The sequence below is a fragment of the Nelumbo nucifera genome, chromosome 8, assembly GCF_055504915.1.
Source record: "Nelumbo nucifera cultivar China Antique chromosome 8, China Antique-T2T, whole genome shotgun sequence".
NCBI lineage: Eukaryota > Viridiplantae > Streptophyta > Magnoliopsida > Proteales > Nelumbonaceae > Nelumbo > Nelumbo nucifera.
This window is the reverse complement of record NC_142656.1, coordinates 25,190,840-25,335,018: the sequence shown is the minus strand read 5'-3', so window position 1 is coordinate 25,335,018 and position 144,179 is coordinate 25,190,840. Positions and strand designations below refer to the sequence as shown.

Below are 144,179 nucleotides of genomic sequence, written 5' to 3'. Positions count from 1 at the left end.
AGTAATGGAAAAAGATTTAATATATTTGATTTAGACATATACTAGTAAACAAACCCATGCAATGCAGAAAATCCACCTAGGCTTTTACTAAGAGTCCTATACGGGCTTTAATTTTGAAATCCAATAGTTGGATTTCTGATAGCATTACAAATTGAGATCCAGGTGAGTGGGTTACACTAGTTGAGGTGGGTTCTAGGTTAGTGGGTTGCGCTAGTTGAGGTGGGTTCTAAGTGAGTGATGATTTTTAGTGGGTTAGGCTAATTGAGGTGGGTTCTAGGTGTATGGGTTGTTTTTCAATGGGTTAGGTAGCCTAAATTGGGATCAACAATGCATGATGACCTAAGCAGGGTAGATTTGGAAAGATAGGGAGGGTTTACAAAGCTGAATTATTGTGGATTAGGATTGGTTTATGGGTGAAGTAATGGGCTTGTTTAGGCTGACTTCCAAAGATGAAAATGGGGCTAGTTTCTACTGGTTTGAGATAGAACAAATGAGTTGGTCCTAAGGCTAATTTTGAGCTGAACAAGGATTGGTCTTAGGGCTGAATTGGGGCAAGGTCTTGGGATGAATAAGGATTGGTTTAATTTGAACGGATCTAGGTGGGTAAAGGTTGGTCTGGGTTTTAAGGGATAAATGGAATTGGGCTCTTATAGGTGTAAGAGCATTGGGTTGGTTGGATCAAACTTCTAAGAGGTGTAGGCAGATTGGGTTGAGTTGGGCTGGGTTTCTACAAGTGTTGGAAGTTTGGGATTGGATTGTGTTCTATGAGGAATAGGTATGTTGTATTGTTGGTTAAATTGAGCTGGGTTTCTGCAAGTATTGGATTGGATTATGTTTCTACAAGAAATAAGTAGGTTGAGTTGATGTTGGCGATTTGGGTGGGTTATGTTGGGTTGAGTGTGGTTCCCGTAAGTGTTTAGAGGTTTGGGTTGGATTATGTTCGAAAAGAAATAGGTAGGTTGAGTTGATGTTGGAGATTTGGATGGGTTATGTTGGGTTGTGTGTGGTTTCCAACAAGTGTTTAGAGGTTTGGGTTGGATTGGCTTCTAGAGGTCTTTAAGTACACAGAAGGAAGGTGATAAGGCATCACCAGAGAAAAAAAAAGGCAAAAAACAATCAAAACTTCACATAAACCACAGCCACATTTCTGGCGCCTATACAAGAACATAAACACCACTCTCATTCACCTAAACCCCCCTTACAAAAGGAACCCAGATATCCCCCTAATTTATTTATAATATTCAATATCCAATTATAATCTGAATTCATTTCGAAACTGCTGCATATCCAATGAATACAATCTGATTCAAATTCAGATATAAACGAATCCATTTTGGATCTACCTACATCCAATTTGATTCAATCCATTTGCAGCTCTAGGGCTGTGTTGGTTTCTATCAGGTTGGGTGAGTTTTGGTTTTAGGGGAATTTAAGTGGGCTGGGTAACTAAGGTGTGAGTAGATTTAAATGGGTTAGGTTTAAGCAAAGTAGGCTGAATTGGTTTCTAAGAGCCTTAGGTAGACTTATGTTGGCTTAGGTTCTAGGAGATTCAGGTGGGCTGAATTGAATTAGACTAAAAGATGTAGATGGGTTCAGTTGTAAGGGGTATAACTACTATAATTTCTAGCAGTTAAATGAATCTAATAGGAATTGGCTTGCGGTTGATTCCTGTTGCTATTTGTAGTAGCAAATAGGGGCGAGTGAAGATAAATTGAAGGCTGAAATGAGGGATTGACCACTGCCACTTGTACCAGTAAAATGTTATTCCATTTGCAGCAGCCAAAAAAATAGGGAATAGAGGCAAAATGAGTATTCTACTATAGCAAACTTCCATCACATCCATAGCATGACCAACATTAATGACAATCAGTGACATTAAGCACAATCACCAGTTCAGAACCAACCAATTAAGCTAAGCATGATCATCATTTTATTACATCAAATATTAAATCACACTGAATAAACCATGTGAAACCTAATGTGACTGATGCATATATAAGGAATCATATAGTTCATTGAAACAAAATCATATAGTTCACACAGTTCAATAACATGATTTCAACACAAATCCGACCACATAGCAAGATTTTACCTGTACTGGAGGGGGAGGGGGAAACAAATCAGGCAGACCCATTTGTTGCCCTAACTGTTGTAACATGGCCCTCATCCACACCATGTCGGATCGCAATTCCTGCAATTGTAACTTAATTCCTTGAAATCTCTGCTGCAGCTGGCTGTGCGACATGGCAGTTATGGTCGCAGTGGAGTTTCCGGACCTGGGGGTTCCAAAAGCATGCCTTGGGTATGGCTCGAAGCCCAAGCACATAACCTGTGAAGGATGCTCCTTGCCCAAGACTTCTCTTACTGCATTATGGGTACCCATGAGTTCGACCTGGGTGCCGAGTTCTACCCGCTCAGTCACATATGCCTCCACCCTCACCTACAACAAAAAGAACATATATTTTATAGGATTCAACACAAAACCAAACTATCCTCTTGGGGATGGGGGGGATTGTGTTGTTCGCTATATGCCACCACACAAGGGGAGGGAAAAGATGGTGGGAAATAACTTTTTGTGACACTTGACCTAAATGTCACCAAAACCTTAAATAAACATTGTGGATGATCAACTTATGTTGGCGTTTAAACAAAACATCATGGGAAGGAACTGGTGCAAAGGACTGTGGTGATGTGATACGACACTCCACAGCATTTCATGCAAACACTGCTGAAAGTACACTTTCCACAATGTGTATTTTAAACCCTAACGACACTTTTTTGTAGTGTGAATAGTGTCAAAGTTTATTCCATTCTTTATCTAAAACAAAGTAATAAAGATCAAAACCAGCTACTTGTGTTCTATAGCCTCAATATGACTGGTGCGGCATGCACTAGTTTAACAATATAGTTGATCCTTTGCTGAATTGTAAGGGATTAAAGGAGTTCAAAAAAAAGGAGGGTTATTAGAAATGTTTTAAGGAAAGAGAGACCAGGCATTCTAATGTTACAAGAAGCAAAGTTCTCTGAAGTGGACAGATGATGGATAAGAAGTATTTGGGGTATTAGAGGAATGACTTGGCCCTACGCTCCACCTTGGGGTGCATCAAGGGGAATCCTGACAATATGGAGAAACAAAGAGCTGGAGAGTAGGGAGGACCGGAGGAGCTGATTGGACAATTCTCCGTCTCAATAAAAGTTAAAAAGGTGGGAGACGGAAGGGAATGGGTCTTAACGAATGGGAAGAATTAGCAGCTATTAGGGGCTTATGAAAGGGACCTTGGTGTCTGGGTGGTGATTTCAATGTAATAATACACAAATGAGGGTTGGATGAAGCTGAATTTCGAGGGGAGTTGTGTGGGTAACCTAGGCTCTTCAGGTATTGGGGGGGCCATTAGAAATGAAAATGGTTCCATGTTGCTTTGTTCTCCAGTCCTGTGGAGGAGGGTGATGTAGCTAGGGCAGAGTTTCTAGCTGCAGTATATGGGGTTGAAAAGGCCAAAGAGTTGGGGATTAATAGACTGATCATCGAGGGAGACTCAAAAACTGTGATAAAATGGTCGCAGAAAGGAGGAGTGACCTGGCAGCTGAAGAATGATTTCAGAAGGTTCAAATGGATGTCAAGAAATAAGTCTATTCAGGTGGGTTGGGTTAGGAGATCGGTCAACAGCTTGGCTGATAGCTTAGCAAAGCAAGGGGTTCAAAGAACAGATATGTTTTGGGCACATTTGTAATTCTGTCTTCGGTCAGCTTCAATGCTGATTTCTTTGTAACTTCTTGTTGTATATTAAAGCGTCTTAATTGATGAAATTTTTCAGAGTTATTGATAAAAAAAAAGATACACAAATGAGACAAATAACCCAAATCAAACCATTAATTACCAGTATGAGGAAATCCAATGAGTTGATTGAATCCTTACAGCTTAAGGAACCCACCCTGTTGCAAGCATCCTTTACTTGGTCAAATTTTCAGGAAATATCGCTCTGTTCCAAACTGGATAGATTCTTTACTCAGTTGACTAGGACAATCTATGGGGAAATTTGGTCTTGATTCTTGAAAGCTCTCCCTAGAGTCACCTCTGATCATTACCCTTTAACCTTAAGTCAGGAAACCTTTCTTGGGGACCTTATACCTTTTCGGTTTGAAAATATGTGATTAGAAGATCAAGCTTTCAAGGAAAAAATAAAATAAAGTAAATGGTGGACAAAGTGATTCCCCAGGAAGAAAGAAGAGGGTGAGATTTATGAAAAAGCTTAAGAAACTGAAAGAAAATATCAAAGAGTGGAATAAAGAGGAACTTGGAAAGCTAGAAGAAACAAAGGACAGAATTGCAAAGAGAATGGAGGAACTATATGAAAAGGAAGCCAGAAGAGAGTGTAACCTAGAGGAAAGAACAGAAAGGTGAAATTTGAAGGTGAAACTAGAGGAAATCTCGAGGAAAGAAGTAATTTCTTGGAGTCAGAAAATCAAGGTGTAAGTGGTTGTTAGATGGAGATGGAAATACCAAGTCCTTTCACTCACTAGCTAATGGTAGAGGGAAAAACTTGATTTCAAGCATTGAGATTGGGGACCAGGTGATATCTAGGGAGGAGGATATTGTTAAGGCCTTTGTGGATCATTTCAAATCAATATTTGCTACTACAGGAGAGGAGGAATTTGGTTTTGGAGAATGTAGAGATGATGGAGTAGAACACAATTCCAGTGGCCCAAGCAGCCTTCTTAGAGAGAAATTTTAGTGAAGAAAAGAGGTTCATAATGTTATCTTCTCAATGGAGTATGGACAAAGCCAAAGATCCGGGCCCCAATGAGTTCTCTATGGCCTTCTACCAAGATTGTTGGGATATTACAAAAAAAAATGATCTGATGGAGATTCCTGTTGAATTTCACTCTAAAGGGAAATTTCTCAAGGGGGCAATGCTATATTTCTAGCACTAGTGCCTAAAAGGAAAGAGGCCAAAACCCAAAAAAGATTATAGACACATTAACCTGGTGGGTAGCCTTTACAAAGTGATAGCCAAGGTCTTGGCAGTTAGGGCCTGTTCGTTTGCTCTAAAATCGGACATTTGGAAGTGCAATAATTACATTAAGAGGTACATTGGTAATGGTGAACTTTTCTTTACTCTGAATTCTGAATGCAGAGAATGTTGTTCTGAAATTCTGAATTCTGAAAATTATCAAATATCCATTTTAACCCCATATATGAGAGTTTGTGTTTGTCTTTTTGGGGGTATCATTGGAAAACAAAAAGTCGTATGATTGCACTTTAAGTGATAAGAGATAAGAGGAAACGAACAATCCTTTTTCTCTTAAAGTTAAAAGATTGCTCTTAAGATATAAGAGTTAAGAGGGCTATTGAGGGGCATGACAGTTAGAGTTCAGGGGTTGGGTAGATCGGCTAATGCCTTGGCTGATTATTCTTGCTAAACAAGGGGCTACTCGGATTTCATTGTATTGGGCTTCTTTGTAATTTTCCTTTTCCTGTGTTATGTTCTTTAACTAAAGGGTTGATGGTTTCTTCCATCTCCCCTCCTTAAAGGGGAGGTAGCATCTAGTGCCTCTCCTTAAATTCTACTATCTTTCGCTTTGATTTAATAAATCTGACAATTCACTGATAAAAAAAAAAGATTTAAGAGTTACAAGGAAACGAACAGGCCCTTAAGACTAAAAATTGTTTTGTCCCTTTGTTATATCACAAAATCAAGGAGACTTTTGCTCATTCTTTTTGGTCTACTCCTTACCCTTCTAGGCCCTTCAACTCCAGTACAAATTGATTATTTAGAAAATCCACCCAACACCATTTACAAATCATCTTAGATTTGGTTTCGCCATGTTTGTGCTTGCATGGCAAATCTAGCCTGAGTATCTGCCCTTCAAAGGTAGCAACTTGAAGGTTTGGAGAGTCCATCCCGAATAAGGTTCATAGGGAAGAGTCCATCCCGAATAAGGTGGATATTGCTACAGGGGAAGTTTTGTTCTCTGTCCAAATCTGGCCTGAGTATCTGCCGTCAGAGAGGAGATGGCAGCGGGGAGATCGAGGGAATGAGAAGTCCCAAAAAGAGGGGACTTAGGCTCAGTTTGGGAGGAGTACAAATACAAATACATAGACTGCAAAACCTTGTATTTTGTATTATTTTGTATGCATTTGCACTGTACATATTTGTATTTGTACTCCTTCCAAACTGAGCTTTAGTGATGTTCAACCTGACTTCCGATCTCCATTGACCTTTCCGGTAGTTGGTGAAGGTGAGGAAGGAGACATAACCAGTTCTAATCCAAGTTGTCTAATCTTGGATGTCTTGGAGGGTCAGGATGTGCCATCTAGAGATAATCTTGAGGGCGGTGTTCAAAATTCAAATATTGGGACAAATAGGCAGAGTTTGGGAATCGAAAGTTAAAAAGTCTAATTAAACAATGTTTGGTGGAGATGCATGTGGCACCCATGGAGGAAAACTCACCGAAGAGCTGTAGAGAGATCCGACATACTCAAGTCCTCAAGCATTATAGGGGCCAAGAGAATTTATCAAGGGGTCAAAAGCCCACATCGAACCAACCAACCCTGACTAGGTGTCCTTCACAGGTATACAGAAGTGGGATTGGGCCCAAGGCAATAAGCGAACCCAGGGCTTTCCTCCATATGAACGAACCTAGCAGCCCGAACCAAAGGGAACCTAATTGGTCCAGCCAGCCTCCAAAGAAAATCGGGAACAGTGGTGAAGAGCAAGCTCGCAAGCAGGCCTCTCCGCTGATGGTTTCAAATGGTAGTGTCAGCGCACAGATTGTTCATCTTCAACCTCCTAGCCCTCTGTGCTCGTTTGCTTCACCTCCCATGGAGGAAACCGGGTTGGAGGTGCACCATCTTGTGTTGGCGTAGGTTGAAGAGGATCTAGTTGAAGCTGCTCCTATTGCGGTGGTGGAGTCCAATGAACAATTCAAAGATGGGGATGAGGAACCTAATTAGCTTAGCTCACAAGAGGAGGGGAAGAGAAATTGAATTGCGAGAAGCAATTGGAAGTCCAGCTCCATTGAGTAATAACAAAGGAAAGACACCTAATTCATCGTTCCAAGGAGGTAAGCCGCCTAATATATCTGCCTCCTCTTCTTGGGTTTCCTCGAAACTCTTGGCGTTGGGTAAATTCTTCAGAGTTTCAATGGAGGGGATGTTGGAAGAAACAACTAAATTTTTGGAGGGGGTTGAACAAAGAATCATTTTGGAGAGAGAGAAATTAGTGGCAAAGAATGGAGGAACGAACTCAAAGAGGAGTAGAGAGATGATGAGGCTGACTTGGGGTTTAAATGATAAGGCAGATAGTAGTGTGGGGACATCGAGGGGGGGAAGTCTAAGTTTGAGGTTGTATTCAGCTCTATTCCTATTTTCTCATGGATTTAAAAATTTTATCTTGAAACATAAGAGGTTTGGGCTCAGAAAGAAGAAGATTAGTGGTGTGTGCGTCTCTAAAGAGATCTAGTTCGAAGAGTTAAAGAACTGGTTTTCTTACCGGGTGGTGAGGGGGTAGAGGTAACTAGAATAGTGGGATTTGAAAGCAGTGGGCATGGGTTCAAGTCTGTCTTAGGATAGTGGTTTTTGGGTATTGGGCCTGGGTTTGCCTGAAACCCAATGGGCCTCCCAATCTTCCTGAGGCGGTCCAACCTTTCCTCCTGGAGTTTTGCTAAGCCAACTGTTGTAGTTAATGTAGAGGGTTACACTATATTCATCTCAATTCTGATATCCTCTCGCAATCCTCCTATGAAGCAGCCCACCAAGGCGGCCTCCGGTCATCCACGCACTCTGATAGCCAGCCATTCAAATTCATTTTGGTATTCCCTTACGGTCCCGGTCTGCTTAACCCGTGAGAGAGACTCATTGAAGTTCTCATAGCCAAAAGGTCCAAACCTTACTCGTAAAGCTTCAGTGAGATCTAACCAAGTGATCTGTGGGTGGGTCTTACAATACCACTGATACCACATAATGGCTTCACCATCCATATGAATGGCAGCAATGGAAACCCTTTGGTCTATAGGGGTTTCATGGAATTCAAAATAATGCTCAACACAATAGATCCAAGGGACAGGGTCATCACCTGAGTAGATCGGAAAGTCAATCTTGGCGGCCTTGATGGGAAAAGCTCCTTCTCGTCGGCTTCCTCTCCTGCTGCTAGACACTTCGACCTCTAAAACCTTGGGCACCGTTGAGAGCTGTTCGAACTGTCCGACCAATGCGGAGAGAGTTTCTTTGATATCTTTCAGCTCATTGGTGGTCTACCACACCTCCCCTTCAATACGATCTATTTGTTCTTCAAATACCGTGACTCTAGTGGATGGCATCATCGCTAAGCTCTAATACCAGTTGATAGACCCGTAAACTGAATTGAGAAGAATTGGAGCTGGTTCGAGGGAGCTCACCCTCTTGAGATACCCAAGGTAAGAGAAGGGAAAGAGACGAAGAAGAAGAGAGAGCAAAGAAGAAGACATTTATTGCATTCTAGATTGCTGCTCTCAAGAGCTCATATAGATATTTATAATATGGAGCACATCTCCTAACAAACGTAACAACTGAATCACCTCCTAACGTGGACAGCGCAAGTACACGAACCTCAAACGAGGTGTGGTGCGCATGATCCCTGGAGCGGGCTGAGTTGGGCTTCAAGTGTAGTGGGCCTGGACCTTCCATTCTGGGTCTGCTTACACTCGGGTCTTAACATAAATCAAGGATTGGATTGTTTCAATTTGCAACCCATAGGCCATATTATCGAATGGGGTATATTCTTGTACGAAACACCTACGTACCTGTTCTAGGAACTAGCAGGGCTAAATAAGTCTAGTTTGAATATTTAACCAAAGGAAACTAAGCCTGACTATCACTGATAGATTGGGTTATGTTTATTGTGTTAGTTTGATCCAGTAGAGATTTGTAAGAACGAAGAAATATGATATTAAAGCATAAAAGATAATATGGGAGTCCATCAAAACAATCCTGACTGAAATCCGATAGAAAAAAACGATGATGATGAAGTGCAAAAGGTAGTTTTCAGATGCAAAACCCCTATTTCTGCACACATAAGGTGAGATGATGAAGAAAGGAGATCAAAATGGGGATGCTCTCCCTCTTCACCACATACAATGGCTGAATGGAGCGTATGAATAGGGGATGGAACATGTTAGTTAATTGTTTGGTTAAGATTCATGAATCATGAATAGGTCAAAAATATTTTGTTTTTCACTATTTGCCATTGGGACATAAGCAGGTAAACACAAACAATGGTTGTTATGTTGACTTTAGGTAAATATCATCAGGTTTCTTATGGTTACAAAACACTAGGTTATTAATGACAATCAGTGACATCAACCACAATCACCGTGTGAAACCTAATGTGTTTATCAGCCACTGGTTAAAGATTTTAAAATCTACTAGCCTTTTAGCTTTTGAGCTAGTGACTGATGCATATATGAGGAATCATATAGTTCATTGAAACAAAATCACATAGTTCACACAGTTCAATAACATGATCTCACCACAAAGCTGATGGCATTGCAAGATTTTACCCGTACTTGAGGGGGAGGGGGGAACGAATCAGGCAGGCCCATTTGTTGATTTAACTGTTGTAACATGGCCCTCAGCCACCTCATGTCGGACTGCATTTCCCGCAGTTGTAACTCAAGTTCTTGAACACTCTGATCCTCGCTGAAGACTTCTCTAACTCCATTATGGGTACCCATGGGCTCGACCTGAGTGCCAAGTTGTACCCGCTCAGTCACATATACCTCCAACAAAAAAAAAACATATATTTTATAGGATTCAGCAAAAAACCACACTGTCCTCTCAAGAGGAGGGGGGAATTGTGTTGTTTGTTATATTTCGTGACATTTCACCTAAACGTCAACAAAACCTTAAACAAACGTTGTGGATGATAAACTTCTGTTGACGTTTAAACAAAATATTGCGGGAAGGAATTGGGCGAAGGACTGTGGTGGTATGATATGACACTTAACAGAATTTGACACAAATGTCACTGAAAGTACACTTTCCACAGCGTTTATTTTAAACATTGCCAAAGGACACTTTTTTTGTAGTATGAATAGTGCCAAAGTCTATTCCTCTCTTTGTCTGAAACAAAGTAATAGAGCTCAAAACCAGCTACTTGTGTTCTGTGGCCTCAATATGACAGCTGTGGAATGCAAGAACTAGTTTAACAAAATACAGTAAACTATTGACTATACTTTTTGGGAGATTTGTTCTGAGTAAAGGATGCAACAATCAATTTTGAGTTTATTTCTGGGTAAAACTCCTCACTTATTTGAGTTCTCATTTTGCCCCTTCTACAATAGAAAATATTTTTCCTTGCATTTATACCAAAATGGCAGAAATGAAAGCTGAAATGTCTGTCTGTAAAATGTCACATCCATTAAGTAGAAACAAACACAGCCTCAAGGAATTTCTGAATAATCAGAAACTATATTAACCATGTTCAATTAGTTTTTTTTCTTTTCTGGTTCATAGATTAAAGAGAAATTATATTATGAACCATGATGCTGATTGATTTTGAATTGAATGCATAGCTTTCAAGGCACCAAGGTGAGGCTAGGCAATAAAAAACATATATCCTAGGGTAGTTCCCTCCATTCCATAAGCATATTTCCTTAATAATTATCCATAATTTTCATAAAAAAAAGTATAAACTTCATGTTAAAGTATAGAAAATCAACATATTCATGAGAAGAAGAAAAAATAGAAAATTCAAAAAATATAGGGGCTGAACCCATATTTTTGTTATAGGAAAAGAAGAAAAGAAAAGGTGAAAGAGTAAGATGTGGAAGAAGAAAATGTGTTGATTAGACAAAATTTTAAGTTCTTCCTTACTTAATGGTCTAGGTTTTGCAATCTTTGAGGGTTCAATACAGCATTTAGAAATGTTTGTGTTGATTAAACCCTAACAAATAAGAAAATAATAGAACAAAAGTAGTATATAAACACACAAAATGAATATTTTAGTTTAATAATGTCTAACCTATAATTATAATATCAAAAAATTAAGAATATAAAAGTATTTTATAACGCGAAAGTACAAAATTGCTCTGCGATTAGGCAAGGCAAGCCTCTAAGGGTGCCTTGTCGCCTAGGTGTCACTTTGACAACTATGATTGAATGCTTGCCATTGCTAGCCAAAGGCCCACATGCCTCACAGCCATGCAAAGATCAAAATGGAAAAACCAAACCTAAGATAATAAGTAAATGGAATTAGGTGAATTTCTAAATAATCAATTTGTAAAGCGGTTGAAGAAGCTAGGAAGGGTAAAGGGTAGCCCAAAAAGGATATCGGTAAAAGTAGTAAGAAATGATTTAAATGCATATAGCTGGTCTGCCAGTGGTGATGATGAAGTAGATCTATGGTGCTTAACTATTCTATCAAAAACAAAATAGAATCCATCAGTATGGTCAAGCTGGTCATGGCAGAAAACAAAAAGTTTATAAAATCCTAAAAAAAAAGTAAGAAAAAAAATCAACTCCACAACGATAAAACAAGCTTCCCATAGCATCAGACTTGCAAATTATTATGAAGGAAAAGCAAATTTTTACCAAAAAGAGCAAAGAAAAGCAAATGACAAAGCAATGATATCATTAAATTATTTTTATACCACCAAAATCCAAGCAAAACAATATTTTTAGAATGTAGAGATCTAGAAAATGATTAAATATATGTTACTTATGAATCGTACTAAAAATTAGAATCGGACTACAACTATCTGAAATATATCAGTCTACATTTGTGCCAAGTGATGGCATATTTAAAATATTAACAAGTTATGATTACTTATAATTGCTTCAAGAAGATTACAGGTATCAAATCAGAAAAAATAAATAATAAGCAGGCAAGTTTTCATGAGCAATGAGGAACAATATCATTTATCCATTTCAAATCTGTATAAAACAATGAACTCACACAAATCTTCTTCAGTGCCGTCAAACAAATCATATATAAACAATGAAATTAGCAAAATCACATTTTCAAGTCGAAATCGTATCAATCAAGGATAATTGAGAACTGCTAATAATAGATATAAGAAGTATAAATGCCTCCACTCCTGAATAAATATAGATGTTGTTAGACAAAAATACTTCCAAAGCAAATTAACAAGTACTAATACAACCAATGAAAGAAATCAAGACACAAGAAACCAAATTTAAATTCAATTATCACAGAATAAGATGAAGATATAAACAATAATGAAAAAAATACCAAAAACTAAGGATTTGATAATGCAGAGTACGGTTGGTAGTAAATTATACCTCAATTCCTTCGTTAATTCTGCCTGCAACTCTAGGAGAAACCAGGGTCTCGGTATAAGTTGTTCTAGAATGCGGGCGATTAATTCGAAGTTCTCCAATTTTCCTTTTGTTTATTATATCAATTAATAATAGTGACTTTTCAGAGTGAACCACAAGATGACTGTTCTTCCATAATTCCAAATTACAAAAATATTTATAATCCCCAAAGTCTGACCGAGTGAGAGAGAACATTTTAGTCCAAGAATTCTCTGAGCCATAATCCTGCATTACCCATATGTCAGTACCAGAGCGTCTGTTGCAAGCTACTGCCAAGCACCCCTCAAGCGCATGCAATCCGTGGCCCCAATCAATTTCATCATCCATGCCACGCGGCAGGCACGAAACCTCTCTAAACATTTCATCCTTGAGATCAAAAGCAGCAATTTTAGTCCAATCACTTCCATATATGATCCAGTGAATAGACCTTTTGCCAAGGGCGTGACTAAGTTGGAGCCAACTGCCATGACCGTAAAAGCCACTAGCGTATGGATGGGATCCAATTTCAAGCTTTTTCCAGGAATTTGTCCCCAGCGTGTACAAATTACTCTCGATGAGTTCATGTTTGCGATAATTTGAGCCATAAATGAGTCGTACCACCTTGTATTCATCGGATGTGGGTTCGTAACCAAACCCCAGATACGGAGTATAGTATCCAGATCTGTGAAATTCAATCGGCAGTTGTCTGCAATCTCTGGTCGCGGGATTCCACAAATAAGTGAGTCTGGAGCCAAGTGATAAACATACCAAGCCATTACAGGTGTCCACCAATTGGACTTTCTTGATTGAAGTCTTCTCAAATGGCAGGACTAGTTTAGCCTTGCGAAATGACTCAAGATCAACGAAATGGAGGGTGGTCGAAGTTTTGACGAAAAAATGAGAGTAGTTGCTCGCTTCACGAGTTGCTCGATTGAGATGCATCCTGATGAAATGAGGATCACCGATTTTATCGCACCATGATTTGCACACAGACTTGAAACGCATAAGAGATTCGACAGGCAGCCTTGAGAGTATGTCGTCGATAATTTCGTCTGGGATGAAATTCGGCGACAGCGCTGCACAACATTTTTCTTGTTTTGCTCTCTTCGTATTTTCCTCCATGCTTGATAGATTCTTTCTCTTCGTGTATGTCCGACTGGCGAAGACGAGTAGACGACGAAGAACGAGTGCTGAAGGTCTGGGGTCTGAAATTTGAATCGATGTGAATTCAATATTTGAAGAAACCTAACCTCATGATATCGCCGCCCTCGTTCTAGCGATCCCTTTTCCCTCTTTTTTTTTTTTCGGACGGCCCTTTTTCCCTCTTTAGGTATACCCCCGAAGAGCTCACATCTCCGCCCCACAATGTCCCACATCACACTCCCGCCGCGTTGTGATGATGACAGCATCGAATGATGTTTCCAATACGCCGTATGTATCGGGGGACGTTGTGGGGCGGAGTTCCAATACGCCGTATGTATCGTGAGACGTTGCGGGTTCATTAGCCATTTTGTGTTTGATTCACCTTTGAACATTTTGATGTTTGAAACTTTCCGTTAATACCATTGCTGTCGTCGCTAAAATCTACAGTCGTTTTATTGCAATTTGAACACCATTGATAAGGCTTGTTGTTGTTACTGGTTGGGGAGAAGGTTTGAGTCACAGGCTCCGTAAGTTTTTTTCACAAGTTATAGAATTTAGATTTTTTTAATCTCTTTTATAAGGTTGTAAGTGATGGCCAGTTAAGCATGAAATGATGTGTCAAAATTTTAATGGATTCAAGAAAAAATCCCTTGAGTCCAAACCATTGAATCCGAACTGCCCACAATGTGGCAGTCGCGTGCGGGGGACGGCCGTTAGTTCATCCCATTAGTCCTAAAATGACTTTAAATTTTTTTTTGTTTTTAAAATGACCTAATGTTTTAAAAAATGACCCAAAAATGGAACTGTTTTGGCCACCGTTTTTTAGGTTGACGATCCGATCATTCAGTTTGAACGGACGGGCCGTTATGACAAATAATAAACTAAAAAAATAAAGATAATTAAAAATAAAAATGGTTAAAAAATGTTGAATGGATCGATTGCTCGAATCAACAGAACCAGTTGACAGTTTGGCTCGAACGATTGGACTGTGTTAGGGGGTGGGAATATGGGAGCAAGGAGGTTTAGCCTCCACCCCACCACATGTGACTAGACATGTGGCAGTTGCACGTTGTGTGGGGCAACAAGTGGTGGTGGTCGCATAGTGACAGTGAATTGGACGGAGTGATCGCTGGTGCCAAAGATGGAATTGGATTCGAACTCGAGCAAAGGAGAGTAAAACGGGGTCAAACACTATTTGAGGTTGAGGGGGCGGGAATATGGGAAATTTTAGCGTTATTCGATCCCTGCAAGCCAAGTCGCACAACATCTAAGAGAGCAAGGGTTTTAACTGTCAAGCCACCTTCCATTTCTTGATAACAATTGGAATAAATTATCTTTTATTAAAATTACTTATTACATTTAATCTAAACAAATAGTACATTCAATAACTCCAACTCCAACTCTCCAAGTACAAATTAACAAGAATAATATTCAAAATAATTATTTTATAAACTAATAAAAGAAATAATTTACCAAATCCACATATATATAAATGATTTTTAATTTCAATATATTTATAAAAAGAAAAATATTATTAATAGAATAATTATTTTAATAATTAAAATTACTTATGTAGACTTGATAAATTATAATAATTATTTTATAAATTATTAATTAATATTTCAATTTGCATTAAATAACAATGTATTTATTATTACAAAGATAAAATATTGTTTACAAAATATTTGAGAATATAATATAAATTGAATCTATCAAATCCATTAATCTACATTTAAATAAAAATAATTTTTTTATTTTAAAAAATCATAAGAATAAAAATATTAATAATGAATACTTATTTTTTGTAATTAAAATTTATGAATTTTCATATGATATGCATCTTCAAAATTTCATTTACATTTTATATAAACATATTTATTATTTACAAAAGTGAAAATATTATTTACTAAACATTTGCAAACTAATTTTTAGTTGATTTTTTTGTTGATGCTAAAAATTGAAATAGTAAAATAAAAAGAAATGATATAATAATATTTTAATAAAAATAAAAATTGATGCATTATCAATAAATTTTTATAATATCTATGTATCCCATTATATCAATAATAATATATTTCTTCAGATATACCATTAAAATATACAATTCTGACATTAAAATTGAAGTTATTAATAGAATTGAAGTTATTAATAGAGTTATTAATAGAATAATAATATCTATGTATTCATATGTTATTTATAGTTATTCTCACGTTAAAATTGAAGTTATTAATAGAATTATTGAATTTATATGCATTTCCTTAGCGTATCCAAGCATTTTCATATTTTTCATCCGTATCATTGTGTTTCCCAAGCATATCCAAGTTGTCCGATAGGATACCTGATATGGATACTTTAATCATTGCCGGTATTTAGCCAAAAACCGTTGAAAACGTCAACAACCCGTTGACCAAGGCGATCGAACCTTGACCCGTCGACTCGTTCAACGATTTTTTAGCGCTTTTTTTTTAATTATTTTTTATTTTTTTAATTTATTTGTCAAAACGGGCCATCTGTTCAAACCAAACAACCGGATCGTCGACCCAGAAACCAATGGCCAAAACGATTCCATTTCTAGATCGCTTTTTGAAACATTGTATGGGAGAAAGAAATTTGGACTCATTTTTGGGCTAACAGGACGAGCTAACGGTCATCCCATTAGCCCCGTACGCGGGAACGCCCACTGCATGCGACTGGACATGTGGCGGTCGCACATTGTGTGGAACATTTGTGGGGCGACAGGCGGTGGGGCGGGGATGCGAACTCTAAATTACAGTGGAACATATTTTCTTGGGTTCATTTATTCAAATCGAATCTGGATTGAAGTATTTTCACCCAAAAAAAGAATTTGAATTCTGGATTCAAGTATATAAAGCGGAATTGGAATTGAAAATATTTAGGCCCTGTTTGGCATTGTTCCTCATTGTTAGAGGAAAAATAACTAAGGGGTTTGGCAATATGGAACCAAATGGGTATAGAATACAAAAATACAAAAACCTCTCCTGAAGTTTTTGACAATCATAAAAACCTCCCCTCAAGTTTTATTTTAACAAAAACCTCCCCTAAACTTTTGTAAAACACTACATATAGCTTCCTTTCATCATTGAACCAAACGGAAAACATTCAACTGATGCATTAATTTTTCTAAAATGACCATCCTACCCTTTTAAAGGATTCTCGAGCCCTGTTATCATTCTCATAGGACATGAAAACGCCATTCCTACTAATTGAATGATTCTTGAGCTCTATTAGTGTGATGCATGCTCTATAGGTTGATCACCCTTCAAGTTCGGGGAGAGGACTTGGAAAAAGGGAACCGAGGGTGAAGGGAGGAGGGGTTAGCAGAAGGAGATGGTGGTCGGCATGAGGGAGAGGGTCGAGGGTGAGGAGACCATAAGTGGTGGAGGTGAGAGAAACGATATGGTGACCGAGTCCAGAGCTCATGAGATGGGAGAAGTCATTGTCGTGAGCAAGCAAAGTGGAAGAGACGCAACCCATATGGGAAGGAGACGGGAAAACAGAACAATAAGCACCAAAGCAGTAGTAGACAGAAACGAGTAAACTCAACCAAACCCTTGAAATTTAAAAATTTAAAATTTAAAATAAGGTGGTTAATTCCCTCTGCTAGTCTTCTTCACAGGTCCACTACTAGAGAAATCTGTAGTGGTTGAATGCTACCTCTCTTCTTGACTTGATGGAATTTTAGGGGTAGGAGATTGAAAAATAAAAATGATGGTAAATGAGTTATTTCAAGTTAAAATTAGGATTATTTTAATAAAATTATACATGAAAAGAAAGAATCTACAGCAGATTAATAGAGCTCGAGAATCCTTTAAAAGGGTAGGATGGTCATTTTGGAAAAATTAATGCATCAGTTGAACGTTTTCCGTCTAATTTAGTGATGGAAGGGAGGTATGTGTAGAGTTTTCTTAAAGTCTAAGGAAGGTTTTTGTTAAAATAAAACTTGATGGGAGGTTTTTATGATTGTCAGAAACTTCAAGGGAGATTTTTATATTTTACCCTTATTTTTATATATACATTTGAACTTTGTTGCACATTTAAGTAAACTAAAAACTTAGAAAGAAATCACTCGCCAGTTCAAATAATCAAAATTTAAAAACAAATGCATGGTGAAAAGTGCCTCAATGCTTATTTATTGAGCAAAATCGACAAAGAAGATGTCTGGTATATCGTAGAAAACAATAAATTCTTGCCTTAGAGGTTTGTCGGCAAAGACGATGACAGTATGAGCCTAGAAGTACGGACAGAGCTTCCGAGCTGTGATGACCAGTGCGTAGGCTATCTTCTCTATCTCTGGATATCTCGTCTCTGCTCCCTGCAATATTTTACTAACATAATAGATGGGTTGTTGGACCCGATTTACTTTCTTTATCAGTACCAAGCTGACCACTTCATCACTTGCCGAGAGGTACAACTCTAAAACATCGCCCTCTTCGGGCCAGGTTAAGATTGGCACACTAACGAGGTATTTCTTGAGCTCGTCAAACGCGAGCTGACAGTTTTGGGTCCATTCAAACCCTTGGCTTTTAATTGCCTTAAATAAAGGCAAACAGCGGTCCGCTGACTTGGACATAAAGCGGCTCAGGGCAGCTACGCGGCCATTCAACCTCTGAACCTCCTTCAACTTCCGGGGTGGTCTCATATCTTAGATGGCCTTAATCTTATCTAGGTTGGCCTTAATGCCACGCCGGTTAACGATGTATCCTAGGAATTTGCCCGAGGTGGCACTGAAGACACACTTGTTTGGATTCAACTTCATGTTAAATTGTCGCAGAATTTGAAAGACAGAATGCAAGTCTTGTATTAATTCGTGTGAGAATTGAGTTTGATGACCATGTCGTCTACATAACATTCTATTTTTTTGCCAATTAATGGCTCAAATAATTTATTTACAAGCCTTTGAAAGGTTGCCCCAACATTTTTCAACCCGAAGGGCATAACCTTGTAACAGTATAGACCGAACTCTGTAATGAAGGCAGTTTTTTCTTCGTCCGTCGGGTTCATCCTGATTTGGTTATTGCCTGAATAGGCGTCTAAGAAACCCAACAACTCGTGCCCTGAGGTCGCGTCCACCAGACGGTCGATTATGGGGAGTGGGAAACAGTCTTTTGGGCAGGCTTGGTTTAGGTCGGTGTAGTCGACGCACATGCACCACTTGCCATTAACCTTCTTTACCAGAACGGGGTTGGCTACCCAGCTCGGGTAATGAACTTCTCTTATGAAGTCGGCTGCGAGGTTGCGTTTCTTCTGTCTAACGGGCCTAATAGTTTGGATCGCAGGGGTTCCTAGACTGAAGCACCAATCTGAAGTGTCCAAGTTGGGTCTTCTGTTGAAACCAGAATGGCAACTGTTTCTTCCGTGGGTGCAGCTCATTCTTCACCTTGCTCCGTAGGTCGCTCCAGTTCGAGGTTGTCAGTCACCTTGGTCTTTCCCTTGAGGGCGGCGACATAGCACTTGTGGAACTCAAGCTGGTCGCCCCGCGCTACCCCTACTCCGAAATCTGTAGGGAACTTCATTGACAAATGATAAGTAAAGACCACCGCCCGTAGGACATGGGTGATCGACCAGCCTATTATGGCGTTGTACGGGGAGGGGGTCGCGACCACCAAGAAGTCATGGTTGAGTCTGACTACGCTGGGCCATGTGCCGACTTCCACAGGTACTGTTATTTTCCCGAGGGGCCTGACTTCTTCTCCGTTGAAGCCCACCATGGGAGTATTAGCGGGCCTCAAGTCACTTCCCTGCAACTCAAGCTGGTCGAACACGGCTTTGAAAAGGATATCCGTCGAGCTACCCGAGTCAACGAGGACGCGCCTGACCTCGAAATCATTAATCCTTACTTTTATGACAAGCACGTCATCATGGGGGTAGTGAACCCCGCGAGCATCATACTCCGTGAAGAAGATTGGTTCCTCTGTCTTCGGCCGCTTAGGAGGATTCTGCTCCTCTTTGGCAGCCTCGCGAACTGATGTCCGAGCTGCCGCCGAGGTACAGCCCGCAACGATCGAGCCTCTGACTATCATGTGGATGGTGCCCCGAACTGGCGTCTCTTCCGGGGGCTGCCTCTGTGACTGCTCTGCCGGCCTGTTGCTGGACTCGGGAACATCCTTACCGTGTTCCCCTTGCCGACCTACTTTATTATTATTATTATTATTGTTTTGAACAAAATTCCTTAGATATCTGCAACGAATGAGCTCCTCTATCTCGTCACGGAGATTCTTACAGTTCTCGGTACTATGACCGTGGTCTCTGTGAAAACTACAATACAAATTTTTATTCCTTTCATTAGGATTTCCCCTCAAGCGGGGTGGCCACTTCACGTATGGGGCGTCCTTGATTGCCATCAGGATTTCGGCTCGTTTCGCGTTCAGTGGGGTGTAATCAGTTCGGTCCGCTATAGGGGGTCAAAACGGCTGACCTAGCTTTAGCCCCCGAGCTACGTCCTTCTTCTTTCGGTTGTCTCCTTGGCTGGGAGGTTCTCCTTCTCTCTTCCTCTTCTCGGGCGTGCTCTCGCCCTTCTGGTTGATCTCTTCTTCCGTGGATATGAACCTGTCCGCAAGCTTGAGGAATTCAGTTATGGTCGCCAGCTGGTTGACAACCATGTGCCACTTGAATTCTTTGTGCGTCACGCCCTTCTTGGTTGCGGCAAGGTGCACTGCGGGGTCCATGCGCGGTATCTGCATGCAAGCATCATTGAACCGCTTGATATAGTCCCGGATAGACTTTCCCTCTCTCTGGACTATGATGATAAGGCTTTCCTCAGTTCGCGGGCACCGCTTGTTGGTGACGAAGTGGGACGTGAAGGCTTGTGCGAACTGTGCCCAACTTCTTATAGATCCGGGTGCAAGGTTCCGATACCACGTGCGAGCCGCTCATCTGAAAGTGGTGGAGAATGCCACACACATGCAGACTCACTGGCCCTGGCCAGGTGCATCTGCGACTGGAAAGCGTCAACATGATCATTCAGGTCGAACGACCCGTCATATTTATCGAGAGGGGGGAGCTTGAAGTCCTTGGGCATTGGAACAGCCAAGAGCTCGGGAAAGAGTGGGGAAGGAACAGAAAGGAGGGGAGCTTTAACTTCACCCAAGTTTACCTCTTCCCTGCCTCTGAGCTCGGGCAGGTTGTGGGTGATGGTTCGACGAGCTCGACAGCAACGTCTTTGCTTCTTGGTGGGCTCCGCATTGGTGCTGCTCACTTTCGTACTGTCAGGAATAGTTTGTGCAGGAATCAGATCGGGCTGCTGGTGATGGCTACGGACAGAGGGGTTCTGCTTAGAATCTGTAGCCAGGATCTCGAACCGGTTCTCTAGAAGTGGGGCTTCAAACTTTGATTGCTGGGGTGACGTAGACCTAGCGGGTTGGGGTCCTCCCGACCTGACTTCCCGCGGCGAGACTGGAGTGGTTGGTCTTTCCTTTCTGCCACGAGAGGAGGCTTGGCCCTTAGGGGGGGTTCTGGGAAGCCTCTTATTGGTGAGAAGGGCGTTCATCCTGGCGGCGAGACCTAGCTTGTCACGAGGCCGGGTGCCGAGGAGGGAGCTGAGGCTGAGGTAGCTGAGGGAACTGCTGCTGATAGTAATATTGAAAGAGTGCAGCACCTGCTGCTGGTAGAGCTAGAACTGCTGAAATTGCTGCATCTGGGCTTGCATGGACTGCACTAGGTTGTCGAATTGGCTCTGGCTTGTCGTTGGAGGGACAACAGTTGGTTCAGCGAAGGTTGTCTCAACAGAGGGGGGGAAGGGGAACACTCACAGGCGCCACTACTCGTGGCACGTTCAGGCTAGGGACTCCGTCCACCAAAAGGGGAATGGTGAACTGCCCAATGCAGACCATGGGGGCCTGGAGTTGTTCCCTGGCGATGTCCATCTCCATGCTACGTCCGGCATTGCTTGAAGAAGCCATGAATATTGAGTTTTCGGAAAAGAAGGAACTGTGAAAGCTTAGAGGAAGGCTTTTAGAAGCGTTTTCCACAGACGACGCCAAATGATGGTGCACAATCCGGTCACACCTAGCTGGCACTTGCGTGGCTCCTGAAAGGTACCTGAGATGGAGAAGACGAGGGATTCCCGGGGGCTTACCCGACTTGAACACTCCAGTGCTTAAGTTAGAGTTTTGTGAAAGACGCAAAGAGAGGAAGAAAGCTAAAAGTGCAGATAGCGCGAGTATTAGGAAGTTACCTTTGTCCTTTGGGATTGGGCTACTTATACCAAAACTCTGTCGAATCAGGCCCACCTGCCTCTGACAGGGCAGGTATAACCGCCACTGTCATCCTGTCGCAGCCGTTACAACCAGGGCTGAGGTGGCACGCATGGGGCCGTCGTTGTAGGGTACGTATCTGTCAGGTGTAAGACACCTTCTAGAGGTGGCGGGCACAACACTGTCTGACGAGGGACGTGGTTACAGCCTCCAGGTTTGTCAGGTACGATGGTCGAGCAGGAGGCCTTCCTGTGATGTGCCGAACTGCTCTTCTGCGAGCTGCCTGTAGCAAGCTATACCAAGCTATCTCTACCTCGGGGTATCTAGAGGCGAATCGGGGTGTTCCTGTTTGGGAGTGGCCTAAAATCCACTGGGAGGAGCTCGTGCATTAGGAAAGGTGAGGGGGCCCCGAGCTCGGAGGTAGCTCGGAGTGCCTCAGCCTTGGGAAGGAGGTGCAAGCCAAGCGGCTCTCGGCGAGTAGCCTAACCCACCGAGTTGCCAAACTAAACTCGGTGAGCCCTTCCCACCGAGTTGTGGTTGCGCTTGCTGTGCCGTCACGCTGAGTCATCGCTTGAGCAAGGTCATGCCCATGTGTACCCTTGCTATGAGGTCGGGCCAAATCACCCTCCATCAACATCCAAAATGGAATCAACTCACCAAGAGCGATGAGGGTGGAAGGAATAGTGCTGGGTACAACAGTATCGGTGTTGATCAATAGCGGCAGCACATTGAGCTTTGTATTTGAAGACCTCTCTAAGCAGTTGAATCTAAGCATACAACAAACCTATCCCTTCAAAGATTGGGTAGCAAACAACCAAAGCATCCCCTATTTAGGAATATGCAAGGAGGAAACCATCAAAGTCCAAGGCTATCTTCTTTGAACTAACTTATATCCATTACCATTTTTAGGAGTCTGGTTTCGGTGGACCCTTCGGTTCATGGGGCGCGTGAACCCTCCAATAAGAGGGTTGCACGTCGCCTCTTCATCTCTCCTCTATTTTGTTACTCTAAGACTAAGTAATGCTCAATTCATTGTTTTCCTTGTCAACACAGTTCAATCAGGTGGTAAAAAATTAAATGAATGGAAAGGAAGAAACCTAAGCTTTCCCCCTAAGTTGCATTGTTCTTGACAACATTTTAGGCATCACTTAAAAGGAAGGATTTGGCTTGGTTGGAATGCATAAGAATTTGAATGTCCTTTCTTTAACACCTTGGTCTAATTTATTAAACAAAGCAAGCTCCATGGAAATTGTTGATGATGGGTTTATGATCATCAGGTTGACGTGGATATCAGTCTAAAAGTGCAACAGTTTAATCGACGAGGGTCTGAAAGAGTTGAGCAAGTTAATTTCGTTGCTTGAGAATCTAGTACTGGAGGAATGACGTTCTATTACCTGGAATAGTTTAGTTCAAGCGTTCATAAATTGTAGTGTGACACTGAAGACATTATCATTGGTAAGATGCAGGGGAATAGCAGATGACACTTCAAACTCGCAAACAACTTGGCTTCCAAAATATCCTCATTTGCATTCTTTAGCATTGAATAAATGTCGTAGGATTGGAGACTTATTCTTGGCATGGATAGGGCATGCATGCATTCAGGTTAAGCATCTCACCCTTGTGGGACTGAATTTGATCACAGACCAAGGGGTCATTAACCTCATCTAGACGACACAAACATAATACAGAGTCTGGTGAGCGTGAATATGAGTGGGTCTTTTGGTATTACAAATTTGAGTGTCTACGCCGTAACTACCATAGTTGAAGAGAAGCTTTGATGTTCGATATTAGACAGGTGTGAAAGATTGAGTGACTTAAGCTCGAAGATGATATCAGAGCACTACCCATGTTTGGTAGACCTCGGGCTGTCTAGGTGTTGCACTAGTGACGATGGCATTTTGTGCTTGGCTTCTGCACAGATGCGGTGTTTAGAAGTGCTATCTCTAGGTGGTTGTGTAGGTATTACGGATCAAAGCTTGAGTTACCTTGTGATAATCTGAGGGAGTTCGGTGGAACAATGAGGCCGTTGTTGTCGATGGTCTATAGAGAGGAAGAAGATAATATTTTAGATGAAAAACAGGGTTCCAAGAAATAGAGAAGGGGGAAGAAGCTTACTGGAGTTTAATTTCTTGTCACCGGCTGAGAGCAAGTCGTTGGATCTCGGTGAAACAATGCGGACGCCACTGGTGGTCTTGTGTTCTTGAAGGGGGAAAGCTTGGCTTTCTTCCTTTCGATTGATTTTGCTTTTTACAGCTAGTGGTATTGTGTTCTTGAGCTAGGGCTCGAGTGAAAATGGGGGGAGATAGGGAGTTCAAACGTAAGGGGGAAGCTTGTATTTCTTCCTTTTGATTGATTTCAGTTTTTACCACTTGGTTGAACCGTGCTGACAAGGAAAACGACGAATTGGGCATTACTTAGAGTAACGAAATAGAGGAGAGTTGAAGAGTGCGCCCCATTGACCGAAGGGTCCACCGAATCTGGACTCCATTTACAGGGGCCGACATTGTATTGGGTATTCACTGGCTCATCCAATTAGGGCATGTAGTATGTGATTGGAGTCAGATGATGATAGATTTCTTAGTGGATGGTGTGGATTGCCACTTACAATACACCCAATCTATGGAAACTCAACTCTAAAACCTTCAATCTATGTTCAAAATTAAAGCTACACTCAACAAGATCATCACTTCTTAATGAACATCAGTTTGGGCCAAGACGACCTAATTTTAACATAAAAAAACATAGGACCAATCACAACAGTGGCCCACATAACATTACAACAACTTTTAGAAGAATTTGCTGATGTGTTTAAAGAACCACAAGGGTTACCTCACTCTATAGGATCCTTATCATGCTAGCTCAAGTCCTTACTCCTCAAAAATGCTTCTAGTGAAGAAAAATTATGCTACTTTGTGCTTTTGCTTCAATTGTAGAGCCTTAAACAACATCACAGTGAAGGACAAGTTTCCAATTTCCCTAATTGAGGAACTCTTGGACGTGCTAAGGCCAGCCACCATTTTTTTCCAAACTGGATCTCAAATCCAACTATCATCAAGTAAGGGTGCATCTAGATGATATTCACAAAAACAACATTTACTCTAATCAAGTGATTCTTATATATATACTATATATAAAATTATGGATGTAATGTGAAACTTTTTTGAACTAAAATTATCCTCTATTTCTTTATTTGAGAAATGGTGTAAAAGTTATTTTATTGTAGTTTTAATGCTAGCTTTATTGGCTACTAAAATGCATGTATTTATGTATTTAGTCTATCTCTGATTGTAAGGGTTGAAAATGCAACTTTAATTATTACTTTCCACCTAATTTAATCCCCTCTCATTAAGTCTTATATTTAAGGTATTAAATCTCATTCCCTCTTATTAAATCTTATATTTTTACCAATAAATGCTATTAATTATATCTATGCCATTTTTTTTAACAATATACAACCATATATTTTAAAACCGACTAAAAAACAAAACCATTATTTATCTAAGTGGTGGCTAAGCAATTCAACCATCTGAATCAAATTGATCAACCTATGAAGTTATATTTATGTAATAAAGTTTTTAAAATATAAATAAATATAAAAATGTAGAAAAAATTAGACACATTTATGTTATCTTTATTAATCAAATTAAAAAATAAGTGTAATAAACAAGAAGCGTTTTTATTGATAAATGAAATTGATATACATAATTTAGTTCAACTTTTGGGTTAAATGTGTTAACTTTTAATATCATAAATAAGTAATAAAAATATTACTTTATCATATTAAAGTAATATTTTTGCTCACTCGTATCATAGGATATTTGTTTAAGCAAACTTCTCAATGGATGAAGACACTCAAATGCAACCTAACACTTACCTGGTAAGCTAGAAGCCCCCACCAAAAGGAGAAATAAAGATAAAATTTTATACTTCAAGGAGAGAAGATGGTTCTTGCACAACGGATATGGTAAGGGTCGCTTCAGGCTTAGTTCAATTCATAGTTTCTATAGACATTGGATACTATACTATCAATGAAGCTGAAGCTTGAGAAGCTCATCAAGTGCACCTTACGGCAATAAGGTTCAAGAATTTGAAATGCACTATAGAAGGGGATTTGCAACTGGTTATTGGAAGCCTCCAAGGATGTTTGAACCCTCCATATGGAACATCAAGAACTTGATCAAGAATTGCTACAAATTTTGTGAAAAGAATATGTCCACAATTGAATATAATCACAACCTAAGAGAATTCAAATTTTGTAGCTAATGGTTAGAAGGGTCATTCCTACAACTTAGCATTGAAAGAGCTCAAGAATAGCACTCTAGCTTATATTTTCCTTTCTAACTCCTGGGGAGATTCTACCTAAGAGGTTGTTAAATTTCCAATATCTATAGAAAAAAAAAACTGGTTAGTACAAAGACGGAAACAAGCAAGTATAGAATGTTAGGAAAAATGAAGGAATGTGAAGTCGAGGTAATGATACACCAAGATGAAGTCCTCCATATAATGTCAATCTCGGTTCATTAATGGAGCTTAATTTGCATTTTAGGGGGGCAATTTGGGTGGGCCCAACCTGAGCCTAGATCAACCCAGCCCAAAATTTTACATGGGTTCGACTCGGCTTTTTTGGTCCTTGGATTGGGCTTGTTCCCAAGACTTCAAATTTTTTATTTTTCGAGCTCGACCCAAGCCTAGCCCTTAAGCAGTTTGAACCTGGCCCAACAATACACATACACACACATAAATTTTTACATATATACATACATATGTGTGTAATTTTAGAATGGGTTAAATGACCAATATATACCCAACCTAGGCCTAAGCCCAACCTGAGTGCATCAAGTTATAGTGCGGGCTGGGTTCAAGTTAGAAAGATTGAGTTTGACCTCGTGTTCAAGTTATATTAATCATTGTTTGACACCCCATAGGGGTGGTTACTCTTTTAAGTCAACAATATAATACCACATCAATAGCTCTTTTCTTACATAAATGATAATAGGGGATTTGAAAACCGCACCACCACGAGGACAATTCATCTAGCGCACCAACTGGGAAGCCCTCAATATATTTAGTCATAATCTTTTTTTATTTTTTATTTTTATGTATTTAGTCATAATCTGCTGCTTAGATGAAGTCCTCTATGTAAGAAAGTATTGCTTTTTCTATCACTCTAGAAATCTCTAATTCATTTACTTGTTGAACTTTTAAATATCTAATTAGCATTGGGACTGATGAATCAAATAATCAATTTTTCCTACATGTAAGGAATTTAGCTTTTTCTTAAATGGGAAATGATTCTTGATGGGAAATATATGGTTGTGTTTGAATCATGAGTCTGAGAATTGGAAATTGATTTTATTATGAAATTGGTTTTTTTTTATTGAACTTAATCTTACTAATATTGAAGTTACTCCTACTCAAGGTTCAAGGTATGATATCAGATAGGGTTCTGATACACTTGTTTATAGGTGTTTCAGGACCCTTTCTTTTCTTAATAAAGAATATGTTAAAAAATCTTTTCAAAAGCCAAATTTAAAAACAAACTAAAAAAACATAAAGGTCCAATTCACTTTTCGTTAAGTTACTTATCCAGGTAAATGTAGTAGTTACTTAGGTAAGGTTTTCCTGAGAAACACCAAACAGGTAAGTGCATTTACCCATGTTCTTTTATTTCTCATGTAAATAAGGCAATGGCCATTTTAGTCATAAAAATCCATTATTAAAAGGGGCATTTTTGTCCCATTCAAGTGTTAGCAACTTTTCCCGTATGTGGGAAAGTTATTTACTTACCTAGGAGATGGGTATGGGAAAATAAACTTTCATTGGTCCTCACTAGACCTGTTCATGGGCCGGGCCGGGTTGGGCTCGGGCCGGACTTTGAGTCTTCATTAACAGAAAAATGATAGGCCCGAGCCCAAGCCCGAGCCCGACCAACGGGCCTAGAACTTGGGCCTGAGCCCGGCCCTGATAAAAAGCCCGAAGCCCGAGCCCGAGCCCGACCTAATAAAAGAAATTAAAAATTTTCCCTACATTATCTATTTTAATTCAGATGCTTTTTCCCCTATTTAAATAAACACAGTTTACATTCTTAAATCAAAAAAATTATTCAAATGGACATCACATAACCCATTTTAATTTCATTGTTTTTTTCTTACAATCAAGTGAATCAACAACCTTCTTTAAGGTTGTTTAATATATTCCCTATTGTTTGGTTGTTTCTATACAACCAAGGCAAACCTAAAATAAAACACATAAGAGCAAATCATATAGGTTCATATTCCTACAAAAAGCATCACACACTAAAACTAAATTCATATAACTTCAAGTTCATTTTCCTCCAAAGTCATAAAAAGATAATCTGAATAAGACAAACAAAATCCATAAAACATGTTCTCCATCCATTCTTGAATTCACCAACAAGATGGAATATTCCAACTCTTAAGTTCCAAGCCATTCTAAAAAATAAAATAAAAGACTTCATTGCCCATATGACCATATCAAATAAAACATGTTATAGGCTTCTAGCCATCTCCATTCATTCTTGAATTCACCAGCAAGATTGAACATTCCAACTTCCAAATTCCAAGCCATCCTACAAAAGAAAATAAGAGATAAATTCAGTACCCATGTCACATATGTAATTTGTTATCATGTCAAATGACAAATAAATAATGGAAATATATGTTATTTTAATACCTAAAACATATCATCAAGTTCAACATTTTCAACATCATCATCACTACTATTTGATTCTCCATCCTCTTCTAACAAGCTTGATCCTGAAGAAGCCCCTAACAAGCTTGACCCCCCTGCATACAATGGGAAAATATATTAAAAAAAATTCAATGAATCATATATTTTATTAAACAATAAATAAAAAAATTACCTAATACAAGGCCTTGTGCACGAAGCCAATCTTCAAGACAAACCAAAACTTGAATTGTCTTAGACTTAAGTGAACTTCTCTAAGGATTGATCACCTTCTTTTCAATGCTAAATGCAGATTCGGATGCAACTGTGGAAATAGGAATAGCCAAAATATCTTGAGCCATTGATGCCAATTCAGGATACCTAAGTGAATTCTTATTCCAATACTCCAAAACATCAACATCTGCTTTGATATCAAGGTTTTGTTCCTCCAAGTAAAAGTCTAATTGAGACCTCCAAGTAAAGGTCTCATAATCCTCAAACCCATCACCATTATTATTTCTCTCACTCATGTCAAATTGACTAGAAGATCCAATAAAGGAGGTGGAGGAAAATTTTTCTTTGTATTCATTAAACAAATCATTGAGAGTTTTAGTTATAGCATTAACATGCTCGTCAGCTTCATCCCCATAAAGTTTATCAAAACAATACTCCACTAACTTAATCTTGCAACGAGGATTCAACACAGCAGCACCAGACAAAATCATACTATATTCAGCCCAATATTTATCAAATTTCTCCTTCATTTTTCTAACCATGTCAGTCATAAAATTCTGAGATTCCTTACTAACATCAAATGTCTATGAATCATCCACACTCCGTTGAAGTAGGGTACTTAGTGGCTGAAAACATGCAAGTAACATCATAAAAAACCTTTAAGAACTTGTGAAGCTTATCCACTTTTCCCCATTCTTCTTCCGAAAGCATAAACATTTTAAAAATATTATCCCTTTGCCCCCAATGTTGTAAGACTTGCTTATAATAAATGGCATGTTCAAGCATCAAATAAGTTGAATTCCATCTCACACACATGTCTAACCTCAATCTTCTAGTTGTGTTTAAGTGAAAACTTTTTTCAGCAAGTTCATAAAACCTATGCTTCCGGGCAGCTGATTTCTTTATATTTTTCACACCATCCCGAATCTTACAAACAACATCATCAACAATATTCAAACCAACTTGCACAATAAGATTCAAAATATGGCTACAACAACGAATTTTGAAAAAATCACCACCACACACCAAAGATTTATGTATTGAAGATCTCAATTTCAAAGAGTTAGCCATCACATCATTGTAACTAGCATTATCTAATGTGATGCTAAAAAATTTCTGATCAATATTCCATTCGCTTAAGCACATGGCCACCTCATCTACTAAAGATAGTCCATCAAAAGGAGGTGCCAAAGCTTTAAAGCGAATAATTCTTTTCTGTAACTTCCAATTGTGTTCAATCCAATGAGCAGTTATACACATGAATTCATCATCAGTGTGCTCAGATCTCCAATTATCGGAAGTTAAACAAATCCGACCAAGTGTATTAGACAAATCACTTTTGACGCCCTCTCTCTTTCACATAACTAGACATGATATATCTTTTAGCAGTATGGCTACTTACATTTTTAAATTCAGGATTTATAGATTGAACAAAGAATCTAAAACCAGGTTTTTCAATAGTAGTAAAAGGGTGTTTTCCACATACAAGAAAAATTGATAATGCCCTACGGGACTCTTGTTGATCAAATTTGTAGTTTTTCAAAGAAGTACTCCCATCAGTGTTTGATTGAATAGTTATTTTGTACTGTCTAATATCCTGAATTCTACGTCTAGGGCAACGCTCTAAATGACGCTTCAAGTGAGTAGTTCCCTTACTTGACTTACCTTGTAATATTTTCATGCAGTGCTTACATCGTGCCTTCTTCGAATTAATGTTTTCCATTTCTTCCCACACTTTAGATGTCAATCTTTTCTTAGTGGAAGTCTGGTCAAACTCTTGATAGTCATCATCAACTATATCTACTCCAGCAACCGCATTTTCACTTGCCATTGACATGACAATAATTATTAAATATGAAATAATCTGCACAATGAATTCTAATTTTATCAATAAGACAAGCATATATTAAATAAAAAACTAAAAGAAATTTCTACAATTTGTTTACATTAAAAAAGAATATAATTTCTGAATCTGCAAAAAAAAAAAAAAAACCAATTGCAGATTATCCAATATAAATTCTGAATTCAATAATCAATATAAATCAGAATTTATTTACATTAAAAAAGAATATAAATTCTGAATTCAATAATCAATATAAATCAGAATTTATTTACATTAAAAAAGAATATAAATTCAGTATAAATTTTGAATTCAATAATCAATATAAATCAAAATTTATTTACTTTAAAAAGAATATAAATTCAATATAAATTCTGAATTCAATAATCAATATAAATTAGAATTTATTTACATTAAAAAAGAATATAAATTCTGTATAAATTCTAAATTCAATAATCAATATAAATCAAAATTTATTTACATTAAAAAAATAATATAAATTCTGAATTCAAGACAAAATAATATAAATCAAAATTTATATAAATTTTAAAGGAGAGAAGACCAACATTACCTAGTAAATTTATATTTCAAGACAAACAATAGCATTCAAGCAATATGATAGCATTCGACTATTATTTGTAATACTAAACAAGTAAACATTGTAAACAGTAATAGTGATATCTGAAGAGGTCTAAATCTGTCGGTTTAGAGTAAACATTGGATAGCGCTTTATGCAGAAAAAAATGGGTGTTCATACATGTTTGCTTAGGTTATTCATATGTGGTCATATGTGGTCATACATGTTAACGTGTGTTCAGGTGCCAGATATGGCTACTAAGAATGAAACTTCAATCCCAACTCTATGCACACATGGAAACTTGATATGTGTTGAATGGTTGATGCATTTTCTCATGTAAATTATATATAATATATACAGAAACTACTTAGATAAACTGATAATTTGGAACAGAGCATGCAGAGAAGTTGACTGAATTCATATTTATTAATATTATAGTCATCTCCTCCCTCAACCTTCAACATGATTGGTTACTTTGAAATTAGATGATGTCTTAGTCAAGAAACAAAATGGTTTGATTATAGCTAGTTCATTGGGACGTGCCTACATGAAAGTTGGTTTAGATTGGAGGGACCTTCAATAATTAGTTTGGAGATTCTTATAATGTAGTTCTGGGAGAGTGGATCTAAAAATAGAGATAGCTGTTCTGATACTAACAGAATTTGTAATGCAGAGGCAAACCTAGTGGTGGAATTACGCTTCACATTTTTATATTGTTTAAGCAATTATGATAACACCCATTTTTTTCTGCATAATTCAGATAACGATTATGTTTCACATTGGATGGATCATGGCTGGACAAACCTGGTGGTGGAATCAAACTCCCAATCGACTGGAAGTTGCAAAAGTTTATAATATATTATCTCCAACAGTTATAAAAACAGTAAATACTAAAGATTGTAATAGAATAAAATGGTAAAGAGGACTCACCGCCGCCACCGATGATTGTATTCGCCGGAGAGTTCGCGGTGAGTCGGTGACTGTAGTCTATGAGCTGCGAGTTTGACCTGCGATTTTGACAATGATCACTTGATCAGTTCACGTGAGAGAGAGAGAGAGAGAGAGAGAGCTCACCGCTGGTTGTGGCTGCGAGAGTGTGAGGATGAGAACTGTGGCGTGTGGAGGATGTGGAGATTGGAGATGAAGGGTTCGGCTGGAAACAAGAATGGGAAGAGGCAAAGAGGTCTCGACTAGGGTTTTTACTTAGGTTTAACTATAGGTCGGGCCGGGATACTTTGGCAAATCCCAAGCCCGGCTCGAATTTATTGCGGGTTGGGTTTTTTGGCCCAAGGTTAAGCCCGCGGGCCCATATACCTGTTCAAGCCCGTCCGGGGGCCGGCCCATGAACAGGTCTAGTCCCCACATAAATCTGAAGAAAGAACATGAAATTCTTGATCAATGGGAACCAAAATCCCATTAACCAACTTTCCCCCCTCTCAAAATCCGAAAAAAGAATACCCCCCAAATCACATGATTTTAATTTTTAAGTACCGATATGCCTCTACTAATTTGTAAACTTTTAACGTTGCTTCTACTAATTTGTAAACTTTTATGTTTGGATGTTGTTTTTGAAACACATGAAAATGTGGAAATGGACCAAAATTTGATAGAATTATATTAACCAATTGAATAAATTTTTAATGCTCGTTTTTTTTTTTTTTGAAAATGCTCATTTAATCAATTGACCCCACATAAGCAATGTCAAAAACCTTTCGCATTGGACCGATATGCTGAACCTTAACTCAGCTTGCTAAATTCAGCCCCAACTCAATAAAACTTTTAGTACTTTTTTTAAGCATGTAGACCCAAAGTAGGGCTGTCCATGGACTTTGAAAGTCCCATATCCAATTGACTTTAATGTTAAAACTTGCATCTAATCTGATTAAAATTCAAGTCCGACAAAAAATTATCATTTTATAATCAATAAATTTAATATTTATTATACATATAGAAGTAAAAAATAATTAACTTTTTAAACTTTTTATTATTTTAAACATAATATTCAGATGATTTGTAAATTAAATCCAAATCCTGATCTGAAATCCAACATGACAATAGGATGCCAATACGCATCTCAAGATTTGATAATCGGATGCAAATGCAGCCGGATCTGATCCGTTTACATCCCTGGCCTGGACCAAGTCAGTTGGCAGCGAGCCACCGAGCAGAATTCAGATCATCTTGTATCCGTGCATGTTTCAGCGATGCATTAGAACATTTCCGTGATTGTAATTGTTTTGGGAAATTCCACTTTAATCCCTTAAACTTTGGGATTAGTGTTAAGTTAGTATCCAAAATTTCAAATGTGTTATTGTAATACCTAAATTTTTGAAAAATGTCAAATTGGTTTTTATTGTTACTTTAATGATTGTTATTTGTTGAAAATGTCAAAACTATCATTCAAAATAAGATACTATTCATTATCTTCTACTTTGAAATTGAATCAATTGAGATATTCAAGATTCTAGACTAAATAAGTAATTGTCCTCAACCTTTAAATCTAAAACATATTATTGTTTAGTTATTTCTTTGCTTCCAATTATTATTTTTCTTTATCATATTTCATATTTTTTCTCTAAGTATTGATTTAATTTTAAGGATGGTATATTAACGACAGGGACCAATTTAGACACTTTTCAAAAATTTAGGTAATACGATGACACATTTGAGAGTTTGGGTACAATATTTTGACACAACATCTTATTAGGCGGGACCCATTAAATGGTCGGTCTTGATGCTTTGTTGTATTAAATTATTAATCTACGGTTCAGTGTTTGAGCTGAAAGTATACTATTATCTCCAGAACGCAACGTTTACTATTTTTGCTAATTGCCAACCCTTGACCCTTCTGCACTCTCGCTCTCTGGTCCCTTTACGGCTATAGTTATCTAAAGTGAGAAGATATCTTCTCCATAGCTTAACATACACAGAGATAAGAGAGGGATCGAAGAAAATGAAGGAAAAAGAAAAGGTGAAGAAGAGTGAGATAGAGCTTCCGAAGCTACCAGGTGAAATCATGGAAGATATCCTTTCAAGGGTACCTGGAAAATCCCTTATGCGGTTCATGTGTGTCTGCAAATCATGGCGCAACCTGTTCAGCGATACTCGTTTCACCAAGATGCATCTGAATCGAGCAACTGAAATCTGCAGCCACTCTCCTCATCTCATCTTTGCAACTGCAACCAAGCTCTACCATGCTGATCTTGATTCATTTGACCATACCACATCACTTCATCTACCATTTCGGAAGAGGCCAGTTAAGAATCTCCAACTAGTTGGCACCTGCAATGGCTTGGTATGTATATCACTTAACTCCAAACTCACATATCTGTGGAACCCCACGACCAGAGATTACAAGGAATTGCCCCGTCAAATCCCCAAAAGCCGATGCAGAGGCTGGCGTTGGGTCTATTGGGGGTTTGGTTTTAACCCTATTTCTGATGAATATAAGGTGGTACGAGTTGTTACTTTCTCTGCTCTCGACAAAACTGAAGTCCATGTTTACACACTAGGGACGAATTCATGGGGAAGTGTTGAGCTTGGGGACATTGAGTTCAATATTGACACACATGGTAGATGGCTCCAACTTAATCAGAGCCTTGGCAATAGATCTCTTCATTGGATTGCTAAGAAGAAAAACATGGCTTTCTATGAAGCCAATTCTACGATACTAGTTTCTTTTGATCTTGAAGAAGAGATGTTCAGAGAGATCCTATTGCCTGAATCTGCAAAAAAAGCTGACGTTTCCCTTGAATTGTCAAGTTTCAATGGGTTCCTCTCTATATTTTGTTCCTCCTGCTTCCAGAGTCTTGAGGTGTGGGTAATGAAAGATTATGACGGACAGCAAACTTGGATCACCACATTTTCAATAGGGCGCTTCGATTTATATGTCAGGTATTTTAAGCCATTGGGTTTTGGAAATAATGGTCAAATTATACTTACCAAGGAATTTGAGAAGTCAATTTATATATTCGACCCAGTATACAAAAGAATTAGAAAGCTTCGAACCCCAGGTCATCCAGTTAATGCAGAGATTGATGTGCAGAGCCTCGTTTCACTGAGCTGATCATTATGTGGATGGGCAACAATCAGCAAGAATGGAATGTGAAGAAAACTAAGAGAAGATGTTAACTCTTACAGTCTTACCTGGGATTCTGTCTTTCTCTTTCGATAATATGCTTATTTTTTTGTATTGCTTAGAACATCAAAGAGTTCAGGACTCTTCTATATCTTCCTCTCATCCTATATAGCCTGGACGTAGGATTTCATGGTATAAAAAGGATAATTAGTTTAACAAAAGCATTGTTATACCTATGTTCTTTGTATCTCTTCAATCTTGTTATACTGTCAGCTTTTCGGTTTCAATTGCACAATTTCATTGTTATAATGTCCATATGGAGGATTGCAAATCAGGAAGCCATGATTTTGTAGCTGACATCAGCAAAACCTTATATTAACTCATAGTAATGTCAGCCAATGCACTTAATATTTCTACATGTTTGTTTTAGGGGGCGTTCTTTTTTTTTTATTTTGATGGGGAAATCTGGTCAATGGGATTTTTGTTTTCATTGGCCAAAAATCCCATGTTATTTTTTCAAATTAATGTGGGGACCAGCAAAGTTTATTTTCCTGGTATCCTAGGTGGGTAAATAACTTTCCCCTCTAACACTTAAATGGGACAAAAATGCCCCTTTTAATAATGAATTTTTATGGTTAAAATGGTCATTTCCTTTTTTACTTGAGAAATAAAAGAACACGGGTAAATACACTTACTACTTACCCAGAAAAAACTTACCCAGGTAATTGCATTTACCCGGATAAGTAATTTACTGAAAAGCGGAGCCTTAATATTAGAGAGTTATGGTTATTAACTGTTATGGATTCAAAACCATAGTTCAAATGCATGTTCAACCTTAATTTTTTGTCATGACCAAACAAACAGATAACTATTGAATACAAAATTGCAGCATTCAACGAGGGCATGGAACACTGGTTTACTACAATTTGGGTTGTCCTGATTTGTACTAGAAATCTAAACTTGGGACATCAAATTTGGTTTTTATGAAAAATGCATTCTTCAAAGCTTTGACAATGTAGTTATCCCACTGCTTCATACACCCAATAGCGCATTTCACGACAATCAAGGTGATGCGCCATACACCCTGAATATAGAATGCACAATCTTGGATGATTGGAAAAACGCTGAAGTTGATGTATACTTTCTCTGGGTGTTTTAACCAGTGGAACAATTCACACCCCCTCCCCCCAATTGGCAATGAGAATAGAGGTTAGTGTCATCAGCTAACTTAATGATTTGTTGTGACAGTTGTTTTTGTTTTGAAGAATCAAAATCATATATATTGCAGACCCCAATCTAATTACCACAGATGGGAAAGTTATGATCACTAAATGTGTTCGAAGTTATAAATAATGGTTGTATAAATGCTGTTCTGCTGGTCCAAGAGAACTGACAACTACATACCCACAGTAATATATGGTTGGTTCTGATGATTCAGAAGAAGTGCTTAACAATCAAAAAGAAAAAACATCAGAAGTGCTCTCAATCCATTTTCTTAAACTTGGTGCATATGAAGAAACCCAGGAATATGTGCAGTCCAATTGCGTCCAGGGCTCCAGCTCCTTCATTGTTCTGAAGTAGTGAAGTGATTTTAGCATGAAACAAACTCTTATTTTTCTTCTTCCGATCATTTACAATCAAGGAATATATTAATGATGCTAACTGATAATCCCTTCATTCAAGATTAAGCCAACAAATTAATTCTTATCTATTTTATTCTCGTGTACTGTTGTTTGGTGAGGACGAAGTAGCCCTTACACTGAGAACATGAGGAGCTATTGAGGCAGGATCTCTGTTTACAATGGTTATCCAATAAATGCTGTAGCTCGTTAAGGACCAAACACTGAACACCAACCACTTAATAAGTGATAATTGCTTTAAAGGTGGAGCTGTTACTCTAAAACCTGTTAATAGAAATGAAAGTACCTTCTACCATGGTTAATAGAGAAAGAAGGAAAAGAGATCAGCTCCAATGTTGGATTAGTGGCTAGAATCATTTATTTTAGATAATATAACATAATTGTGTTATTTTTCAATTGTTCCATTTTGAATGATTCTCATGTTACAAAGTCCATATGAGCCAGAGAAATTGGAAGCCCTTCAATTTGCAGGTAAGTTGGTTGGTTCCCATTTCGCAACTTTATTTGAACCATATAAATTAGGCCAATAGCATTGCCACATCAAGTGCAGAGTTGTAGACAATCGATGTCTATATTTTCCAGTTTCAGGTTAGACAGGAAAAAGGAAAAAACTACTTAACTACATTGTCATGTTTGACACTGGTAGAGTAGAGATAGACGAAATTTGGGGTCAAAGCACTGTCTAATATGCATCGGATGGTAGCTTGCTCCTTAAGTAAGTTGACTAATGCAGAAACAAAACTGGTCATTCTGTTTAAAGCAAAAGTTTACTAATTGCATGCACCAGTCTGTATTTGTTTCATCATTCATGCTAGAACTGAATCCATTATTATGTTTTTAAGTGTTAAGATGTATCATCTTCAAGAATGCTTAGAGGGTTGTTTCTTTCTGTATTAAAGCCACACTTCAATACATGAATTTGGAAATCACATATTTTTTTATCAGCAAAGTAAATTCATTTATTAATTTATTAAGTTACTGATAGTTTCAGGCTTTCAGCAATTATAGTGACCCAGGTTACAACAGATTACAACTTTGCCCAAAATAAAAGTAGGACTATTTTGGAAATCACATATTTTACTGTTCAAAACTTAGTCTTGGACAAATGATTCCGTGGGTTTTGTTGGGCCAACAATTTTGACATTCCACTAGGGCTTAGCAGTTTCTTCTTGATTTCCTGGGACTATTAAAATTTTCATTAATTGTTAATGTTTTCTGACTTTTCTCCGATTTTCCAATTGCTTGCAGTTGCATAGTTTACAAATTGTTTAATGGAATCACTAGTATGGAGTTGCACTTTTGACTAGAATTCTAGTTTCTTGAGTTCCTACAGATGATCCCTTGTAAGGGAGGGGCTCTGTTAGTGTTATTTATGTCATACCTATACTTGTTGATAGCCTTCTTTCAGTTGGGACAGTCGTACAGAAATCACCACAGCTTTTGTAATTTTCTTGGTTCATCCTTTTCTTAGTTCAAATACTTTTCAATTGATGCTGATGGGTTGTGAACAATGTTTTGAAAATCATAATCATAGAAAGTTGAACCGAATCGAATCGTGAATCATATTGTAAATTGTACGATTATTTTTATTTTTTAAAAACTTGTAAAAAAATTAAATATAAATATATTAAAAGGCTAAATATATACAGGAAAGTCATTTTACCCTATTTTTAATCTATATTTTATCATATATGCAATTAAAATGATAAAACTTACCACTTATAGAATAGAAGCCTAAGATGATATAATCAAGTTTGACTTAAAAATCAAATAAATCTATATGCAATGGCTCTTTAACCTACATATGATGGAAAATACACTCAATTTGTAGTCTTAAATAACCTAACTAAATTATTTCCTAGTAAGGGCTTTAAAAAACTCACCCTTGGCAAAGCTAAATAAAAACAAAAAAAAAAGTAGAAAACTAATTCTTAGTTGAATTTATTTAAATCATAGTGAATTGTAGAAACTGTATAGACGATAAGATTTATGAATCAAATCGTAGGAATCAAACAAAAATTGTAAGATTTTTGCATAAAAGAATTTAGAGATAAGATTCGAATTGAAGCCTTTGTGATTCATGATTCAAATTGTGAATAGTATCATAAATTGTAAGATTTTGACAGCATTTGTTGTGAAGAACATGTGGGCGGAATCTAGTATTTTACTCCTAACTATTTAGATTTTCTCTTTGCATTTTCTTTCTTTCTTTTTTCCCACTCGTTAGACTTTTCTTTTTGGGACATAAGATAATTCTCGTGGAATCATCAGTCATTTTATGTGGTTACCTTCAGATTTAAGGGTCATCTAACTAATCTCTAAGGCTATGTTTGGTTTGAAGGAAAAAGTAGGGAAAGGAAGGGAAAGGTAGGGAAACCTATACAAGATGCCCTTTTTGACATAGCCTAAAAGTGAAACTCAGTGGATTCAAGTAATTTACCACAAAACTATGATTCCCTTTTTGACATTTCATAGAACAATTTCCTTTGGTTAAAGAAGGTTAGAGGTCACTTCCCTGAAAGGCTAATCAGAAGCATTCCTTTAAGATAAACTGGTTTTTGTAGCCGATCATAATATCAAGATAAACAAAGAAAGCTAAAGAATCTAGTAGACAACTAAGATAAAAAGAGCTTAAATTTATCGTTTAAAGTAGATAATTGACAAGCAAAACCATCTACTCAATCATACCCTATGAAAGCTACACATGGAAAACACACAACCAAGGCACCAGATTAAAAAAAAACAAAAATCAAGCTTGAGATTCACAATTTCATAGAAGGCAAATGTTATAATTTCTAAAACAAAATCATCTTCTTAGGATTCAGAAATTACATTAACAGAAAAGGAAGCGATACCCTCCTCAACTAGAAAATAGAGACTCGTCAATCTCAATCTTAACAATCTCATTGTCTTCAAAACGATCTTTCTTAGGTGGTGCCGGAGGAACCGGAACCCTAGGAGGACCTCTGCCCTTCTTCTTATTCCTCGGCCTCGCCTGAAAAAAAGAAAAGAAAAGAAAAACGTAATAGAAGCACCAGTTTCATCAAGAAAAACCCAACATAAGCTTCGAAAACAAAACATTCATGGAGAACAACTTCTTATGGAGCAGATAGCGAACTTACGTTTCCGAAGGAATGCCTGAACCTTTTGCCTTTCGCAGTCTTCTTGTCACCTCTGCCACAGTACACTGAACAAGAAACATAGGATTTAAGGTGAGAATTACAGAGATATTTAAAGAAGAAAAGAAAGAGGTTGGTTTCTGAGAAATGGCTGTGACTTGCCCAAGGGGAGTGTTTGAGGAGCAGCTGCAGACATCGAAATTGAAGTGGGAGGACCAGCGAGGGACACGCCGAGGGTTTCGGACCGAGAAAACGAGACTTGGGACGAGAGATTGAATGCTCGAGAAGCCATGGGAAGAGCTCCCAGGATCAGTGACGCCATGGCTGAGTGACTGAGAGAGAGGGAGAAGAAGATAAGGTCTGCGAGACGTTAGGGTCGTTTGCTTTTGATTCTTTGGCGAACCAGCATGTGAGTAAGCGGTGTGTGTTGGAAACCGTCGATCAAGTGATCCCACAGCTTGAACCGTCGGAGATGCTTGTAATTTGCAAACATGGAGGATTGATTTAGTGAATTGTTTCCTACCTAATCATCTGATTCAACGATATCTAACTGGAACATGGTCTTTAGAACCGAACCGGTCAGGGCACCGTTTTCCGGTTTGTCGGTTCAACCGTCAGGGTCGAACGGTTCGATCCGTGACGTCATAAAAAAATACTTATATATAATAAAAATACCATAGAAATTTACATAAAATACCAAAAATACACAAAAATACAGGAAAAAGAACAATACATGAAAAAAATAAAAATATCTAAATATAAAAATAATAAAATACAGAAAATACAAAAAAAATACAGAAAAAAATTCCAAAAAATACAGAAAATTTTCCAAAAAATATAGAAAATTTTCCAAAAATATAGAAAAAATTCCACTATAGTACTTAGACCCTTTGGCCTACCTGAAGGATCCATGTCAAAAGATATGTAGTCTAATAACCAAAAACCCAATGTCCTAATAGAAAAAAGTTACAACTTATAATTGAGAAACAAAATCATTCATTGATAAATACCCATTATAACAGCTCAATGCACCTTACCATTAGCTATCTCAAACTTTCAGCTTCTACTTTCTTTGAGTTTCTGACAAACCCTTTTAACCTGTATTCCAAATATATGAAGAAAAAGGTAAGAAAAACTTCTACCAGGCTATAAGCAATGCAAACTATAAAATGAGTACTTTCTTTCACCTTATGGAAAGGGACCCCTTTAGATGGTCAAGTCTTTCAGAGTTCCTTTGGACTTATTGTTCAAAAAACACAAAGAAGACAAGAAAATAAATTTTGCAAAAGATTCTATTCATATTACTATAATATCATGCATTCTTAATTCATCAAACATAATACTTAGATACTCAAAAATAAAAAGATCATAAACACAAGTAACAAAAAGATCAAAAACCAAGTTCACCAAGTATTAAACACAAATCAAAACTTCAAGTTCAACATAGAGTTTGGTTTACTATTCTAATCATCCAAATTCTCCAGATATGTTGGCCCCACTTCTTAATGGTACCAACTACCAACCAAAGCCAGGTGGTATTTCACCATCATCTTCATCTTCATCTTCATCTTCATTTTCATCTTCGGGAGGTTGTGTTTCATCTGCATCTCCAACTTGGGTGTTGGTTGCATTTTCCTCCATGATTTCTCATTGCTCAATGAAAAATTCATCATCATCTATAGAATGAAAATAGAAAATTAAAACTCAAAAAATAGCTAAAATAATCAAGTATGGAAATGTCATTTGAGATAATATTAATGATAGTTACCATCAGTCCTAGCTATTTTTCTTGATGGTGATTCCATTATTGGAAATATTGTTTCATCAGCTTTAAACATATCATCCTTCTCATTACCATCAAGTAATGGAGGATCCTCATCATCGTACACTATCCAATCTTCCACAACATCAACATGTTCATGCCCAATTGGGTCATGGCTTTCAGTTTTTCTCCTACAAATTAATAAATGATACATTAGATGCAATGCAAGCATTAAAAAAAACAATCATGAAACAAAAAAGTTAAAACACTTACCCATCCATTATCACATGCAGGTTGCAATGAACATATACTAGGTCATTGAGCCTCTGGTGCTCTAACCTATTCATTTTCTTCGTGTGTATACGCTCAAAAACACTCCAATTGTGTTCACATTCAGATGAGCTACACATCTGGCTAAGGATCCGTACAACAATCATTTTCAAATTTGGAGTGTCACAACCAAATCTCGACCATCATTCACCTATATACAATGAAATAGAGTTAATTTAGTTTATAAAATAAAATTGAAAATTGAAATAATAAACATGTTATAAGAAACAAATATTTATTACTTGGAGGTGTTGACTTAAATGTCTTCACTGACAAAGGTCTTCCAAAATTACCACGACAATTTTAAAAAAGAGTAAGCTCTTTGTTCAACTTTATTTCCACATCATCTGATTTGATTGTAAGCTTTTCAATGACATAAAAAACTGTAGACATAACGGTCGGGGATTTAACTTTTAATTTCAGATCATATTGGAAGGTCGGGTTAAAATAATACCCTGCAAGATGAAGCCTCTGACCCATTCAACTTTCTTATAATTAAAAAACTTTTCCAGTGATTATTTTTCCTTCAACATTGCATGATACATATACCCCATTGCAGACCTAAACTCAGAATCTGCAAATCTCAATGCACTAACAAGAGGTGATGTAAAACCCACAATCATTTTGCATTGTGCCCAAAATTCAGAATCCAAAACTATTTGTATTACTTCCTTCCCCTTTGCATCTTTTGCATACCTAGAATCAATAAAACTCCGATCTGTCACCAAATTTTGCAAATCATGCATGTGCTTCAAAATGCTATCAAATGCAATGAAATTAATTGCAAAATGAGTGGCTCCAAGACGTACTATCTCAGTCCAACCAGGTCTCTTCCTTAGCATTGAGAGTACAAAAATATGATTGTAGACAAATTTGGTAATTCTAGATGCATGTTGAACCACATTTGCAACATAATCCATTTCCCTAATTTCCCTAATTTGTAGCATTGTCAGTGACCACCTAAATAACATTTTTTGCTTTTACCCAATCAATAACTTCCTTAAACAAAAGTATAAATTCTCTGCACTTTTGACTGTTTAAGAAGCATCTACAAACTTCACAAATGCAGTTCTTGTAGGACAATACACTAAAAAATTAATCAATGTTCATCTGCGTGTATCTGTCCAATCATCAACCATTATAGTGCAACCATATGTAGCCCAATCCTTACGGAGTTTATCAACTGACATTTGCACCTCTTGAACTAAATCCTTCAACAAATTGGTCCTACTGTTATGATATGAAGGAGTTTTGTACCCTGGACCAATAGTAGCAAGGGCATCCAACATAGGCTGAAAATATCTTGAACGCAAAGCATTCAAGGGAATACAAGCATCACACAACCACTTCATAACAGCATGGTCTACATGATTAATTGCTCCCTTAGATGCCAATACATTCTTAATTCCAGGTTGTGCACTTGAAGTGGCCCGTGGAGCAAAATGACTTGTTATTAGCCTTGAAGATGCTTTCCCCTTTCTCGATGATGTAGTTGGTTTTTTCCCTTGATAGGTATCATGTGTACTAGGTGGATCTATTTCTCTAATCTCAATATCATCATCATTATCATTCCTTCCACATTGTGCTCTAGTGCCAACAAAATTCATTGGTTGCTTTTCACTTCTTTTTTTGTCATTGATTTCATTCAACGATTACTCCATTTTGAACCTTATATCATGGGGTACTTTACGACAAATTGCAATCTCACATTTCCTTTGGGCAAGATGTTGTTTCATCCTATTAATCCCTCCCCCTTTAAAAGTCTTTTGACAATAAAGACATGTCATTGACTTTGATCCATTAAGAGGGTCAACTTTAAGGGAAACATGCTCCCAAGAAGAATCAGTTTTTCCCCTAACATTTGATGAAATGGACTCTTGTGATGGAGCTGGATCAGATGTATTAGCATTTGGACTTTGAGATTCCATCATCTTAGTTCAATCAAAGAAACCCAACTCAAAAATAAATCCCTTCATACAAACACAAAATATAAAATTTAAAACCTTGCATTGACTAAAAGAACCAACCAAAATGTAAAATCACTCCATATAAGCAAAAAATAATTAAGAAAATACTTAAGCAAAAATTAAGCAAATAATTAACCAAAATGTAAAATCACTTCATTAGAAATGAGAGTAAATTGCTTGCAAAAATTTAAGCAAAACTTTCAACATCTGATCATCATATGAAAATTAAGCAAAATATGTATATGAAAATTAAAAACAAATTAAGCCAGATTAATTAAACAAAGAACTAAGCATCTAATCATCAAATGAAGTTTGAGGGTTCAACAAGGCATATAATCAACAAGAAACTGATACAAAAATACAAGCAACAATTTTCTACTAGTAAATCTATCAACTTATCGTCTGCTGCTCCTAATTATAAACTATAAATTATTCACTAAAAGCCTCTGCCTAGCAGGTCCAAAGCAAAATGATGAACCTAATGAAGAACAAATAGGGGCTGATGAACTAAATGAATAAAAAAAATTCAAACAATCAATTAAATCACAAAAAAAATCAGAAAAAAATTATACCTTCAGGGTTTCACTACTGAGTGCCGGTAATGGTGGATTTGTCGTCGGTGGGCTTGGGCAGCCGGACTTGGTCGCAGGCAAGTTGCCGTTGTAAGCCTGTAAGTGCTGACTGTTGAGTGCCGTTGCCGAGTGCCGCTGCAAGATCGCTGTCCGCCACTGCAAGCTCGCCGTCTGCCGCTGCAAGTGTTGGATCTTCTCGCCGTTGGATGCCGATGCAAGTGCTGGGGTGAGGGTTACTTTTTGGCACTGCAAGCTTGCCGATCGCCGTCGGATGCTGGAGGTGATGTCCGCTACAGGTGATCGCTCAGTAGGGTGTGAGGGTTGAGAGGAGTGAGGAGGGAACTCGGGAAAATGGGAAATAACCCTAAAGCTAAAGGGAAAATCGAATAAGGATTCGAACTAGTTGGGATATAATGGGTATTTTATTTTTTGTTTTTTTCATTTAAAAGATTAAAAATAAAAATCTTAACCCGCGAATCGCTGCACGGGTCGAACGGTTTAGCGGTCTGACCGCCCGGGTCAGCGACTTTTTGACTTTTCAATGTTTTTTTCATTTTTCCGATTTCTAGTAAAACCGGACCCGAATGGCTGACTAGTTACCAGTTTTCCGGTCGGATTGTCCAGTCTGGTTTTGAAAACCATGAATTGGAAAGAAGGTAGTTGGGCCCAGGTCGGCCGAGTGAAGTTTAGATACAAATATTTTATTTCTCAAATAATTACTTAGAACTTATGGGTTGGGCCCTAGAGACTCTCGTGGGTTCGGTTGGGGCCAACTCAAATTCTGATAAAAGATTTTTTTTTGTTAATACATGGGAATCAAACAAATAACATACAACAAATTAGGGGTGAACAAATGGGTAGGTTATACCTGAAAAACTGAATGGAACCAATTTCGAATCGGACTTAAACCAATTCTACCTTATAGGGTAGGGTCTGGTCCCAAAAATCTTGGAACTGACCCCCACCTAGGCCGGTTCTAGGGTCTAAGGGTTTACCTTACCTGAATCAATCTGATGAACCAACCTTACTTAGCCTTGGTGGAACTTGCCTTGGAACTGAGCTTGCCTTAAAGTAAATCACAAAATATTTTTGGAGATGTGAGGATTTGAACCCAATAACTCATGGTTACAAAGGCCATTGTTTCACTTGACCTTTGAGTTACTTGGTCTGTGTTTGTTTGCGGTGTAAAACCTCATTGATCTAAAAGTCCATCGATGGAGTTTCAAACTGAACCGTTTGAAATCATTGAATTGTTGAGCATCGAAAAATGTGATTATTGATGTAATATTACAACAATTTTGTTGATGTAGTTTTTACATTGACAATCGATGTAAAACCTCACTATAAGTGACGTTTTACATTGATTTATGATGCAAAACTCTACTCCATCCAAATGTTGACAAAATCGAACCGGCAGTGACATTTTACACCACAAATACAAATATGTAGAGTGCAAAATCTTATATTTTGTATTATTTTGTATGTATTTACACTGTACATATTTGCATTTATACTTCTTCCAAACTGAGCCCTTATATTTAGAGCATTATCAATTGATGCCTTTGCAAAGCCAAACAATCGTCTGCAAATTGGATGATCGGTATTACAGGACTACCCTTGGATGTAAAACTCCCTAGATTTTGTCTTGGATCAGAGTTTGCACACATCAACTTAGGTTATGTTTGGTTTGAAGGAAAAGGAAAGATTGTTTCCAATTTCCATATCTAGTTTACAAGTAAAGACTCATGTCCTTCTCTTATTTTTTTTTCATTGAATTGAATAATTAACGAGCTATTAGAATATTGTCCATAATTTGCCTTGTTGGACCAAATGCATTTTGAAAATAAGAAATGACGCTATTAAGGATTGTTTTGACCCTGTTGACCAAAATTTTAGTAGTTGCTTTTATGTACCACATTGCACAAGTTGATAGGCCAAAATTGGTCAATCGTCTCTAGGTTCTCACATTTTGGAATGAGAGCAATGAAAGTATTGTTTAATTCTCTCATCATTTTCCTCCAATGGAAGAATGTCTAGATTGTCTTTTCAATTGAATAATGCGTTCAAGCACTTTATCACATTTTATTATATTGCCATCCCTTTTCTTCATCTAAAACCATAACATCTGCCAAATGATCATTTGCAAATATAACATTCAGATCACAAAAAGTTTTGTTATTGTAAAATAATAAAGAAGGCAGAATGTAATTTATCGGTAATTGCTTTATAAAATGAGAACTTGCAAGAGTGTAGTGTTGCAGAACTGCAAAACTAAGAACTTGTAGAGAGAAGGAGGGCTGAGTTGACTTGGTCACTCTCCTTAAAACCACATTTGCCCTCTATGGTGTAGCCGGATGATTGTAAATTGGTGGCCAAGATAAAATAGCCCACATGTCACTGGTAGTTGTGCACTCGCTTACCAGACCTCCGTGAATCACAGAGAATGATGCTCAGATTGACAAAGAAGACATTGAAGAGAAGACTATCGAATGTTGGTGTGAGAAACTAGGTTGATCAACACTCCTTTTTATAGAGTGTTCTTAGTCACCCGAATGGACATAGAAGTGTCCTAGAGACACAAACCCACCCCGCCTGACTCAGCGCACACGTGTGATAAGCACCCCCAACCCCCTCACATGCATGAGAATATTTATAATGCTTTCCTCCTATGCGTCCCTACCCATAGAGAGAGCAAAACTATAAATATACTTCACCTTTACTCTTTTCTCAAACAATGTGGGACATTGAGTCTTTCCATGCATTCAAGAGAGGAAAGAGGAAAAGACAAAACTCAAAAGTACAAGGGAGAGAGGAGAGATTCTTGAAGTTTTGAATCTCCCTCCAACACTTGTTCTATATGATCCATAAACCCTAGAGAAACCCACACAGAGTCTATAATAAAGGACTAGTCAAAACCAAAAGATTGGATTTTTTTTTTCTTTTGCACTAGAAGGCCCTACCCTAGTTTCCATCAAAAAGCAAATATTAATTCCAAGAGACTTAGAAAGGTCTTTAACATGTCTTCCAAGGGCTTTCCTCTTGGCCTCTCTTACATTCTAGGCTAGCTAGTACTTTCGTTTTGCTTGCTCCTATTGAAGTTGTATTGGCATCTTCCCTTTCATCACCCTGATATCCTTTAGGGGAGATCTTGGGTTAGTCATAATTAATGGAGGTCACGTTTCTGTCTTCATGATCTTGTTGTCGGGGGTGGAGCCAGGAATTTTTTAGGGGGGAGTGTGGGAAGGGAGGAAACTTACATAAAAAATGTATTTAGTGTGCAGATTTCTAGACCATGGGGGGCCATGGCTCCCCTGGGTTTCCTCCCTTGCTTGTTGTTTTTCCCACTCAATCTCCATGCCTTATTCTTCTCCCATATTTTCTTCAAAGTTGTCATTTGCTTCCTCCTTGAGGCCCTCCTTTTCATTGTCACTGAGGTTGTTCTCCTGCAAATATACTTTCTAGAGATTTTGTCCCATTAGTTCACCAACCAATATCCTTACGAGTTTTAACAACCCATAGGGGCTCCTGCCTAAAAGATAATTGCTTAACAAAATATATGCAAGTGAAAGCTTCTTATTATTTATTTGTTTTTTGATAAAAAGAGTCTTAAGGTCCTTTAGTTAGATTAAAAGTCTCACCACTAACGGTAACAGGAATCTTACTTCGCAAAGAATAAGGTGGTGTTTGGTGCATTTTTCTGGCGTGTCTTTTGGTATGCGGGAAGTTCAAAAGATAAAAAAAATTGGTTTTTCCTATTTGGTAATGTGTAGATCAAAAGACTCGAACAGTATTGGGTTGAAGGATAGTTCAAAATATAAAATATCCAAATTCGATCTAAATCCCACGGATAAGATACGAACATTATTGGATCAAATTTGAATTCAGGTATATTTTCATTCATAAAAGAAAATTGAATTCAGGTACATATGTATGGGATATTAAAGAGATTTGTATTTTCAAGGCAGCATGCAACTCATGGTGCAACCTAGCCCATTACACTCATTTCATAAAAAAATAACCGAAAATGAAAAATCCATCCAATAACTACAATCAAGAGCTGCTCCTCAGCAATATTGGATGAATCTCATCAATCTCTTAGTTGGGTTTCCCTTTTTTTATTTTTTAATCTTCTTTTTCCCTCCAACCAGTCCTTGTCAATCATGGTCGATGGCTTTCAACAGCTAAGGCCTGAGAAGGCTATATGAGTCTGTGAAGTCAAGATCAATGCCTTCATTTGAACACGCGACGGTAGATCAGTGGCCGCACTTCCACGCGTAGGAACCATTTCAACACATGCACTTCTCTCGGCTTCTTCCTTCCTCCAATCTCCTGAACTCCTCGAAAACCTGAGCGTTTAGTAATGCCTCTCATCTCTCCATGTCCAGAATGATTTTCAGCTCTAGACTCCATAAGCCTCCTCGATTCCTTGTTTGTCCTTCTACTCCACGGTTTACAGAAACTATGACAAGAGGAACGAGGAAGAGAGAACGAGAAGATCATAACTCTGGGACAGGGACAGCACAGCCAAGGCTCCCTGCTGAAATCATGGAAGAAATCCTTTCAAGGTTGCCTGTGAAATCTCTCATTCGTTTCCAGGGTGTCTGTAAATCATGGTGCAATCTATTCAGTGATCCTCGTTTCATCACAATGAACCTGAAGCAATCAACAGAAACCAACAGACGTTCTCGTCTCATCATCTCAACTGCTTCCACGTTCTACTCAGTGGATCTTCAGGCATTCGACAGGGCCAAACGTCTTCATGTACCATTTCCGAGACCGCTCGGAAAGATCCACGTGCTGGGTTCCTGTAATGGCATAGTATGTCTGACGCTATCACAGCACGAGAAACGCATCCATCTCTGGAACCCCATAAGCAGAGATTTCCAGGACGTGCCGCTCAGAGCTTTCGACCTCCGCTATCGAAGGATGTTTGTGGGGTTTGGCTACAATCCCACTTCTGATGTCTACAAGATTGTACAAATTTACACTTTCTTTGACAGCAGTTTCAAGTCCACCAAAACAGTCGTAGATGTCTACAAGCTTCAGATGAATGCCCACGGAAGGACTCACCACCTTGGAGAAGTTGAGTATGAAATTAAAGAGGACGGGACATGGCTGCAGCTTAGTCAGGCACCAGGCAACAGAGCTCTTCACTGGATGGCAAGACGGAGGGACGATCCATACAATCATCTCAGCCCAGAAGTTCTTGTTTCATTCGATCTTGAGGATGAGAAGTTCAGAGAGGTCCAGCTGCCTGAACCCACAAAGGAATCCGGTGGCCAACTTCGCTTGACATCTCTTGATGGATGCCTGTCTGTATTTTGTATCTCCTATCCATGGGATGTTGATGTATGGGTAATGAAGGATTATGGGTTGAAGCATTCTTGGATTAAAAAGTTATCTTTTAATGTCTCAGACATTGCTTCTGGTACTAAGTTTTTTAGGCCAGTGGGATTTGGAATCAATGGGGAAGTCATAGTGCTTGATGATATTGATGGGAAATCAATATTTCTGTACGATCCTGTCTCCAAAAGGACTAGAAATGTTCAGATCCCCGGAAGAACACGATATATAAATACTTATGTGGAGAGCCTTGTTGCATTCAGAGATGCAGATTATGTGGATGGATAACAAGCAAATGTGGAAATATCAATTTGAGGTATAATTTATAAGCCTAAGTCAACAGCCTATAGGCTTATTTTTCATTTTGCTCTGTTGTCTTTTTGTTGTTTTTTATGCAACATACTAGGGAAGGAACAATGATCAATAATAAGGTTTAAATCTTAATTTCCATTTCTAAGAGTTGCATCAAGCCCCACCTCAGTTTAATAAAGAGGACTTTGATGTTTTCTAGCTAAAGAATAAACTGAGCATTAATTAGCTGAACTGGTTTGGATTCCCCACTCTATCCAATATACTTAGGGATGGACGGACTTCAAAATTCTCTATTTTGTTTTCCTGTTATATTTTTTCATTCGATTCTTCATTTAGGAATTGGTTCTTATTCTTTTACTTCTATTTATGGGTAAAATATTTCTTGATTGAAATCCAAGATTTAGTAGGCTACTCTTTTGCTTTTTTTTTTGAAGAGATAATAAAACTTTCCACTAAAAAGGCCATAGCCCGGAAAGGAACAAAAAAAGGTTTGAGTACAACCAGAAAAGATAAAAAAAGAAAAGAACAAGAAACAACCAGCTAAAGCAAACAAACAGAGCCAAAAACACCATCAGTTCTGGGTCTTATTCAATAAATTTGTTTCTTGATTGAAACAAGAAATTGAATTCCTAATGTGGTAAACCCACTTGGTTTTTATCTATTGCTCATGAAAAATGATGTGTTTTATAGATGGATCGTATTACGTTTATTTGCTGAACAAAGTATCTTATTTCTATGTATGGATTTTGGATATTGGGTTTTGAATAGTCAAATCTTGGTTCAGGAATATCCACTGTAGGTCATCCTCCAAATATTTGAACAAGCAAATTAATTGAATTATTGCCTAGATCATCAGTTTGTATTCATTGCTTAGCTTGGGTTCATATGATTTCCCATAGCATCTGCAAGTTGATATTAGTTAAGTCTATATGGTGCTTGATAGAGTCAATTCTTTTGTATGTGTACACATTATCCATCTCTTTTAATTAGTCGTTTTCATTGGCAAGTGCCAATCTAAGTATTTATTAATTAGGAATTTGTGATAGGTCCAATCAATGGATTGCAACTCCCACATTCTTTCTAACTGAGTATGAGATCTCCGATTATTTACCCTGATTATGCATAAAAGTTCATGTTTGAGCCTCATTGTTCTCAGGTCTGAAGTTGGTTGGATGGTTGATAATGAAAAGAGGAATATGTGGAAGCAAGAGGATGAAGGGTGACAGAAATCATCTTTCTACATGGCTCATCCCCCCTTTGTTTTGCATATAAGTAATCTACTACCTAAAGCTTTGTGCCTTTGTTTTGGTGATGATATTCACATCTTTTGGTATGTCTTAGCATATTTAAGGTTCCTCTCATCTTGTGTTCTGAAGTAGCACATCTAAGGAGAATGATGTTTAGCATGGTGATATCACTATTTTGTTCTGAAGTAACACCTTTAATGTTCAAAAGGATAATGATGTTTAACATGGTGATATTCTGTTCTATATTTGTTTTATCTTGTTTTACTTTGAGCTCTTCAGTTTGTTTGGTGCTTCTATGAATCTAGGATGTTCATTTAGAGGAATGAAAACCAGGTAGACATGATTTTGTAGCTCATATCGGAAAACTTATCATTATTGTAGTATTCAAGTTTTAATGTTGTAGTATAAAGAAAGTGAATTAGAATCTAGGTAGATCACTGATCTCAAATCATGGGCTACCGAAAATTAAGATTCAAGGTTAGATGTTTAGATATGGTTGCTAGTAGTATAGATTTATGTCTACTTGATCATGGAAATTGTCTCTAAGGCTGCGTTTGGAAACAATGCAAATGGAGCATAAATCCCGGTTCAGGGTAAATTTGCACTCTGGTTCACTTTTGCCTGTATTTGGCAACATTACATTTATGCATCGACAAATGACAGACCGATGCATATTTACATTGATAATAAGATGTAAAAGTACATCAAGAAAAAATAAGTAAATTTGCATTCAAGTGGGCTTTTGATAAAAAAATGCATATGCTTTATTGCAATTCATGTTTGCATCCATTACAGCCAAAAGTCTGTTTGGTAAGAAGGTAAATTTGTACTAACCCAATTTTGCAATTTAGGCTGCATTTGGAAATGATGCAAATGGAGTGTAAATCCTGGTTCAGGGTAAATTTGCATTTTGGTTCATTTTTGTCTGTGTTTGGCAACATTACATTTATGCATTGACAACTTACAGAAAACATATTTTCCGATGCATATTTACATTGATAATAAGATGTAAAAGTACATCAATAAAGAAGTAAATTTGCATTCAAGTGAGCTTTTGATAAAAACAAAGGCATATGATTTATTGGAATTCTTGTTTACATCCATTACAGTGGTAAGAAGGTAAATTTCTCAGTGCAAAACTAACCCAACTTTGCAATTTATATGGACCGTTTTACACTACATATTTGCATTCACACTTATTTGCATCATTTCCAAACACAGCCTTATATGAACCGTTTTACACTACATATTTGCATAAACGCAGCCTAATTGATCAAAAGAATCCCTTGGATATTAGTTGGTTGTGGACAGAAAAGATAAATCTATTAGTTGGTTGTGGATGGATTTTATAGATGGATCTTGGTATTTGATTCCATATTTATCTAGTCTATAACCATTTATGAATTCATTTTCACAGTTGGAAAAAAAGAGGTATGGCCATAACAAGACAACAAGCCTGGAAAATGCAGAACCTGTATGCATGTTTCAATCATGAGTTATGAGGTTAATTGATTTATTCTAACTTTCCAAAGATATATTAAGACTACTGGACAGAACAGACAAATGGGATCAGAGCAACACCATTAGATTAGGTGGGTTGTTGTGATGGCTCTTAATGGTCCAAATTTGAAGTTCCATTAAATTCTTTGGAGAAAGAAAATTTGAGAATGAGACAGAACGGCACAACAATAGCTTAAGAAGCTGTTGCAAATTGTAACTCCTCTCTCTTTCTCTCTTCTTTGAGATCATCCCAATTATTGACCATTCTCCACTGTAACTGAACAGAGCATTACGATATCTAATCAATAATTGATATATGTAACTAGTTTTCTCAAAACACAACACAGATGAAGCTTAGAAAAGAAGTCTTGGAATCAATTAATTCCAAATCTAAGGCAGCAACAGTAGGTGGGTTCTTGAGGTCTTAGTGGAATCTATTTCTGGCCAAAATGAGCCTGAATTTCTTCCTAAAGATAAGGAGAGAGATTGGAAGAGGTGTGAAGCTCTCTTAATCAGCATTTCCTACCATGTCTTTCTAGTTCTCAATTCTTTTTTTTATTAAATATAAAATTGTCACTAAAAGGCTGCATTTTCTTGCATGATACTGAGCATTTTGGGTCATCAAATGAAGTTACTTGGGCTGCAGATTAAAAGTAGTCATCAACTGAACAGTTTTAATCCCCACAGGCAATGCAATTACAAAGAAAGACAGCCATTGACGGATCCTTAAACAACTTACAGCCTATAAGATTCATGTTCCCAATCAATATCAAATGAGCAACCAGTCTGTGAATCTATTCGTACAATTTCATACATACCCCAGATTGAAAGATAAACTAGCCGATCCCATATAGTTGGGACTTGGGATAAGGAAGGATGATGATGATGAGGAGGAGGTTGAAAGATAAACTGGTAGGATTAGGAGTTGTATTACACTCCAACTCAAAGTGCATGATTCTGATCCCAAGTTCCCAACCATTTCTAAATGAACTATTTCGAGTACACAATAGATGAACCCTATGTGGGTCTGGATCCTGGGTATAATCTACCTTATCTGATGGCCCAGTAAATGGCCCAAAAGAGTAGAATTGACACTGGTATGACATCTTCGGCGAGTTGTTGCCTGCTTGTGACTTGAAACTTTGTAGGTTGACAAATTTCAACCCTCTAATGAAGAAAGGTCTAGACTTAAAAGATAGTTTCTATTTGAGACTCTATTTGGTTTACCAGAAAATTAGTGAGGGGCCTTTTAAGAAATTCCTAGGCTGCATTTGGAAATGATGCAAATGAAGTGTAAATCCCGGTTCAGGTAAATTTGTACTTTGGTTCACTTTTGTCTGTATTTGACAATATTACATTTATGCATTGACAAATCACAGAAAACACATTTTTTAATGCATATTTACATTGATAATAAGATGTAAAGTACATCATTAAAAAAGAATTAAATTTGCATTAAAGTGGGCTTTTGATAAATAAAAAGGCGTTTTATTGGAATTTATGTTTGCATCCATTACATCTAAAAGTCTGTTTGGTAAGAAGATAAATTTGTCAGTGTAAAACTAACCCAATTTTGCAATTTATATGGACCATTTTACACTCTACATATTTGCATTTTCCATACACAGCCTTGAGAACTTTCCTGTGTTCCACATATTTTATAAGTTCAGGTTAAACAGGTATATTTTGGTTGTATATTGAAGTAAATTATGGTTTATATAATTCTCTCCTTCACATGATCCAGCCAAGAAACATAGAACTCAATAGACCAGTAACTGACTGACTATATGACTCAATCATTCAAATATCATTTATCAGAAATCACAACAATAGTATAGAAGTTAATGTTCCAATAGGTTATATATGATACTGATACTTTTAAGGGGAGAAGGAGATGTCTGGGGATCAAATTTATGGAAAATTAGAACAAATGGGACAGGGCATGTGCCCTCTGGCTTGACATTGAGTGCAAGAGATGGACTTCCTCTTCATCTCACCGCCCCCAAATGACTGAAATATATCAATCACAAAGCCAAAACTGAACAGTCCACCTTCTTTGACAGAGCCAACTCCTTTTCATCTTGATCTTTTGCACATACCCAGGGATCTATGTATCTAATGATTATGAATCTATAGAATAATACACTGTAAGCATGCCCAGCATTGATATCAGTATCATTGATTTAAGGAAAAATTCCATTTTAGTATCCTGAACTTTGGGGTAGTGTCAAGTTAGTACCTAAACTTTTAAAAAGTGTCAAGTTGGTTCTTGCCGTTAATCGACTGTCAGTTATCTGTTGAAAATGTCAAAAACTACCTTTTAAAAAAATACATTGTTCATTGTCTTCTACCTTGAGACTGAACTGGTTGAGGTGCATGCTTGAGATTCTAGACTAAGGAAGTCATTGTCTTCTACCTTAGATCTGAAACACATTCTTGTCTAGTTATTTCTTTGCTTGCAGTTATTGTTTTCCTCTATCATATTTCATGTTTTTTCTCTTTTTCTTTGAAGATAATCGGTTCAGTGTTAAGGTAGAAGATAATGAACAGTGTCTTATTCTGAAGGGTAGTTTTGACATTTTCAATAGATAATTGATGGTTGATTAATGGTAGGGACCAACTTGACACTTTTGAAAGTTTAGGTATTGTATTGACACGTTTAATTGAAAGTTCGGATTCTAACTTGACACTATCCCCAAAGTTTAGGGGTACTAAAGTGAAATTTTACCTTGATTTAAAGCACAAAAAAGAAATAAAACAAAAATGGTGCCATGCATATTAGTGTAAAGTGTAAACCAATACTAAAACCTGGATCATTTATCAACGCAGAAAGCTGGTTGGGTGGCGGGTTTGGCTGTTCAACACAGATGGTTCGCATGTTGACATGGTCAAACCGCTAAAATCCAGACCCACTCAGTCACCTGAATCACTGGTTCAACCAGCCGGGTCAACAACAATTTGAATCTGATAGCAGTTGATAGACAACTGGGTATGTCTTTCTGGCAGAATGGATTTTTCCTCTATACATCAAAGTTCTCCATTCCATCCCAAGGAGGAAAAAGAATTAATAGTTCCAGAACTTTTCCTTTTATCATTGGCTTTTTGTGAGGGACATTGGAACAATTTCGCTTTGATGCATAGAAATTCGTTAAGGAACTTATTTCTCCCTCTACGCTATTCTGCTGATGCTTGCTATCTCAATAATCATATCTAGGTTTTATTTTCGTATAGCCCACAAAGGTTTAATTAGCTGGATGTATTTGTGAATTTCATAATCAATTTGGAATTTGCTCTGTCCCTTTTTCTTTTTTTAGAAATGTCAATGTTAAGCTTATTTGTCTCAATTTTCTTTTCTGTTCTTGTTTACGGTCAAAAGTGACATGAGATCAAAATACTTTGACTGACTCACACCACAGTTAGAACCAAAAGCAAAGTTAGGCTTACCTCCTTTGAGAAGCAGAAATGAAGGCATCAATTATGCTTGATATTCATACTACGATTAAGGTGGTGTTTGATAAATCTAAAATTATAAAAGTTAAAATTATTAATATATTATTTGTGTTTGAAATCTAAAAAGAAGCATAGATGTTTTTCTATCTTTTTTAGAGGCTTTGATAAATTTGTTTGTGTTGTGATGCAGTGTGATCTGGACACTCCTAGTTGGTGGAAACTTGGCTCCTATCTAGTGACGGACGGTACCTGAGACGAAGAGGAAAGTGAAGAATTCCCAAGAAGCTCGCCCGGCGGGAACACTCCGATGCTTAAGTTAGAACTCTAAGAGAACTGTAGAGTGTGCAAAGAGAGAGAGAGAGAGAGAGAGCTAAGAGTGCAGATGGCGCCAGTTCAGTACCTTTGCTCCTTGGGGATCGGGGTCTTTTTAATATTGATGCCCTGTCAAATCGGACGTAACCGTCTTTGGCCCTCTGTCGCAGCCGTTATTCGCTAGGGCTGCGCAAGTAACCGTTGCAGGGTACTGCCCAATCAAGTGAAAGGCACAACTCGGAAAGGACAGGCACGCCGCCACCTGTCGAGAGACGTGGGTGCAGACCGCTGGTGCTGGCAGAGACTGCGCCGTCAGTCAAGAGACGTGGGTGCAGTCTGGCGGGTACGGTCTTGCAGTGAGCTGCCTTGTAGCGAGCTACTGAAGGCGTCCCGAGGTGATTCCGTTAGGTCTTTGAGACGGCCCTTTTGCCTAAGGATTGGAGCGAGTTGATTGTCCTAGCTTGCGAGCTGGGATAGACTTAGCTTGGAGTGTCCCCTTTGTCATACTGACGTGTTCGAGCTCGTGCCATAGCGAACTTGTTCCGTAGCGAGTTTGTCATGTAGCGAGCTGGCCCGCGAGGGCTTTAGCGAGCTCGATGCACCGAGTAGCCAGGTTGTCGCGTTGTGCTGTCACTTACGTCGAATCAAGTCTACGTGTCACCTGCTCAGGAGGTTGGGTCAAATCACCCTCCATCATGTTGGATCAAACTTTTAGTATCTAAAATTCTCTAATTTTACTATTTTACCCTTAAAACAGACTATTTGGTAAAAATTATAAAAAATTATTAAAATCAAAATAATATTGAGAAGTATGAATAAATGCCAATCAAAAAGTAATAAAATAGTTAATAATTAATAAAAAAATATTTAATAATTAATAAAAAATAAAATATTTAATAATTAATACAAATAATATATTATGGGAAACCAGTCCTCCACTTCTAGACATAAATCTGGCAAAATGATCCTCAATAAAAAGCCCTTTAGTGTTCAAATCTATGTTCATGACAACATTTTTGAGACTAGGAAGATTTGAATCATTCTTTGATGAGGATCTTTCCATCAATCTTTCCGGCAACAACTCTGAGACAGGCCCTTCAACCAATCTTTTTGTTGTACATCGACCACGACCTTGCAACTAGCCTTGGTGAGATCCAAGTAGAAATCGCGGCTAAGGCCTGAAGAAGTGCTGGTAACATCACTATAATAGGGGAGGGAGGAAGAGAGAGAACAGGGGAGAAAAAGAAAATGGGGAAGAAGAGAAAGAGAGGGGGGGGGGGGGGGGGGGGGGAGAGAAAGAAACGGAGAGGAGAACATAAACTGTCATTGCTAAGAGTTGCAATAGTGATCGAAAATGAAAAACAAGGTGGAAGTTGCGAAACCAGAGAGGAAGAAGAAGAAGAAGAAAAAGAGAGAGAGAGAGAGAGAGAGAGAGAGAGAGAGAAGGTCGGAGGAGTCACTTGCTGCCGTTGGTTCATCGCTGCGTTAAGTGGAGAAGATGAACAATGGGATGGAGAAACACATCTTTAGTTCAGATCATTAAGGGTATTTTGGACTTTTGGCTAGGTTAGAGATGCGTTTGATCACGTTTAGTGCTTGGCCTGGGTCTTATTAATTCAGATCTGAAAATTCATTTCAGACCCAAATCCAGATACACTTCCAAACACCTCTAGTGTCTAGAAAACAACATTTTTCAGACTTCAGAGATCTGAAAAGTGTTATCAAACACCACTTAAGTATCAAAGTATAAGTATCAGGTAACGTATTTTGGGCAATTTGGATATAAATAGAAATACATTTTGGAAACACATGGATATGGGCAAAACATATGAAAACATTTGGATGCACTAGGAAAATGCATACAATGATACAAATCACATAAATGCATTAATAACATTAATTCTAAAGATGAGTTATCTATGAATAAGGAATAAACACATGAGAGATGCACACTTTAATAGGCTATATGAAGAGAAACATTATATGCCATAGTATCAAGACTTTAGAACATGTACAAATCATACAATAATTATCACTCTATTCCAATTTTAATAATTATAATTTTCAATTTTTATTAAGTTTTTGGTAAATTTTATTTATTAGTATTTTTATATAAATAGCAACCTTATTTTTTTCAAATAATAAGTAGGTTTTCATTTTTCACATATAATTGTTTTATTTTACACATAACGATAAAATAAAACATGTAAATCATTTATGATAGATAAAATAAATTATTTTTGAAATTTTCAATTTTATTAAATTTTTGAAAAAATAAATTTAAATTATTTATTTCATTTTTTATAAATATATTTTTTAACTTTTATTAACTTTGTTGGGAAAATTTATTTATATAGTATTTTTATATAAATAAAATAACTATTTTCAAATAATAAATATGTTTTCATTTTTAACATATAATTCATTGGTAAAATAAAACATATAAATCATTTAAGGTAAATGAAATAAATTGTTTTTGTAATTTTTAGTTTTTATTTAACTTTTGGGAGAAATTTAAATCTTAAATTATTTATTTTAGTTTATATAACTATAAATTTCAATTTTTATTAAAGTTTAAAAATATTCCACAAATAGTCAATATACATATTCGTCGAACTAGGCATTGATGTATCAAACTATATCCGTTGATATGGTGCAATACAACCTGATATGGAGTTGTATCGTATCGATACACATGACTTGTGGGATACATGTCCAATTGGGCATATCATATTGATATTTTAATCCTTGGTACCAACAAAAAAGCTTGCCAATTCACTTTGGGGGCTGCAAGGCTTGTATGGCATAATTGGGAAATTTCTAGTTTTCTACCTATCCAAAACTCCTCCATACCCAAGTTTTGGTGAACTTTTCTTTCCTATGAACTTTGAATGGAAAGAATGTTGTTCTGAATTCTAAATCATGAAAATTGTCAAATATCCATTTTGACTCCATATATGAAAGTTTTTGTTTGTCTTTTTGGGGGTATCATTGGAAAATAAAAAAATTGTATGATTGCAATTTAAGAGATAAGAGGAAACAAAAACCATTTTTCTCTTAAAATTAAAAAATTCCTCTTAAGAGATAAAGAGTTCGGAGGAAATGAACAGGCCCTTACAAATGAAAAATGGGGTTATCGCTGTGTTCTTGGGGTCTTTGGGGAATCTATTTTCTGATCAATCTGGGACTGAATTTCTACCAATCTCTGTTTCAAATATAAAGAGAAAATTGGAAGAGGTGTGAAGCTCGTGTCTGCATTTTCACCTACTGTCTTTCAAGTTCTAAATTCTTTTATTTTATATATACCAATCAATAGAAAATTAGCAAACCAGACTGTGAACCTAATGCCTCCAATACGATTATGATGAGTCTGGATCTTGAATATATCTCATGACCATTGACCAATAAGCCCCAAAAAGAGTAGAATCGATACTGGTGTAGCATCTTCACCAAGTTGTGTCTGGCCTGAGTAGGTTAACAAATATCAACCCTCTAATGAAGAAAATCTTAGATTTAAGGATAGTTTCTATTTAAGGCTGTGTTTGATTTATCAGAAAATGAGTGAAATTCCTCATAATTTCTATTCAGGTCAACCAGGTTTGTTGTGATTGAAGATAGAAGGAAATTAAGGTTTATATAATTCTCTTCCCCTTCTTCTCACCAATTTGATTGCTTCCTGACAAGATCCACCATATTGAAAAACATATAGACTAGATTATTAATTTGATAGATTTAGTCAGCTTGGGGCCAGAGCTCAGCTAAGAAACATAGAATAGAACTCAATAGACCTTGATTAAAAAAAAATCAATAGACCAGAAACTGACTATATGATTTAATAATTCAGATATGATTTATCAATTACTACAACAACAATATAGAAGTGAATTTTCCAATAGGTTGTATACTTGTATATTACAATGATACTTTGAAGTATAAAAGGGGAAAAGAATGTCTGGTGAGCACACTTATGGCAGATTAGAACAGATGGGACAGGGCATGTGTCCTCTGGCTTGGCATTGGGTGCAAGAGATGGACTTCCCCTTCATCCCACTACCCCCGAATTGCTGAAATATGTCATCTACAAAGCCAAAATTGAACAGTCCACCTTTGACAGATCCAACTCCCTTACATCTTGTGCAAGGTATCATCCTCAAATCACCGCATCTTTTGCACATACCAAGGGAACTGTGTATATAATGAGTTAGTTGTCATCACCAAATCCAAAAAGAAGTTTCAACATGATTATGAACCTAAACCATATTAATACAGACTGTAAGCATGGCCAGCACTGATGTCAGTATTTCTATAAATAAAAAGGAAAATCAGTGCATAGAAGTACAAATCAGTTTAGAGCCCGTTTGGAAGGGCTTCTGTGTTGACTGAGCCGCTTTGGAGAAGCTACCTGAGTTCACCAAAGTCCATTTTACAATTCATGTAAGCCTATTCCTGGCTTTTCGGATTTTTATCAAACACGGCTTCATGGCATTTCAAGCTTCTAAGCTCATATAACGTCATAAACCGCTGCATGAAAGCCCTCCCAAACGGGTACTTAAACTCCAGATTATTTATCAGGAAAGCTGGATGGGTGGTGGGTTTGGACCGGGTCAGAACTGTCAAAACACCCAGGACCCAGTCAGCTGCCTGGGTCACCGGGCCACTAGTTCAACAACCCGGGTCAATAACAGTTTGAAAACATTAGTGTAAATAGGTGATAGAGATCTCGGTCTAAAAGTTCTTCAATCAACATAAGGATATTGTAATGGCATATTTTGCCACCTTAGTCTATGTTTGGTTGCAGACTTGAAGTGCAATTTTATTTGCACTAGTATAAATGTATGGGAGTGCAAATGAAAAAAATGCAAATTCTTGTTTAATTTTATTTTAAGTTTTACTTCATTCTGCTTGGTATCTTAATTTACTTCATTTTTACTACAGTCAAACAAAATAAGTTAAGATTTGAAACAAAAATATATCATAATTTACACTCAAATCGTTTGCACTGATTGGTTTTACATCAGTGCAAATTTATTTGCATTGCAACCAAACACAGCCTTAAAAACAAAAATATGCCAATTTGGTTGCACAAATCCTGTTTAATCGATTGATTCGCATAGTGATAAAAATTCATAAAATAATTTGGGTCCCATTTGGCTAAGCTTTTGCTTTTGAGCTTTGATAGTGGGAAACAAAAGTGAGCCAAAAAGTGTTTTGAATATTTGATAGCAGTAGCTTTTAAAAATATTACATTCTGAAGCTGAACCACTTTTAAACCCAAAGCACAGATCCTAATTCTTGATTTTGAGCTTTAAAAGCACAATTCTTGATTTTGCACTTTAAAAGCACAATCTTATTTGCTTATTTAAGATAAATACAATCTTAGGGTCCATTTGGTTTCCTGGAATAGGTGCCTGGAATCAGAATCGGAATGGACCATTGATTCTGGTTCCCATTTTTGGTGGAATGGGATTCCCCCATATGGGCAATGGCCATTTCACCTCCCCCTCTAAGGAGGGAATGGGGCAAAGTTTGTAAAAAAGTAAAGAATTCATGACAAAAAACCCCAAACCCTAATAATAATAATAATAATAATACAATATTAATAACCAATTTATGAAATAACAATAAAACATTAATAGTTAAATAATAAAATATTATAAAGTAACAATAAGATAATAATAATAAAATAAGAATATATTAATAATTAAATAGAAATAATATTAGTAAAATATTAATAAAATAATATAAGTATAACAAAATACTTATTTATTAAATAATAATAAATTAATTTTAAAATAATAAACAAAAATAATAGAATAATTAACAGACTAATAAGAAAATAATATTAAAGTCATTATAAAATAACACTATATTAACAAAATATTCATAAATTAATGATAAATAATAAGATATTAATTATTAAATGCCAATAAAGTAATAATAACAAATTATGAATAACATAATAATTATATATTCATAAAATGTTAATACAAGTTTTAATAAAATAATAAATAGACTAATATAAAATTGAAAATTTCAAGTGATTCTGATTTCAACTCCAAATGAACTAAACAACAACTGGAATCTGATTCCGATTCCTGACTAAACCTAACAGACATTAGGAATAGGTGATTCTGATTCCGATTCCAATTCTGATCCTGTTTATGAAGTATGAACCAAATGAACCCTTAATTATGTAGTGTTGTCAATTGGTCAGGTCTGGTAGGGGTCTAGGTAGACTAAGGGCATGTTAGTTTGTTCTTAAGTCTGACATCTGAAAGTGTAATAATTACATTAAGAGGTATATTGGTATTGACGAACTTTTCTTTCCTCTGAACTTTGAATGTAGAGAATGTTGTTCTACATTCTAAATTCTGAATTCTGAAAACTATCAAATATCCATTTTGACCCCATATATGAAAGTTTGTGTTCGTCTTTTTGGAGTACATTGAAAAACAAAAAGTTGTATGATTGCACTTTAAGAGATAAGAGATAAGAGGAAATAAACAACTAATTTTCTCTTAAAGTTAAAGATTCCTCTTAAGAGATAAGAGCTAAGAGCTAAGAGGAAACAAACAAGCCCTAAGTCCCAACCCAATGAGTATGTGCAGAACCGATTTGGAACAACCACAACTGATGCCGACCCAATTATAATACATACCCTATATAATTGGGTTGGCTTGGTTTGGGTCTATCAGGTCTGCCCAACCCATTGACAGCCCAATAGTTATTAAAATTAATAGGCTTGAATAAGCAAATACAACGTTCTGCACTCCATTTTAATATGGCGTTAAAGAGGAAGGAAAAGGGAGTCAACATTCATTTTATAACAGATATAGTTCCATAACTATTCTTTTCCTTTATATCCATAGCTTTTTGTGAAGGGACAATGACAATTTTTTCCTTGTAATTTATTCTTCATAACCTTATTTCTTAAGTCAGGAACTTACTTTCCACTGCCTTGTTCTGTTGATGCCTTCTACATCAATAGCAAATTTAGATTTTATTTTCTTATAACCTTCAAAGGTTTAACTAAGGGGGCATTCTTTTTTTGGATTTTGAGAAGGGGGAAAGTTGGTCAATGGGATTTTGGTTTCCATTGACCAAGAATACCATGTTCATTTTTCATATTAATGTGGGGACCGGGAAAAGTTTATTTTCCTGGCAAAGTGATACCCATCTCCTAGGTGGGTAAATAACTTTTTCCACCTAGGAGGAAAGTTGCTAACATTTAAATGGGACAAAAATGCCCCTTTTAATAATTGATTTTTATGACTAAAATGGTCATTACCTTGAGAAATAAGAAAACATGGATAAATGCAATTACTTAGGTAAGTTTTTCCTGGGAAACACTTACCCGGGTAAGTGCATTTACCCGGATAAGTAACTTACCAAAAAACGAACGGGGCCTAAATACCTTTGTGTATTTGATACTCAATCCAGTGACCAAGCAAAACTAAGTGCCATTTGAGAAGTCTTTTTTACAAAGATCATCCAACAGCTCTACATGGTCAAACGATGCATTGAACTTTTGGGTCTTGTTTTTAAAGATGAAGACTTGTTTTGTAAGTGGCTCCACATACTAAGTTTTCAGAAACATGCAAGGTGGCAACCAGCTGGGTTGGGGAGACTTGGGATCGAATCCTGCCTGCACCTGGGTTGGGGGGATTACGGTTTGGGGTTGGGCTACCCCTTTGTATAGCCCTTCAAAAGACATTACAAGAAAAGCTTTCAAAAACACATTTAAAGGCTATTTATCACATGGGAAAATTCAAAAGCTTCATTTGAAATTTCCCAAAATTTGCCAATTTTGATCTTCTTGAGTCTTTTTGGACATACATCTTCTGATCTTCCCAGAAACGGAACAGAAAAGGGCCAATTTTTGGCCCTCCGAGCTTGCCAAAGCTACAAGACCACATGGAAAGATTTGCCAAATTCAGCCTAAGAATACAACCTAAAAATAATCTTAATTTCCTTAAACTAAACCCAACTAGAATCTTCAACAAGAAAACAAAAAACCAACAGAAATAAATCCAAAAGCAAATAGGTTAATAAACAACAAGTTTGCTTATTTTATCAATTATACTTAAAAGCAGTTCATCCTAGCAAATAGGAATGTCATATTAAGATTATTTTTCTCAGTTTTCTTTTCTGCTCTTGTTTACAGTCAAAAGCTGCATGAACTAAAATACTTGACCGACTAACACCCACAAACAGAACCCAACGCAAAGCAAAGATAGCCTCACCTCCTTTGAGAAGCTGAAATGAAGGCATCCACTTTGGGGGCCGCAATAGTGGCACAAAGTAAGAGAGTACCAACACCAAACCCTGCTAATTCACTCGCTGTGATATTTTCCATTATTTCCCGACCTTTGCTTAATTCCTCAACTCGTTCACAACCTTCCAACGACCAAACTGAAAAAAAGGAAAAAAAAATGTCAAAGTTGTAGCCAATCATCAATCACTAATGAATTCTCTGTCAAGTTACAGAAAAAGCAATCAGAACTCCTTATTTCCCACTCTTGACAAAGAAACAGAAAGAACATTCTAAAGAGAGAGAATGAGAGAAATCTTCAAAATCCACTGAGAATTTCAAAGCAACTAGGCTTTTTCTTTGCATATCAACTGAAATCATAAGAAATAGACACCACAATTTGCTGTGAGGGAGGGGAAGAGTATACCTGGCCGCGGGTATCAACGGACAGAGACAATCTAGTGATGGGTTCTCAAATTTCCAGTCAGATTTCGCTTCCTGCCCCAATTGGGTCCGAGCTTCCTCTATTTTTCTGATCCTCTCGGAAAGAAGAAGAAGATAAGGAGAACGGTTTCTGAACATTAACGCTGGCAACGACATTTTATACGAAAATATTGAATGAATAAGTTGAAAATTCAGGGGCATTTAGGTAAATGTATATTTTGGAAGCTCCGGAACAAAAAGATTTTCCCACCCAGTGGAGAGTAGCAAAGTAGCAAAACCTCAGAAATCCCCTAACAATGGCGATGGTGGCCGAAGGTGTAGGGACACTGCAAATCCACAGAATCTCACAACCGAAATACATAGACGCCCTTCGCTGGCTTTCTCCCCTCTCTGCATTCGAGAGATTCGCTGTTCTTGCGCTCCACGACTCCGATTCCGATGTTTCCTCGATCGAGATTCAGGCCCTGAACCGCTCGAACCCATCAAACCTCCACCTTCAATCTTCGTGGGCATCTCCCGCCAGAATTTCGACCCTCAGAGTTTCTCAAATCCCTCAAAAACCTCTCGTCGCGGCATCCACCTATATGGGTTCTCTCCACTTCCTCTTCACTGACCCGGTCGATGCTTCTCTTGAATCGGAGCTCTCACTCGCTGAGAAGTCATTCCATGCTGGACCCATTTCGGGAATTGATTTGCAAGGTACTGGTTCTGAATGTGTTAGCGTGGGTGAAGATGGGAGGGTGAATTTAGTAACTATTGGGGATTCTAAATTGAATTACCGTCGGGTCTTCGATAGCCATGGGTTGGTGTCTTATACAGCAGCCAAGTGGGCTTCACCAGCCGAGTTTGCGACTGGGGGCTTAGGATTCAGTCTTCAGTATTGGGATCAAAGGAAACCCGGTGGAGCAGTTTCTCAGTTCAAGGGCAACTGGTAAGAGAACTTCTATCGTGCTCTTAATTCACATGCTTTACTTTATGCAAACCATTAGTATATAAGTGATATCTCTCTATTTTCACATCCTTTTCATCCTTCTGCTTGTTAGTTAATTAGAAGTTCTTTACAGGCAATGGTGATCATATTTCGATGAGTTCCTCATTATTTTATTTGCTGTTGCTTTGGTCTTCATTATTGATCATGCATGTCTACCTTATTCTGCAACAATTCACAGGCATAAAAACTTCATTAGTCATTTTGTGAGTATGATCTTGGATGGGTTACACTTTCTGAAAGTCTTGTAAATCATAGAATCCAATTTTAGCTTCCAAGTTTGTTTCAGAGAATTTAATTGATAACTGATCCACTTTCTGATTGGATCATGGCTTAAAACCAACAGGGGTTAGATGTGTTATCTGTCCAGTCTCCCGAATTTTAATGGCCAATATAGTATGATCAATGGTACACTAGGTTGGTTGAGATTTGGATCATCTGGTTGCTAGAAGGGGTTATGACAGAATGACATATATAGTATGAGTAATGGTACACTGGTTTTACTTTCTAATTGACAAACCGTCAGGTTTGCGATGAAGTGAAAAAATCTCAGCGCAGGAAAGAGTTTGCAACGAAAGAAAATCATAGTTGTCAGATGTACTTCTCTGTTTTCCATGTATTAAATACAAGAGAGATTTACATATTTATAAGTGACGGGAAGGCAGATTAGTTGCAATCTTGAATCCTGTATAGCTGTCTTGCCAGGTCAGCATATTTTAGTTTTAACTGCCTAACCGCCGTGTGTCCTTGCTAACACCCCCTCTCAAGTTGGAGTTTGGTACGCCCAACTTGGAACGGAGAAAATGGAATTGGTCTGCCCCGAGAGTTTTGGTGAACAAATCGGTAGTCTAGGATCTGGTAGAAAGATGTTGCAGTTGAATAGTCTTCTTTTGTACATATTCTTGGACAAAGTGACAGTCGATGTCAATGTGTTTCGTTCTTTCGCGAAAGATAGGATTGGTGGCGATGTGTATGGCTGCTTGACTATCACAAAAGAGTTGGATGGGTTGTGTCAAGGAGAGTGTAAGGTCACAAAGAACATGTAGTAGCCAAATGAACTCGCTTGTGGCCATTGCCATTAGACCTGTTCATGGGCCGGGTGGCCCGACGGGCCGGCCCGACCCGGCCTGGCCCCCTGATGGGCTTGAACATGTTTATAGGCCCACGGGCTTAAACTCGGGCCAAAAAGCCTGACCCACAATAAATTCGAGCCAGGCTCGGGTTTTGTCAAAATAGCCCGGCCCGACCTAAAATTAGATTTAAATTGGGTTATGTGATTATGTCCATTTGAATAAATTTCTTGATTTAAGAATGTAAAACTGTGTTTTAAAACGTAAAAGAAAAGGAAAAACCCATCTTGTAGGCCCATTGTTCATTTAAATAGGAAAAAAAACCATCTGAATTTTTAATTCTAATTTGAATAGGGAAAATTGTAATTTTTTTTATTAGGTCGGGCTTCGGGCTCAGGCTCGGGCCTAGCGTATTTCCATTAATGATGAGTAAAAGCCCGGCCCGAGCCTGGCCCGGCCTGGCCCATGAACAAGTCTAATTGCCATAGCCCGATATTCAACTTCAGCAGACGAACGGGAGACTGTGGCTTGTTTCTTCGTCTTCCAAGAGAGGACAGATGTTCCCAACATAGTAACATATCCAGTTGTGGATTGACGCATTAAAGGACACGTGGCTCAATCTGAATCACAATAAGCATGAAGGGATAAAGCTTAAGAGGAAGAAAAGAAGATGGCTTGTGTTGGATTAGTTTTAATGTATCGAACTATCCTCTTGGCGGCTTGCATGTGTTCCTCCCGTGGAGCATGTAGGAATTGTGAAAGCATATGGACTGGAAAGCTGAGTTCAGGCCGTGTAATGGTCAATTTCATGAGGCGGCCCACCAATCTTCTGTATTGTGAAGGGTCTTCTAGTAATGGGTTATCCATGTCTACGAATTGTCGTTGTTGTTCCATGGGATGTGAGACGGTATTAGATTCAATCATTCCAGTTTCAGTAATGATGTCCAAGGCATACTTATGTTGACAATCAAAGATGCCTGAGTCTGTCCTCCAAGCCCAAAAAATACCGAAGTGGGCCTAGATCCTTGAGATGAAAGCATTCATTGAGGTGGGCTTTGAGGGCAGCAAACGAACTGGGTCATTGCCTGCAATGACCAAGTCATCAACATATAAAAGAACGTTCACGAAGGAATCTGGTTGAGTGGATGTGAAAAGAGAATAATCTGCCATAGACTGGGTGAATCCAAACTTACGAAGAGCAGCAACAAACTTCTCAAACCAGCAGCGGGATGCTTGTTTAAGTCCATACAAGGACTTTTGAAGTTTGCAGACTTTGTTCTTTGCTTGTTTAGGTAACCCCAAGGGAATGGACATGTATACTTCTTCTATCAAATCACCATGTAAGAAGGCATTATTGACATCTAGTTGGTGCAGAGCCCACCCTTTAATAGCAGCAAGGGCCAACAAGCAACACAATGTTGTCAATTTTGCAACGGGTGCATATGTATCATGGTAGTCTTGTCCTTCAATTTGGTTGTATCCCATGGCTACGAGACAAGCTTTATATCGCTCGATTGTACCATCCGTCCGAAGTTTTAATTTGTAAACCCATTTGGAGCCGATGGGTTTCTTCCCAGGTGGTAGATCAACAATTGTCCAGGTATGGTTATGTTTTAGAGCAGCAATTTCATCATCCATTGCTGTACACCAATTTGGATCCTTGATGGCTTGAGAATAAGAGGTTGATTCTGGGGGTAGAGAAGCAGTAGCATTCAGGGTAGTCAAGGAAGTGGGAATGTTGCAAATGTAATCCTTTAGGTGTGCAGGCTATCATCTGTCACGGTAAGGTCGTGAGGGCTGAACACAGGTGTTGTGAACAAGACTGGATTCAGATGGCTCTGTGGTGGATATGTATTATGAACCTTCAATTAATGGATCTCTGTGGGTGGCTCTCCTGAATTGATGTCGGTGAGAGAAGTGCTAACGGGCTCTGAGATGGGACCAACATCAATTGAATTGTGATGGATTGCTGGATCAATGAAGGGATCATCATTTTGTGGTAAAGGGATGGCAATACCCGGATTGTTGTCTGATGGTGATGTGTGTTGCTGTTGAAAAGGGAAAACATCCTCATAGAATGACACATCTCGAGATGTAAAGAACCTACCAGTTTCAAGGTTGTACACCTTGTACCCCTTTTGACCATAAGGGTAACCCACGACTATACAACAAGAAGCACATGGGGCGAATATGTCCTTGTTGGGAGGTCGTTCTTGGGCATAGCATAGACACCCAAATGTACGGAAATGCTCATGACTAGGGGTTTTGTCAAGTAGCATCTTATAGGGTGTTTTTCTTTGTAAAGGGACTGCAAGAAGGTAATTTATGATGTAGGCTGCAGTCAGAACGCATTCTCCCCAAAATGATATCGGCAGCGAAGCTTGGAATCACAATGATCTGGCCACCTCAAGTAGATGCCTATGTTTCCTCTCAACAATCCCGTTTTGTTGAGGGGAATCAACACATGAATGTTGATGCATGATATCATTATTCATGAAATAGGACTGCATGGGCCCTGATAGAAATTCTTTACCATTGTTAGATCTTACTGCACGTACAACTGTATTGAATTGTGTGCGCACCATATTACAGAATGAAACCAAGAGAGAGTATGTATCTGATTTGTGTTTCATAAGGAAAATCCAAGTTGTGTGGTTGTAGTCATCAACAATGGATAGGAAGTAATGAGCACCATCATGTGTTGGAGTGTGGTAGGGACCCCAAATATCACAGTGGATCAGATCAGATGGAGCAGAGGCTCGAGACACACTTATTGGGAATGGAGTGGGAGTTTGCTTGGCCCGTTCACATACGTCACATGCATGTTTTGGTGGAGTAATGTGATGAGTTACCGTTCACCTCGGAAGCCCCTTCAAGGGTGGCTTAATCTCCTGAAACAGAAGATGGGAGGGAAAGGGGAAAGGTAGGAAGAAAATGACTCGGAGAGAGAGATGAAAGGGATATTCATTCACGCCACTTATTACATGATCAGGGCCTTATATAGCTGGCCTACATGTATGCAATCATGGAGAGAATATCTTCTGGTGGCAGTGTAACTAACTCTGGGAGGCTTTACCGCTAGACCTGTTCATGGGCCGGGCCGGGCCGGGCTTTTAGTCTTCATTAATGAAAAAATGATAGGCCCGAGCCCGAGCCCGGCCCGACCAACGGGCCTAGAACTTGGGCCCGAGCCTGGCCCTGACAAAAAGCCCAAAGCCTGAGCCCGAGCCCGGGCCCGACCTAATAAAAGAAATTTAAAATTTTTCCTACATTATCTATTTTAATTCAGATATTTTTCCCTTATTTAAATAGACACAATTTTACATTCTTAAATCAAAAAATTTATTCAAATGGGCATCACATAACCCATTTTAATTTCATTCTTTTTTTCTTACAATCAAGTGAATCAATTCAATCAACAACCTTCTTTAAGGTTGTTTAATATATTCCCTGTTGTTTGGTTGTTACTATACAACCAAGGCAAATCTGAAATAAAACACATAAGAGCAAATCATATAGGTTCATATTCCTACAAATAGCATCACACACTAAAACTAAATTCATATAACTTCAAGTTCATGTTCCTCCAAAGTCATAAAAAAATAATCTGAATAAAACAAACAAAATCCATAAAACATATTCTCCATCCATTCTTGAATTCACCAACAAGATGGAATATTCCAACTCTCAAGTTCCAAGCCATTCTAAAAAATAAAATAAAAGACTTCATTGTCCATATGGCCATATCAAATAAAACATGTTCTAGGCTTCTAGCCATCTCCATTCATTCTTGAATTCACCAACAAGATTGAACATTCCAACTTCCAAGTTCCAAGCCATCCTACAAAAGAAAATAAGAGATAAATTCAGTACCCATGTCACATATATAATTTGTTATCATGTCAAATGACAAATAAATAATGGAAATATATGTTATTATAATACCTAAAACATATCATCAAGTTCAACATTTTCATCATCATCATCATTACTATTTGATTATCCATCCTCTTCTAACAAGCTTGATCCTGAAGAAGCCCCTAACAAACTTGATCCCCCTGCATACAATTGGAAAATCTATTAGAAAATTTCAATGAATCATATATTTTAATAAACAATAAATAAAAAAAATTACCTAATACAAGGCCTTGTGTATAAAGCCAATCTTCAAGACAAACCAAAGCTCGAATTGTCTTGGACTTGAGTGAACTTCTCCAAGGATTGATCACCTTCTTTCCAATGCTAAATGCAGATTCGATGCAACTGTGGAAATAGGAATAGCCAAAATATCTCGAGCCATTGATGCCAATTCAGGATACCTAAGTGAATTCTTATTCCAATACTCCAAAACATCAACATCTGCTTTGATATCAAGGTTTTGTTCCTCCAAGTAAAGGTCTAATTGAGTTTTTTCACTTTGAATCTTTCTTTTTGAATTCAAAAGTTGCTCATAATCCTCAAACCCATCACCATTATCATTTCTCTCACTCATGTCAAATTGACTAGAAGATCGAATAAAGGAGGTGGAGGAAAAATTTTCTTTGTATTCATTAAACAAATCATGGAGAGTTTTAGTTATAGCATTAACATGCTCCTCAGCTTCATCCCCATAAAGTTTATCAAAACAATACTCCACTAACTTAATCTTGCAACGAGGATCCAACACAGCAGCACCAGACAAAATCATACTATATTCAGCCCCATATTTATCAAATTTCTCCTTCATTTTTCTAACCATGTCAGTCATAAAATTCTGAGGTTCCTTACTAACATCAAATGTCTATGAATCATCCACACTCCCTTGAAGTAAATGTTTGAATTAGGGTACTTAGTGGCTGAAAACATGCAAGTAACATCATAAAAAACCTTTAAGAACTTGTGAAGCTTATCCACTTTTCCCCATTCTTCTTCCGAAAGCATAAACATTTTAAAAATATTATCCCTTTGCCCCCAATGTTGTAAGACTTGCTTATAATAAATGGCATGTTCAAGCATCAAATAAGTTGAATTCCATCTCACACACATATCTAACCTCAATCTTCTAGTTGTGTTTAAGTGAAAACTTTTTTCAGCAAGTTCATAAAACCTATGCTTCCGGGCAGCTGATTTCTTTATATTTTTCACACCATCCCGAATCTTACAAACAACATCATCAACAATATTCAAACCAGCTTGCACAATAAGATTCAAAATATGGCTACAACAACGAATTTTGAAAAAATCACCACCACACACCAAAGATTTATGTATTGAAGATCTCAATTTCAAAGAGTTAGCCATCACATCATTGTAACTAGCATTATCTAATGTGATGCTAAAAAATTTCTGATCAATATTCCATTCGCTTAAGCACATGGCTACCTCATCTACTAAAGACAGTCCATCAAAAGGAGGTGCCAAAGCTTTAAAGCGAATAATTCTTTTCTGTAACTTCCAATTGTGTTCAATCCAATGAGCAGTTATACACATGAATTCATCATCAGTGTGCTCAGATCTCCAATTATCGGAAGTTAAACAAATCCGACCAAGTGTATTAGACAAATCACTTTTGACACCCTCTCTCTTTCACATAACTAGACATGATATCTCTTTTAGCAGTATGCCTACTCACATTTTTAAATTCAGGATTTATAGATTGAACAAAGAATCTAAAACCAGGTTTTTCAACAGTAGTAAAAGGGTGTTTTCCACATACAAGAAAAATTGATAATGCCCTACGGGACTCTTGTTGATCAAATTTGTAGTTTTTCAAAGAAGTACTCCCATCAGTGTTTGATTGAATAGTTACTTTGTACTGTCTAATATCCTGAATTCTACGTCTAGGGCAACGCTCTAAATGACGCTTCAAGTGAGTAGTTCCCTTACTTGACTTACCTTGTAATATTTTCATGCAGTGCTTACATCGTGCCTTCTTCGAATTAATGTTTTCCATTTCTTCCCACACCTTAGATGTCAATCTTTTCTTAGTGGAAGTCTGGTCAAACTCTTGATAGTCATCATCAACTATATCTACTCCAGCAACCGCATTTTCACTTGCCATTGACATGACAATAATTATTAAATATGAAATAATCTGCATAATGAATTCTAATTTTATCAATAAGACAAGCATATATTAAATAAAAAACTAAAAGAAATTTCTACAATTTGTTTACATTAAAAAAGAATATAATTTTTGAATTTGCAAAAAAAACCAATTGCAGATTATCCAATATAAATTCTGAATTCAATAATCAATATAAATCAGAATTTATTTACATTAAAAAAGAATATAAATTCAATATAAATTCTAAATTCAATAATCAATATAAATCAGAATTTATTTACATTAAAAAAGAATATAAATTCTGAATTCAATAATCAATATAAATCAAAATTTATTTACATTAAAAAAGAATATAAATTCAATATAAATTCTGAATTCAATTATCTATATAAATCAGAATTTATTTACATTAAAAAAGAATATAAATTCAATATAAATTCTGAATTCAATAATCAATATAAATCAGAATTTATTTACATTAAAAAATAATATAAATTCTGAATTTATTTACATTGTCAAAATCTTTTCAATCTTTGTGTCACAGTCCTCTTTCTCGCATATGCCTTCTATGCTAAATGCTGATCTTTCCAAACTATGAAATGCAGGAAAAAAATGTCAAAATTCATCCGTACCCATAACTCAAATGCTCTTTTTCTTTTGGGCTGGTCTAGTCTCCCTATTTGGACCGTGCCCTGTAGAGGGTCGGGACAAACATGGGAATGGGATAGGTCAAATTAAACGGGTTTAGAAGATGCTCTATATGCTGTCCTGCTTCTAACTGTGAACTCTAACGTGGTTCATAGTCTCAGCCTGATTAATCCAAACAATTCAGCTCTTAAGGACAACAATATAGATATATGCCCTTCTGTGAAAAAAACCAATCATGTCCATGCCCCATTAGGTTAATGGGGGGTGAAGAACAGTTTTGGGCCCATAGATTTGTGGATCAAAGCACACAAACTTTTACAAGTGACCAATTGGCTACCTACCACACACCCACAAGCCCATATTTTTTTTTATTTAAATAGAAAACATGAATAAAGCTAATCAGTGCACACGACAGTTCTATTGTCTCTGCTTCTGTTCAGCCCTTCTTCTTCTTCTTTCCTTAGTACGGACACCCTTTTACCTTATTGGGTCAGTGTAGTTAATGTTTTTCTCTCCTTCCTGTGTTCCAAAGACTGAACTGGGTCCTAAAGCTTCTTCTGCCTGAGACATGGCTAAGCATCATTGTCAGTTGGTTACAGCAGAAAGCCATGTATTTCTGGGTTTTTTTTTTTTTCGGGAGAGGGGACTAATTATGAGATCCCTGGTTAGCTTAGCCCCCTCAAAGAGGGAAAATTGACAAGAGGAAGCCAAGCTGCAAAATTTCAAGAGAAGGTGTTTTGTTGTAAAAGTAAAAATATCAATACAAGTCGCATTCATTCAATGGGTATTACTGCTGAAATCTGTAAAAGCAATATGAGTAAGCACCATCAAGAAAGAAAACGGAGGGATGATCGGTTTGGAGTGGGGTAAACAGGTCGAAATCTCCATGTATCGGACGTGAACCCAATACAAGCCACCAACTCTCCCAAGTGCTGCCACTCGGACCGAGTGGGGTTTATCATGACATCATCTCCACTGTGTCCTGAGTGGCTGAGTCTCCTGATGTTTCTGCTTCAAGCACTAACAAGTTCTCAGTTCTCACCCCATCCCTCTTTTATGGCTTACAAGTTACAACATTTCTCTTATTTTGTTGTTTAATATTATTTGATTATTTCTGTATATTAATTGTTCCTAGACAGAGAGAAGAAACTAGCCACTTCTGCGGTTTTGCCTTGTTCAGAAACAATAGGACCAACTGTTATAAAAACAGTAAACACTAAAGAGGACTCACTGTCGCGGTGAATCGGTGACTGTGGTCTGTGAACTGCGAGCTTGACCTACGATTTTGACAAGGATCACTTGATCAGTTTGCGTTTGAGAAAGAGAGAGAGAGAGAGAGAGAGCTCACCGCCGCCGCCGGAGTTGTTGCGCCGGTGAACGTTCGCCGCCTCGCCGGTTGTGGCTGCCTGAGAGTGTGAGGATGAGAACAGTGCATTGTGGAGGATGTGGAGAACTGGAGATTGGAGATGAAGGGTCGGCTGAAAAAAAGAATGGGAAGAGACAGATGTCTCGACTAGGGGTTTTATTTAGGTTTAAGTATAGGTCGGGCCGGGCCGGGCTCGGGCTGGGCTATTTTGGCAAATCCTGAGCCCGGCTCGAATTTATTGCGGGTTGGGCTTTTTGGCCCGAGGTTAAGCCCGCGGGCCCATGAACAGGTCTATCTGCCGCGTGTCACGCTAGCCCTCTCTCTTCTAGTGAAATGCTGCTCGGTGGTGGCCTGCTCCACTCCTATAGTTGGGTTCGGAGGGAGTGTTTGGATCCCAATAATTCCTCCCCCTTAGCATTGACCTTGCCCTCAAGGTCTAGGTTTGGAAACCTCTCATTCAGCCTAAGATAAGGTTCCCAAGTGGCATCATCTGGAGGAAGCCCAACCCATTCTACCTTGGCTTTTGGCACAACCTGACTGCCTCGTCGAACCCAACGGAAATCCACAATTCTGATAGGCTTCGTGTCAATGTCCCCTTCTTCAGTGAATTGGGGTAAGTTGGGTGAGATAGGTGTATGATTTCCCACTGCCTTCTTAAGAAGTGAGATGTGAAACACTGGATGAAGCTTTGAGGTTGCAGGGAGGTCCAACTGATAAGCAACAAGGCCCACTCTCTCCAGAACCTTATAAGGCCCATAATACCTGGGTGCTAGCTTGTGCCAAGCCTGTCTTACTACTGAATCTGGCGGTAAGGTTGGAGCTTAAGGTAAACGAAGTCACCCACCTGAAATTCTAACGGGCGGTGGTGAGTATCATAACGGGCCTTCATTCGTTGTTGGGCTTTTGTCAAGTTGGACTTAAGCAATCTAAGAATCTTGTCTCTTGCAAGTAGACGGGTCTCTACTTCTACCACCTTGGATGACCCATATTCATAAGGTAATATGGGGGGAGGTTCTCTGCCATATAGAGCTTTGAAGGGTGTCATTCCAACAGCCGACTGATAAGTCGAATTGTACTAGTATGCCCACGGAAGCCAGTGAGCCCACTGTCGAGGCTTTTCCCCTTTGAAACATCTAAGGTAGGCTTCCAAGCAACGATTAAGAACTTCAGTCTGCCCATCAGCCTGCGGGTGATAACTCATGGAGGGGTGCAGTTGGGTTCCTTGCAACCGAAAATATTCCTTCCAGAATGAACTGAGGAAAGTAGGGTCCCGATCTGAGACAATGGATCTTGGGGTTCCATGCAGCTTGGCGACGTCCCGGATGAAGATGTCAGCCACCATTGCTGCGGTGTAAGGGTGAGGTAATGCAGAGAAATGGCTGTACTTGGTGAGACGGTCAACCATTACCATGATAACCTCCTTTCTTGCAGAATGAGGTAGACCCGTGATGAAGTCCATGGAAAGGTCTTCCCACACTTGATCTGGAATCTTGAGAGGTTGTAGAAGGCCAGCGGGAGACTGTGATGAGTATTTCTGCTGTTGGCAGGTTTGGCATTCGGATACATATTGTAATACATCCGTACACATTCCTACCCAATGATAGTCGCTGTTGAGCCTCTTTAGGGTCCGTAGCACCCCTGAGTGCCCTCACAAGGCGGAGTCATGAACAACCTTAGCAGTTCAGCTTTGTGGGCCGAATTCTGGGCAACAACAAACCGACCCCTAAAGAAAAGATCAGGCCCCACAACTTGGTAGCCAACAACTTGTGAAGGGTCTCGCCTCCACTTATCTCTAATGACCCGCAATTGCGGATCAAACTTGGCTTCTTGCCATATAGCTTCAAACAAAGGGAAGCTGGGCTAAGAGTAGGTCAGATGGGCCAACTCTTCTACTCGTGACAAGGCATCAGCTACTCTGTTTGCGGGCCCCGGCTTATATTCTATGAGGTAGTCAAATCCCTTTAGTTTACTAAGCCATTTTTGCTGCTCCAGGGTGTGCACCCTTTGCTCTGCTATGTACTTCAAACTTCGTTGGTCTGTCCTAATAACAAATTGGCGTCCCAATAGGTATGCACGCCACTTTTGCACTGCCATTACAACAACCATCATTTCTTTGACATAAGTGGACTGACTTTGGTGAGCTGCTGAGAGAGCCTTGCTGAAATAAGCAATGGGCTGCCCTTTCTGCATCAAGACGGCCCCTACTACACCCGACGCATCACATTCTATTTCAAAGGGCTGAGAGAAGTCTGGAAGAGTGAGGACTGGAGGGCTGGAAACTGCTGTCTTCAAGTCTTCAAAAGCCCGTTGGGCTTTATCAGTTCAACTGAAGGAATCCTTCTTTAATAGACACGTTAGAGGGGTGTCCATAAGCCCATACTCCTTAATGAAGCGCCTATAATATCCGGTAAGCCCAAGAAAGCCCCACAGAGCCTTTACAGTAGTGGGCTTGGGCCACTTCTGGATGGCGTCTACCTTTTCTGGGTCTGCCATGACCCGACCTGCTGCAACCACATGGCCTAAGTACTGAATTTGTCCTTGTCCAAAGGAACAGTTTGTCATTTTGGCATGTAACTGGTGCCCCTTTAGAGTTGTGAGGGTGAGTTTCAGATGTTCCATATGTGTGTTCCAATCCCTGCTGTACACCGGAATATCATCGAAAAATACCAGAATAAATCGCCTTAGAAATGGCCTGAAGATGTCATTCATGAGGGCCTGAAAGGTGGAGGGGTGTTGGTGAATCCAAAAGGCATAACCTAAAACTCATAATGGCCATCGTGGGTCCTAAAGGCCGTCTTGTGGATGTCAGCCTGGTAGACCCGAATCTGATGATACCCGGACCTCAGGTCTAATTTGGAGAACACTCGTGCCTCTCCTAACTCATCCAATAGTTCGTCAATGAGGGGTATAGGAAACTTGTCCTTCACAGTAATCTGATTCAAGGCCCGGTAATCTATGCAAAAGCGCCAACTACCATCCTTCTTCTTTACTAAGAGTATAGGAGATGAAAAAGGGCTGGTGCTGGTATGTATATGCCCTTTTTCCAATAGTTCTCTCATTGCCTTCTCAATTTCCAGCTTCTGAAAGTAAGGGTATCTATATGTCCTCACATTGGTTGGATTAGAACCGGGTAAGAGAGGTATCTGATGATCATGAGCCCAGGGTGGAGGTAATTGGTTCGGCTCCTTGAATACATCGGCAAACTGATCGAGTATCGATCGTAAGGCCTTGTGTTGGGCTTCTGTGGGGTGAACACAGCCCTGGTTGTCCAGAATTGGGACTGCGGGCCAAATGCCTAAGTGCATAAATATGGGTTGGCCAGCATCCTTGGAGGCCCATATCATGGAGGCTAAAGTGTCACTTTGTGGACTAGGGGCCGCACCCCTTGTAAATGACAAGACTGGCCATCCTGGTTAAAATCCATTGTCATTTTGGCCCAATCACATAGAGCAAGGCCCAGGCCATGCAACCAATGAACCCTCAAAATAATATCAACCCTCGGGAAATCCAATGGGTGGAGATCCACCACAAAATTATGGCCTTGTATGAGGATTTTTTCCTTCTTACATACACCATTACATGACATCTGACTCCCATTAGCCACATGGATTGAAAAGAGAGGAGTGGGTTGTATGGTCATACCTAGTTGCTTAGCCAAACGACAAGTGATGAAATTCAGGGTAGAGCCACTATCAATCAAAATCATCACGGTCTGGCCCACCAATCTTCCTTCTGGTCCGTCTGGAATCAGTTCACAGTCATTTAAGTGCTCTGGGTCTGTATCTTCCGGCTCTTCCTCTGTCTGTAGGAGAAACACCCGCTAGACCCGGCCGGTCCAAACTTATCATCACAGTTATAACAAGGGCCTTTCTTGCGTCGGGCTTGCATCTCAGCCCATGAGAGACGTTTGAAGGGCATAGTGGGCCGGTTTCATGGGTTGCTGATTGACCTGTGGAGGAGTCCTCAAACTTGGGTAGGTCGGTTTGCTAGCTCTACGAAGGTTGTCGATTCTTTCTTCTTGTAGGTGAGCCAATCCCACCGCAGCCATGATAGTCGTCGGACGGAGAGCCCTCACCTCCAGACGGATATCCTCTCTGAGACCTCCCACAAAACATCCTACTAAGGCTTTCTCTGGCCAGCCGTGTACCTTGGTCGCCATCCGCTCGAACTCGAACTGGTACTCTGCTACCGTTCCAGTTTGCTTCAACTGGGTGATCAGCTCGTCGTAGTCCACGAACGCCTTCGGCCCAAAGCGAATGCACAAAGCTTCAGTGAACTTCGCCCAAGTTACCTGGGGATGATTTCGGCGATACCACTGGAGCCATAGAATCGCATCTCCTTCTAGATGAATGGAGGCGATGGAGACACACTGGTGTACGGGAGTTTCGTGGTATTCGAAATATCTTTCTGCTCGGAAGATCCAAGGAATGGGATCTCCATCGGAATAGTTGGGAAAGTTGATCTTAGTGACTTTTCCGGTGGGGTAATCCCCTGTTCTTTGGCTACTGGAAGCAGAGGCTTCCGCTCCTGCTAGGTGACTGGTCTCGCCGGACTGTTGCTGAGAGACGAAGCTGGAGATGACCACTTTGAGTTCCTCGAGTTCGTTCAACACCTGGTGAAATCCAACCTCAAGCTGGTTGACCCTTTCATCCACGGTAGTGGAACGTGTCTGTGGCATCGTGAAGCCTGGGATTTGGATAGCTTGGCTCTGATACCAATCTGATGAGTTACCGCTCACCTCAGAAGCCCCTTCGAGGGTGGCTTAACCTCCTGAAACAGAAGATGGGAGGGAAAGGGGAAAGGTAGGAAGAAAATGACTCAGAGAGAGAGGTGAAAGGGATATTCATTTACGCCACTTATTACCTGATCAGGGCCTTATATAGCTGGCCTACATGTATGCAATCATGGAGAGAATATCTTCTGGTGGCAGTGTAACTAACTCTGGGAGGCTCTGCCGCGTGTCACGCTAGTCTCTCTGTCTTCTAGTGAAATGCTGCTCGGTGGTGGCCTGCTCCACTCCTATAGTTGGGTTCGGAGGGAGTGTTTGGGTCCCAACATAATGCTGCGGTCAGAGAGATGGAATAACTGTTTTGATGATGCATGTTTGAGTCTTCTGTGCCAAGTACTGTAGCTGTCTTTATTAGTGATTGAAAGAGCAACAGAGGGATGTGCAGGCTGAAGGCAGTAGATCCCATGGTCAGCACCCCTTTGCTAATCACAGTCATGGATATTGGGTCCTGAATTACACATGAAGTAGGAGAAAACACAGCAGTGCAGTGTAATTGTGTGGTGAGTTTACTTATGGACAGCAAGTTGTATCGAAAACTAGGAACACATAGTACATCATGAATAAGGAGTCTTGGGCTTATCATGGCTGAGCCTTTATGTGTGGCAGACAAAACAGAACCATCTAGCAAGTTTATTGATAGAGGGAAAGGTAGCGATTCATGATGCAGATAAAGACTTCATTGGGGTGATGTGATCAGATGCCCCACTATCAAGAATCCAATCAGAAGGACCAACTGTGGTGGAGTAACTCTTACCAGACATATTTGAAGCACAAAGAGACTGGATGTCCGTATTCAATAAACGTAAGAGTTGGTTGTATTGTTCAGGTGTGAGAGATATTGGTGTGGCTTGGGCAGGTCCAATGGTTGCTGCAGCCGCAACTTGTGAACCTCCGGCAGAATCAGCCTTCGTCTTGGTTCCACGATTTGGCTTCCGCTTCTCCCATCCATCAGGATATCCAATCAGCTCGTAGCACCTATCCTTAGAGTGGCTTTGGCGCTTACAATGCTCGCACCATACTTTGGTCCGAGGGTTGGAATTCCGATCACCAGATTTGGAGGCAATTGGCAGCAGCATCTGGAGGATACGTAGCTTTCTAAGTCATCAGAACTTGATATTTCTCGTCTTGAACTATTAGCGCATAGGCCCGATTTATGGTAAGGAGTGGTTTTGTAGCCAGAATTGTGGATCTGACATTATTGAAGACATCATTCAGACCCATCAAGAATTGGTATAGCCTGTTAGGGACTGCCTAACTCAGGGACTCTTTCGAGGGAGCCTGCCTCCTGAATGAGAGAGAGAGAGATAGAGAGAGAGAGAAAGAAAGAGAGATTGTATTCCCAAATCGATAATCCCCTCCTAGCTTCATTTCCTTATTTATATATACCGCTGTTACAATTCTGTTATACCCGCCTCTCCACTTGTCCAGTTTGTTAGTTAGTTTGTTCTAGTGGTGGCTGTTAGTTACATTCTTTAAAGGCTGGCGTGGCCTTTTCTTGTACACTTGTATTCCCTTTATTTGTCTCAACAGTCCCTCCTCCCTTGAAAGCGACCTTGCCCTCAAGGTCAAGATGTGGAAATCTATTCTGTAAATTCAAGTAAGGTTCCCAAGTTGCATCCTCAATTGGGAGACCTAACCATACCACCAATGCCTCTGGTTCGATGTGATTCCCTTTGCATATCCACCTGAAATCTGTTCCTTAGGTTCCTGGAAGATCATTGAGAACTTTTGAAGTAGCTGTTGTAGTTGTGTGCGGCCTTCTTCGGATCTGCTTCCTTGGGCTAGAATGGGGCCGTTCCCGTGGGAGTCTATCTGCATTAATATGATGTGGGCTGGGTCTGCTGCCTGTTTCCTTAGGGAGGCAAGACTAATGGGTCCTGGACCCTTGGACAGCTGCCCTTGAATATGCACCTGTGAGCTGCCCACTTGAAAATCCATGGTGAGGCGGGCCCAATCACATATCACCGGCCCTAGTTGCCTTGATCATTGGACTCCGAGAATTACATCTGCTCCACTGATTTCTAGGGGGTGCAGATCTACCTCGAACTCGTGTCCTTGTATCTTCATCTTTAATTCTGTGCACGTACTGTCGCACACCAGGTTGCTCCATTAGCTACGTGCACCCGGAAGGCTGTACATGGTTGGACCAGAATCCCTAGTTGTCTGACCAATGTTTGGGTAATGAAATTGAGAGTGCTGCCACTGTCTATCAGAACTGACACATGGCGCCCTTGTACCAGTCCGATTACTCATAGTTTGAGAAGAAGCAAGACCGGTCAAGGCTTGTAGGGATACTTCCGGGTATTCCTTTGTCCATTGCCCCCATTCTTGGTTGTTTGGGTAATGAATACTTCCGGGTATTCATTGGCTCTTCAATGTCTGTTGATTGCTCGACATATTCGGTTTCAGGTTGAAGGAAGAAAACTTGAGGGATCTTACAGCGATGGTTCGGCCCGAATTTGTCTCCACATGCATAGCAAAGGCCCTTTTCCCGTCGGGCTTGCATCTCATCCCAAGTTAACCTCTTGGCTGAGCCGGGGCCTGAACCAGAGTTGGCGTCCTTGCCTGTGATTCCTACTCTTGATCTGGGCTCTGGTTTACCCAAGATACCTGGTTCTGGGTTCGGTATACCTAGTATGACCGCAGCTCCCAGAGGTTGATTAATCCTTCTTGCCCGATTTAGTTTGTCTTCATGTAGTCGAGCTAATGCTGCTGCTTCAAGAACGGTGGTGGGCTGCATGGCTTGTACCTCCAGCCACAATTCTTCCCTGAGTCCACCAACAAAACTGCCGACAAGCGCGCTTTCTGGCCAGCCTTGCACGCGCACAACTAGTCTTTCGAACGCCATCTGATAATCTTGGACGGAGCCGGTCTGTTGTAGCTTAGAGAGGCTTTCATCATAGTTCTCAAAAGTCGAGACTCCAAATCGCATGGTTAAGGCGTCGGTGAAGTTTGTCCATGTGGCTCTTGGGTGCCGTCACCGGTACCACTGGTACCAGACGATCGCCTCTCCTTCCAAGTGTGCAGAAGCTAATGGAACACAATCAGGTCCCTGTGTGTCGTGGTAATCGAAGTATCTTTCTGTTCACAGAAGCCAGGATGTGGGATCTCCCTTTGCGAAGATGGGAAACTCAACTCTTGCTGTTCTTGATCCGCTTCGATGACTGGTGTCACTGCGCTCTTTCGATTCGGCGCAGGTGGTGCCTGTGCCAGTCGTTCAAGCAAGGATGCAAAGCTTTCTTTAATTTCTTTGACGTCAGCCGATATTCTTTGCATTTCTCCTTCCATGTTGTCGACTCTGTTCTCCATTGCGGATGACCTTGTGCTTGGCATCTTGGTTTTGATACCAACTTGTTAGGGACTGCCTAACTCAGGGACTCTTTCGAGGGAGCTTGCCTCCTGAATGAGAGAGAGAGAGAGATTGTATTCCCAAATCGATAATCCCCTCCTAGCTTCCTTTCCTTATCTCTATACTGCTGTTACAATTCTGTTATACCCGCCTCTCCACTTGTCCAGTTTGTTAGTTAGTTTGTTCTAGTGGTTGGCTGTTAGTTACATTCTTTAAAGGCTGGTGTGGCCTTTTCTTGTACACTTGTATTCCCTTTATTTGTGTCTCAACATAGCCTGTCTTTCTCTCGATCTGCCATCATTTCCTTGATCGCGCTGCAATTGCTTCCGCAATCACAGTTAGGAATGGGTGACAAATTACCTAGCTCATCCCAAAGGCCTTTCAGCTTTGTGAAATATGAGGCAACTGGAAGACCTCCCTGGTTCAGGGTGGAAAGATCTCATTTGAGTTGATAGATTCTTGCATCTTTCCCTTGAGAGAAGCATTCCTCAAGTTCTTTCCACATATCTCTAGCCGATTCCGTGTATTCAACAGTTTCATGGAGCTTCCAAGTAACTTGGACTCCGCCGATGGAGCTGAACTTTGGCGGAAGTAGTCAGGGTAACCCAGGACCGTCTGGGATTGGTGGTGTACTGAGAGATGAGAACAGCAACATTATTGCCTTTTTTTCGGGACCGGTGGGAATAGGAGACTCTGTGAGGGCTGAACTCCTAGCTGCGGCACAGGGGGTACAGATTGCCTATCAACTCGGAGTGCAAAATTTAATAATTGAAGGAGACTCCAAGGTGGTAGTAGGATGGTTGGCTGACCCCGGTACTGTCACTTGGAACTTTAAGGATATTTTAAAAAAGGTTAAATGGCTATTGAGGGGTATGACAGTTAGAGTTCAGTGGCTGGGTAGATCGGCTAATGCCTTGGCTGATTATCTTGCTAAACAAGGGGCTACTCGGGTTTCATTGTATTGGGCTTCATTGTAATTTTCTTTTTCCTTTGTTATGTTCTTTAACTAAAGGGTTGATGGTTTCTTCCATCTCCCCTCTTTAAAGGGGAGGTAGCATCTCGTGCTTCTCCCTAAGTTGTACTATCTTTGACTTTGATTTTACAAATCTGAATATTCACTGTTAAAAAAAAAAACACTTTCATGGAGCTCACGAGCCAGAGAGTTGAAGATCATTAACTTTGATCCATACCTGCTCTTCTATCGTAGACGGACTTGGCCTCTGCAATGAACCGTCCACAAATCCGTATTTGTTTTTTGCTCTCAGAGTAATGCGCATCGCACGCTGCCAAGTGAAGTAGTTGTGGGCAAGAAACCAGAATGGCTCCAGGATTATCAGAGGGATGCAGATAATATGGGGAACTTGGATCCAAATCTGTGCTCATCATTGGTTTCTTGAAAACAGAGTTTCTTGATTTCTGCAAGAACCGATAGATGTACCAGAATGTTGACCACCAGCCGATGAGAGTTTAGTCCGTCGGAAACGGGATGGAGCCTACACAGCAAGAAGAGACACGCAGTGAGTCTTGATCATTGTCAAGGCTCTGATACCATGACAAACCGTTGGGTTTGCGATGAAGTGAGAAAAGCTCAGCGCAGGAAAGAGTTTGCGATAAGGTTGCAACAGAAGAAAAGCAAATGGCGGTAAAAGGAGTTTGCAATAAGGTTGCAACGAAAAAAAATCAGAGTTGTCAGATGTACTTCTCTGTTTTCCATGTATTAAATACAAGAGACATTTACATATTTATAAGTGGCGGGAAGGCAGATTAGTTGCAATCTTGAATCCTGTACAGCTGTCTTGCCAGGTCAGTGTATTTTAGTTTTAACTGCCTAACCGCCGTGTGTCCTTGCTAACACTAATACATTGCTGGTGAGTGATGTGCAGAATGACATGTTTACCTGACATGATCCCTATGTTACCTTGAAGCATGTGCCATAATGGATCGGGTCAGGTTGGGTTTGGTCCAGGTCAGAGTAGAGCCGGACCTGACCTGATAAGTAAATGTGCAGAACCAGTTCTGAACTGGAACTTATAGGGTCTGTAATCAGGACTATTGGGTTTGACCCAATAAGACCCAGTCATAATTGACAGGTATACGTTTAACCTGTAATTTGATAATAAACCTAGTTATTTGTAGAGTGACACATTTGAACATCATTATATGATAATATTACAAGTCTATCACGAGAAAGATACATAGTATTTTATGATGAAAGAGAAAAATAGGTATTAGACGGGGGCATCTTTGTAATGTACCATTATGCATATTCATAATTATATATACAATTAAATATAGTCAGTTGGGTTTTAATTGGTTCAGAACAATGAAAGCTGATTCCCACTCAGTTATAATTAGGACACACAATACAGACCCAGATCCTATATAATTGGGTCAGTTCGGCTCAGGCTTGTCTGATCCGTTAACAGCCCTATAATATGGCACCCTTGTACAAGTATCTGGGTATCATATCCTGAACCTGGATGCACCATAAAAGCTATTTAGACTCTGCCAATTGTAATGACTAATCTTTCCTTTTGTTTTTTGCTTCTTCTTGTTTTTTCATTTCTTTTGTACTTAAAAACATCTTAAAGGCAATTGTCAAAATAAAAAAAAAAAACGCTTTAAGGCAGAATTGATCCAGCTAGATGTTTTCCGTAATTAGTCATGTTAGGACTATATTGTATCCACACTTAGAACAAATTCCAACACTTTGACAAGGCAAAACCTATTGTATCCATGCTTTTTTGTTATCATATTAAGGTAAGTGATAAAAAAATGAAGCGCCATTACTTGTCACTGGTTTAATATCAATGTTACCTCCAACCCACACCCCCAAGAGAAGGAATGGTATATTTGCTGCTTCATAAAATAAAATTGAGGAAAAGATCACGTTTTCCTTAAAGAAACTCGGTAGGCTTTGATGTGTTTTATTATTTTTTTTTTGAAGAATATAACAAGATTTTGTTTTGAGATTACCCATAATTGGGTAATTTATGTCTGGTCGATGAATCGGTGTTATCCACTGGTGACTGCCTTATGGCTATGGGTGGGATAGTGGCTAATAATATTATTGGCCAGTGGATTTGACACTCTTGTCAAGAGTAAAGTCTGTATCAGATAAAAGGGGGGGGGGGGGGGGGAGGGGGGAGCATGCCCCTACTAAATTTTCTCTTTATGAGTTTGTTGTCAACCCCAATCTGGTCTCTGGAGTTGGGGTTGTGTTTTGCCTTTTTCCTTAGCACACTTTATTCAGAGGGTAGATTAAGTAGTAAATGGTAATTATAAGCACCAAACTACCAATACAAAATTCAGGCATAGAACATCCCCTCCCACCCCCTTCCCAAAAACAAAATAAGAAAAAGGAAAGATACACAAACAGAAGCAAAGAAAAGAAAAAAAGAAGCCATGTCATATGCATATTTTATTATTTAGGGGTCATTCTGTAACAGCTGAGGTGACTGAACTTAATGACATATTGCTTTGCCTTTTAGTGAATATTTTATTGAGCAGGTTGTGAGCTCCTTAGAAGCTGAAGTTAAAGTTAGGTAGGGGTAAGCATTCGGTTTATTTGGTTAAAAACCGAGGCAAAGAAACTGAAATTGTAAGAGAAAACAAAACTGAACCGAATTTTTGATAAACTGGAATAACCAAAACCGAATTTTCAGTTTGGTTTTAGGTTAAAACTGATACTGAGTTTCATACACACACACACACACACACATATATATATATAATATATATATGTATGGAGAGAGAGAGAGAGAGAGAGAGAGAGAGAGAGAGAGAGAGAGAGAGATTAATATGAAAAAATGAGGGTGAGCCTTGGTGCAATGGTTGGGTTGCTCCATTGCGACCTGGGTGACCAGGGTTCAAATCTTGGAAACAGCCTCTCTGTATGTGCAAGGGTAAGGCTGTATACATCTGTCCCTCCCCCAGACCCCGCATTTGTGGGAGCCTTGTACACTGGACTGCTCTTTATATTACTATGGAAAAATCAATGCTGCAGGAAGGACATGATACTGGAAGGGCTTTGACCAATCAAATCCCTTCCTATGAATTTGATAAATAACCACCTGAATGGTTACCACTTTTTTGATACCTGTTGATTGGCTATTGGCTACCAGTTTTTCTGGTACCATCTCTCTCTCTCTCTCTCTCTCTCTATCTATCTATATATATATTGGTTAATTCATTTTTTCTGTTAACCGAAACTGAAAATTTTGGTTCAGTTTTTCATTTTTATCCAAATAATGCTTATGGCCTCAAATATTTTATTATTTAATTATTTTGTCCACCAAAAGAGACAGCAATAAGTCATTCAGTTCAGCCACTTTACAGCTGTTATCAGACAGACCTTTTAGTCGGTGACCTGGTAAGTGGTAACTTGTAAGCTTATCTTCCTCTCCCCTTAAGATACCTGAATACTTGTATAAGGGTGTTGTATCATGTTGAATACTTCAATTTTAGTTGAATTTTGTATCTGACACCATATCCAGTCGTACTCTCACCCCCCCTAATATAACCTGAATACCTACCTATACAAGGTTGTCATACATACACGTACACCAAATTACAACACTATTTGATAAGAGAGAAGGGAATCTTTTCTTAAGTTTAGTTGGCCTTGATATTATCCTTGTATAATATGCAGGTTTGTTGTTTCCTAAACACTCTTTTGCTTAACCTGTTTGTTTATGTTGGATTAGATGCTTATGCATCTTTCTATAGAATGTGCTTGTTATTTACTGTTATGATGTACATCAACTAATGATGTTGTTGCAGGGGTCGAGGGAATATGTCTGAAATTGTACACTCCATTGATATTCACCCATCACGAAAGCACATTCTTCTGGTAAGATGGCTGCCTACCTTAACTCATTCCTTTTTCTTATACAGAAAGTGGACTTGTCAACTTTTAGTTGCCTAAGGATTAATTGTGACAGCTGTTCTTAAGGTGTAACCTATGACCATTACCCAATGTTGGTCCCAAGACTCCCAACCATTTGGGGTCTCAGGAGCAGTAGACTGGGTACGGTCCTAACCTTTGGTACTTCTCTGTACAAAGTGGCTGTCCTCATATTCAAACCTGTGTTATCTCGCTTGTCAACCTAGGATTTTACTATTACACCAAGTAATGGCCCCTTGTTTATGTGGAATCTGAGGATATATGATTGTCTTATCACCTTTCATCTCTACTTCCTCTGAGACACTACTGGGGTTATGTCAGTGGCTGACAATCATAAATGCTAGGCTTTACTGCTCAACAATTACAGTGCCCATTTAGGAGGGCTTTCACTCTGCTACTTTTGGCTTTGTCAGTGGGGCCCACTCTAAAAGCATACAAGTAATATTTGGTGAAAATTCAGAGAGCAAACTGATTATTATTCAGTCACTTGCATGGCTCTGCGTTCAAGCTTCTTTCAGTGGCTTCTTGAAAGCAACTCAACCAGAGCTTAAATATTTCCAAATGGGGGCCAAAAACCACCAAGGTTTTTCAGCTGCCAATTGATGAAAATGGTTCAGAGCAATGTTTTTAAAACTGACCTGAAATGGTAAACCGCTTTTCTGTCTGGGTGGTGGGTCAGTGCAGAAAAAAAGTCAATGTCAAAATGGTCAACCCATGATGTCATAAATTCTATAATAAAAATTTAAAAATAAAATTACAAAAAAAATTGCAGCAAAAATGTCTCTAATATTACATATTTTAGCATACTAAATTAAGTAAGTGTTATAAATGAGAATTACTGTTATTAATGATGGAGATGTCTAAAATAAAAAAAATAAAGAATAAATGTCTTAACTCATGACCCACTGAGTCAAATGGGTCAGCAGCAATTCAGCTGACTGGGTCACCAGGTTTTTACAGGTGATGGTTTGGGGGTGAAACAGTAACCAATTACTGAATGAGAACCAAAATGATGGTTTCCATAAAGAACTAATCATCTCTCTTATTTTTTTTATTTTTTATTATTTTTTTTTTGGAGCGGATGATATCATGAAGGATACTTTAAAATCTTGGGCTGACAAGTTTGAATAACATAGGTTTGAGTCTGAGAGCGGCCACTTTGTTTAAAAAGATGCCAAAGGTTAGGTCTAAAATGTGGTAACCAGTCTGAGCTTAAGAAAATGGCTCCGGAGCACTTTCCTCTTGTCCTCTCCTACTCCCACCATCTTTGCTTCATCCAATACTTGAAATAGTCCATCGAGTTAGGCATGGGAGAGGAGAGGAAGTTCAAGCTGGCGGGGAAATGGAGACTAGATTTGTCCATTGAAGCAAAATCTTTCCTCTTTGAGCAAGGAAGGACAAAGGGGAAGGCTCTATTGAAAATCAGAGAAGGGAGCAGGGTGTCGATTCTTCTAACAGAGGAGGCCTGTGTGTGGCTGAAAGGCTTTGTAGATGGAGCTATAAATTCCTTTCGAGAAGAAGGTTGGAGAAACTCGTTGACCTGTGAGAACAAGAGGTTTGAAGCTGTGCTAAAAAGGAATGGAAAAGGGTGGTTCATTATGGTCACCGGACTCTTTGGTTTTAACAAAAAGCAAGTGATGTGTATTCCAGAAGGTCTGAAGCGAAGAGGGTGGGCTTCTTTCGCTTCTAATCTTTAGGCTTTTCTCTTGGAGGTCGAAAGTAGAGTAGAAGAAACCCTTGGCTCGAAGGTTTGTTCTGTGGTCCGCCCAAAGCTTCACCCTGAAGTTTTGGTGTCCAGCTCGTCTGTCATCCGACGAGTAGCAGTGGAAGAAGGGAGAGGGAGCTGGGAGAAGAGGGTGGTTTTAGTGGCAGAAAGGGTGATAGAAGATTGGACGAAAGTTTTAGAAGTTTTAACAGAGAGGTTGGGATCAAAGGAAGATGTTTTGTTGCTACCTTTTGCTGAAAAGAAAGCCCTACTAGATATTGGAAGTAAGACTTTGTTCTTCAATTCTTTCCTTGTAGAAGGAAGCCTGATTAAGGTCCAGAATTGGGCTCCAGATTGCAATGAAGTTGAACCCAGAGCCGGCAGCTTTTGGATTAAACTTCTTGGTCTTCCCTTCAACCTTTGGAATAACCTTATTATGGGGAAAATTGCTAGAGCAATGGGTGGAATTCTGTTGGAGGCTAACTTAAGCAACTTGAGAGCGGTGGAACTTAAGGTTGCTGGGATCAATCCGGAGAACTTGCTGCGGATCTTCGAAGTCCTCTTAGAAGAAGCTTGGCACAAGGTCTGGCTAGTTTCAGAAGTTGAAGCTTTGCTTTGGGGAAGATGACTAGAAGTTGAAGAATCTGACAAGCTCGCAGGGGGTGTACACGTGGCCTTCAGGGGCTGGCGGGTAAGTCTGTTGAGTGTGGGCGTTTTACAGAGGAAGGGGAACAATGGCAGGGGTGTTCCAAGACACGAAGCCTTCCTATTTTGGCTTCTTTTTCAAATTTTTTTGAAGAAGGGTTGTGTAAAGAGGGTGGCCCGTCCTATGCTGACGTGGCTAAGTTGGGAAAGAGCGGTTCGCGCGCTGTCTCTCTCTTTGAACCGGCTCTAAGAATGGTCGAGCCGGTCAGGCCAGTGGGTGAACTTCCTTGCGGATTTAAAAGCCCACGTGACAACTTAAGTCATCACGTGGGGCGGGGTAGGCATGGGACGATGATAGATGACCTCTTTCATCTATCATCGTCTAAGTCTCGCCCTCTCGACTGTGGAGGGGCGAAATCTGCGAACAAGGCTGGAGAGCGCCGGCCTCTGTGCTGGGTTCCGACGAGCAGCCGGCGACGAGCAGCCGGCGACGAGCAAAATCACAGCCTTTCTGATCGCCCGAACCCACGCTATTCGAGAGGCAGACCAGAAGAGAAAGAAGATGCTGATCAAGGCTGGTTGAGCTGCGGTTCAGATTCTGATCATGTTGATAGTTCAGACGATTGTGGGAGTTCAGGCAGTGCGGCAGTTGAAGCTCTACTTAAAGATCAGAACAACGATTCTTTTAGCCTGGACTGTTTGTTCTTAGGGGATTCGGTGGGGGAAGGAAAGGTGGAGGGGGAGGAGCGGGTGTGTGATTTTAACCCATTACTGGCTGAGCCCCCCCTCAGTTCTAGTGCTTTGCAAGAGGCCGAAAAGGAGGTTGCTCGGGTCTTCTCAGAGCAGAACAAGGGTACTTCACAGAGAGGTACATACTTGGGTACAGAAAGGGGTCTTTGTGTTGATACAGTGACAGGGATTTCCCTCCCCCATCTCTGGGAGACAGAGTGCTCTGTTTTCCCAAAAAAGAAAGTGACTACCTCTCCTTTGCCTGTGCTCTCTCCTCTCTTCTCTCCTTTGCCTGTGTCAATTCAGTTTTGGATACTGATGAGCGCTCTGTATCTCTTGTACCAGATTCTCTTCCCAACCAAGAGTCGGAAGCCCCTAGTCTGAAAGCCACATTGAGTCTACAAGGGGGGGAAGTGGGTGAGGAATCATGCAGAGAGACAATAATTAAGGAAATCTTAGAAAGCCTCTTGGGCGAAGTGGAAAGGAAGAATTTGCAGAGAGGGAGCCTGGAGGGGACAGACAGGGTTGTGGTCGGAGGTAAAGTGAGAAGGAACAAGAAGCTTCCTAGGAGTGAGGAGAGTGCTTCTTTAGGGAAAGAGGAAACTTTTGGGGAAGAGTCAGTTGCAGAGTTTGTGAAAAAGTTGGGGTGCAAGCTGAAGAACCCGAATGACCTAAAAGCCTACATGCAAAATAAAGAGGACAACAAGATGAAGTTCGGAAGGCTGAGTGAAGTGGAGAGATTAAAAAAAGATATTGAGGGGGACAAGAAGTTCGAAGTGAAAGGGATTAGAAGAAAAGGGTCTAAATAGTTCTTGGAGGACTTAGGGTTAAAAGCCTTTAGTTTTCAATGAGAATCCTAAGTTGGAATGTGAGGGGGTTGGGCAGCTTTAGGAAGAGAGCAACAATCAAAGAGGTAATTAAGAAGTTCAATCCGGACGTGGTTATGCTTCAGGAGTCCAAAAGAATGGATTTTGATTGCAGCTGGGCAAGGAGTGTGTGGAGTTCTAGAGGTATTAAATGGGTGGCTGCTCCTTCGTGGGGTTCCTCGGGAGGAATTGTGACCCTGTGGAAAGAAGAGATTCTCTTAGGTGTGGAGGAGCTAATTGGAGATCACTCTGTCTCCCTGAAGTTCAAACAGGTGGCCGATGGGTATGAATGGGTTCTAACAAATGTGTATGGCCCCAATGACTATATAGGCAAAGGGAGAAATTATGGGAAGAATTGAGTGACATTAGAGGCCTTTGGGATGGACCCTGGTGTGTGGGAGGGGACTTTAATGTAGTGAGATTTATGGAGGAAACCAACAACCCCAGACAGAGAGTGACAACAAGTACGAGGAAGTTCAACCAATTTGTGGACTCTTTTAATCTCAAAGAACTTCCCTTCCTAAATAATAACTTCACTTGGTCCAACCTTCAATCTCAGCCAATTTGCTCTAAGTTGGACAGATTTTTGTTCTCAACTGATTGGGAGGATCATTGGGGCAACATTTCTTCTAGGGCTCTCCCTAGACTCACTTCAGACCACTGGCCAATAGTTTTGGTCAAGGAGGAATTAAGAGGAGCAGGGCCTACCTTTTCAAGTTTGAAAATATGTGGTTGTCTCATCCGGGTTTCACTGAGAAAGTCAGAGAGTGGTGGGAGCAAGCGAATCCGGTAGTTGATTGGGAGGGAATGAGGTTCCACAAGAAACTCCAATACCTAAAATCTCAATTAAAGGAGTGGAATAGACTGGAATTTGGAAGATTAGAAGAGACAAAGCAAGTTCTGGTGGAGCAAATTGAGGATTTGGACCTGAAGGAAGAGAGAGGCCCCTTTGGAAAGGAAGAAAGGAAGTTGAGATGGGTTTTAAGGAGGAAGTTGGAGGACATCCTAATCAAGGAGGAAATCAGTTGGAGGCAAAAATCTAGGTGTAAGTGGCTAAGGGAGGGAGACAGAAACACAAGGTTTTTCCATTCAGTGGCAAATGGAAGGAGAAAGAAGAATTACATCTCTAACTTGGAAGTTGATGGAGCAGTCTTGTCTCACCCGGCTGAAATTGCAGAGGCCCTAGTAAATCACTTCAAATCTATTTTTAGAAGGCCTATAAATGAGAGAGTGTGGTTGGAGGGTTTGGACTGGCCGACTCTTAGTGCAGAGAAGAGAGAGTGGCTAGAAAAAAGATTCGATATGGAGGAGGTAAAGGAAGCAGTTTTCTCTATGGATAGGACAAAAGCTCTGGGTGCAAATGGGTTCACAATGGCCTTTTACCAAGATTGCTGGGATATCTTGGAGAATGATCTTGCTTCGGTCTTTGAGGAGTTCCACAGGAGGGGTGTGATAAACCCGGGATTGAACTCAACTTTCATTGCCTTAGTCCCAAAGAAGAAAGATGCCTCCCAACCAAAAGATTTTAGACCTATTAGTTTGGTGACTAGCTTGTACAAAATCATTGCTAAGGTGCTGTCTCTCAGGATAAAGAAGGTGCTCCCCTCTATTATTGCACCCAACCAAAGTGCTTTTGTGGAGGGAAGACAGATCACCGATCAGATCCTCATTGCAAATGAGAGCTTGGAGAGATTTAGAAAGTCAAAGAAGAAGGGAGTGGTCTGCAAATTGGATCTGGAGAAGGCTTTCGACTTGGTTGATTGGTCATTCTTGATGGAGGTGTTGAGGAGTTTTGGTTTTGGTGACAGGTGGTGCAAGTGGATCTGGGGCTGTGTTAGGACTTTCCATTATTCTATCTTGGTGAACGGGACTGTGGTGGACTTCTTTCCGGCGTTGAGAGGTCTAAGACAAGGAGATCCTCTTTCCCCTTTTCTTTTTACCCTTATTGTTGATGTGTTTGGGCGATTGATCCATAGAGCAGACTCGAGGAATCTGATAAGAGGGTGGAGAGTAGGAAGGGAAGAGGTTCCCTTAACTCTTCTTCAGTTTGCAGATGATACTATCCTTTTCTGTGAAGGAGGGAACCTCAGTTGGATCCGGAATCTAAAGTTGACAATACAACTTTTTGAGCAGATTTCTAACCTCAAGGTAAACTTCGACAAGAGTTGTGTGGTGGGAGTGAATGTGAACGAAAGAGATCTAAGGAAATCTGCAGATGAGCTAGGTTGTGCTATTATGGATTGGCCCCTGACTTACTTGGGCCTCCCTTTAGGAGATAATCCTAAGAGTGTCAGTTTTTGGGCTCTAGTAGTGGAGAGGTTTGAGAAGAGGCTAGTGGCCTGGAAGAGGAGTTATCTTTCTTTAGGTGGAAGAGTCTCTCTCATTAAATCTACCCTAGTTAACCTTCCTGTTTACTTTCTGTCAGTGTTTAAGATCCCCTCAAAGGTTTCAAACCTTTTGGAAAAATTAATAAGGAACTTTCTCTGGGAGCCTGGAGAGGAGAAGAGAGATCATAGGGTGAGTTGGGAGGTGGTCTCTAGGTGTAAAACAATAGGAGGTCTAGGGATTGGTAATTTCAAGAAAAGGAACATGGCTCTTCTGGGGAAGTGGTTGTGGAGGTTCTCTTTGGAAAGGGATAAATTGTGGACTAAGATTGTGGCTAGCATTCATGGGTTGGAAGACAATGGCTGGGATCCTGGAATCTTGGCAAGGGCTTCGGTAGCTTCTCCTTGGAAATCCATCCACAATCTGCTTCCAGTTTTCTCCCCTTGGATCAGGTATGGTCTAAACTCTGGTAATCGAATAAATTTCTGGGAACATCTTTGGGTCGGGGATTCTCCTCTGAAAGACAAGTTTCCTTCCTTGTATGCTCTTTCAGACTTGAAAAATGAACTCATTTCTTCTTTCTTAGTCCTTTAAGCTTCCACTTACACTTCGGGCTTTGGTTGGAACCTTGGCCTGCGTAGGGCAATTAGGGATACGGACTTGGATAGCCTGGTAGCTCTGCTAGCCTCCCTTGAGGGTGTCTTCCTAAACCCTGCTAAGGAAGACACCAGATTTTGGACCCTTTCTAGCTCTGGTACCTTTTCTTGTGCTTCTTTGTTTGAAACTTTAACTCAGCCTCCTACCCCCTGGGGTTGTCCTTTCCAGTTAAGGAAATTTGGAGCAGACCTATTCCTCCTCGAGTGGGGTTTTTTTGTTGGGAAATTTTCCTGGAAAGAATCAACACTTTAGACTTACTCCAAAGAAAGAGACCCAACTATTGTTACTTCCTAATAGATGTGCTCTTTGTAAAGCTGATGGGGAATCTGGCTACCACCTCATGGTCTCTTGTAAGGTTGCTAATTCTGTTTGGGAGTGGGTTTTCTCCCGTTTTGAGTGTTCTTGGTATCCTCCGAAGACTGTCCAAGGTTTGTTTTCCCCATCTCTTTTCAGTTGGCCTAAGAAGTGAGGGAAGACTATGTGGAGGTGTATTAGGGCAGCGGTTTGCTGGTCTTTGTGGGAAGAAAGAAACTCACGCATTTTTTCTGACAAGGAAAAAACTTTGAAAGACTTGTTAGACCGAATCCTTATAAGAGCGGTCCACTGGCTAAAATCCTTGGAGTCATTTTCAGATTGTCCTATGGATGACTTGCTAAGAAACTAGAAAGAGATTGCTTCCACTGCAAGATGCAAGATGACTCTTTGTCCGTTCTGGTCCCCTCCCCCCTCGGGCTTTATAAAGCTGAATTTTGATGGCAGCAGTGTAAGGAATCCAGGGCCCTCTGGGATTGGAGGAGTCTTCAGGAATGAAGAAGGGATTGTTACTGCTTTATTCTCTGGCCCTATTGGAGAAGGTGACTCTTTTAGGGTTGAGATCCTTGCAGCGCTTGAAGGAATTCGAAGAGCAAAAGATCTAAATATTAGCCGTTTGATTCTGGAAGGTGACTTGAAGGTGGTGGTTTGGTTGAAGACAGATGACAGTGGTTTGTGGAACTTTAACAATGAGAAAAAATAGTTCTTATGGCTGGGTAGGGACATAGAGATTCAGTACAGCTGGGTGAAGAGGAGTGCCAACTCATTTGCGGATGGGTTGGCCAAGCAAGGAGTGACTAGGGAGGCTGTTTTCTGGGCTAGTTTTTAATTTTCTTTGCTTTCCCTGAGTTTTCTGTTTTTTGGGGAGCTAAGTTATTTTATCTCCCTCTGTATTCCTTTCCCTCTATTCTCTTAATTTAATGAAATTGATGTTATTGATCAAAAAATAAAAAAAAGGTTAGGTCTATATCCAGTCTGGACCATCATTAGGTATGACCCTCTTACCATCCTAGGATAAGCTTATGAATGGATTTATTTATTTATTTTTAACTTATGATAAATTTTATTGTGTTGTCCTAGAGCTGTGTTATGTGTAAAGGGCTAAGGGCTACATCTGATATTAGACTAAATAACTTCCCACCTAAACACTCCATAGTGATCTATGGAAATTGCTGCAACATAACTCAAATGTGAACAAACCAGTGATAAAGTGACACATCACAGTGACGTCTTTAATGTTGTTAAAGTACACCTTGTGTAACGTGAACCAATGAAAAGTAAATAAACCATGTGACTTCTCTCACTTGATTGGTTGAAAATTTGATTTAACATGCAACCATAGTTAGACTCCTAATTTAGCCACATAATGTTTAGAAGTTGGTTATACAATCAGGTAAATTTGATTTGTAGGTTTTACATCACATGAAGGGAGATTGAATTTTAATAGGAAGCTCAATCTACCAGTATTAGTGCCCATTTGGGATGGCTTTCACGCAGCGGCTTCTGGCATTGAAAGAGCCAAGAAACCCGAAAATCATCAAGCCTTGTGTGGTAAAAATCTGGAAAGTTGAAAAAAAGTTACCATAGGCCAAAGAATTGACTTTCTGATGAGGCCATCATAGGTAGCTTATCAGAAGCAGCTCAGTCAACACAGCTCAATCACTGCAGAAGCCCTCCCAAACAGGCTAAAATTAGGTTTACTGTCGGCTTTCCAAACATCACTCCATATCATTTTCTTCTCCAGACTGATTTTGCCCACCCTTAATGGATATTTTGTAATGATCATATTGTTGATATTTCATATTTGGTGATTTATGTTTGTCTTCCAAACAAGAATGACTGTTGGTTAATAAACATTCTTCATGAAAAGCCCATGTATCTTTTTCCCGTTTTATTCCTGTTTATTTATTTATTTGTTTTGGAGCTTGTTAAGGCAGGAGGCTCCTCTGGTACTGTATTTGCCTGGGACCTTCGGTGGCAAAAACAGCCAGTTCTGCTCTCTGGGATTGTACCAGGCGAAACAGTAGTTTCCCCCTCCGAAAGTGAGGTTTGGGAAGTCCAGTTTGATTGTTACATGCAGTCTGCAACCATTGGTAACATCTCATCTGGCCAAATCTTACCTGTTATGATGTGCTCAGAAGATGGGATTCTTGCTGTTATTAAACAAGGTATGGGTCTCTATATGCTTTGATGCTTTGTTGAGGATTATATGTTACTTTAAATGGTGAATCGTTATCAATTTGAAGCAGTAGTTCATTGGTCTTATCTCAATTGATTGCTTTATAATTTAATAGTCCTTGATCATGTAAGGTAGAACTGAATGGATTTGTCTAATCCTACAGGTGAGCAACCCATGGAGATTCTGGCAGAACCCTGTGCCATCAACAGCTTCGACATTGATAAACAAAACCCATCTGTAAGTGGAAAATATTAAATTATGGGGTTGAAACTATATTTCTGTGTTATGAACATGAAATATTATAAAACTGGAATTTATGTTTGACCACCTGACATGTGATACAGGATTTGCTTTGTAGTTTGGAGTGGGAATCCATAGTCATCTTATCAAGACAATGATGTTGCGACGAGGAAACCAGATCAATTCAAGATGGATCCTGTCACTCTTTGGCAGCTTTATTCGTTATAACTATAGAACTGCAAACCATTGCTGCTACTTTAGGATGGGAGGGTGTCCCAACCACTTGGCGCGGAAGCCTGTTCCTTTACAGTCAGAGCAGCACATCGATCCCTTCAAGGATGAAAAAAAGTTTTATGTTCAGAGAATGTTGCATTAAATTGTTTTAAACTAAGGAGACGAATACTGAAGAGGTCAAAGTGCTTTTTTGTTTACCTTTCCAGCACATATAATGCAGCTGGTGTTCTTTGAAGGCACTTCACAAAGCATATTGTCTCCAATGATGAAGAAGCCTGTTCCTCCACACCATTTGCATTCAACATGCCCTTTTGAATTGCATGAAGAACAAGCAATTGGTCTTGGTTGCTGCAAACATCATGAACTGATAAATATTATGTTCTAAGGGGTAGAGAGATGATTACGAATTTAGAAGGCCAAAACAATAGTTCAATCGCAAGAAAGAGAGGTTTTCTGAAGGGTAACATGATGCATGGCATGCAAGGGTACCTTACCATTTCAGTTACCTATCAAATCCAATTCATTAATAAGGAACCTGTTGGATTAGCAGATTGTTGGGTGCCTAGAACATATCAGCAACGTACCCCATCTTGAACTGACAGTCCTAGTAGTCCACCTGTCACGGCTTTGAGCTTTTTCATGGAAAATTGTGCTAAAAATAGGTCTATTTTAGTGCTTAGGAGGCAACTGGAAAGATTGCCACAAGATTGATGTGAGCATTTGAGGCCCTTTGAGCTTCAACCTAAAGCTGGCACCTGCAAACTGCTGTAATGTTCGTCTACCTCGCCTCTAGTTCCCTAGATTTATGGAGATTAGATCACGGTAGAACCTTCCAAATTCCAACAAGATGGGCGAAACGGGCAACTTAGCATCTTCACAAGCCCCAGAAGGCCAATTTAAATTACTAAGGGCTTGTGTTGATATCAAATCTCAAGAAAAAGTGTAACGTACCAAAATAACTCATTTTTAGTCAGATGTCGAGTTTTTAACTTCCAGCTGAACCCAACCCAACCACCCTAAAAAAATGGGCTTCCAATTGTCTGTACAAGAAATAAATAACCATGACTATGTGAAATGTTGCACCAACCAAAGATGAAACCCCATTCTGAAGTCAAATTAATTGAATTAAAATCCAATAGACTCATAAGAGGAAGGATTTATTCTTCTCAATTTTGACTGGTTTTAACTTTCAAAGATGCAAAATGAAATAGGCCCATTAACCTTGTGCTTTTCTTTTTTATTTGGTGGAATAAACTTTCAATGATAGGAAAGAATAAACGCATATAGTCCAATTTGTTTCAGGCTTTCTACATTGCATCTAGACTTTAATCATTTTATATTCAGACAGTTCAGGGAATTCTCACTTACAACACAATTTTCATACATAAAACAAAACCAAGATTCATTAAAATAAAACATCTAATGCTACAAACATGTATTTTTTAGAACCGACGCATACATTGAGTTTCAAAAAGTACCCACAAGAGAAGGCTTCAACTCAGAGATACACTAGATTTTGGGTTCTCAACCATGCGGATATGTGGTTTCTCGGGTCTTTCAAACTTGTTCTCTAAACAAAACAACTATCAAATCCATTCGCTTTGTATTTAACCTGATGAAAGATGCACATGCACTAGATTTTTCTTGTTTTTCTTTTTTCTATGTTTTAGACATCCGAATTGAAGTTAATGATCAGTCCTCCTGGTCAGCATATCTTGCTTCCTATTTTTATTGCTTTTTCTCTCCTCAACCTGCTGCTAAGATATTTTCTTGTACACCACAGTCCAATCCTAAATAAAGTCATATTTTTCTTCCACACAGTAATCATATTTTTGGTCGCACAATATCTTGTCTCAAGTGCTTAACCCTCACTGTTGGAAAAAAAAAACCAAGAGCATTGAAGAAAAAAGAAAAATATGAGAAGAAAGATGAGTCGGCTACCACATTTAGTATGCTATGAAAACCCTTGCTGGAAACCATGATTGACCTATACTTGTATCTATTACTTCACAAGTAAAGCAACAATTACCAATCTTATCCTGTTCTTGTTTAGTACAGATTTCTAATCCTGATTAAATATTGATAATAGCACCTGCATTTATGCATCCCTAGCCTATAATTCTAAAAGTTTATTCTCATATTACAAAGCCAAATCTGATAATTTGGAAAGAACCCTACATCTCACATTCAAAATACCAAATTGGGAACTATAGGGGAAACATAACTAGCAGTTCCAAATTTCAGTGTTTCTTGCTCAAAATCACAAAAAAAAAGTATATAAAATAATAAAATAAATGAAATAAACAAAAAAACTAAAATATAAGAAACATTGATAATGGAAGGATGAAAATGTTTACAAGTATAACTCGCATTAGTATTTTCGAGAAATGACTACTCATTGGAAAATAAAGAGGATGCACATCAGACGGTATACAATAAGATTTATAAAAAAGCACAGCCATACAGAACCGCTCTTCATCCATCAAAATCTCATAAAGGTATACAGTTCTCACTGTTCAAATAGGTCTTTCTATATCCATTCCAGCTAGGCTATCAGCAACAGAATCAACTTACATCAGTTTAGATAGACCATAGTCCATTAAGACATGTAGAGGCCATGAAAGTCGAAAATACCACCACATAGCCTGTTTGATTATATACGATGAGGTCCATGACATGATTACACATTTATCAGTTGCTAATCTTTACAAATTCCTTAAAGCTTCACAAGAGGCATTATACTCTTTCATAATGGCATAGAACATACTACTTTTCATATTATAACCATCAGCAGCAGTAACAGTGATAACAACATTAGAACTTTATCCCTTTTATATTCACTGCACTTCATCCAAATCATTTGGACTCCAGCAAAGAAATATTTTCCTTTCATTCTGTTCTATACAACATCATATCTTTCTTCAAATCTTTTCCCACTACTTCAACCCAGTTAATTGACTTTTTCTTATCTTGTAAAAAACTTCAGCTAGCACCAAGTTATCCCTCACCAAAGCTGCCATTGAAGGGCCATTACCCAATGCTTGCCCTAGCTATCCAGGGTCTTGGGAGAGGTGGACTGGATATGGACCTAATTTGTTACACAAAGTGGATGCTCTCAGATTTGAACCCTCATATACTTAGCCTGATAATTTACCATTACACCGAGCAATGACCCCTTCACCAAATCTGTCATTCTCATCACTAAATGGTCATGATCAAACATCTTGGTAATTCCCTACCTAAATTGCCTTACCTGTTTACTCTTGCCACTTATCCATCTCAATATCCTTATTTCAGAGATGCTCATTCTATGGACATCTTGTCCTCCAACTGTTCAATTCCGTGCTTCATAAGGCACATCCTTTTTTTTTTTTTTTTGAAATGGTAACTTTCATTCAAACAAAAAAGTAACGATCTACATGAGAATGCAAGGGCTTCAAAAAACACAAAAGCCCACTCAAGAAGGATAACTGTTAGCACTACAAAAAATCCCTTCCCAACCCAGCTTTAGCAAAAGCATCTGTTTGACAATTCAAAATCCTAGGGATCCTAAAGCTGCAACTAAAGAAGCTGCAATATCATTGATTTCATTAAGGAGATGAGACATCCTCCAAAAAACAGCATTTAGCATTTTGGCCAAGCCAATTCCATTTCTAGAATCTCCTTCTGCTATAACAGAATTGAAATGTAGAGAAAAGCCAAAATACTACCATTTAGAGTTGGGGAGGAGAATTTCTTCAAAAAATTCTTTTGTTTCTCTCTTCCCATAGACTCCACATGGTGCATTGAACAGAAGCCTCCCAAAAACTCTAGCCTCCTTTTTTATTTTTTTGATCAATAACACTTTCATTAATTCATCAATAGAAGATTTACAAAAGGAAGACAAACACGCTTATCTTCCAAGAGCAACACAGAACCTCAAGAAAAGGAAAAAAGAAAGAAAACACACTAAAGTTACAGCTTGGCCCAAAAAAGTGAATCCCTTTCTGCCCCTTGTTCAGCTAGAGAATTAGCCGATCTTTTAACCCAACGTATCTTAACTTCCATCTCCTGCACCAGCCACTTGAATTTCCTCCTCTCATTATTGTACTTCCATAAGCCATTGTGATCTTTAAGCAGCCACCCTATCACCACCTCTGAATCCCCTTCAATTAAGAGTTTCCTGATGTTCAACTCCTTAGCTTTTTGGACTCCTTCCATAACTGCAAAGATCTCAGCTCTAAGGGAGTCACCCACTCCAATTGGGCCTGAGAACATGGCAGAAATGACCCCATTTTCATCCCTAAAAACACCCTCAGTCCCCGATTGTCCCGGATTTCCCCTGCTACACCCATCAAAGTTTAGTTTCACGAATCCACTAGGTGGAGGGGTCCAAGCCACACTCATTACTGACTTAGTTTGTGTGCAACTTGCAATTTCACCCCACTTCCTCAACATGTCATCCACAATGTAATCTGTGAAAAGCTCCAAAGATTTCAGCCACTGTACCGCCCTAATATGAATGATAGCCCTCAGATCTGCTGCTCCTCTCTGAGCTTCTGAGAATATCCTGTAGTTTCTTTCTTCCCAAAGTGTCCAACATACTGCAGCCTTTAGTCCTCTCCACATTGTCCTTCCCCTTTTTATCCGCCACCTGAAAAAAGAAGGGGAAAAAAGGCCTTGCAAGTCTGATGGGGGGTTCCAACAACAACCAAATAGGGACAAAGCCCATTTCCAAATTGACCTCGCAAAAAGGCAAGACACCAGTAGGTGAAAACCAGTCTCCCCATCCGCTTTACAAAGAACACACCACTGAGGTGACAAACAAGTATTGGGTCTCTTCTTTTGGAGTAAATCACCAGTGTTGATTCTTTCTAGATAGGCTTCCCAACAAAAACTACCAACCCTAGGAGGTATTGCTCTGCACCAAACCTCATCAACAGGAAAAGGAGGGAAGGTAGGACTGGTGGACTGACTTAAGACTTTGAAGAAAGAAGCACAAGTAAAAATTCCATTGGGAGAAGGTGTCCAAATTCTAGAGTCCGCCCTAGTGGGGTCTAAGACAACGTTATCAAGAATTGCAATAAGGCTCAAAATAATGTCAAAGTTTGAGTCCCTCAAATCCCTTCTTAGACCCAAGTTCCACCCAATCCCAGAAATGGAAGAGGACGGGGTGGTAAAAGACGAGATTGGCTCATTTTTCAAATCAGAAAGAGCAAACAAAGAAGGAAACTGATCCTTTAGAGGGGCACTCCCCACCCAGGTTTGTTCCCAAAATTTTATGGAGTTACCGGAATTCAAATCATACCTGATATTAGGGGAGAAAACTGGTAGTAGGTCATGAATGGCTTTCCAAGGAGAATTGCTTGTGGTCCTAGCTCTGATTCCAGTGTCCCATCCATTATGCTCCAGCCCATGAATACTTGCCACTATTCTAGCCCAAAACTCTAGCCTCATTTCCCCAATTTCCATCCTTCCATTGAAGAATAAAGTCACAAACTGAATTGAAAGGGACCCAATGGAAGCTGCAATTGTAAAACAAATTGAGCAGGAATTGCCAAACACTACATTGCAATTAATTAGATGGTGACCAATAGATTCACTGTCTTCATAAAACAGAACACATACATGGGGGGATAAACAAAGATGGCCAAGCCTTTTCTTCCGCATGATATCCAAGGTATTCAGCCTACCACAATCTGCCCCCCAGAGGAAAAAGGAGAATCTAGGAGGAGCTGTAGAGGACCATATCCTTCCGTTCGGGAAAGAAGAGGGAAAAGACCCAGCAACTAAGCTGTAAAACAATGATTTAGTGGAGAATAAACCAACTTATAAAATTTTTCCTTCAGTTTCATTGGTGATTTAGCACATGTCACAGTCGCATACCACTGTGGAAGGATGCCACTAATGCTAAACCTGTCAATTAGTTGAATCTGGCCCTGATTCGAGGTACATCCACCCCACCTATAAGGAATAGACAGACCTTGTCCCAACCCAGATCCTAAGGGTCTGTAAGTATCTATCTATCTATCTAAAAAGTAAACTTTATTACTTATTGGGCTTATCAGATCTGACCCAGTAAGAGCTGATTATAACTAAAAGGCCTAATTCCTGGTAAATTTTAATAACAAGCCTTATAAATTGAATTAAAAAAATGATAATATAATAAAATACCTGTAAAGAACAAAGACAAGTAAACATATTATTAGAAAATCTTACATGTAAGGAAGAGACAAATACAAAGGTAGGGAGTATCTTTGTCATCTATATACTAATTATATATTATATAGTATTATAATTAACACAAACACTTTGTCACATTAAGGCCTTATCAGTTTCAGAAAGGTCAGACCTGGTCTCACCTTCTGATTTTTGCCACCTAGACAGGTGCCCTTTTATATAAGCCATGGTGATCAACCATTGGAACAAGGAGTTGACCTAGACCCTGTATAATAGGATCAGATCAATTTGGGTGACCCATTAATATGTCTAGCCTTTTTTTTTCTTTTCTCCATTGACAGGTATGGCTAATTCATCCAGCGAATGACAATATCGTGGACCTTATCCATCTACATCTCTCACTATGGGTAACCAAATCAAGAACAAAGATAAATATCTCTCCCAGCTGTCAATTAAAACTAAGACCTGCTCATTTTCATTTTTTTTTCTAAAGTTTCAGCCCATGCATTTGGTTTTCCCAATTTGTTTATTTGGATCTTAAATAACCTCTGCTGTTTCAGTTTGCACTTACCTGCTATTACATCTCATCATTTACACCTATTTTATCAACATACAACATATACCAGGAGTGACAATATGTATCTTTTTTAGTCCTTCACCACACGTGCTTACATGCACGAAGATTAAATTACTGATAGATGGCTTTATGATCTCAATGTGCTTGCTTTCTTACTGCTACTTTTTGTCATGACTTGTTGAGAATTTCTGCAGCAAAATTTTCTACTTCAAACAAAAAAGGGTGCACATTGTTTAAGGATTACTACCGTCATTCCAATGTCATGTTCCACCAAGTTTTTCCTGATCCCAGGTATCCATCATACCAATCTGACATTGTTTCAGCTTGCCATTCATCAGCAATATTCCTAATGATTCCATCTCTATCACTCAATCAGCCTATTTGGTTGTAGTAGCCATACGTTGCACATCTAATCTAGTTGGTGCTTTCTCCCTAAATACTTCTTGAAACTGAATTTTCAATTCAAACATAACATATGCTCTCCTGAAATTTTCTTTTTTCCTAATAGTCTTCTTTCAAATTGTAGTTCAGAATTTAACCAAACAATCAACGACCAGATTCACTTCCTACCGGGATCTCAAAATTCTAAGAAACCCAGTTGTATAAAATACATACAAAAATATTTCTATATGGCTTCTTCCAACCCCTTCAACTAATCAAATAGTTTTACCATAGAATCAATAACCAAATCCCTGTAACTTCAAGCCATTTCTAATAAAAAATAATAAATAAATCACTAAACTAAAGCTGACAAATCAATTCCTTATAATTTAGACCGTACAAAGGAAGGAATACCTGAGAGATTAACCATGCCTGCTCCATACGCTTGGCGAAGTTGGAAGAACTTTCATAAGAATCCACTATGGATGCTCTAACACCAAAATCCCCATGAGTCATCAATCTTCCACTATTTCCACCACTGCTACGATAAGGCATCATACCCATATCGATTCGAATCTTTCTATGTTCAATCAAATAGTTTCTGTTCACAGCTCTCGCCAAAATTACAGGTCTGCCGCACGAGCAGCTCGACATTTCGATTCTCTCCTAACAAATTAAAGGTTGCCGTGTTCTGTTTCTGCTTCTGCTTGTGCTTCTATTCTTGTGCACGCAAATGCAGATATGAGAGAGAGAGAGAGAGATGGTGGGCGGGGATTGCCGCTCGTTTTTGCTTTGTTCTTTTCTTGTATGTTGTGGAGCAAACCTCTTTCCAATATAACTCATAAAATTAGGTTGTGTTTGGATAAAATTCTGCTTTTGTGTTTCTAAAAAGCCCAAAAGTAGAATCCTGCTTTTTTGCGTGTGAAACGAGTTTATATTTTTTTTTTACAATTTTTACTTTATATAGCACAAAAAAAAGCCCATAACACTTTTCTTACAACTTTTATTTTGTAAAACACAAAAGTATTTTATAAAAATTTATCCAAACAGCACCCTAACCCTTATTTTCATTCTTCAGAGATAAGTATGATGACTGATGAGTGATGAGCGGTCAATTGGTTACAAATTTGCCACAGGTTTGATGAAAAAATCATCACATTCTATGGGCGTCAACTTTCGGGTTTGGGCCGGATTCATCTTTATCTGGAATCTATATCCTATTTCCTATATTGTCGTGTTCCGACCCAGTATTAAACAAGAGATTCCAGACCCGAACCCACTAAGAAGCTGTCCGGATCTGGTGCACCAAATCAGAAAGTAGGGTTTAGTAATTACTAATTAGTAATGCCTTTTCTGTTTGTAGTGCTTTTCCGTTTTTTCAAAGTCCAAAAGTACAAAATTCTTTTTTTTTTTTGAAAGTATGGATATCCTTAAATGTTTATTATTTGCTTATTAGGTCTAAATTTAAACCTGATTCCAAACAGACCTTAAATCTGTGGAGGTAATTGCCTAGTTGAAATGGTTGGAACCATAAAATTAAAAATAAGCAGAAAAAATCTAAAAATTAAATTTCAAAATGAAAAAACACTAGATAAAAGTAAAACCAAAAAGTAAAAAAGTTTTAAGTATAGGAATATCATTTTCAAGTACAAATCTAGAACAAGTCAAAGGATTTTTTTTTTTGGAGAATTGACTAGAACAGCTAGAATGATTGCTGACGATTTTAACCTATTAATTGTTGGGTTTGATTTCAACCGAACAGGAGTGTCAAACCAACCAACTGATTAGTTGAATTGGTTGATTTAGAGGGTCAATGGGGTTCTGAATCAGACCTAGAACCAGTTCTTTTTTCTTTCTATTTCTTACTTTTCATTTAATGTTACAACTCGGTTGACAGAAGATTTCAAACAACACAAACGTTTGGTTAATGATCAGAAGCTTTGGTTATTATATCAAACAACTTTAAAATAACCACACAACAACCTTTGAATTGGAAATTTACTTCCAATGGAGTTCATTCAACAATATATTTTAATTGTCTGGCCTTTGATCGCCATTAAAGTTACATGACATCACTGGCTTTGTGAGGTTGGACGTTGGCGATGTCGGCCATGCCGGCCAGCGGCTTCAACGGAGTTAAACCGTTGCGTAGACCAGGTCATTCTTGAAACGTTGTCCAAAAGATTAGCTACGCAAAGGTTGCATGGCTTTGACCCTTTGATCCATCACCAACCACATTTGGAGCCAGTTATTGTTCTAAAAGGCCCACGGGCCAGAAGTGGATGTAGCTGAATGGGTTATGGCCCATGCTGCTCATTAGATTGAATATGGTCCAAAGGATAAAGTACCAGCTGTACCTAAATGGGTCAGAGTTTTAGGCCCAGCCCAGCAGGCCTACGGTTGGGTGATCAATATTCTCCTGCTTTCCACACTTCATGCACGTATTGTTATGAGCCCAATTTTCCTCTTTAGACACAACAATCTCGGATTCACATTTCTGAAAAGAAAAACAATTCGATCACATTTTCGGTGTCCTTGGGCCTCATTTCTTTGCGACGCAATTTCACTTGCACGTGTGCAAAAGTATAGTAGCGCAAATTCTGGTTTACTTTTGCAGCTGAAGTAGAACAAAACCTGAACCCAAATTGAAGAGGAATTTGCACTAGAGCAAAATCTGATTGAAGTGAAATGTCTCCCTGTGTCAGGTTTAGATGTTCCTGCATTCTTTTTTATCCTATATTTCTTGATTCCTGAACTATGTAAAGAGGCGAGGTTGGCATTTTGACTACTTCATAGTACATATTTAATATACTTACCAGCTGCACTGTACTTGTAGGCTAGAAATAAAGATGAATTGATTTCTTATCCATCAAGGTTTTAAATTTTGAGTGTCATGTGGCTTCTGGGTTGCTGAGATTCTAAGTCATTTGATTGTGATTTGAGTTACTACTAACCCTAAACCATCAAGAACAATTTCCAGCAGATAATGAAGAGCAATTACAGATTTTCTTAGAACTTGTTAACAATCACCAACCTCTCCAAAGTGCTTTTAGAAGCAATACTGACTCGATTGATGATTTTTTTTTTTTTTGCAAATCTCAGATGGTGTTCTTATTGTGGTATTTTGCACAAAAGAATATTATTCAACTATGATTTATCATATGTAAATAACATATATAAATAGCAGATAAGAGCTAGAAGTCAACTCATCAAGATCATGGATTATCTTTTAGTAGGGTAACGGTTCATGCATCTCTTTAGAGGACTTATCCTCAATTCATTCATCACACTTTCATTTGCATAATCCTGTTTGAACATTGTTTTAGAAGAAAAAGAAAGGCAAAAAAAAAGTAGAAATGAATAAAGCTCAAAAGCAAGGCATAATCAGCAAGAAAGGGAAAAAAAAGGCAAAATGAAAGCATTCTTTATAACAATGGGCTCATTCAATTCTCATCCTTCATTATTAAGCAAAATTCATATTCTTCCTGAATTGCAGTAATTTCCCGCAGCCACCTAGAAAGGATCCAAAAAAATACCATTCCTATTGACTTTGGAGGCCATTGACACACAGCTGGAGGAATCTGGAGGGAATTGTTCTGAATGTAACTCCATTAAAAAGTTACAAGTTTTCTGCATACATGTTATTTAATTAGTTTGTTGCATCCAAATTTGTGAACAGTCTGGTTCAATTACCTGGTAGGTAGGTTGATTTACATGTTAATTTACCAAAACCTATTGACCTTGGAAAATTACTTTTTCTCATTTTGAATTCCAAACCAAAAGAAGAAGATGGTATTTCCTTTTAAATGGGGTGGTGTAATTTTTTATTTAAATTGTCAATACTTCCATTTTTTCCCCAAATTTTAGTTGGGTTTGGGCCAACCCAATTTAAATCCCAGGGTCTTTTGGGTTGGATAATCTAAGTCCAGGCTGGGAGCTTACCAGACCCAACCCATTTCCACCCTCTAATTTATGTCAATCAAAAAATAGATTGAAACCCAAGACAGGTGGGCTAGCTACACTTAATTGGTTATTGACACAACTGTAGGGTACATGACTTGGACAAAGTTTTCCTGTAAAATGTAGAATTTAGTATGACTAGGTATCTGTTTGAATTAATCAAGTGTAGGTGAAAGTGCAAGTTATGAGCTGGAGTACTTCTCTCTTCTGGATTTCCAACTCTCTTTTAAGTTGCTTAAACTGTTGAAATAATAAAGTGCAGAACATTTATTCCCTTAGAGACCTGAAACCAGAATTCAGAAGAGAGAACAAAAGTGAGATGCTTAATTGAGTTTGAGCTTTGATCCTGGTATTACATCTATGCAGCAGTAAAAGTCTTTATAATGGGATACTCCATGATTTCTATTCTAGTGGCCAAATTGGATCTGAGTCATAAAAGGACCAATGTATAAAGATGTTGCCATCGACGACGATCAGACCGCTAATGCTGGAAAATGAGCATGAGCTTTATCTTCAATGGATTCTCTTTTGAGATGCTACCAGAAAAAGGAAATTTTCTGTAGAGGAAGATGGAAAGGAGATACTCAGTGTAAGACACATTGGTTCTCAAAGAAATGATTGCTAGTGAGACATACTGCAGCATGTCTAAAGCATGGATTCTCTGAATCAACTATGGAGGACACTTCAGAAAGAATTGTGAATTTATGGGGACCAGATTTTGATATTTGATAGAACTATAAGCAGGGCACTTGTCAAGGTGGCAGTACAGTCACATATATTCTCAGCACTATCATGTCTTCGTGTCCGCGACCGATCGGCTGGATCTGCTGGATGCCTTCTTAGGGCTTTCAATCAGTTGCTCACCTTGAAGAAGGTTGAATCAAGGTTCAAAGTATCGATACTCTTTGGTACGAAAAAAATTGCATATCAAGAGTTTCAATTAATCGAAACTCTTTTTTTATTGTTTTTTATTTGATAATTCGTGGTGGATATATTATAGTATCTATTATCTTTTAAAACCAACCTAATTGAGATAAATCAATGACCCTGAAAATTGATATATATCAATACGTTATGATATTTTGAACCTTGGGTTGAACATGATTCAAACAAGGACCACACAATATGCATGATCAATTGGTAGCTAACCAAATGAGAACATAGTGAAGGTTCTGGTAGAGACATATATATGCCTATGAAAAATAGCTTTTGACCACAAATGCTTAATCTACGTACATGCATTAAGAGAATTGAACAGTTTCTGGCCAAATTAAACCTACCGAGAAGAAGATAAGCTAATATAAATTCCTATTCATGATTAGGTTGATTATTTAAAACCATTGGGCTTAATATCAAATATTATATCAGTTAAAGAAGCTTTTAATGTGAGACTTTGTCTGGCTAGGGCATCAATTAGGCCTACAGGCACTGAGCTCTAAGCCCATGATTTCAGATCTTGAGAACAAAAAGATCCCACAAACAGTGCCTTAGTGACCAATTCAAGTGAACTCCAAATTCTCCTTGTAAAACATATTGGATCATTTCCCTATTAAAAAAAGGAAAAGAAACCCATTAGTTCTAAGACCAAGCTCTGAGATGGGATTCAAAAATAAGAAAGAACCCAAAATATGTGAGAGGTAGAGACCTCGTGCAACCCACGCAACCTTCTCTAATACATTATTAGCAACCTTGATTATTATAATGATACAAGCTTAAGCAACCCATCACTTCACTACTACAAATTTATACAAATATAAATCAAACATGAACTAATAGCATTCAACCTTTTTCCAAAAGTCCATACATCTCATCACGTTAGTGATTAGTCTCCAACTTCTCCCCAACCTTCTCACCCTTAAATTCCCAAAACCACCCTTGTCCCCACCATTCCCTCTCTCTCTCTCTCTCTTCTCTATCATGAAAATCAAACCTCTCTGAACACTTCTCACACATTAATCTCTCTCTCTCTCTAAGTCCATTAACTAGTTGCTCTCTCTCTATATAAACAAGTGGTCTTATCTGTTCATTTGTCTCTCACTTGATAATGCAGCCATGAAAATTCTCTCTTTCCATCCATAGAATAACCCACTAAAACACAAACACATACACACACTCTCTCTCTCTTAGGGTTTCTTCTGTCTTCAGTTTTCATTTCTCTCACACGCACTACTTAGATGGAGAAGCACATAAACAATATGGGATCTTCTTCGGCGATGGCAGCAACACCAACAACGTTCGTGCAAGCAGACGCGCACACGTTCAGGGAGCTCGTGCAGAAGCTAACAGGAGCCAGCGAAGACGATTCAGAGAAGCTACCCATCACAGTTCCGGCGAGATTCTCGGCAAGATCGTCGAATTCTAGCGACGTCGTGGGGCCTCGTCGGCCAGCGTTCAAGCTCCACGAGAGGAGACAGAACATGAGGAAGCTGGAAATCAAGTTGGGTCTCACTTCACTCCGGAACTCAACCGCGCTGTCTCCGAGGCAGAACCACCTGCTGGTGTCACCGATTTCGAGCCCGGTCACCCCACTGAGCCCCGACCCACTTTTCTCCGGCCACTTCCCAGGCTCTGGAAGCGAGTCTCCGTCGTCTCCGGCGGTGTCGGAGGAGGAAAAGGCAATAGCAGAGAAGGGGTTTTACTTGCACCCATCACCGTTGAGCACTCCAAGAGGGTCAGAGCCGCCCGAGCTTCTACCTTTGTTTCCGTTGTCTTCTCCCAAACAACAATCTCGGGATCCGTAAAAAGCTTCAAACAACGGTAGGTACGACGGAGGATTTTTCGGGTTCATCTTCTTTTCTATAATGTTTTTGTTCTTCTGCCATTTTTGGTGGGTTCGACGATCAGTCCAAAAACCCAATTTCTCGTTCTGGGTTTCTGTGTTTGATCTGCTCTTAGTTCGAGAGAACCTTAACGAAGATGTACTGATCATCTTTACTTTTGGAATTCGAACTGATTTTCCTCGAATTTGCTTCCAATGAGCGATCCAAGTAAATCATCTAATTAGCTTCTAGCCGATCGATTTATTATTAAAAAATTATTTTTTATACAAATCAAACGAATTCAGGAAGCATAAACCACACACTATTGGCTTTTCACTTTTCAGATTTCTCTATTTGTATTTTCGTCGAAGCAGTTCCAACTTCCAAATAGCTCTCAAATCCAGCTTATAATTGAAAATTTTCAGTTTTTAGTAATAAAAAAAATCTGAGAGATGACATCGCGAGAAATGTTAGGGATATTTTGGTCATTTAAAAATACCTGACTGGGTCAATTAATATTTGTCCCTTCGCCTTCTTTTTCTGGAAGAGTAATGAAACCGTTGAAGAAAGCCTTCAAACGCTTCTATGTTTTTGAAATTTGGAAGCCGTTGGCTGCTGTCTGGCGTACTGTCAGCCGCGGCGCAGTTTAAGAGTGAGCCGCACTGGGTGATGGGGCCCACCACCGTTTGTTTGTTCATTTATTCCACTTCCCTGGGTTCGCTTTGATGTCGCTGTCGAGAGAACGGCGGGGTAGAGATGGCCTCGACCGTTGGATGCCGGAGAGTCGGGATGAACGGTGGTGATCAAATTGTGGTTGTTGACGGATCCTCGGGTCACATCGGGAAGACTGCTTTGACCGTGGTCCCCACTCTGAGAAGTGCCACGTGGCATCATCTTAGAAAAAGGAAAGCGTAAAGGTCAATCCTTGGATGTCTTTGTCACGTGGATGCAAATATGGACTAATGATCAAGTGTGCAACGTGTGGATGATAATACATGATTTTGGGTCTCAAAATTCAGCCTTTGATTCTGATTGGACGGCGATGAAAGGAGGGATATTTGCATGTTTATCTTGACTTGTGTCAATAATGCTTTAATGATTTTGTTTTGAGAAGAATGATTGTAGTGGGCCTAAATATGGGCTCTAACTTGCCTGCTGGTCCATGTTTGAAGAATCTAGACTCACCATTGAATGGGTCCCAACTGCCAACATGCAGCCATTATCTGAATCCTGGAGGGTTTAGCTTAAAAATTTTCCTCCATGTTTTAGCAATATATTATGGAGTATAATAAGTGTGATAATCGATCAGTCACGTTTTAGCAATACAATAATTTAGGGTTTGTTTGGTGTGTCTTTTTTTAAAAATCTTTTGGTAGTTCTGATAATTAAAAGATATATTGAGCTTTTGCATGAAGATTTGAACAGCCCGAAGCTAGTTTAGTAGTATCATGTCTTTCTGTATCTTTCTGCGTGAGAATAAATTATGAAAGATGCGAAACACTTCTTTTGGAGCTTCTTGAAATCAGACCAAAATGGGTTTTTTGTCGCTCTGACTTTTGGCAGCTAAATTTTTTGTGAACCAAATGAGAATAAACTAAATTTAGTCTGCTCAGCTTATAAAACACTGAAAGACCACACAGAAAGATGCATGAAATGGATCATTTGGTTTTGTTTAAAATAAAAACAAAACAATACATGTGGAAAACAGTGATTTGAATGGGCCAAAAGAGGAGCAGTAGCAACACTAGAGAACAATTAGATATAGCCACACCGTAGCAACTTGCCAGCTAGACTGGATGGGATGGTGTGCTTAATATTGCACTCTCATACTTCAATAATGGCTATTTTATCTGCTTGAAATCTCTTCTAAAATGCCCAAATTTAAATGGCTTTATTGAAGTTACTCATCAAGTGTTTTCTTTTATTCAGCAACAAAACGTTGTGGAAATTATTTCTTGAAGATAATTGTTTGATAAAGAAAATGTTAAAATGGATGTTGGAAGTGTTGCCGTTTGTATATTTAAAATTTATGTTATGGTCAGGAGGTGGGAACTCATTAATGGGGTGTTTGGTACAGTGGCATTGCATTGTTGATTAAAACAAATTTGTGAGAAATGTGTATTGCCTCATCCATATGGGTGTGTCATTTGAATTAGACGAATGCATGTGTTGGACAAACATCAAATTTTATGTTTTAGGTAAAAATGCCAATTTATATTAATCAATTCAAAATGTTTTCAATAGACAATAGCTCAGTTGATAGGATCTCTGACTTGTGTAGCAGAGACCAGACCTTGGATCACAACACTACCATACCAAACACTCCCCAAGGGTATTTGTGAATGTATATGGTTTTATTTTATAAAATAAAAAATCTGTCAAATCAGTAAATATGATTTTACTGACGTGGCAGTTGATTTAGGTGAATCACATCATACAATTTGCTGATGTGGCAACATCATACAGTGACAATTTCATAAATCAATTCGATGCGAAACACTATCTAATCTAATTTGATGGTTTTCTTTCTTTATTTTTTATTTTATTTTATAATATGATTCGAATATATGCAAATTGCAAAAGGATTGTGAACTAGCTGCATTTGATTGCAATGCAATTTTACTTGTACTAGTATAAATGCATAAGTGTGCAAATAAAAAAAAGTGTGCCTGTCTAAAATTCCAAAATGATGATATTGGCTTAGAGCTTGGGAATGCCCAGGATTGTATGTTGGAGAATTAGAGCTGAACAGATTCAATAACAGTGACTTAGCTATGGAACATGAACTTTATCTAGGAATAGAAATCTATTGTTTGTATAAAAGATCAGCAAAATTCTTAGAATCTTGCACATAAGTTGGAATTCATTAAGGAACAGAAAGCACAACAAAAGTTTGGTAAGATGCAAACTAGATTGTAAAATCATAAAATCCAAAGAAGAAATAGAAGTAGCCTATTTGGATTTTCAATTATTGTTCTAGATGAACAATAATTAGATAGTTGCTGTTTAAAAATGAATTACAAATATAGATATCAGGTAGTTGCTATTTGATTTGAGAGCTCACTATTTAATGGTGATTGCTCTATATAGAATGGAATTAATGGTGAAACATGATTCATCCAGCTGACCCCATATAATTGGAATAAGGCTTTGTTGAGTTTTGTTGTGTTATGTGGTCAATCAAGTAAGCACTAAAAAATTCAAAAAGAATGGGAATAAAAAATAACTGAAAGAAAGTGGACAAAGAGCCTCTGTGTGTGTGTGTGTGATACTTAATGGAAAGGTCTACAATGAAGTGGCACTTGATTGCCCTTTTTATATGCTCCAATTGGCAAAAGGGTTAGTGATTCAGCACTTCTCATTAAATAGTAAAGCTCCAATAAATGAAAGCTACTTTTGTGTGGTCTTTCATATTATATTGGAACCCCCAAAAATAGATCCATCTCTATTACATTTTGGGTTTTATGTGAGATGAGCATTAGGTTAGGGTCAATTTCAATTGATTTACCCCATCAAAAAGTATGAATTGGTATGTTGTTCAATTGATTGGATCCTTGGTGCAAGAACTTCCCTCGTAAATAATTCAATTCTCAAACAAGTCTTTGTCAAAACCCCATCATCCACTTTTAATTCATCTCTTTGACATGTATGGAGTTTGATAGCTGTTGATATAAGGGCTGAAAGTGAAATGCTTTTCAACAGTCTGCTTTCAGCACCTTTTGCAGCAACCATCTAACCAAACCTCAATCCACATTTTAACCGAATTGTCATTTTTAATAATTAATTTTAGTAGGTCTTATGAAAATATTAATTACTTTAGGCCAAGTAAGGTGGACAATGTGGTAATGGATATGAGGAATTGGTGAAAAAGAAAGAGTAGGATGATAAATTTGGCCATGTCATTCTCCATACTGGGACCCATTAGCTCTGGTCCATATGGGTTTGATTTTTAATTAGCAACACACTCTATCTATAAGAATGTGACCCACACCATCATATTAATCAAAAGCCTTTCTGCTGGATTTTCTTTTTTTATTTGATTTAGGAAACTGAATTGGAATTAGTTTGTTACCAAAAAGATATGAAGAAACTTTTTATTCTGAGTCAAATTTTATTGATCTTTTTCTGAGTGAGATGTTAATTAACCACTTGTTTGAAGGAAAAGCTTTGCTTTAAAACATCTAGGGTAAATTACAGCATGTAATTTGAACTTTCAATTGCAACACTTGAATACTTTGAACTCTCAAAAATAGATACTTAAGTCTATCCCATTAATATTCCATCAATTAAATATTATATAATGCCAAAAATACTCTTTTTACGTATTTCTGAGATCATTCTCAGATAGTCAAATGTCTCCCCATGATGATGTTCTCACATGGACAGCAAATAATAAATTCAAAGTTTCCAAGGACAGCATTTGTTGGTGATGATTTTACTACACAAAATGATCTCAAAAATATATGAGAAGGGCATTTTTAGTATTATATAATGTTTAACTGATAGAATACTAACGGATGGACCCCAAGTGTCTATATTTGAGAGTTCAAATTTACTAAAGTGTTGCAATTGAAAGTTCAAAATACCTATCTGTCACTGCCCCAAAGTATAAGATACCTGTAACCACTTGATTAATTTTCACTTTTTGGAGTTTCAGTTTTGGCCTAATCTTTGTCATGGGCTTGCTGGTGTGGAAATCGTGGAGCCTATGCTGGGTTTTTATGCTAAAAGTCTTATTTCTCCTGCTCTCTCTCTCTCTCCATAATCATTAGATGCTTGGCTTAGGTGTAGCAGTCCTTGACCAGAAGTTTCAATCTATGGCATGTTGCAACAGTTCATTTTTGGACTAAAGTTCGACATTCTCGGCCTGATTATCAGGCAAATTTCAGACCAAGTCTTATGTGATACAACCCAACCCAACTCTAATGATCCCACCCACCACCCCAAACCGAATTTGGGCCTACCTTAATTGAAACCATTGAAATTTTGGGATTGGTCATTTTGTCAGGGTACCTAGAGCTGAAATGACTAGGCCAGTAGTCCAGCACTCCAGCTCACCCCCTAGAAAATTTTCCATTAAAGCATATGCTTCAGAGACTTTTCAAGGGTGGAACAAAAATCAATATATGATCTTGGGTTGTCTGCTCATGCATTTGTCTCACTTAAAGGGGTTATTTTTCAGACATCTTTGAGTCAAATAAGCTTCCAAATGTGTCAAAGGAGGACAAAATTTGATCATGATTGTGACTTTATATATGTATTAAAAATGAGAGAGAGAGAGAGAGAGGTCTGATTAAATTTGTCACTTTATAAAGCAGTAAGTAAGACATTCTCCTTGTTATTATAAGCTTTTGAAGAACTTTTGTTTGTAGATAGTGGAATTGAGCATAAGGAGTGATGACAACATTTCCTTCGAAAACTATCTAACACACTGCAACTTGCATTAGTGAAAGAATTCTTTCATAGGTAAATTAAAGCTATACGCAATAGGCCATTGATAACATCTCTCTCTCTCAAAATGGGCCAGAGACTGGGCCCAGCCCAGCAAAGTGAGGTCAAACTGTGAGAGTTATCCTTATATCATCTCAATCCATCGTGTATAATTTGTGTTCTATCCAAAGAGAGAGATGAACATATCCTCTCTTGCTTTGTTTGAGCAGTGGCCGACAGATAAGACCCTCTGGATCAACAAGCACAATCACTTGCTTATTCAATGGAGAATTAGAGATAGAAGGCACTATGCACCTTGGTTCTCCACGTTGTGACTTAATTCCCTTTACCTGTCTGAACTTCATCCCCAACTTAAACCGCATATTAGAACCTTTATTTTGTTCTAATCAAAGATTTTTTTTCCTTTCCTTTTTGGTATGATCATATAGGGCTGCAAACGAATCAAATTGAATCGGATTTAGGTAGATCCAAATTTGGTTTGTTTATTGGATTCGAATCGGATCCTGTCCATTGAATATCTATCAAATTTGGATTGAGTTTGGATTATAATCAGATATTAAATAGTATCAATAAATTAGACATTATTAAAATGAACTAAAAATGACTCTAGAATTTAAATCTGGCGTTGTAAGGTAAGCTCCACACAAAAAGCCCAAGCTGTGTTTGGTGATAAATCTGAAGAGCAAACTAATAATAATAATAATAATAATAATAATAATAATAATAATAATAATAATAATAATAATAATAATAATAATAAGAGAGAGGAATTCAGTTTTGGCCCTCATAAAACTGTCCTCACAGCCTTTTTCAGTTGTGTATTGGAAACATCCCATTGTTTGTATATTTTAGAGAGAGAGAGAGTCATTGATTGGAGTTCACATCAAGCCCCTACAAGAAGTGCCCACAACGGCAGCTTTTTTTTTTTAAGTGAAATAGTTATAAAATCATCTAAATGGTAATCTAGAATTTTTAAATGGACTGAGAGTAGTACTACGGTGCATGACCTTCCGAATTCCTGGTGTTGCACCCCAACTTTTCTTTTTTGATGTTTGGGGCAGAGCTATAACCTCATATAATCCATTTAAATTTATAAAAGTCCTAGTTTTTTCTTCTTTTTTAATTTGCTTTTTCTTAATCTCTCTCTCTATCTCTCTCCTCTCTCTCTCTATCAAATAAACGATATGAAGGATGGTATTGCCAGATGAATCCAAAACTACCACCACTGTGACAAGCTTCTGTTCAGATTACTCATAGAGGGAAAGCAATGAATGCCGAGATTCTTTGGTGGAGGAGTAATTTCAACAACCTTGTAGGAATAAATATCTTTATCTCGATCTCTCTCTTTCTTTTTTTACAAAAAAAAAAAGGTATGGTCTATTCAACTGCAAGAAGTTTAGAAATTGATTTTAATCTGGTTTCTCATTCAACAACCAATAAAATAATGAGTCTGCATGTAGATTATCAGAAAGGTCAAACTTGAAAGAAAAAAGGGATAAAAAAAAACCATCCTATGTTACAAGAGGATAATCTGAAACACTAAGGTTTATGAACCAATCTGATTCCTTGTTTTCCATGAGAAGAATGGTATATAGGCGTGAAGTGTATTAGCAACCATTGTGGGTCCTCCTATAAGTAAGGATATTAGTTTTTGTAGTCAAGCCTGACATTCCCAACTCTTGCAAATATTGTATCATTTTCCACACAAGAAACCAGCTCCAATATTTCGGCAAGTGGTGCCTCCAAAATCCAAATGAACAATGTACTAGTTTGGTGGTGATACAATTATCCAGAGATAGCAGACAATAGGAGGGGCAGCAGGTGGGGGTGCTAATTGTGAAAGCTTTGATTCGACATAATCATTCTTTGTTTGGATAATAGAGATGCTTAATGGAATGATGGAAATAAGACCTGTTCATGGGTCAGGTTTGGGTTTGGTTTTTGCCAAAATTTGAATGGGGTTCGGCTCAAAATTCGAGCTCGATACAGTGTAAATCAGGCCCAAAGTCCGACCTGTGAACAGGTCTAGATGAAAAAGAATAAATTGAATTTGCATAATGAAGATATAAGACCCATATTGAAGGATGTAGTGATAAGAATTGAAAGATGAGGATTAGAGAGGTCACAGCAAGTGGGAGGACCCATTTCTTTTTCGCATTATGAGTTCCCATTACAAAACAATGGGTCCGTTTGGTTCACAAGAATTGGGGTTTGTTATAAAAAATAGGAATGGGTCATTCCGATTCTAACTGTTTGGATGAGTAGAATTGGAATCTCATTTTCATTCTTGGTGGAATGACATTCCTCCATTTGAGGAAATGGCCATTTCTTCCCCCTTCCTTGGGAATGAAGTCCCATTCCAACTGAGTCCAATTCCCATTCTGATTCCTAAATGACTCAAACAGATTATGAGAATAAATCATTCCCATTCCGATTCCGATTTCAAAGAATTTTGATTCCGATTCTGACTATAAACCAAATGGACCCAATAACATGTGCTCTGCTCAATACTATGAACAGCTTGACAGCTCAAACTTATTCCAAAATTCTTCAGCCAATCATAGTTGCATTGATCAATTTTACTGTAAAGGAATGTTTTTACTGTTAGTGAACAAACAACAGTCATTTAAAAGAGAGATCTGAGTTCTCATTTGCATGATGGTGGGGTTTGTTTACATGTGGAGTGTCTCATGGTAGAAGATATTTCAAATCTTAATGAAGGGTAAAAGTGTCTTTTTCTTAAATCAATTTAACAAAACTCAGGGTATATTTAAATTAGTCGAACAGTTGAACCGAATGGCAGACTGTTCAACCCGTGACAAAGTCAGCAGATGGTTCTCTGTCTGGTTTGTGTCTGACTGAATCCACAATGGAGTTGTTGTTAATACTTCCTCTCTTAGATGGGGCCCATCCTCTTCGTTGTCTTATTAGGCATTGCTTTAAATGTCTATGAAATTTCAGGCTTCAATTTTAGACAATAATTGAGATTATATATGAAAAGTATCTGTAGATTTATTTCATCTGAAATTTCAAAACTTTTGTTTGAAATGTCTGGTGGTCATTTATTTTACCCCATAAATAAAAATTCAATATATTGTTCAAATAATGTAAACCTATAATATAACTATAAATATTATAATATTATATCAAATGGTTAATAAGATATTTAAAACTTTATGGACCATGTATCTGGAATGAGTCAAATGGCCAAAATTTAAATCTTTGAAAGTTGGAACCAAGATATGTCTAACATTCTCTACTATGAGTATGGCCCAGTGATACTACTTCTTCAGCATCCAAGTAGATCATTAGGTTTAGGCCCAATCTTTACGAATAACTGAGGTCCAATATATGGGCCCATAACTCAGTAATCATGCTTGATTGGGCTCACTACAAGATGTTCTGAGGCTACAAATGGACTGGATCAAATTGAGTATACCAGGAACCAAATTTCATTCACTAATATTTGGATTTAAAACATAAATTGCATCAGATGAGAACTGTAATAGATTAGGACATTTGTATCATTAAATTAAAATAATAAAAATATTATATATTTATTAATAAAATGAATTAAAATAGCTTTGATATTGTGAGCTCATTTAAGGAGGATTATGCAAGACCGGATATGCTCCTCACACCTGGCGCCTCACATGCACATCCTACCATGCATTGGGAACATCTCCCGTACTTATTAGTTATTATTCATGGGAGATGTTCCCAATACACGGTGGATGTGCATGTGATGTGCCCATTTGTGAGGAGCAGATCCCGTCTCGGATTATGCGAGGATTGAACTGTATTGACTGAGCCACTTTTGAGAAGCTACCTACCATAATTTCACCAGAAAGTCAATTTTTTTGTTCACGTAAGTCTACTTATGGCTTTACAGATTTTTACCAAATCGGAGTTCACAATTTTCTAGGTTTCTTGGCTCGTGCAACGTCAGAAGCTGTTGTCATGAGGACGGCTTCTATCGTGGCACATCCTCATGCTGCGCGAAAGGTACGCATATATACCCTGCCCTGATGCAAGGTTGAGCACTATATCATAAAGAAAAGGAAAAATTTCTGATTTAGTACCTTGTACTTTGGGCTTAGTACCACTTTGGTCCCTAAACTTTAAAATGTGTTAATTCAAAACCCGAACTTTCAAAGTGTGACAATCCAGTACCTGCCGTTAACTTACTATTAACCAGTCGTTAAGTGGCATTTGAAAAAGACAAATGCCCTTCGAATGTCATCTAATTTTCTTTATCAACCTTTTAAACATTGACAAAAAGTTAACAATCTCAAGTCTGCCTCTTCTATTCAAGAAAGTTGGGTCACCAGAATACCCACTCAAATGTGACCCCAACTTTTTTGAATGGAAGAGGCAAGGATTTAGAACTGTTAATGTTTTGTCCATGTTTAGATGGTTGATAAATAAAACTAAATGACATTTGAAGGGCATCTGTGTCTTTTTCAAATGCCATTTAACGGCTGGTTAACAACTAGTTCACGGTAGGGACTGGATTGTCATGTTTCAAAAGTTCGAATACTAAATTGTTGTATTTTAAAGTCCGGGGACCAAAGTGGCACTAGGTACAGGATACTGATTGGGAATTTTCCCTAAATAAAATGACTTGAAAATAATATCTTTGAAATTTAATCTCATGACATAATTATAATCCATCTATAGAACCTTTAAGAAAGTATCTATTGCAAATTGAACAGGCTAGAAGGTTAAAAAGTAAACCAAAAAAGACATGGGTTGAAGTCGAAAGAAATGATTTAGGGGGTGTTCGACAATATGATCGGTTTTGGTTTTGAAAATAAAACCAAATAACAGGTATGGAGACAATTGGACCTCCAAATTGCTGAAAAATTAGATAGGCATGAAGAAGATTTGAATACTTGGAGGAAAAAGTAGAAGAATTTGTCCACCGATTTTGGGAGAAAGTGGCCTATACTTAATGGTTTTTATGGAAAAATAGGAATAAAAAAGTGTTTCAAAATAAAAATAGCCTTCCCCGACAATTAGTAAATAAAATTTTGGTGACCTTAATGGAGTTTCAAGAAGCAAACTCTCCTCTTACAACTCAGGGAATTATTACCCCTCCAAACAAAGAAGTTAAATGGATTTGTTGCCTCGTTGGAACCCTCCTCTGGAAGGAATTCTAAAAATAAATTTTGCGGAAAAGTACATATAGGCCCATTGCAGATTTCAAAATGTCAAATATCCCAATTCTATACAACAATGCTCGCCCATTAATTGACATCAATTACGAACTGACCATCTACCCCAATTGTACTTTGAATCTAAAAATTCTGCCCCTGTGCTAAACCCAAGTTTTTTTTTTCTTTTTTTGGTGGAAAAGGAACTTAGTCATTTGCATTAGTCAAATAGTTGGATACAGTGGTAGTGGTTCCCCCCACACTTTCCTTGAACAACAAGTCCAACAACCAATCTAGAGGGGACCCCTGCCAAACCCCTTGGTGGTCAGTCTGGCACACCAGACAATGAGCCACTTCATAATGATTCCTTGAAACAAAGTTCCATCTGATTTCAGAAAACGAACTAACTATGATTTTAATGTCTTCAAAGACAAACCAGATGTCTATGGGGATGTTCAATAACTCTCCATTCAAAACTTGGATCAGAGTTTTGTTATCACTAAAAACCTCCACCGAGTGTAATCCCAAATTTACGGCAAGCTGACAGGCCTAAAAGATAGTGAAAGCTTCAGAGAAAACTGTCGATCTGGGGTAGCATGAGATCGAGAGAGCTGCTAGAAAACCACCATCAGCATCTGTTATAAGGGCTCCATAACCAACACAAACATTTCTGATAAAATTGCCATCCATCCAAATTCTAGCAAAACGTACGTTGTGAGTTCTAAAACAGGCTGCAGTTCTTCTACTTAGTTGAGTCCAAAGAAGGTGGGGCTCCTGAATCTGAGGCACTACTTCCTGAAACTCCTAAAATAACCTATAGGTACAATGGATAGTCTCTGAAGGCGACAAAACCAGATTTTCAAAGTCTAAGCCAAATAGCCCAACAGAGAATAATAAACATGGCACAAGTCTTGGAGGTATCTTGGAAATTGATAGAGGAATCTGCCAACTAGCCTTTGACCCAATCCTCAGCTGACCTGGGATCGGAAACTACTGGTTTGAGGTCCAATGGGGAGGCAAACCAAATGTTCTGGACTGCAGGACAATACAACAAAGCATGATTTAAAGTCTCAGCATCCGTTTCACAAAATGGACTGGAGTTATTAGCTCCAGGTAGTCGTTTTTCCAAGTTACCCATGACAAGGAGACAATTATGGATAATTTCCCAGAAAATGATTTAACTTTAGGAGGAATTTTTAAATTCTAGATGAAAAACTAGAAGGACTTTCGACTGGAATGATCCAAAGAAGGCAAAGAGACCTGCCCATTCAGCATATTGGTTTGGACCCTATAGGCCGATTTGATAGAAAATATACCCTTTTTATCTGTTGCCCAACACCATCTACCCAATTGATTAGAATAGGGATAGGGAATGTAGATCCTATTGAGCACATGTAAATTCCAAGATTTATTTTCAGGAGAAATAAGCTCAACTACAGTGGTCAAGTTACAACCACTTGGTTTATTGATTGGGACCCGGAAATTTGGAAGGTTCGGAAGCCAAGAATCCTTCCAAATGTTAACTTGCTCCCCATTTCCAATTTTTCTGTAACACCCTTTTTGGATAATTTCTTTTCCTGCACATAAACTCCTCCATCCCCAAGAACACCTTCTTAATAGTTTAGCTTCTAAGAAATCACCAGACTTGAAGTAATTTGCTTTGTAAAGTTGTGCCAGTAATGAAGAAGGATTGGTGAGAACCCGCCATGCTTGTTTGGCCAGAAGAGCAAGATTAAATAAATGGGGTTCCTTAAACCCCAACCCACCATCACTTTTGTGCTTACAAAGAAGGCTCTATCTAATCTAGGCTAGTTTGGTTCTATTGTTTGACAATCCCCGCCAAAATTTCTTTTGTAGTTTGGCAGTTTCTTTATAGACAGATTGTGGTAGGATAAAGCAAAACATAGAATACACTGGGAGGGTCTCCAACACAGATTTAAGTAGGGTCTCTTTGCTAGTAGGAGAGAGAAAATTTTCCTTCCAGCCCTCATCCCTCCTTGCTACACTGTTGATTATAAAAAAATGTTTTACCCTTGGATCTCTGAACTTCTACTGGGAGCCCAAGATAAACCTCGGGTTTACCTACTCTCTTCATCCTCAGAAGACGGGCAAGGATTCTTTGGAATTTTGGGTGGGTATTTTTACTGAAAAGGACTTCTGATTTCAAAAAGTTAAGTTTTTGACCCGAGGCAGCACTATAAATTTTAAGAATTTTTAGTATTTCACTACTCTTAGAGAAAAAAGCCTTTGTGAAAACAAAACTATCATCAACAAATAATAAATGGGTAATTGAGGGATCTTCCTTACTCACCTTGACACCTGTTAGCTTTCCCTCTTGAAGTCTGGCCTGTAAATTAGCCGAAAAGGCCTTAGAAATCAGCAAATAGCGGTAAGGGGATAGAGGATCTCCTTGGCGGAGGCCTTTGGTGGGAGTAATCTCTCTCCCCGGGGATCCATTCACCAAGACTTTGTATGATACTATGAATATACACTATCTAATCACTGTCTCCAGGTTTCCCTAAATCCCATTTTAGTTAGAGTGGCTTTAGTAAAACTCCACTCAACCCTTCCATAAGCTTTATCATGTCTAACTTCAAAGCCATAATTTTTTCTTTTTTTTTACTCTTGGAGGTTTTCATAAAGTGCAAGGTCTCATGAGCGATCAAAATATTACCTGAAATAGCCATTCCAGAGATGAAAGCACTTAGCAAAGGACTTACCAAGTCTGGGATTACTGTCTTTAGTTTGTTGACTAGTGCTTTGGCAATGAGCTTGTTGGGTGTATTACAGAGACTGATCGACCTGAACTGAGATACTATCTCGGGTTTTTCAGTCTTAGGAATGGGAGCAATGTTTCTTATTTCTCTATTTTCTATTTAGCTCCTTAGGCATCAGCCCTGTAGTAAAGAATTCTCTAATTGCTGCCACTACACTATCACCAACTATGTGCCAATATTTCTTATAGCAAAAAATTTGGGACCCCATATGGGCCTGGTGCCTTGGAGGGGGCATCTGGGCAAGTGCATCAAGCACTTCAAACTCAGACACTTCTCTTTCTAGAAAAGCTGCCTGTTCACCTGTGATTCTAGAATTTACAGGACGCAAAACATCCTCCATATGTTTAGTACTTTCACTAGTGAACAGTTCTGAGAAATAATTACTGATGTGCTCCGAGAGATCAGAGTTAGTAGTAATCCATCTCCTTTGTTCACTCTGGAGCCCTTGGATTCAGTTCTTGTTCTTTATTGCTATTGTTTAAGTGTTGAAGAACTTAGTGCTCTTATCTCCCACTTGATCCAATTAATTCTGGAATTTTGGTGCCGATGAATCTCTTGCTATTGTTTAAGTTCTAATCTCCCCACTTGTTCACAAGTTAGCGATCCGCTTTCCCTCAACTTGTATAATCATTGAAGGGGACTCTGTTTACAATCAATGCTCTTAAGGGTGTATGGACGCCAACATGGAGATGCACCCAGATTGTGAAAGACTGTTGGAAGCTCGCTTGTGACTCGTAGTGCAACTAGTATACAATCACACTTCCAAGAAAGGGAATTTGACATTTGACTGGCTCGCCAACAAAGGTCTTCAAAACGAGGTTTTTTATCTTCTTGCTTTCCTTAGGATCTTAATTATATTGCTTGTCTAGATGTTGTGGGGAAAGTATTTCTAGAGGTATAAATTGAGTCATGCTGGGCTGGCATGGTATGGCTTGTATGCGGCCTGTGCAAATCATAAGTCGTGTCATGTCAGCCCGCGGATGGAGTCGGGTCATGCTTCCCTCCTTTGGGATATTTAGGGGGGTCGGCCCGGCATGGCCCATGGCCCGAACACACATGGGTTTGTATCGTTCCACGGGTCGGGCTGGTCTATGGGCTGAGCCTTGGGCCAAGTCGGGCTGCAAACCGGCCAAGCCATGTTTTTTAAAAATTTTGAAAAAATAATGAAAATTTTAACATAAATTTAAAAATATATACACAAAATTAAAAATGATCTTAAAGTTTTATTTTATACGAATTTTGATGTATACAATTGTTTATATATGTAGTAATAAAATGAAATAATATAATAAAATTATATATGTATTAATATATTATATAATTATTATATATAATATATATACATATTATATTATATATATGGGCCATGCCAGGCTGGGTTGTGCTAGCACACAGGCCGCGGGCGGCACGACCTACTTAGTCGTGCCGGCCCATGGACCTGAAATCCTAGGCCCGACACGACCCATACGATCGTATCATGCCTGGCATGGCTCACAATATTCACGAGCGACACGACCCGATTTACACCTCTAAGTATTTTTTAGGCACCCCATGTAATTGTTTTTTTTTTCTTTTTGATCTCTTATTGTTGCTTTCCATATCAATAAAAAAAAAGAAAAAAAAAACAACCAACACTTAGGGTGCATTCTATAACTTGGATTGTTTTCCTTGTTGTCGGTTCCAAAAACAAATCAAAACCATCTAGTTTGAAAATAGATTGTTTCTCAAAACAAAAATAAATTAAAATAGTGATTATATATATATATATATAGAGGGAGAGCTGGATAAATAACTTCCCTAAAAATGATGAACAGGGCCTAATTGATTTTTGGGGTGAATACATGTTTGATCAAATGATGTAAACAGACCAAGTTCTGATTGCTTTAATCAGATCGTACGTATTTGACTTAGAATTTGGATGTACAAAAACCATTTTCAGCCCAGCCCAACTTGCAAAGGACTATCATAGACCAAACTGAGTTTAACAAATTAATCGCCAGTGTCGTTGCTTGCAACTTATGGCTCAATTAACCGAGCTAGGTGAAGATTTTCCATCCCACTGTCAAAGCTTGGAGCTTGTGACCTTTGGATTGGCTTCCAGCTTGACTAAGAGACCATTTGAACACCCATATTCGAGATGAGTTGCGTTGATTGAGCTGTGGTTGTTGAACACCCATATTCCGGCAAATCACCTGGAATAGCTTCAGGTTATAATCGTATTTTACGCATTTGAAAACACCAATATTCTGATTTTCACCAAACACAACTTTGTGCGAGTTCCGTATGAAGCCCAACTCAGAACACGAGAAGCCGCATTGCAAAATCCTCCCAAACGGCACCCAAGCTCATGATAAGCTTAAGGTGTTAGGACAGGGTCATCATTGACATACCATGATAGGACTTGGACTCAAAGTTGGGTTGGTTAGGCCCATATTAAGTGTTCACATTGGAATTATTAAATTTTAGGGCAAATAATGGTTTAGCCCAGGTTCAGAATTTGTAGGCCCAAAGTACTGTTGGATAGGTATCAGTTCCGAATTAATGCCAATTCATGGGGTGGGCGTTGGTGCATAGAATATGGATTGTTGACATTTTGATTGTTTATAATTTTGTAGTAGAAATCAGAAATCTGCATTGGACCTGTTCATGCTTTTCCATAAATTTTAAAGCCTTTCCAATCTGAAAAGCCTATTACTCCAAGGCTCAAACTTGGCATATAAATGCAGCAAAAAGAAAACCCAGTACTTTATTTGGGAAAATAATTAAACCTTTCTTGAGGTTTTTAACAAAGGTGTTCGGTACACCGGCATTGTATTATTGTTGTGTTTTGGGTCGATTAATATAAAATTTGTGAGAGAGATTTTTCTACTTGAAATGTTTTGAAAGTTCCAAATTTGATGTTTCTCACATACATATATTTTTATAGTTAAAATGAAACTCATATATGATATAACAACACATATTTCTCACAAATTTGTATTGATCAACCCAAACAAATGGCAATACAATGCCACTATACCAAACACCCCCAAATACTAAAACCTCTCCTTTGATTTCTCATAGAACCCAAATCTCCTCTCTATACCATTGGACAAAGACCATGCCTCTGTTAGCTAGAACCATTTCCATATGGCATCCCGTGAACATGATATATTTTTAAAAACCCAATTTTGCCCCTGTTTAGTAAAAAATACCCTTGTGTTTTAACTTTACCCAAATCCTTCCTTCTAATTTATACTCTTCCTAGTGTAAAACCCATTTGAGTTGAGAAAACACACACAATAGCAAGATTTAGGTGTTGCCGTGTAATTTACCATTGTCTAACAAGATTTTAGTCACCATTGAGTAGGGGTAGATTTGAGCCGATCTGAGCTGAATATTTTAGTTTTTGAGCTCAGTTAAGCAGACAGATACAAGGCTCAAATTCGGGCTTGAGCTTGATTCAAACTATAAATGCAAGCTCGAATTCAGCTTGATTGAAGAACACATATGTTCAAACTCAATTCAGCTCGAGCTTAATAATGAGCCGAGCCTATTCAAGCTCGAATTCGAGTTCCAATTGAACATACTTTTAGCTAGAAAATGGCATCTCTACATTTCCTTCACGAGCAATCTCAACATTATTCTCTTTACAAAGGGAGCCAAACATCAAGTTCATCGTTTCTATGTGTTAATTGAACCCTTATTTATTTATTTATCTTTGTTGAATTGTTGGTTCCCCTTAATTCATGGAGTTATTTATTTATTTATCTTTTCTGTTTTGTGGATAACGAACAACCTAATATAAGAATGGAATGTAATAATCAGCATCAGAAACATGAAACAAACATCAACTTTTCTATTCAGTCTTTCAAAGCACTCTCACTCACTAGATAAGGATTCGGGACTTCTAGGGTGGTGCCATGTCTAACACCGAAAGAGCAGAAATTGATTAAGGGATACTGATATTTGGAGAATAAACTGAATATTTTTTATTGAAGCACAATGAAAAATACATTAGAGTGCTGAAATTTATAGATTTAAACATAACAATTTTTCTTAAAAACAATCAACTACTTAGCATAAAAATCTATCACCGCAGAGTAACTACTCTTTTATTTGACAGTTCATACTGACTTGGTCTATGCCAAAGAAATAGCAACAGAAATTTAACTAAGTAAGATGCACTAATTTGTAACACTCCCCCTTAGTGCACGCTTACGATCAACAACTCCAAGTGCAGCTCTAAAGTGCATCTTACTGAGTAAGTGCACTAATTTAGTTGCACTTGGAGTTGTTGATCGTAAGCGTGCACTAAGGGGGAGTGTTACAAATTAGTGCATCTTACTTAGTTAAATTTCTGTTGCTATTTCTTTGGCATAGACTAAGTTAGTATAAGCTGTCAAATAAAAGAGTAGTTATTCTGCGGTGATAAATTTTTATGCTAAGTAGTTGATTGTTTTTAGAAAAAGTTGTTATGTTTAAATCTATAAATTTCAGCTGTAACAATGACTCGTTCTCCACTATGTTGATGCAACTCTAAGAATTGTGAATCATTTCCGGTCACATGATGTGAGCAACTAGAATCAATGATCCATTCATCTTTGACGTAGTTGACTGCAATTTGATTTGGTACTGATTTGCGAGCAATGTTATTTCTTCCTTCAATCACCTCAGTAGTGAAGGATTGCTCCCAGTTGAGCTGGTCATCTTCATCTTCATCACAAGCAATATTTTCTTTAGAGAGCTGCACACGACAATTTCTCTTAATATGCCCAAGCTTCCCACACCTGTAACACTTAAAAGATTTATTACCTTGTGGGCTATTTCCATTATCCTTCTTCTCATTCGTGCTGCCTTCAGAAAACTTTTCTTTGGAAAAGAGAACATCATCACGTTCTGAATTGAAATTCATAGCCATTTGCTTAGCTAAGGCCTCTTGGTTAGAGAGCAAGCTCTTTAATTCTTCAACTGATGGTTATTTTTCCCATCCCTGAATGGATGTAATGAAGGGCGTGTATTCTGTCTTCAAGCCACGAATGAGAAACCGTCATAAACGAGCATCACTAATCTTTTCTTTGGGATCTAGCTTAGAAATTTCAGTACAAATATTCTTGACGCGAAGGAAATATTCTGAGATTGACATACCTTCTTGCTTCAACATTGCCAACTCATTTTCCAAGAACTGTAGTCTTGTTGTATTCTTCTTAGAGAACAGTCTCTCAAGAGTATCCCAAACTTCCTTTGGTAAACTAACATCACGAACATGATCAATGAACTCCTTGCTGATTGATGTTTTCAGAACAAATAATGCCTTTCCACATTTGATCTTTCATTTCCTTCGTGACTTAGCATTTTCAGGAGTATCAACTGGAATTTCATCAACACTAGAAACTAGTTCCCAAAGATCTTGACCTTGAAGAAAAACCTCCATGCACATTCTCCAATACCTGTAGTTTGTGCCTACAAGTTTCTCCACACCATATTGTGTGCTAGAACTGCTTCCCCCATTGATTTCCATTTTTTGAGTTTCAATCTTCTCCAACAAGATGAACTTGATAGACAAGAAGAGTGAAATAAACAAGAACCTCAACCTGGCTCTGATACCATAACATAAAAAGAGCAGAAATTGATTAAGGGAAATACTGATATTTGGAGAATAAACTGAATACTTTTTATTGAAGCATAATGAAAAATACATTAGACTGCTAAAATTTATAGATTTAAGCATAATAACTTTTCCTAAAAACAATCAACTACTTGGCATAAAAATCTATCACCGCAGAGTAACTACTCTTTTATTTGACAACTCATACTGACTTAATCTATGCCAAAAAAATAGCAACAGAAATTTAACTAAGTAAGATGCACTAATTTGTAACAATGTCAAGCTTTATTTGCTATCAAAATCTCATTCTGCGGGAAACAAAATACAAAAGGTTCAAGTGTTGTCTAGTCAAACGCAAGACTTAGAGAAGTTAGATGATTAAATCACCGGCCAACACTAGAGCTACAAAGCTTACAAAATAAACAAACTTGGAAGCAGGGTAGACCCTTGATGTCTTCTTCAATTACAAATAACCACCTAAAAGAAACATCAAAGATAAGTTTCTCTGAGTAAAATAATATACTATTTGTTATAATGAAAAATGCATAGGTAAGAGAAATATTTTCTACTTTTGATTGTTTTCATCTTCACTCAGGTCCCTCAATATTTTTTGCATTTCTCTGCAATAAGTTGAAAGCATCAAGATAACTAAAGGCTGGAAAAAAAGCATTATCACTTTAATTTAGTAGCTTGATTAAACCATACAACCTTATACAATCATCTAATCTTTGTCCCTCCAGGGAAAGGTTTTCAACTTCTGCCTGCAACAGAAGTATAGAAGATAACTCATAAGGTCCTGTTTGTTTGGGAAATTAGAATATACTATTGATAATCAATTCATTCAGTAGGCTTTGTTATGATAAGCTGCAATGATCCAGAAATTATAAGCGTGCAGTCTTAACTGTCTTAGAACTATGGATTTCTTTAGCAAGCTTTGTGGCTAATTAGACACACATCATGGTTTGATAAATTAAAGAAAAAAATAACAAGGCAATGTCTTTAATTTTCCTAAAATATCATAAGTTTTTATTGACATGAGATTTTGAACTGGAATGGACAATCTCTCACATCTCTGAAATTTCAGTTTATGTTTAGCCATGAAACTATTAAAAGATAAAAAAGTAAGAAATAAATATATTGGTTCATACATATCTGAAAGATTTCAAAACATGAGTAAGAAAGGCAAGGCTTTTAAAAGGTGGCGACTAGCCAGTCGGTAAAGGTCTTTATTTTTATTGTTAATATTATGTTATTCTAGGAGGGGTTATTTCATACCAAACCTGGACAGGTCAAATTCGATGCAGGCCAGGCCAACCCAAGTAGGGGTGTCAATTGGACTGGATTTGGTCCAATCCGGTCCAGTCCAAGGTGTGTCCATTACAAATGGACCTGGTCCAATCCAGTCCAATGGACCATTTTGGACTGGTCTAGAGACTGTCCAATCTGTTCAAATTCCTATTAATTTAGACTGGTTTCAATTCAAACCAGGTCCATTGACACTTATGTTTTTATTTTCTATCAATGGACTAGATTTTGGGTTAATCCAATATAAATCCATTATGTCCATCCAAGTTCAAAATGTCTTACTGATCTGTCCAATCCGTCCAAATGAATTTTCAGGTTGGACGGAGTCCAACCCAAAACTGGTCCATTGACACCCATAGACCCAAGCATTACTTAACCAACATCAAACCAGAGATGAACCAACCCAAGGTACTTCTGGCCCCCAAGTATAGTGTGGATGGAACCCAACTGAGTTGATTGGCTGGGTTAGGTGTAATCAGGCTTGAGATAGGTATGGACAAGTTAGATAGGGTATTGCTTAAGATGCAATGTGACAAGTTCAAGCAATAACAAAAAATAGGCTTCAATCAAGACTAATAAAACCCAAAAAGGTTGGAGAGGGCAAGTGATGTCACAATAAGTCAGGTTGCATGAGATTTCTCAAGGAACCAAATAAACTGAAACAAATATGAAATCTAGTTTTTTATTTTATTATTGAGTTATGACTAAAAGCTGAAGTCTAGTTGGGGTTTTCAGGTCCATGCTCAACCCCAACCCCAACCAAGGTTTAAATTGATATGGAGACACTTAAACCGTGGTTTAAAATTGAAGAATATTTTCACAGTTTTTGTTTTCATATATATTCTTTATTTCTGATAACTTCCACAAGTAGTGATGGATTTCACAAGCAGAATTCAGAATAAAAACCAATTCGTAATACTAATTAATCCCAAGGATCACTATAATGAATAATGTAATCACCGTTTTAATTGTAAGTTCAAAATTTGATTTGATACTTTGTTAATTTAAGCATGGTTTAAGAGAGCTCGAACTGATTGGAAACCTGTGTTCTAGGTAAAATAACATATTTTTGGCTGCATGCAAAACTAGTGAAGGAAAATACACGATTTCTTGGGAAATCAAGATATTCAATAGGTTAATAAATCATATTCTTAATTTTTTTTAGTGTTTTGTTCAACTTAAAACAAACCTAGATGGTTGAAATTTTGAGTGTTGTAGAATGGAGATGACAAATTCTTGTTTGTAAGGTAACTTGAGGAATATTAGAAAGAATGTTGTTTTCCTAGAATTAGTACCCACTTTTAGATATACAACCAAACACTATAAAATAGCAATTTCAGGGAATTTTTTTTTTTGTTTCCCTTCACTTCAATATATAACCAAAAAAAGCGTGAGAGCAATCTAACAAAAAAGAACCAACATATTTCTACAATTTTGACAAGTCTATAATAGAGCCAACATATTTCTATGATTTTGCCGGATCTATAGTAGAACCTACATATTTCTCCATGAATAGAGACTAATGATAAGAGTTTAGAGATTTCTGTTGAGATCTATAAACTAAAATTCAGGAACTTCTGTTGATGTATATACAAGCAGTTCTTCTCACTAGCAAATTGACCAAAAGTTCAGGGAAAGATAGAATAAGGGGGGATACCTGGTTCACAATCTCTGCCATCTTGTTTAACTGGTGGTTCATGCAATTTTGAAGGGTCCCCTCCATTGGAAACTCTATCTCTCTTAATTCTCTAGTACATGTCTGTTTAAAATTTCTAGATCTTGTAGAGGGGTTCTAATCTGAAAACAATAAGGAGATTAGAAGCAAAAAGAAAAAAGAAAGCAAGAAAGACACTTGAATAGGATAAATGAGCTGAGAATTACCTGTTTCTCTAAGCTTTTCAACTTATGAAAGTTCTACAAATCCACTTAAGAACATCTAATCAACCAAACTAAGAACATCCAATTCATGGGAAGCAAACTAGCAATAGTTCAAAAAAGTAAGAAGTTCAATAGTTTGATCCGCTTATCAGTCAATAGTTCATTACTCTTTAATAGTCAAACCAAACAATCAAATAAGCATTCACAAGAACCAAAAACCATAACATTAAAAAAAAAAAAACCTATAGTTTTGATCTTCCAATGCCCATTCTAACCATAAAGCAACTAAAAGTCCATAAGTTAAATATTCTAAATAATTAAAACCGCAACCAATGATTGACATGGCCACATTCACATCTCCTTGTCTTAGCATTCAAACAATTTACCCAAAGCTAAAAGCATCATTAAGAAATGGGTAGAATTATCTCAATTGGTTTTTTGTCCACCTACAAATAGGGCTGTCAATTGGATTGGATTTGCTCTAATCCGATCCAGTCCATCATTGGTCCATTTCCAAATGGTCCAGACCAAATCCGGTCCAAATCCCATACAAACCGGATACAATTCAGTCCAATTGAAATGCAAATGGACCAGATTGGACCCAATCCAGTTCAAACTAAATGAAACTTTAAAATTTACATGAAAGTCCAGAAAATATAAAAAATTGTAGAAATATACTAAAATTTCCACAAATATATAAAATCCATGTCTCAAGTTTCAACCCTTATTTATTTATCTATCCATATTGTTTTCTCGTCCCTACTAATTGTCCTATATCGGCAAAGCTTACTTCACTCAAGTGAAGAACCACTTACATAACAGATTAATTGCATCCAACATCTGCCAAGTATGCAAAGACCACAGGGAAAAGCATAAACAGAGAAACCTAGCACAATCTAACACATTGTTCAGTTATAGTATGACCAGGTTACTGCATCCGGTTACATGTTCAAGCCTGAAGAATCCATCCACCCACAACCACAAAGGATGGTGGATTTTGGGAGTTTAACATTCTTAAAGATTAACTGGACTAAAGGACTTCGTTTTGTGTTCATGTTCTGTCTAACTGACAGTCATAAGGCTATTGGATACTAGATGCAGAAAGGGAAGCTTTAATGCAAACTTTCATGGCATTAAACAAGAACTTCAAAATATAATTTCAGTATACACTAGCCTGGAAAGAACAGAGAATCTATACTTGTCAAAAATAAGAACAAAAGAATCTACTGGATATAAAGATACAAAGCATGGAACTTCCATTAAATACATCCATGTTAAACTGCAGATATTGGTCACATGATAAAACATACTTCCAGTACAATGAGAAGATCCGGAATTTCAGCTCACAACACAGGCATGAACTACATGGACTTGTCTTCAACCGCTTGACAGAAGATGAGTGGGATTCCCAGGAAGTCCTATTACCTGTACACCGAATGAATTGAAAGTTGAAACAAATAAGTTCAATGAGTTCATGTAATTGATGCAATACCTCAGCAATGCAGCATACCTACAACTTAACTTAAACAAGTAAATTTCTTTACTTAATCTAGTTCCTATGGAGGATCAAGACAGGAACATTGAAGTTATACATGTTTTCTACTAACAAAAAAGATCACTGGTTAAAAGATAAAGAGAAATTTGAACTGGTGCTTTGGAACTGATTCTGCTATTTATTCATCGGTTCAGGACCAGATCTACCCTAATCCGGAACAAATGCAACTTATTAACAGTATGAGGAATAATGAATTGTATATCCAAGACTTGAACACAGGAGCCAACATTTGTCATCATATGCAGGATGAAATTGATTTTGAAGAATTCTGCCAAAAGTCTCAAGGTTTTAGAAATAGAGATCACCGTCCAAATCTATTTAATATCATCCTAATATGCAATAAAACATCAAAGAAACCAATTAGCAGCTTGTCACTAGATTCATGTTGAAGTTGTTCCCTTGAATACTTAGTCCATCTCCTTGGGAGCTTCTTCCATAGGCTTAAAAAGATGCTTTATTGCTTCAATAATAGGTAGCTACGCAACTGGTTCTTCAAAAAAGATACCTCTAGGGGAGGTAGAGGATCTTACATCTTTCAGAAAAGATGCTTTTGTGGCACCAGACAACATCTTTACATTTGTCCTTTGAATCTTGTCCAAAATGAATCTTCTCATCTAGACTCATTGCTGAAGAAATAAAATGCAAATGTCAGCTATCATGGAATATCTGTACACAGATTTAACTCCATTAAAAGCATGAGTGTCAGATGAAATCAATATGAATGGAAAACTTAGGAAAATGAGAAATGGAACTTTTAATAATATACTTTAGAAATGGAATTATTCCACTTGGAAGTGGAAATTAATCAACTCAGCAAACACAATACATGCACAAGTCAGATGACATCAATGTTGGTGCTAGGAGAGGTAGCCACAATATCATGATGACAGATGATATCAATATGAAATAATCATATACCTAGAGATCAAAAACAAAAGAATGCCAAACATGGTTAAGTTGGATATCTCCAGCCAGGGAAAATAATTTTTGTCTATATTTTTCTAAGTGTTTCCACTTAGAAATGCCTCTTTTTTCTTCTTTTACAATTTTTGGAAAAAAAAAATGGTAAGGTAAAGATTGTATTAATGATATCATCTAGAAAAACCTCTGCTTGTATAGCTCATGTGCAGTGTGTTGGGGTGCAAAGGGCCCAAAAGTGACGCTTATTTTTGTCTATATATTTTTTATTTAGTTCAACAGACTTTATTCGTTGTTTGGGTGTTGGTTAAATGCAAGTCCTGGAACCACATGCTTGAACATTTGCATCTCTCAACATTTTCCATATGTATGTAGTAGCAGCTATCCTTGATATTTGTATCTCTATTTTGTTTTTAATAAAGAGGGCACACTTTTTATGTTCAGGATTGTATTTTCTTTCAAGGAATCATAAGAGTATAGTCTTTTGTATGCATTGGATTGTACCAGAAAGTCCGGATTTTGTTCTTTCTAGGCATCCCCCTGAAAAGAAAAAAAAAAAAAAAAACTTCTCTAGTGATGGGCTGAGTTAGTAGCCCATTTTATAAAGTTTTGGTAGGAGAGCATTTTGGTTGACAATTAACCAAGTTAAACTTCAAATTTCTTAACTGACCTTGGTACTTGGCTACTTGCTATGTGTATTTGTTTGACTCTTGAGTGATGTTGGAGTTCAATGTCAGCATGTGCCAAAATCAACCATCTACTAGTTTTACACATCATATAATATGTATTGGAAGTTTTTTGAAATAAGAATCATCAACCACCCCTCCCCTGGGAACCCTAAAAATATTAGTTTAATTTTTTGTTGGTAAAAGAAAATTTATTTAAAATAAAAGCAACAAAAGGGAAGAATACACGATTTATACCAGGGCAATGACCAAAAAGACAGAGCCTAGAGAAGCAACACAGAATTCACAATTTACAAGGACACCACAAGCCTCAGACTTAACAGACTGAGATAAGAGGCAAGCCTACTGCCAACTACAAATAATGATGAAATACCCAACTAAGAGGGGCAACCCCAACCTAAAAATACCAACTAGTAGCAAACCCAATCCCATCCAAACTGCAGAACAGAGAATGCCATCATCTTATTCCCCTCTCCAATTGCCTCTTCATCTGGTTCCCTTTGTTACATTCTCTTGTTCTATCTACAACTTCTGCTGCTATTCAAACTTCGTTCCATCATAAAGATGACAACTGGTTTGAGTTTGATCTGATGCTAGTTCTAACACCTTGTTGATCCAAATCTGAATTTGGGTCCTAAAAATTAACACTTATCTAGCTTTTGATCCCACACCTATTAAACGAGACAAACACGAGCCAAATACAGTTTCATTGTAAGGGCTTGCAGACGCTTTGACAGACTTTACACAAAATGAACATGACTGACCATAGTCAAGGAAAGAATATTGCCCACAAACTATTTTTTATCATAGATGACTACAGAAATTGTGAAGTTTGTAGAGGTGATAAATAAATTAAAATTCATGGACATTCTACTTCAAAAAGTAGAATTTACATGCAGCAATTTCAGAGAAAGCTTAAACCCAACAAAGCACAGTAAGATTAGATGGGTGTTGTAGGTGCAACAATTGTCCACAAACTATTTTTGACAAATAGTTAATCAGAAATCAAATTTAAAGCAAAATTAACTAGAATTTACAGTTAAAATATTTGAATTCTCATTCATTTACACTAGTGGAAATCCTTACACCAGAATTTAAAGCAAAAATGTCCAACCTAGATGCAAGGCATATGCTCTAATATCCTGAAACAAATCATTTGCTTAGTCAAATTAGATAAACACGAACATTTTGCAAATCAAATAAGCTAGTTGTAGACCATTTGTCATAACTTACATGTTCAGTTAGTGTCAGTTGTAGAAGTCACACATATAAGAGAGGTAGCAGTTGCTTCAAGATCCGATTCTAAAACATAATAATGCACAACCAAAACCACATATTAGAAACAAAAACATATAGGAAAGGGAACAACTGCTTCAAGATTCAATTTTTAACTTACTTTTTGTTGTTGGAGCTTCTAACCAGTCTTACCCACAAACTAGAGCCTCCATTGTTTCTAGAAGTAATGAAGTATGATACTGATCCACTATTCTACCCCTAGTAATGAATGTTCCCTTGGATGTTATAATTGATACTGGAATTGCCAAAATATCGCGTGCCAATCTAGAAAGCTTCGGAAATTTCAGACCATCAATTCGCCAGAATCTCAAAATATCAAACTCTTCACCTCTAGGAAATAGTTTTTTTCTTCAAGATAGAGATCCAACTCTAACTTTTAAGTCCCTAGACAACATTCCGAACACTCTTTAGTCAACCATTGATCAAAACCTCTCAAAAAATCTAAAACACCACGAATCATCAATGGCTGAGATACAATACTAGAGCATACAAGTGACCTATCCTCTGTATCAAAACCCACATACTCTGAATATAGGTCATTCATTGCCTCTCTAACTCTTCTAACATGTCTCTCAGTAGTTTCTCCGTAAATGAGATTGTAGTAATATGTTACAATCTCCACCTTGAACCTGGGATCAAGTACAACGGAAATCGCAAGCACCAAAGAACATTCATCCCAATATTTATCATATTTTTGTTTCATTCTATTTGCCATTGAATGAACATACTCATGTTCGTTATTTAGCCACTAAAGAAATAGAAGCTTGATTGTGCAAATATCAAGAAAAAATATATTTGAGGTTGGGGAAGTAATACTTGAAAAGTTTTTTGTGCAGATATAAAAAACTTGCAAACAATCCTGTACCATTGCCTCCATCTCCCATTCCTCATCAGACAGTAGATTCTTATAGTCACGGTCGAGCTCGGCTAGTCGACAAAATGCTTCCTTCAACTCTAAAGCTATGTCCAACATATCATATGTGGAGTTATATCGCGTTGGACAATCACCAACCACCCCTATCTTATGTTGTACTTTTGCTTGATTTCTTGCATTGTCAAATTTTTGCTTCTTATGGGGTGTCAATCTTACATATTTAACACTTTCTCGAATCTTATGCAACAATGGTGATATTTCTATCAACCCATCTTGCACAATAAGGTTCAAGATGTGAGCAGCATGCCTCACATGAAATAAGTCACCATTTAATGGGAGTAAACCCTTAATACAAATCCAATTCCTAAGCTCCCTAACCATAGTATCGTTTGTTAGAGGCATTGTCAAATATTATAGAACATATTTTTTTTTTATCAATGTTCCAAGTCAACAACCTCTCCATAACAACTTCATATATATAGAGTGTTTCCATCATGGGGATACTCAGCTGTCATAAATGCAATTACTTTCTTCTTCAGTTCTCACTCATCATCTATAAAATGTATTGTTAAACAACAATACCATAAATTCTGTTCCAAAGTCCACATATCAGTAGTTAAACTAATCCGACAATCCAAACCATCAAAGTATTTGTACAACTTCTCCTTTTCATCCATGTAAATCTTCATGACATCATTCTTTATTGTATTTCTAGAAGCAAACCTAAATGTCCATATTGTATTTCATGACACTCTCTGTACTTTGATGGTCTTAATGACCACCATGTACCTACAAGATTATTCAACATTCAACTTGCAATTGTAGGTTGTAATAGTGAGCGCAAGTTGTCGGTGTTACTTCTATTTCCTTTCTCTCTAACATGGATGAAGGGGTATTTTTTACTATGGTTTTTCTCTCAGTTCTTCTGCAATTGGATCCATTTGTAATATATAATAATTTGAGTATTCAATGATCGCCTAATTCAAATTATAAATAAGGATTGCAATTTGAAATCCTCCCTACTCCCATTTACTTATTTTGCTTCTCCTTTTTGTTGGCTTTAAAACTATAGTGCAATAGGACACTAGTATGGAAAAGACATAAACTAGCTAGCTTGTAGGTCCTCTAAATTTGGAGAAGATTAACATACAAAGGGGGTAAAATAAAAATGAATTTATGTATGTTTTTAACAACATAGTTTCCTTTGAAAATTGAACAAACACACCAATCTTTTCTTTAGCTCAGTTTGGAAAGAGTGAAATCAATTAGAATGATTATTCCAATAACTACATATATAAAAAACATATTATTGGAAGGTGAGTAAATGCAACATGTTATTAGAAAGTCAAACACAAGATAGTACTTAAAATCAATTTAAACTTCCTACATACATGATGTATGCATTACTACAATATTAAAATTTAAAAATGTATTGCAATTATTTTTTTTTTTAAATGAGTAGATGACAACATACATAATAAAAAACAAAATGATAGGCATGTCTATATACCATAAATATTTTGTAATGTGACACTAACGTTCCACCTACTTGTGTCATTTAAAGGCAATCACCATGAATAACATAAAAAAAGCAAAAGGACGACTAAGATAAACTGGATTACTATGCACATAAGTATTTATTTCCTCAGTAATAAATACTTTTGTTTACATAGGGAGTAACAAAAGTACAGCCTTCCAACCTCATATATTTTTATAAATCCAATTCTATAAGTACATCAAATTGAAATGCATTTAACTTCCATCTATTTCCATAAAAAATTTCAACATATAAAATTATTTTATCACATACTTGTTATATAAATTTTCTAATTGTTCAAGCACACTACCACATCTATTATATTAAAGAAAACACTTGGCTAACTAGTATTTTTAATACTCAATTAATAATAAATGTTCTTCATTGATGGTGCCCATTTAGGAAGTATTCCTTTTAAACCATGTCAAGTATTCTTTTTATATGATTGTGGTTGTCTATTCTCTCAGCTTGCAGCCACACTGGTCTACTAGATAGGGAAAAGAGCAGCATGATGGGCTACAGCATTGTAAATCTTATTTATTTCTTTCTAACATTGATGTGGTTCTCTGCAAAGTCCAAAATGAATTAAGTTAATAAAGTGGTTTAGTTTATCCCATTCTTGGCCTTGTTTGTCTCCTAATTGGGTTGGGCCCCATCAAATGTTGCATTTAGATCTCATGCATGGCCACCACTAAAACAGTAAAACCAAAGCCCGGGCCCACTCCCACTTGGTGATCTAAGTAATCCCAGTGCTAGTCTAGCTCTGGATGAAAACCCCAAAAGCCATGTTATTCAAATTCATTTGAATGTTCTTGTGGTTTCCTAGTAACCCATCAAAATTCATTGGGATCTCAATATCTACTTATGTTCTAGTTGTACAACAATTATTTGCTGCAGTTTGCAGAGATTGATTACTAAATTAAGGTGGACTTTATCTGAAAAATGAAAACAACCCAATTAATGATCAAATCCTTGTCGCGGATAAATATTATGTATGAATAATCTTTAGCATTGATGGGTGTATTTGTTCTTTGTGGCCAAGAAAGCATTTCTCTGTGTCCTGTAAATAAGCCACCATGTACTACTATTGATTGTACTGTGCACACGAATTATTATAAATTTTGTGATCCTAAGAACCCATCATTTGCATTCAAATATTCAGTATAACAGTTTGTTTATAGAATGGGACTATTTGTGTGGGCTCACAATATTTTGTTCAAGAGATTCAACTTTTCCCCATTTTCTTTTTTCATGAATGTGACTGCTCTGTCCATCTCTAGAACCCCATATTTTCTGTACGTGGGCATTTGCCTTAGGATCGCCTGTAAGTGGTATTGATATAGGCACTTTAACTTTAACAGTTTATACAGGTAGTGTTGTTTTTCTTAAGACAGTTGTAGGTTCAGAATTATTTAAGTTAATTAGTTGGAAGAAGGCCTTATGAAAATATGTAGCAATAGTATGGATGGTCAAAATCAACAACAGTTGGTTTTCTAACAAGAACTGTTATATTTGTTTCTCTTTGGGGTATTTGTTCAAGCAAGTTGCATGCATGGTCAAAATCAACAGTTGGTTTTCTTGGCTTGACTGGTAGTTTGGACAGCCAAAAATAGAATTGTTTTCCAAAATCATATTAAAACCCTTGAGTGGATGCTTCAAGTATCAATGATATTTTCAACAATGTTGTTTAGACCCATTACTGACACCTTTTGTGAATCTTCTTTTGTTGCAGGTATGAAGACCAATTGCCATGGATATAGGTCTGATGTATGTAGTACTCAATGGTCATGGATGTGTGGTTCGTTCTAATAAAATGCATGTTTTGCTGCTGCTGCTGCTGCTTTGTGGCTCTTTTGTGACCATGTGTAGTGCTGTGAAGTCTGATTATTTGGGTGTAACTTGTAAATGCTTATGCTTTGAAATGGCAATAATATATTATCTCTTGAAAATATTTTCATCTTTTAAACTACTCTATCAAGTTGTTTATAAGGTTTTATATTTATTAAGTTCATTGGTACAAAATATTTGGGCTGTGTTGACTTTTATTGATGGACCCATTCAATGAAGTTCCAGCTAGGATTGTCTCCTAAGGTCAAACTTGTTGTATTGAATAGACATGAGTAGCATATGAGATTATTTAGTTTTAAATTTAGTTCCATGTATGCAATCAGATCACCGTTGATCATTCTCCATACCATTCATTGACTACTTAGTCAAGTGATAGACACTTTATCAGTTTCTAATTTCTAAAACATAGTAAATAAAGCAATGCAGCGTGTGATTACAATAATCCATGGACAAAACAGAAATAATTTAAAAAATATATATAGATTTTATGAAAAAAAATATACGTAGATTTAGCGGCAGTCGCTATTGCCGCTAAAATAGTGTCTCAGGCCTATAGCAGCAGCCAATTCATCTTTTAGCGGTAGCCATTGCATTTCTCCACCAATTTTGAAAGATTTTTCCCTTTGACTTCATCAATGTAAGTTCTGCTCCTTTCTTTAATGTTTTGCTATTTTTTTTTTTTTTTTTTTTTACATTTCATCACATTTATAGTGTATTCCACGAGTTGGGTGTTCATAGGGTTTTTCTCTTTGAAAATATAGGGTACATCTCTGTAATTTTCCTTTTTTAATGATCATATCCAAGGTCAAAGCCAAGTTATTGGATGGGGGTTCTTCTTCCCCTTCCTTTTCTTTTTTTGGATAAGAGATAAATATATATTAACAGATAAAACAACCAGTGGGACTAAGTCATGTTAATACTCGGGGGGGGGGGGGGGGGCATTCTTTTTTGGGATTTTGAGAGGGGGGAAAGTTGGCCAATGGGACTGTGGAGATCAGGGAAATTTTTATTATTACTTATTCATAAATTAACTTTCTCATATAGGGAAAAGTTGCTAACACTTGGATGAGGAAAAAAATACCCCTTTTAATAATAAAATTTTTAT

At 38.1% G+C, this 144,179-nt stretch overlaps 9 protein-coding genes, 2 long non-coding RNA genes and 1 pseudogene across 33 annotated transcripts in view; 4 read left to right on the top strand and 8 right to left on the bottom strand.

Moving 5' to 3' along the window:
* Positions 1-13,663, bottom strand: part of LOC104605424 (F-box/kelch-repeat protein At3g23880-like) — a 15,685-nt gene extending 2,022 nt beyond the window's left edge. For 3 of the 20 annotated variants that reach the window (XM_088893617.1, XM_088893619.1, XM_088893620.1), the window contains exons 1-3: positions 12,281-13,663; positions 9,508-9,756; positions 2,093-2,440 (exon numbers count right to left, since the gene is read on the bottom strand). In XM_088893617.1, the coding sequence (XP_088749743.1) occupies positions 2,093-2,440; positions 9,508-9,756; positions 12,281-13,417 (1,734 nt within the window). In that variant the 5' untranslated portion in view covers positions 13,418-13,663. The remainder of the gene's footprint in view (positions 1-2,092; positions 2,441-9,507; positions 9,757-12,280) is intronic. The other 17 variants (XM_088893614.1, XM_088893613.1, XM_088893615.1 and 14 more) reach the window with 10 other exon arrangements.
* A 14,950-nt stretch (positions 13,664-28,613) lies between these two features.
* Positions 28,614-29,114, bottom strand: LOC148789776 (zinc finger BED domain-containing protein DAYSLEEPER-like). Its single transcript, XM_088893774.1, has one exon. The coding sequence runs from the start codon at positions 29,112-29,114 to the stop codon at positions 28,614-28,616; it is 501 nt and encodes a 166-aa protein (XP_088749900.1).
* A 4,696-nt stretch (positions 29,115-33,810) lies between these two features.
* On the top strand, positions 33,811-35,483 carry LOC104605426 (F-box protein CPR1-like). 2 transcript variants are annotated; one of them, XM_088892597.1, is made up of 2 exons: positions 33,811-34,883; positions 35,035-35,483. In XM_088892597.1, the coding sequence occupies exons 1-2, from the start codon at positions 33,943-33,945 to the stop codon at positions 35,048-35,050; spliced, it is 957 nt and encodes a 318-aa protein (XP_088748723.1). In that variant the 5' UTR covers positions 33,811-33,942; the 3' UTR covers positions 35,051-35,483. The 2 variants fall into 2 exon arrangements, with proteins under 2 accessions (XP_088748723.1, XP_010268500.1); XM_010270198.3 differs by having other exon boundaries at positions 33,812-35,483.
* Positions 35,484-39,439: 3,956 nt separating this feature from the next.
* PSRP4 (plastid-specific ribosomal protein 4) lies at positions 39,440-40,277 on the bottom strand. Its single transcript, XM_010270199.3, has 3 exons — positions 39,989-40,277; positions 39,830-39,894; positions 39,440-39,702 (listed from the first exon to the last, which is right to left on the bottom strand). Exons 1-3 carry the CDS (start codon positions 40,146-40,148, stop codon positions 39,568-39,570), a joined length of 360 nt encoding a protein of 119 aa, XP_010268501.1. The 5' UTR covers positions 40,149-40,277; the 3' UTR covers positions 39,440-39,567.
* Positions 40,278-48,410: 8,133 nt separating this feature from the next.
* On the top strand, positions 48,411-53,226 carry LOC104605480 (F-box/kelch-repeat protein At3g23880-like). Its single transcript, XM_019199110.2, has 2 exons — positions 48,411-50,116; positions 51,269-53,226. The coding sequence occupies exon 1, from the start codon at positions 48,835-48,837 to the stop codon at positions 50,086-50,088; it is 1,254 nt and encodes a 417-aa protein (XP_019054655.2). The 5' UTR covers positions 48,411-48,834; the 3' UTR covers positions 50,089-50,116; positions 51,269-53,226.
* Positions 53,227-60,429: 7,203 nt separating this feature from the next.
* LOC104605429 (chaperone) lies at positions 60,430-65,451 on the bottom strand. The gene is made up of 3 exons (XM_088893223.1): positions 65,300-65,451; positions 64,865-65,033; positions 60,430-60,806 (listed from the first exon to the last, which is right to left on the bottom strand). The coding sequence occupies exons 2-3, from the start codon at positions 64,975-64,977 to the stop codon at positions 60,587-60,589; spliced, it is 333 nt and encodes a 110-aa protein (XP_088749349.1). The 5' UTR covers positions 64,978-65,033; positions 65,300-65,451; the 3' UTR covers positions 60,430-60,586.
* Positions 65,452-65,462: 11 nt separating this feature from the next.
* LOC104605431 (Transducin/WD40 repeat-like superfamily protein) lies at positions 65,463-98,618 on the top strand. The gene is made up of 5 exons (XM_010270201.3): positions 65,463-66,247; positions 88,355-88,424; positions 97,651-97,885; positions 98,060-98,133; positions 98,241-98,618. The coding sequence occupies exons 1-5, from the start codon at positions 65,613-65,615 to the stop codon at positions 98,292-98,294; spliced, it is 1,068 nt and encodes a 355-aa protein (XP_010268503.1). The 5' UTR covers positions 65,463-65,612; the 3' UTR covers positions 98,295-98,618.
* On the bottom strand, positions 66,257-86,713 carry LOC148789775 (uncharacterized). Of its 3 annotated transcripts, none has more exons than XR_016079505.1 (4): positions 84,763-86,672; positions 71,510-73,447; positions 71,320-71,432; positions 70,878-71,215 (listed from the first exon to the last, which is right to left on the bottom strand). It is a non-coding gene; the product is annotated as an uncharacterized LOC148789775 (long non-coding RNA). The 3 variants fall into 3 exon arrangements; XR_016079506.1 differs by having other exon boundaries at positions 71,510-73,406; XR_016079504.1 differs by lacking the exons at positions 70,878-71,215; positions 71,320-71,432 and adding an exon at positions 66,257-66,469 and having other exon boundaries at positions 73,249-73,447; positions 84,763-86,713.
* Positions 98,135-106,302, bottom strand: LOC104605430 (DnaJ/Hsp40 cysteine-rich domain superfamily protein). Its single transcript, XM_010270200.3, has 3 exons — positions 105,902-106,302; positions 98,569-98,718; positions 98,135-98,466 (listed from the first exon to the last, which is right to left on the bottom strand). Exons 1-3 carry the CDS (start codon positions 106,139-106,141, stop codon positions 98,389-98,391), a joined length of 468 nt encoding a protein of 155 aa, XP_010268502.1. The 5' UTR covers positions 106,142-106,302; the 3' UTR covers positions 98,135-98,388.
* Positions 106,303-111,278: 4,976 nt separating this feature from the next.
* LOC104605432 (VQ motif-containing protein 11-like) lies at positions 111,279-114,321 on the top strand. The gene has a single exon (XM_010270203.3). It carries the CDS (start codon positions 111,622-111,624, stop codon positions 112,186-112,188), a length of 567 nt encoding a protein of 188 aa, XP_010268505.1. The 5' UTR covers positions 111,279-111,621; the 3' UTR covers positions 112,189-114,321.
* A 15,514-nt stretch (positions 114,322-129,835) lies between these two features.
* LOC148789774 (uncharacterized) lies at positions 129,836-134,516 on the bottom strand. The gene is made up of 3 exons (XR_016079845.1): positions 134,364-134,516; positions 134,140-134,279; positions 129,836-131,169 (listed from the first exon to the last, which is right to left on the bottom strand). It is a non-coding gene; the product is annotated as an uncharacterized LOC148789774 (long non-coding RNA).
* Positions 134,517-138,756: 4,240 nt separating this feature from the next.
* On the bottom strand, positions 138,757-140,426 carry LOC148789773 (zinc finger BED domain-containing protein RICESLEEPER 2-like; annotated as a pseudogene).
* Positions 140,427-144,179: the final 3,753 nt, after the last annotated feature.

What these genes read in the sequence shown, in the direction of transcription:
- PSRP4 (XM_010270199.3), bottom strand. Translation starts at nt 40,148, where the DNA reads ATGGCGTCACTGATCCTGGGAGCTCTTCCCATGGCTTCTCGAGCATTC. An exon ending in TCCTCAAACACTCCCCTTGG is followed by an intron (nt 39,895 to 39,988) that starts GCAAGTCACAGC and finishes TTTCTTGTTCAG; the next exon opens with TGTACTGTGGCAGAGGTGAC. An exon ending in TCAGGCATTCCTTCGGAAAC is followed by an intron (nt 39,703 to 39,829) that starts GTAAGTTCGCTA and finishes TCTTTTTTTCAG; the next exon opens with GCGAGGCCGAGGAATAAGAA.
- LOC104605432 (XM_010270203.3), top strand. Translation starts at nt 111,622, where the DNA reads ATGGAGAAGCACATAAACAATATGGGATCTTCTTCGGCGATGGCAGCA.
- LOC104605431 (XM_010270201.3), top strand. Translation starts at nt 65,613, where the DNA reads ATGGCGATGGTGGCCGAAGGTGTAGGGACACTGCAAATCCACAGAATC. An exon ending in TCTCAGTTCAAGGGCAACTG is followed by an intron (nt 66,248 to 88,354) that starts GTAAGAGAACTT and finishes ATGTTGTTGCAG; the next exon opens with GGGTCGAGGGAATATGTCTG. An exon ending in TCTTGCTGTTATTAAACAAG is followed by an intron (nt 97,886 to 98,059) that starts GTATGGGTCTCT and finishes CTAATCCTACAG; the next exon opens with GTGAGCAACCCATGGAGATT.
- LOC104605426 (XM_010270198.3), top strand. Translation starts at nt 33,943, where the DNA reads ATGAAGGAAAAAGAAAAGGTGAAGAAGAGTGAGATAGAGCTTCCGAAG.
- LOC148789776 (XM_088893774.1), bottom strand. Translation starts at nt 29,114, where the DNA reads ATGGTTAGAAAAATGAAGGAGAAATTTGATAAATATTGGGCTGAATAT.
- LOC104605429 (XM_088893223.1), bottom strand. Translation starts at nt 64,977, where the DNA reads ATGGAAAATATCACAGCGAGTGAATTAGCAGGGTTTGGTGTTGGTACT. An exon ending in ATTTCAGCTTCTCAAAGGAG is followed by an intron (nt 60,807 to 64,864) that starts GTGAGGCTATCT and finishes TTATATACACAG; the next exon opens with TTCCCTTGGTATGTGCAAAA.
- LOC104605430 (XM_010270200.3), bottom strand. Translation starts at nt 106,141, where the DNA reads ATGTCGAGCTGCTCGTGCGGCAGACCTGTAATTTTGGCGAGAGCTGTG. An exon ending in AGGCATGGTTAATCTCTCAG is followed by an intron (nt 98,719 to 105,901) that starts GTATTCCTTCCT and finishes TGATGTTTGCAG; the next exon opens with CAACCAAGACCAATTGCTTG. An exon ending in GCATTATATGTGCTGGAAAG is followed by an intron (nt 98,467 to 98,568) that starts GTAAACAAAAAA and finishes TCATCCTTGAAG; the next exon opens with GGATCGATGTGCTGCTCTGA.
- LOC104605480 (XM_019199110.2), top strand. Translation starts at nt 48,835, where the DNA reads ATGTCCAGAATGATTTTCAGCTCTAGACTCCATAAGCCTCCTCGATTC.